Source organism: Pezoporus flaviventris, unplaced genomic scaffold (assembly GCF_033815535.1).
Source record: "Pezoporus flaviventris isolate CSIRO_AGI_PZ_B2104156 unplaced genomic scaffold, CSIRO_AGI_Pfla_v1 ptg000076l, whole genome shotgun sequence".
In the NCBI taxonomy this organism is placed as follows: Eukaryota; Metazoa; Chordata; class Aves; order Psittaciformes; family Psittacidae; genus Pezoporus; species Pezoporus flaviventris.
Genome location: NW_026892624.1, coordinates 1323751 through 1467929, shown reverse-complemented (window position 1 = coordinate 1467929; position 144179 = coordinate 1323751). Strand labels below are relative to the sequence as shown.

The following is a 144179-nucleotide window of genomic DNA, read 5'->3' as shown; positions in this document are numbered from 1 at the left end:
TTGGGTTGGCGTGTCTTGCTTCTCCTTGCCGCTTACAAATGGTGCCCGAACAGGGACCATGGACTACAGGGCCCCAGCTACTGGGGACCTGGAATACAGGGCCCCGGTTAACAGGGACCTGGAATACAGGGCCCCAGTTAGCACGGGCCCGAAATACAGGGCCCCGGTTAGCTGGGACCCGGAATACAGGGCCCCGGTTAACGGGGACCGGAATACAGGTCCCTGAGTATCAGGGACCCGGAAAGGCGAGTGAGCGGCGCCGGCGGCAGCAGCCGGGAAATGCGGGCAATGCTGCTTCGGTGGCGTGACGGACCTGGGTGCTTGGACTAACCGAAAGGAGTCCGCCGCTGGGGCGAACCAGACACTGCTGCGTCGGGAGGCTGATCTGGAGACCGAGGTTACGGGACAATCCAGAAGAAGACGATCCGGAAAAGGCTGGCCATGAAAATGGACCGAGAGGTAGCCCTGGACTTATTACAGTGCTTTTTATAAAAGCGGGGAATTGAGCCTGAGACTCCAAAGCAGCTAGCAGGTCTAGCGGCTGTAGGGAAGGCTAAGGGTTTTTTTGTAGATCCTAATACAGTTTTTGAGGAGAGTGAGTGGCAAAAGTTTGGTGATGAACTATTTGACTCAATGCTTAATGATGATAAAACGGCAAAGAAACTCGGTAAACCATGGTGAGAAGTAATAAACTGTATAAAAAGATAAAAGGCGGAAAAGAAGACTGCCGCGGTAGCAATGGATAAACTAGGAACAGACGTCCCCAGTCAGTTGAAGCCGGGGGAAGATTACAACTCGTTTCCCCCAACTCGCGGGAGCACAGGGTTTCCCCCCCCCCCCCCCCCCCCTTTTCTCCTTCTTCATCAGAAGGTGCAGCGGAGGAGGTGTAACCCCCTGCTCCCCCACCACCCCAGTTCTGAAAGTAGGGACTTGGAAAAGAACAGAGAAAGTATATTAGAAGGGGTACGCATGATGAATGTCGAGGAAGCTGAAAGGAAGAGGGTGGTGCCTCAGCGCCGGATCGATTGCGGCGCCATTTTGAAGCACGCAGTAGAAAATAGAGATCATACGCTAGCGGGAGATTTAAAGGAGCTGCGAGCCTTTCCAACCCATTATGCCCTAGAGTGGAAATTTTTAACTCAGTTATGGAGGACCCAGGTCTGCAGATGGCCACATACCGAACGAGATACATCTGACAAGAAAGACATAGCTGTGAGCAACAGAGACCCTGAGTTTGGCCCAGGATCAGACCCCGAATCCCCTGAATCCGAGCCAGATTTATATCCTCTGCTTCCAGACTCGGACTCTTCGTCTCCGGGTCGGTCTGCTCAGACTCACTGGCCCTGGAGATGCTCAGCTGTAACAATGGTTAACCAAAGATGCGATCATTACTGGTGAATTTTCTGCAATGGCATCTCTGCATATCCTGTGTTTACTACACAGCAGGGGGCTAAAGAGTGGGAAGCTCTTGATCTCAAAATAGTTAAGGAGGCCTGACAAGCAGTGACCACGTATGGGTTAAAATCCTCTTATACTCAAGCTGTATAGGTTATGATTTTTCTTGCAATTGACAGGGGGAGCCCATACAGTTTCTCTGTGATACTCATGTACTAGAAGTTGGTAAAAATAAGTATGTCCAGGTTTCTATCAATCTTTGGAGACCTTTGTAGATACTGCTGGCCACTTCTTCCAGCACAGGCTGGCCACCTGTGTCGGAATGAGTGTGCATTTTGGTCAGTATAAAAGCCCAAGCCTCATACGATGTGGGAGAGGCAGAGCCTCTGCGGGGATGCCCGCTAAGGTTGAGCCTGCCACCTCCCACTGCAATGATGCTTCTTGGAGCTGGTTTGCTACTAGTCTCCACAGGGTCCTTGTGCTACGTTCTGCATGTGGAACTGTAGTGGGAGTAATGATTGTCTGGATTTTGTGCTTCAAATATTGTAGTTGTGTGGCATGTGCTTGTGGGATCCCACACGTACGTGTGTGTGTGTGTGCGCTGAGGGCAGACGGTGTTCTGTGTACTTTTCTTGTTGTTGGGTTCATGTAAAAGCTTTTAACAGGTAGCTGTTTAACATTTCGGACATGAAAGAGTTAATGTAAAAGTGCGGCTGCCGGCAGGTATTTATGGTTGCTGCTGAAGCAGCCAGGCCGCTATAGCTGCTGCCCAGCAGGCCGTCTTTTGCAGGGAAAAAAAAAAAACAAAAACAAAAACAAAAAGGGGGGGGGAGAGACAGTAATGATGCTGCATTTAACCTGTTTAACCTGTCTACTTCTCAAGAACTGATAACCTGGGGGAGGGGGTATATTTGTGTCCTCCTGCCTACAGGTCCATGGCGACTGCCTGCAAAGTTTGTGAAGCCTTGCCATGAGCTGGACAGACGAATGGAAAAACCTGATGCCTCAGCTACAGGAGCTGACCGTGAATACCCCAAGCAGAATGAGATAGAGGAAGAGAGAGAACAAATAACTGCAAAACATCACTTGGGGGCAACTGAAAAGTAACATCCTGAATATGTGTGCTTGTAAAGTAGCTATTATTAGAGGTTATGATTTTGTATGTGAAACCACCTGTATTTACTAGCCAGTTGCTAATAAGAAACTACACCTTGTATTGTATAGATTTGTCACTTGTAAAAGAGATGTTAGAGTATGCAAATTTGCAGTAGCTGCTAGAAAATGCTAAGGCAAAGGCTGGAAAGATTCTAACACTATGGTAGTCTTATAAAGCATATGATGGAACAAATTAAGAGGGTGGGAGAATTCCACTGGTAAGAAATTTCATTGGCTAGTCCCTCACTGCCGTCAGCATCTTCAACATGCTGCTGCACCCTGTAATAGTTACTCTGCTAATGTAAATTTGTGTGCCTTGCTGTAGTAGCGACTTGTTACTGGATAAAACAAAAGGGGGGAGATGTGGAGACAGTGTTCTTACGGGAGAATGCATAATTGGTACATAAGCTTTGAATAGTCCTGAAAGATACAGCAAGGCCATGAGAGGCCCGAAGAAGCTTAAGCAAGCAAGATAAGAGGCTGGGATTCACCAAATTAATGAGAACTGTGGACTGTTGGCAAGCTTTCGAGGTTGAGTTCTCACACCTGTGTTTAACCAATTATATGCTAGTCACTAAGGGTCTTCAAAACATGTATCCAGTCATAATATGCCAAATCACTGTAAGTGCTTCAGCCGGGGCCTTGGCTCAACTAAACAGACTGAGTTGCTGAGTTGCTAAGCAGACAAATACTATATAGAAGGCAATTTCTGATTTGTTGTTTAATGTTGACTCTGTAAGACATGCAACACTGCAGAACCTTTGTTGTTGGAACAGGGACATGGATGTGAAGAGTTTGATGGAATGTGTTGTATGAATCTCTCTGATCATTCTAATTCGATGCACGCACAGCTGAGAACCCTGGCTCAGCTTACCCAGCAATCGCAAGTGAGCAATAACCTAGGGATAACTAGATGGTTGTCCTCACGGGGCATTACAGGTTGACTTAAACACTGCTGTTTGAAGCACTGCGCTTATGTATCATTGTTATGTTAATCATTGTAGCTATTAGACTTGCTTATAGTTGTGTGATGAAACAGGTGAACAGAATAACCCACAATGTCTTGCTCGCACAAAGAAAAAGGGGGGAGTTGTTGCAGAATGGCTCTAAGAGCAAGGCCATGGAGCCTTAGAGGCCTTGTGTGAGCAAGGCAAGGGGTAGGCCTCACAGGTAACCGGAAACCAGATGTGGGAGGAGAATGTGGAGGAAGCTGTGTGGATCTAACCAATACTGTTGTGCCTAGGAGGCGTGGCTAAATACCACGCCTATATAACTGAACTGCGCCACAAATAAAGTGGAAGTTTGCTTATCACCCATATTAGGTTGGCGTGTCTTGCTTCTCCTCGCCGCTTACAGGACCGTTCTCCCCAGCTGCAGTGTACAGTACATGTTTTACATCTGGCCTGGTCCGGACCAGTCCAAGAGCTCCTACATGAACTATCTCACATTTAATTTGCTCAAAGGCTTGTTGTTGTTCAGGGCCTCATTTAAAATCATTCTTCTTCCGGGTCACATGATAGAGAGGGCTTACAATCAAACTGTAATTCAGGATGTGTATCCTCCAGAACCCCACAACACCCAAGAAAGCTTGCGTTTCTTTCTTATTAGTTGGTGGAGACATTGCTGTTACCTTGTTGATTACACCTGTGGGGATCTGTCTACGTCCATCTCGCCATTTTATTCCCAAAAATTGAATCTCCTGTGCAGGTCCCTTGACCTTACTCCATTTTATGGCAAAACCAGCTTTCAGCAGGATTTGGATTATTTTCCTCCCTTTCTCAAAGACTTCTTCTGCTGTGTTGCCCCACACAATAATGTCATCAATGTATTGCAGGTGTTCTGGAGCTTGCCCCTGTTCCAGTGCAGTCTGGATCAGTCCATGGCAAATGGTAGGGCTGTGTTTCCACCCAGGGGGAAGTCTGTTCCAGGTGAACTGGACACCCCTCCAAGTAAACCAAACTGTGACCTGCACTCTGCTGCCAAAGGAAAAATGCATTGGCAATATCACTTGTGGCATACCACTTGGCTGCCTTTGACTCTAGTTCATACTGAAGTTATAGGGTGCCCTGGTGACAGAAGATACAGAGATGGCAGAGTTACTGAATGCCTTCTTTGTCTCTGTCTACTCTGCTGCAGGCAGTCCTGAAGAGCAATGGCAAATGGTAGGGCTGTGTTTCCACCCAGGGGGAAGTCTGTTCCAGGTGAACTGGACACCCCTCCAAGTAAACCAAACTGTGACCTGCACTCTGCTGCCAAAGGAAAAATGCATTGGCAATATCACTTGTGGCATACCACTTGGCTGCCTTTGACTCTAGTTCATACTGAAGTTATAGGGTGCCCTGGTGACAGAAGATACAGAGATGGCAGAGTTACTGAATGCCTTCTTTGTCTCTGTCTACTCTGCTGCAGGCAGTCCTGAAGAGCCCTGTACCCCTGAGACCTTAGATGAAGTCAGATCAATGGAGGGGTTTGCCTTAGTCGATGAGGAATGGGTTAGAGACCAGTTGAGCAATCTGGACATCCATAAATCCACGGGTCCAGATGGGATGCACCCGCGGGTGCTGAGGGAACTGGCGGAAGTCATTGCTAGACCACTCGCCATCATCTTTACCAAGTCTTGGGAAACGGGAGAGGTGCCTGAGGACTGGAGGAAAGCAAATGCCACTCCAGTCTTCAAAAAGGGCAAGAAGGAGGACCCGGGTAACTATAGACCGGTCAGCCTCACCTCCATCCCTGGGAAAGTGATGGAACACCTTATCCTTGGTGCCATCTTAAGGCATATCAAGGATAAGAGGGTTATGAGGGGCAGTCAACATGGCTTCACCAAGGGGAAATCATGCTTGACCAATCTCTTAGCCTTTTATGAGGAAATAACACGGTGGATGGATGATGGCAGAGCGGTGGATGGGGTCTACCTTGACTTCAGCAAAGCATTTGACACAGTCTCCCACAGCATCCTCACAGCTAAATTGAGGAAGTGTGGTCTGGATGATCAGGTAGTGAGGTGGACTGTGAACTGGCTGAAGGAGAGAAGCCAGAGAGTTGTAGTCTATGGGGCTGAGTCTAGTTGGAGGCCTGTAACTAGTGGAGTGCCTCAAGGGTCAGTACTGGGACCAGTATTATTTAATATATTCATCAATGATTTAGATGAGGGAATTGAGTGTACTATCAGCAAGTTTGCTGATGACACTAAGCTGAGAGGAGTGGCTGACACACCAGAAGGCTGTGCTGCCATCCAGCGAGACCTGGACAGGCTGGAGAGTTGGGCAGGGAATAACTTGATGAAATAGAACAAGGGAAAGTGTAGAGTCCTGCATCTGGGTAGGAACAACCCCAGGTTCCAGTATAGGTTGGGGAACGACCTGTTAGAGAGCAGTGTAGGAGAGAGGGACCTGGGGGTCCTAGTGGACGACAGGATGACCATGAGCCAACACTGTGCCCTTGTGGCCAAGAAGGCCAGTGGCATCCTGGGGTGTATTAGAAGGGGGGTGGTTAGTAGGTCGAGAGAGGTCCTCCTTCCCCTCTACTCTGCCCTGGTGAGACCGCGTCTGGAATATTGTGTCCAGTTCTGGGCCCCTCAGTTCAAGAAGGACAGGGACCTGCTGGAGGGAGTCCAGCACAGGGCAGCTAAGATGATTAAGGGAGTGGAGCATCTCCCTTATGAGGAAAGACTGAGGGAGCTGGGTCTCTATAGTTTAGAGAAGAGGAGACTGAGGGGTGACCTTATTAGTGTATATAAATATGTAAAGGGGGAGTGTCACGAGGATGGAGCCAGGCTCTACTCAGTGGTAAACAATGATAGGACAAGGGGTAATGGGTACAAACTGGAACACAAGAGGTTCCACTTAAACTTGAGAAGAAACTTCTTCTCAGTGAGGGTGCCGGAACACTGGAACAGGCTGCCCAGGGAGGTTGTGGCGTCTCCTTCCCTGGAGACATTCAAAACCCGCCTGGACACATCCCTGTGTAACATTATCTAGGTGTTCCTGCTCCGGCAGGGGGATTGGACTAGATGATCTTTCGAGGTCCCTTCCAATCTCTAGCATACTGTGATACTGTGAACTGTGTATAGCATGTCCATTTTCTTGGAAGAAAAGCATCTGCTCAACTGTCTGCCAGAAGATGGCTATAAGCTTAGAATTACACAGTGACTGAGATTGAAAGGCTCTCTGCAGGCCATGCCATCCAAAGCCCTTGCTCCAGCATGATCAATTGAATCCCATTGCTCAGCACCATGTCCAGACAGCTTTCGAGTATTTCAAAGGCGGGAGACTCTCCAGCTTCTCTGGGCAACTTCTGCCAGGTTTCAGTTACCCTCATGGTAAAAAAGTGTCTCCAGATGTTCATGGGCACCTCCTGTTTTTCACTCTGCACCCAGTGCCTCTAGTTGTCAGAAGAGAGGCTGAGAAGAGCCTGTCTTTGCTGCACATTCCCTTTGGGTATGTATACCTATGGAGGATATTCCCCCTGGCCCTTCTTTTCCTGAGGCTGAACTGTCCCAGCTCTCTCAGCCTTTCCTCCTAGGAAAGATGCTCCAGTCCCTTCAACACCTCGCGGTCCCTTCACAGGCATATGTCCAAGTCTCTCTTGTACTGAGTAGCCTAGAACTGGACACAGCAGTCTAGGTGTGGCCTCACCATTGCTGAGTAGAGGGCAAGGATCACTTCCTTCAACCTGCTGCCAGCACTTCTCCTATTGCAGTGCAGGACATGTTCACCAGTTTTGTCACAAGGGCACGTTTGCTGGCTCACGTTCAGCTTGCTGTCCACCAGGACCAGAAGGTCCTTTGCAGCAAGGCTGCTTCCCAGTGGTGTGGTCCCTAACATGTGGGTGGGTCTCGCTATCCCCACTTGCGGGACTTTGCACTTTGCTCTCCTTGATCTTCATGACATTGAGTGGGTGTGGTCTGTGTGTGTGCATGGACACACATGACAATTAATTGGTTGTGTCTTGTTCCTGAGGCTGGATACTTATAGGAGATAACAGGGAATTTTTATCTGTAGATCTTGTCCTGAATGCTCATATTGGAAATTCAGCTGCATGAAGTATTCTGACTAGGTAACGTTCTGCATTGCCTGTTCTCACAGTTTGTTGGCATTTTGGTGAGGGAATGTGCTCTGAGTGTAACTGAGTAAAGATCAGTTACTTGCAACTTGGGGATAAAATAGTCCCTGGGTATTCTCAGATGACCCTATCGCTGTTTACGTTGTTTCTTGATCTGGTACTTTTGTTTATCCAGTGCACTGTGTTTTACAGATTCTTTGAAAGGAGATGCAACAGAACATCACTTGCATCCCCACATGCATACTGACCCTTGCTGGGAAATCCTCTGAGGAACTCCTGGGATAATATGGCCCCACATGTTTGTTACTTACAGTAGCAAACTCTGAGGAAGAACAAAGGAAGGACATATTGGTCAGAAGAAAATTCAGAAAAAGTTTATGAAAATGTGAAGCTTACAAAAGAGAATGGACCACAGGCTGTCTTGAACTAGGATATACACAAGGTTAGTCTTCTACCCAGAGTTTAATTTTAAAAGTCAGTTTCCTAAAAGTGTAAGTGGATGATCCTGGAGAATCCATATATTTCCCAGTCTGAAGTACCACTCATCTTTCAATGGGACTCCCTATAAAGGGCAGTCTCCATGTTCTTTCTAACCACCCTTTAAATACTGGCACATGGTGATTATGTCTCCCCAAACCTTCCTTTCTCAAAGCTGAACAAACCCAGTTCTCTCAGCTGTTCCTCATACAGTAGGCTTCCCAATCCTTGAATCATCTTTGTGGCCCTTCTCTGAAACCTCTCCAGCCTGTGAGGTCCTCTCAATTTGCAGGGGTCAAGCTGCTGTAATAATTCACAGGCCAACTCTTCTTCACTTGGTGAGTCTGTGCATCAACCCATTTTTTTGTTCCCAAGGCCTGGGGCTCGGCAGTGCTGTTAAAGACAGAGGTGAAGAAAGTGCTGCGAACCTCTGCCTTTTCCGCACTGTCAGTGACTAATTCTATCAGGCCAGTATTTTCCTTCTGTTTCTGCTTGATGTTTAAGTACCTGAAGAAACCTTTCTTGAGGGTTTTTTTTCTACATCTCTGGCCAATTTCAGTTTGAGCTGAGCTTTTGCTTTTCCAACTGCATCTCTGCACACCCTAGCAATGATCTTGTAGTTCTCAGTGGGTATTCGTCTACTTTTCTATATCTGGTATGTTTCTCTTTTGGTTTTAAGAAGACTCAGAAGCTCACAGTTAAAACCAAGGAGGTCTTTTGTTCCACCTCCTTACTTCTTTTACCTTTAAAGGGGACTTTAGCACTGGTTTGTGCTTCCAGGAGAGAGTTCTTGAAAATCTCCTAGCACTCACTAGCTTCTTTATCCTTCATGGAAGTTTCCCAGGAAACCCCTCCCAGCTGAGCTCTGATTGCTCTTCTGAAATCTAAAACCTTTGTCTTAGTACTAATCTTCAGCATGCTCAGCTGGATCCCAAGCTCCACCATATTGCGATCACTGCACCAACTCTATTACTAACTGAGATAGTACAGAGCAGGTTTTCCTGGTTTGTGAGTAGTGCCTTATGCCTGGTTGGCACATCTAACATTTGTATGAGGAAGCAGTCCTCTGCGCATTCCAGGAACTTGATGGATGATGTGAGCTGCTCTACTGCTTTTCCAACGAATATCTGGGTTGTTAAAGCCACCCATAGGAACTGTTTCTGTTGACCCAAAGCTTGCTTAAGTGAACCAAATATTGCTTCTTTGGCATTATGGTCCTGATTTTCAGGTTGATAGCAGATTCTTATTTTAAGATCCCCCCTTGGAGATGACCCTTCTGATCTTGACCCAGAAGCATTCAATAGGGCTTCCACAATCACCATAGTTGTCTTCTATACTTTTACAAACCTTTAAGGCATAATTACAGAACACTAGTTAAATAACAGTTCACTATGAGGTTATGGATATGGGATGTGATGGAATGTGGACACTCCCACTGAAATCAAGAGGTTCTTATACTTTGAAGAAATCTGTGTAAAATGCTTCTAGGTGCCTCCACTGGAGCCATGGAAGTTTCCCACTGCATTGTCTGAACATCGTATTAGTGAACCCTCTGATATGTGCGGAAAATGTCTAGTCCAACACGTCTAGTTCAAATGTACCCTCTGCTCTCGTTTATTTCTCTTCCTCTGTGTATTGTCCTGCTCTCCCACACATATATTATTAGTTCTGTCCACCTCATCCTTCTGCTGTGATTTCCAATGACTTGCTATCATCTGTTAACAGTTTTTAAGTATTTGGTTCTTGTTGAGGCATGTGAAAACAAATTGGCAGTCACAATGTCCTCATATAACTGAGATAAAATACTCCTGAAAACAAACACTGGCTGTTAAGGTTTCAATTATGTGTTAACAATCAATTTTTTACTTTATAAATAAGGTGTGTTTCACCTTCATTGTTAATAAGATTTTGAGTGTAAGAAGCTTGGAGTACAGAAAGTAAACATCTGTCTCAAGAACATACATTTCCTAGGAAAATTAAGATTTTTTGGACAGCCCTTCTGATGGGTTATAATTTGGCACACTCAGCATCTGGGAGGAATAATGCATTAGATTGTTTACTAAAGTTGGGAATGGCACCACAAAAGTGATACTGTTATATTCCTCTTTGCAAACTATAAAAAATATATTTAAATCTAAATAAAGAATCACAGCTGTATATGTTTAGTTTGTAAAAATTCATGTATTTATTTGCTACTTTAAGACAAAAAAATAAAGCTAACAACATTTCACACTACATGCTTCAACCAATATCTAATTAAAAATGAAAAAATTTCTCATCAAATATTTTTGATGGTATACATTTTTGAGGGAGAATTTGCAACTGTATTGTCTATGTATGGTAGCCTTCATTGGGTAAGTACTTGATGCCCTTTTTTTCAAATATGGGGCATCTTATTTTAAAAATACATCTTATTTCAAATATGGGGCATCTTATTTTAAAAATACAACATCACAACCTAATACAGGTTGGAATTCAGATCTCAAGTCCAACCTAAGGCCCAAAGCGGGGTCAGATTTGGTTGCTCAGGGCTTTATCTAGCTGGGTCTTAAAAATGCTGACGGGATGAAACTACTACTATTTTGGCTCTATTGCCTAACCCCATGAGTCCTGCCACACACCTTAGTAATGAACCTCACACTGCCTTCCCAGTCAACCTCCCTATAGGAGGAGCTAGCAGGCTGCTGTTAGGTACTTCTGAACCCTTCTCTTCAGGCTAACAAGCATGGTTCCCTCAGACTCTGGCAGTGCTGCTTCCCTAGCCCCTGACCCTCTTGGTCACCTCCTGATAAATCTGCTTCTACTAATCAATGTTTGTCTTGCACTGGTGTCTTGGGTTCAGCAGCCGTGACAACTGGATGGCCCAAAACTTGCCGCAGTATCCCAATATGGTCTAAGGGTTGCCTAATAAGGGAGGATAATAGTTGCCCCTGGCAGTGGCTACCCTTCTGTTAGTACAGCCCATGGTGTAACTATTCTTTGCTGCCAGGGCAGGTGCTAGGTTGTGCTTAGCCTGTTGTCCAGCTGTGCCTCACAGATGTTTTTGGCAGAGCTGCTACCTCACTGGTCCTTTCCCAGCCTGCACTGTTGCAGCAGTTTGTGTGTCCTGGGTGCAGGACTTTGCACCTGCCTTTGCCAAATTGTGTCAGGTTGCTGCTTCGCACATTTCTCCACCTGATGCTGCTGAACTGCAGCCCTTCTCTTGGGCCTGTCCACTAAGATCTCATGATTTGGTGTTACTGGCAAAGTTGATGATGGTGCACTCCGTCTCCTCCCTGCGATTCACAGATATTAAACAAGACTAGTCCCAGAGTAGACCCTGCCAAATTACACACACTAGCAGGCTGTTGTTAGGATACTGACACTTCTCATTCATGTAATAAACCATTCCGATATAAAATAGAACACTCGGAAAGTAGTTAAATAATAGTAATAGAGGAATTATGTAATAAGCTCAAAAGAAAGTATTTAGATATCCAAGGACACATGACATGATCTCCAAGGCATGACAGGAACTTTTTTGACAAGTTTTAACAAGCCTTGTAAAAGTTTTTTTTTTTTTATGCCTGAACAATTACTGAGAAATCTGAAAGACTCTCTGTTGTAAAGAACATCTGGGCTTGTTTGGAACAAAATTGATATTTCTGTTCAGCCACCATGAGGACAACTTCAATAAGCTTACTGAGCGAGAGTCAGGATCTTAACTTACAGCTGTATGCTACATGTGTGAATAAGGCAGCTGTTCTGTAAGCAGAAAAAGGTTAATTCAGAATACAATGCAAGTTGTATAATTAAACATTGGCTACTGTGATAAGATATGAATAATTAAGTTTGAATTAGAATAATAAAATTTTACATCCTAAACATCAAAGTGATGGCTGCAGAAAAAAATCACATGCATGTTCTTTAATACAGAATAGATGTGTAAAACATTATACACAAACTGATGGACCAATGACCTATTTCAGTACCAGAAATCCTCCCACGATTTCCTTCTCCGCTTCTGAATATGTCACAGCTATTGCACAAAACCACTAGGACAAGGTTTGGACTCCACAAAGACAGCCAAAGAGAGAGGAACAATCATTTATTTTACTTTTATAATTTTGGCAATAGAAGTGCTCACTCTTATTCTCTAAAGGCCTTACGTTAGAGTGTGTGTGTGTGTGTGAGAGAGAGAGAGAGAGAGAGAGAGAGAGAGGAGTGCCTTTCCATCCACTTCCACCCCTTCTTTGCATATTGTCTGTGAAGTTCAGACATGTTTCTAAGCAGTTTTCAACAGTGGGATTATTTAGCAGTCCTCTGCAGAGTTTTTCTGAGCTGCTCAGTAATGCCTGTAGAGAGGCTGAACTTCAGGCTCCCTCTTTAACTGGCAGATAAATTATTTCTGCTTTTTAGACATGGTAATTTTGGAGATAAGGGTTAATGATCTCTCTGAAAAATCTAGTCATTTGTTGCATATATATTTCATATAATACCTTCCATTTTCCTGCAGATTTGTTTCAGGAACACTTAGATGTTGCCTACACATTCTCTGGATTTCCACCTTTCAGCAGTCTGTGAAGCATGAAGTTTAAATCGAGCAGTGTGGCTTCTGATATTTAAATGGGGTTTTGTTGCCAATTTTTTTTTAATGCTGTGGTGCTTTGGCAGACTGAGTTGTTGCCCTGGGAACATCCATAAAGCCCTGAATGTTTCACTATTTCTGCCCTCTAGAATAAATTTTTACTAGGTTCAGTTAAGGAGGTTCATGTTGCTCAGTGTAAGATGCTTTATGCTCATACTAAAATTTCTGTGCTAAGACAGTGCCTTCCTATTTAATTGTTAAGGCAATTTATTTTATCACCTGTTTTGGGACTATATTCCCATTTTCACACTGTTGTTATGTACTGCACATCCATTTGAATGTTTTCTTGTAGCTCTTGCATATGTCTTGTAAAAGCTTTGAAATTAATCAAGGTTTTAGAATGGAAGTTAAATTTCATTAATCTTTTGGCATTAGCTCTGCTTTCTGAGAGACCGTATTTTCACTGTGGCCTTTATAGCTCACAGCAGTTGCAATCTGTCAGCATCTCCAAAACCCTTAGCAGGAAAACCCATTCCTCCTGTGGTGAACACGGCAGTGAACGCTCAGTATGTGGTACAATCTTCTGTTTTGGTGAAAACATCATGTTCTGCTGTAGCTGTGAATCACTACATCGTATTTATCGGAAGGAACTGATGGATGTCATTTGGAAGATGTCATCTGTAGCAATAGGACAAGGCGTAAGGGGGTTAAACATAAACAGGGGAAGTTCAGGTTAGATACAAGGAAGAAGTTCTTTACTGTGAGGGTGGTGAGGCACTGGAACAGGTTGCCCAAAGAAGCAGTAAATGCTCCATCCCTGGCAGTGTTCAAAGCCAGGCAGGACAGAGCCTTGAGTGGCATGGTTTAGTGTGAAGTGCCCCTGCCCATGGCAGGGGGGATGGAACTAAATGATCTTAAGGTCCTTTCCAACCCTAACTATTCTGTTACCTCATGATAGTTCAGGACTGAGAGTGGGAACTGACTGTGGCAGAGTTCTGAGGAGGGGTGGTGAAGGGGCGAGGGGGTGGGGAGGAGAAAGAAGCCGAAATGGGGTTCCTGGGAATGGAGGAAAAGGGGTTGATCAGAGCAGTGATGCCGTAATGCTCTTTGCTACTTAACTTTCTAAATGAGATTTGCTTTTGGCTCATAGAATCGACTAGGTTGAAAAAGACCTTTAAGATCATCAAGTCCAACCATTACCCAGAGCTGCCAAGACCACCACTAAACCGCATCACTGAGGTTTTTGAACACTTCTAGGAACTGTGATTCCACCCCTTCCCTTGGCAGCCTGTTCCAATGTCTGATTAACCTCTCTGTGAAGAAATATTTCCTAATATCCAATCTAAACCTTCCCTGGTGCAGCTTGAGGCCGTTACCTCTTGTCCTATCACTCGTAACTTCGGAGAAGAGAACAAACCCCACCTCACTGCAGCCTCCTTTCAGGTAGTTGTATTTAACGTTGTTCTGGATTTTTATTCATTTTCTTTTCTCCCCTTCCGGTACTTCTTAAAGCTTCTTACCTTCGCGCCCCTCACTGACAGCCAGAAAATCTGCCACTGTTGTCGTTTCTTTTAACCCTGGGACCGAAAAACCCTCGGGTTCCCCCCTCCGGCTCCTCCGGAGGGCAGCCGAGGCGGCGCTCCGCAGGAAGGCGGCGCTCAGCCGCTGCCCTGCCCCTGCCCGCACCGCCGGAGCTATGGTGGTGCCGCCGCTGCTCCGCGCCGTCATCATGGGGCCCCCGGGCTCCGGGAAAGGCACCGTCTCCGCTCGGATTATCAAACATTTCGGGATGAAGCACCTCTCCAGCGGCGACCTGCTGAGAGACAACATGCAGAAGAGGACAGGTAGGAGCGGGGATGGTACACAGTACAAACTGGGGGGGGGGGAGTGGGGGGAGTGGTGGCGGGGACGATCCGGGGCAAGCCCGCCCCGGATAGTCCCTGTCACCCGCACACCCTCCCTTCCCCCCCCTCCCCCCCCCCCCCCCACCCCCCCCCGCCTTTGGAACCGGCTCCCCGCAGCCTGTCAGGAAGCTCCTCCGTGACACAGTCCCGCTTTGCCGGGGGGGGCGGACGGGGGACGACGACGACGACACACGACGTGGTACTTCCCGCGCCCTGCTCATTCCCGTCCCTTCTCCTCCAGCAGCTGGGCAGCCCCTGGAGGCTTCTTGAAGGGGGTTTTGCTGCTCCCCAGTCCTACGTCTTTGTGTTACCCCTGCAAAGTCGGGCGTCTTCCTGGAGGCCGAAGGCCACCGGGGTTGGCCTCAAGGCTTTAGTCAAGGAGCGTTTAAAAGCTGTCACTTGGCATCCTCTGTGTAAGCGTGAACGAATGAGATATATCTGGGGTTTGTTCCGTTTTCCATGTTCTGCAGCACCTACTTATTTCATCTCGGTGCTTTTTGTAAGCACCAAGTGGGGTTTCTTTAGTGTAAAAACTGGGGGCTGTTTTAGGTGTTTGATAGTTTTCCAGCTTAAACATCTTTAAAAGGAAAAATTCTCCTGTTTTTAACAGGTGGGGCAAGAAGAGTTCTGGGCTGTGTGACTTTTAGGTGACAGAGGTACCTAGAATTGCCAGCTATTCCGAAAGCTGAAGGCCTTCCCCCAAACTGGCAGGTGTGACTGTAGTGGTGCTTTCCAAAAACAAGGGACAGAATTTCTCAGACTGCTTACCTTGTGCTTTTAATATTATTACTACCTCACAGCAAGTTCATACCATGCTTAGATTTCAGTATGGTCTGTGTTTGCCTGCAGTTGCTTGAATTAGGTAATGATGTGAATTACACTTAACTGTATTATATAGTCCTAGCTTGACATCTGGCTCTGTTGAGATGCCACAACTCCTCTCTCTGGTGGATTTTTGCAATGATGAAAGGTTCCTTCCAGACTTCTACATCTGCTTTTCTTCACGGTGGGGTTGAAAACCTTTTAAGAACCATTTCAGATAGCATGTGATGAAGTGACAGTATTGTTACTTCCCGTACTTTGAAGCTGCAGGGGACTGGATTCACTTGTAAGTATCACTGCAATATTATGGTTAGCTAACTGGCAAACTACTTGACTTTGAAAGCTTATAAGCATGTTTGAAGGTGAAGAATTACCTGTATTATGAAATCAACTATGATGTGATTTCCACATCTCTTTTCACATGAGTTCTGTTTGATCTGTAAGAACAATGAATTTGGCTCAGTTGACTGACTTTACTACAGTTGATATCTACAAGTTAAACATTTGCTAGAAGCACCACCTGTGCAGGCGTATCTGGTCACATTAACACTTTTTCTGTGTGCTGGGTTGTGCAAGCCTAAGTTTTTATTTACAGAGGGTCACAAAAGCGAAATAGTAGATGTTAGAAACTTTCAGCACATGTAAGACCTCATGAGAATGGAAGGTATTCCAGAAGACTAAGGAAATACATTATTTACTAAATGCTTAAGGTTTTGTGCTCTTTCATTACATCTTGGAAGCAAGATCAAAGAATGAAGCAGAAGGCTGTGTGAGAAGAGGAAGTTGCAAGTGGAAGTACCCCATTGCTTGATTTGAGGAGGGAGCCAGGAAGTAGTGGAAAAAGTGATTTGTCAAAGTGTTCTAGGTGGGTTTGACAGATGAAAGAATGTGAAGGAGAACCAAGATGTGGAATGAAAGTGTAGCAGAAGTGTTAAAACCCCAAACGTGAGGAGGGAAGCCAGTGGAGGGTGTAAGAAATTTTAAGTTTGTTCTGAATTGGCTAGTGTAGAACTTGAAAGAATCTGCTACAGTTTCTCATTCACAAACTAACATAGATGAAGCTCTGTTTTAATTTTACTGAGAGTCATTAATTGCAGAAATGGTCTGTGGACGATTGAGATGAATACTGATGTCACAGGAGTAAGCAGTACACCGAGGGAGGGAGAAGGACTGAGATGCAACTCAGAAAGCTCCGACAAGTTTAGTCAAGGCAAAGAGTTTATGAGTTTTGATTGTCATAGAAAAGTCCTGCAATTCCCGGTTCTTTGGAAGCAGTGTTTATAAGTTGGGCACTTAAAACACTTGGAAAAGTAAATATAATCAACAGTAGCTATACAGAGCCATTTTTGGCACTTGATGTCTTGTGAAAATGGACTTCTGTCTGTTGAAGAGTCCTGTTAAACATGTGAATGTCCTTAGCAATTTGCAGTTATTACTATGTTCTGCTGCTTTGCAGAGTGGAGAGTCTGTGACCACCTCTCTAGTACTAAGCAACCTTTTGTCTGAATATGGCTAGAGCTTGCGTGCTGTAATTTGGTTATGACATGCCAATCTTTTGCAAAACTGTAAAACATATATACCTGTTATCACCTAGGAAGGGAAGAAACCTGTGTTGCTTTTAATGCCAAAAACTGCCATGCCTGTAGCAGCTTTGGACCTAGGCTGAGAAGCAATTAGAACAAAATAAAAACAACAAAACCTCACAGATTCCAAGCACCAACAACAGGAAGAGGAAAAAAGAAAAAGGAAAAAAAAAAAAGAAAAAAGAAGTTGTGGTATGCAGACTTCTTGTCCTAACATATAACTATTTGTGCCTATTTTTTTTCTTCTGCAATAGTGACTTTCTGAACAACCTGAGGTTTGTAGAGAGAAACAGCATGTTTCCAGCTCTGTTGGTCTAATAATAGGACTTTACAGCTTGCCATACTCCAAACCTCTCTGGGCCCAAAAGCACATCTGTCTTTTCAGAGTATGTTAGCTTCATTATCAACCCTGCCTTCTGCATATTCTGAAGCTCATTGTGGCTAGAGCAGTCCTGCAGTGTAAGTCAGAAACAGGTCCATGCATTGAGGTACACATTAAACTATCTAGATGTAATCCTTCTAGCCTCTACTTCTGCAGGGTACATAATTCAAAGTGCACTAGAATAACAAACAAGGTAAGACTTGCTGATCTCAAAGATGGGAGGTAGGAAAAAGCATAGAGACTTCACATGCAGGTGGACTGTCTCCTCCTTTCCAGTTTGTGATGTGCTGGAAGACTCCAGTACTCCAGTGTCTGATTATTTTCCACATTGTGTGGCTTATTTGAAGTCTGATTGAGGGTGCATAGAGCCTAATTCTAAATGGTCTTCAGGGTTTTCAAAGCCTGACTATAGATGTGAACACCCAATGAGGGGAAATTGTCCCTTTATGTTGTTTGTTTTTTTTTTCAGCACCCACACTACTGTTTGCATTATTTGAGGGCATCTAGTGCTTTTCACTTGCCTTGTCTGAAGTAGGGCATCTGTGATATTGAATGTTCCAGTACTGCATCAAGTGATGGGACTGGCATTCTTCATTGCTTTCTGCTGAAAGTGGTTACATTTTGTGTTGGCATGTCAGTCCACCCCATTTTCTCTTCTGTTTAGTTTTCTGTAACTAGATCTGAATTGGCTGCAAGTAAAGGCTTTCACAGATCCACAGTAAAACCAGCCTAGCTGCTATTCTGGGTGACTTATGTAATTGAGTAATCGTTTTATAAATGAAGGCTACATGGACTTTTTGTCTATGATACAACCCAGGCAAATGACTTTCTTCCTGACTGTATCCTTAATTTAGATGAGCTACAGCATGCTACTGCCTGTCTTGTCGAAGCATGGTGTGATACCTGGAACTGTGGTGCGTGGATTGCATTTTAGCAAGCCAGTGGCCTAAATGACTCATATTAAAGGTTATTCAGTTCCATGGGAAAATACTAGTGTCTGCATGCTCCCATAAATAGTTTACAACATCTATAAACATGCTCTTGTAACTCTAGTATCACAAAAATACATATCTGGCAAGCATGTTCCACTGCATACTGCTCTCTTAAATACCGAAGGTGTCCCTCTTCATAGTGAAGTCACAAGTTAGTAACTAGCCGTTAAACTGAGAAAATACTTTTCTTGACAGGAAATGTAAGGGCTGATATCTTAACAAATGTATCCTTTACGTTTTTTTCTTTTGAAGAATCTTTTACTTAATGACGTCTCCCCGTTTTAGGTTTTGGAACCTAGTATTTCAAATACTTACCAGTAAAATTGTATGGAGGGTGTGGGGATAGAGGTGTGCTGAATGCCCTGCTGACATCTGTGGAACTATAGACTGATCAAATTAATCTGATAGCTATTTGCATATCCAGACCCTAATGGATCATCTGATACTGAATTTTGGTACTGTCTGTCTTGTTTACAGCTTTACAGTTCTGCGCCATCCTGATCAAAACAAATTTTTTTGCAGGCATGTGGGCTCTTTCGTGCCCTCTGGAGGTCAGAGATAGTGTAATGTGACTTCTCTTGCTTTCACAGAAGTTGGAATCCTTGCCAAGTCCTACATTGATCAGGGGCAGCTTATTCCAGATGACATCATGACACAACTAATGCTGAATGAGCTAAAAGGTCTAGATCAGTACAACTGGATGTTGGATGGTAAGTTAGCGTGTTGGATATCATTATATATGGAGAGAAAATCTGCACTGGAAAGCTTGAACTGCTTTGGTCACTGGTGATCGGCTACGCTCCAGTAGCCATCCTTGACTAACTGCAGAGTATTTCTTCCCAGCTTATAATGAAAACTTCAGCAGCAAGTCTGCCACAGTTTCTTTGGCTGTGAAATGCTTTGGGTTACACCTTCAGAGTGTTCCAGGAATATTTAATTCATGTTGAAAAGGGTAGTTGAACACTCCAGTAAAATTTCAAAACTAGCAGTTCTGGTAATCCTTATGCTTTATTTCTCCTTTGAAATATGCATTGAGAAGTTTCTTTTTTTTAAAGGCCTTTTCTTGTTAAAGTCCTTGGGGAATGGAACACTCTGGGAGAATGGGACTGAGGAATTATTTAAACAGAAAGGTAGGTATGTGGTGCAGCAACAAGATAGGTATGGAAAGCAAGTACTGCAGCAGTGCAGTGTATAATAAATCACTAACAAAAACATTGCTTAACTGCTGTAAAAGGTCTCTTTCATTTGCTCTTTGATTCTTTTCTCTAGGGTGAGTTGTTCTGCAGTTGCGCAGCATAAGCATACTGTTTCAGCATTCACAGCAGAGGCAAAATGCATTTGCTGCCATCTTCATGAACCGAATGGAGATGGCTGGGTACTTTTGTTATCCCAACCCATGAGAGAACAGTTGTGTGCGCAGCACAAAGATAGTGTCGAGTCTGGATGTGTGTGGTTTTGGATTCTAGTCACAACCTGTCTCAGTAGATAAAACTAAGAAGATACTGGTGTTGCTTTTTATTTAGTGGGAAGTGTAAAGTCCACCATACTCTCTAGCCCTTGGTGCTTTAATTTTAATTCCTTCTAGTACAGGGATCTGTTCTGGTGGTTTTAGTCATAGTTATATTCTTCCTTATTGAAGACAAAGGCTTAATTCCTACAGTGAACAGCAGGATGAAACCTAGTCAGTAAATGAAAGAGCTGCAGATGTTTTTTTTCTTTAGTTCTAGGTCCTGTGTTACGTACAGCCTTGTGGGTCTGGATGCTTCTACAGTATAGCTGGGCACACTGGCAGCTCTTTAACAGGAGGATGGGGTGCAGACTGTAATTCTGTTGCATGTTAACATGCTGCCTTCTTTAAACTTCTGGAGCACAAATCTAGTTTGTATCAGGATTTCTAATGAGACTCGGTGAATTACACTAGGAATAGCTGGCATAATCGGCTCTGTAGGAACCATGCTGTTCTGTTGTAATACGTTAACCAGGAAGTTGTTAGTTTGGTAACTGCAGCTCAGAACAAACAGCTGAGGTCAGCTTTGCTGTGCTGCTTGTATGCTGACTTAGCCAAATACCCATTTCCACTGTCTGTGATAAATTGGTGAGTTCTAGAGTCATAGCAGATATAGTAGACTGAGGCGCATTTGTGTGGGTATGATTTGCTTAGACTGATGTACTGTATAATTATGGCATTTTTCTCTGCGTTGCTGGATACTCCATATTTCATCACATTTTGTAGATCCTTTTTTTTCTGTATTGAGAAAACACAGAATGCAGGAAACTGGTTGAGTTTCAGCTGAACGCTTTTGTAAAGGCACTTTAATTTTTAGAGGAAGTTTCTCATTACTAAGTCACAAAGCAAACTCCTTTTCCAGCTGTGTAACTAGGATGTGTGGTGGCTGACTATCTTGTCAGCGGTAAGAACAGCAGTGCTGGAGTCCTGGCTCTCCCTCTGCTCTTAACATTTAGAAGCACTTCAGTGAAATAATGTCAACATGAGAGAAGTAGCATGAAGGGCAGTTGACTGTGATGCAAACCAAGTGCATGAGACTTAACGCACAAGCAAGAGCTTGGTCTGAGTTAGTCAACTGTTTGCTGTTGTGATGTGTTAGACAAGACACAGTAGCCTTAAGACTTTTTTCTTTCTTTTCCTGTTCTAAAGCTAGCTCTTGGCTGGTTCCTTACTCAGGTGATGGCCTCATCAACCAGAGTTATACAGAGGAGTGTTTCTTAAGTTTTACCTATCAGTACTTGCCTTTATGGAGAAGTTTACTTCTGTCATATACTGAAAATTACAAACTACTGAAGAACATGAGACTGTGAAGGATCTCTGTGGGCAGAGGTATTATTCCAGTCAATCCAAGGTGCAGTAGCATGTTTTGCAATAGCTTTGACCACTAAAGTTCTTGTGGTCAAATTTTCATTTAAAATTCTTTTTTTAGACCTTGTTTTTCTCGTTCTGTCCCCCCCCCCCCCCCCCCCCGGTAAGTTCTACTTGATTTTTCTAACAGTAATATGTGCCTTTGAAGGCATGCTACTGGAGCCATTGAGTTCATGGGGCAAAATGCAGTGTCTTTTTAGTGAAGAGGCAGATTCCTGTTCAGCCTGAGTGTTCTCATAGTCATCATCCTTGAGGATAGCTCTGTGGCATTTCACGACACGGACCCAAGTTGATGCAGAGACTCAACTCCTCATTTATTACCACCAAGCCCTTTTTATCCGCTTGTTGAGTACTTTCCCAACCTGCACATACATACAACCTTCCATCTTATTGGCTCCTGTGAAACTCTCCAGGTAAACAGTTCGATCACAATGTTGCAAACCCTCTCACAACCCCCACATCCTCTGGCCTCCAACTGAGATTCCGCCACATCTACATCCTGGCCTGTCCTCCCAAGGCTTACTTGTTTACCTTCCCTGGCCTTCATGTTTCAACTCATCGCCCCAGTGCTTGCCAAGCACCAAGCCTCAGAGCTCATTCCCAAACTCTTTTTCATGCAAATCTTACCGCCTTCACTCCCCACATAGTTCCATACCCTAGACTTTACAGAACTCTTTCTAAAGTAACTCTTTTATGTAAAATCGATTATGAACTGCCTCTGGTAGATAAACTGGGGGTACTCTGACTAATAAAATAGGTTTGTGATAAGCCAGACTTACACAGCTGTAGAATTAAGAGTTGTTACAAATGTTTCTAGATTGTTGCAGATCTCTGAGTAAACTGCCTGTAGCTTTTATTGTTCAAAATGTGTATGCAATGCTTTTATTCAATAGAGTGGTATGTAGCGCATATGAGTATATGGTCTTTTTGTGTTAGTTTGTTCCACTTTTGGAAAGATGTTAACTGAAATGAGGAAATGGAAGCTTGGAGGCACTTACCAAGGTGAAGTGCCATAACACACTGGAAAATCTGATGTCTCCTCAACCGTTGCAGTATGACTGCTTTTTTTTTCTGACAATTATTTTCTCTAATGACTGAATTCAGGTAATGCTCGCTATAAGTCTTCCTTTGGATTTTTATGGAGCTGTCTCCTTTAAAAAGGTTTCCCCAGAACGGTTGCTCAGGCAGAAGCCCTGGACAAAGAATGTCAAATAGACACTGTGATTAACCTAGATGTGCCATTTGAGACCATAAAATGTCGGCTCACAGCACGCTGGATCCACCCTGCCAGTGGCAGAGTCTATAATCTGGAATTCAGTCCTCCCAAAGTGCAGGTAAGCAATACACATCAGTGTTTGCACTAAATAAATGTTGAGTTGCATTTGGTAATTGCAGTAAACTATCATCTGCATGTGTTGCTGCAAAACACAGTAGCTCAGAAGAAAAAGGTATGTTTCATCTCTTAGGAGACAGAACCCTTCTGGTAACAATCTGTCTCCGTGGAAATGTTAGTGACCTGCTAGGAGCTCAAGCTTAGGTAAAACGTGTTTGTCTATTGCAGAGCTGAACTCTTAAGTCCCTGTTAAAGCTGTTCACTGATATGGAATACTGGCGTAGGAGTTGGGTATGTTTTTAGCTTGTTCTGCAAGTTTGCAGCCTGTACAGTCCAAAATGTAGTTTCTTTTTCCTTCCTCCAGAGTACTCACTCTTTTTATCTAGGAAGCACAGTGAATCACCAGTCAGAGCAATCCACTTAATGCTTTCCCTGTGTTTGTATTTAACCAGGACAGGTATTTTGAGCGGAGTGGTTGTTGTACTGCAAAATTTGATGTAGAAACATGTCAGTCAGGGAGTCTTCTCAACAGATCAAAGGGGTTATATCTTGAGATATCCTAAGGAGGAATAGTAGACTTGAAGATAATGATTGTACATTGTTACCTTAAGATTTCTCAGGAACTTGGAGTAGCCTTAGTGCAACTTGGCTTAAGTTGTATTTCATCCTTAACTCTAAATAACTTACCTCTTGTGACATCGCATTTCACCTGGAAGCTCTATTAAGTTACACCAGAAGCTTAGCAGGCCTTGTAGTTTTTGGATTTCAGTGGATTTCAGCAAAAGAGGTCAGCTGAAATAGCTGGTAAGCACTGGAAGTGAGCAACTGGAAACACTGCAATGTAGAATTATCAGACCTACCAAAGAGTGGGCTTCAGCTTTGCTATTAGGAACACTCCACTCTACCCTACACTAATTAGCATATCAGAACATAGTAAATTGTGTTATCTAATAGACCTGCAAAATATTTACTTACTAAATAGAACTGAAAGATTATGGTGTTAGAGTTAATGCACAGCTGAAGGCTCAGTATTTGATAGGTACAATTCAGGCACTGGTATGGCTGTGTACACAGATGCTAGAAATAAACACTCTGACTGTTTTAAATGATTGTGTTATGTAAACAAGGTAGGTTTGGCCATGTAAATCCATCTCTAATAAGATACAAATGTTCTGAAAAAGAATTTATTCACACCTTCTTGAACAGAGAAGCTGAGTGAACATTGAGAGTTACTGATTTCTGGAACTGACTGCAAGAATGCAACTAGGAAAGGAAAACATTCTTGTGGTCCAATTTGCTTTGTACTTGCAGTATCACTCATGTTTCCGTTCCAAATACCAGATTAAGCTTGTCTTTAGGGAAAATTAAAATTATTGAAGATCTATTTCATATGTAAGGAGGAACAAAGAGTCCCTTATATCTGTGGCAAATCATATTCTGTCCTTAGTTGCACAATGACTCAGTGCATCTAAGGAGGAGACAAATTTTCTGCCACTAGCTAGTCCTTCATAGGGTATGCCAGTGGTCAGTAATTTCTTCAATCATTGCTTGTTTCAAGGTTTAAAAGCTCTGTAATCATTTAAAACACTTCAGTAAATTGGAGGTGAAAAGTGCAGTAAAGTAGGACCTGTCATAATTTACATCATTAGGTCCCTACCTCTGTTTACTGAATCCTAGAAAAACTTCGGCTAGCTTTTATGCCATTTTTTGTACAACTCTTGATGTCGCTCTTATATTTGCAACTTAAAGAGCCATTAACTCATTTCCCATTTCAGTATTGTCAAACAAAGGCCCAGTTGGTCTCTTGATTGCTTCCTGTTATGCAGGACTGTGCTACCAACAATGTGTTTTTCCCTCATATACAAAGGTTTTGCCTACATATTTGCCATATTCAGTGAATGTTCTAGAGACAAATTAGTTGAGTTACTATGACCTGATGTTCATTGCTAATACTGAGAAAATACTTTTAACTAACAGACTGCTTTACTAGGAAGTCAATATTTTATATTCCAGATTAAGATATGGGCAGCAGTCTTTCTGTATAAGCAGAAATCTACACCTTAACTAACTGGAAACTGACCACAATTTAAACAGAAAGCTACACAAAACATACTTAGTAACAAATACACACCAGTATTTGTATTAAACCATGATTAGGGCATTGATGATATTACTGGAGAGCCACTTGTTCAGCGTGATGATGATAATCCAGAGACGGTTATGAAGAGGCTGCAGGCTTACGATGCACAAACAAAACCTGTTCTAGAATATTACCGGTAAGTAGTAAAATCTATTCTTCCACATTCGAGAAATTTCTTCCATAATAGCATAGTGAGGAACAGATCTCTTCAATTACAAAGATAATGCAAAAATGAACACGGTATGAGTAGCAGTGTATCTTTCATCAACTCAGTAAGAAAACAACCCAGTAAAATGAGTGTATTTTCCACTGTTGCATGAAGCCTTTTCAGGAGCCTGCTTACCAAAAGAGCCTTTCATAGCAGCCACATTTACAAACAGCGTTATTCAATACATTATAGTACTGTTCTGGCAATCTAGCTCTGGATAGTAAGGTAACAAATATAAATCCTTTTTTGTTGTTGTTTTAAGATTTAACAGCATTTTCTCCTCTGGGTTCGTAAGTAGAAGCCCCCCTACCAAGGGCAACGGGTCAAGAAATGTTACACAAACAGAAAACCTGTTAATGAGGATTTAAAAGTGGCTGCTCAAAGAACAAGGCCATGATGGGCAGAGTTAGTACAACTCTTTGTGAATAAGCAGCTATTTCAGAATACTGCCATTTGCACATTGAACAAATTATTGGGTCTTTTAACAGCCAAAATTATACATAAATTTTCTCTTAATTTAAAGCTGCAAATACCACATTGCTAACATATAGATAATAGTAGGTTACCATGTAGAGCCCTGCAGTCTCTTCTTGCCTAGACAAATAAATTGGACTCTCTGACAACATCCTACAGTAACTGTCCCTTCACTATCTCCATATTCACCACCTTTCATTATGCTCTATGAAAACTGTTGAGCAGAAGACTAGAAGCTCCATCTTTGGAGCGATTAAGTTTTAAACAAGATTTTCTGGATTGACAAGTATTTTCCTCACTTCAGTAGCTTTCTGAAGTAGGAATGGCTCAAAGCACCACAGTAAGACATACGCCTAAGCTATTATTGAGAATAACATACTTTACAGATGAAACTAAATTCTAGAACTAATTCATAATTTGATTGTGCCTGGTTCTTTTGCTTGTTCTGATGCAACTTCTTTGATCCTTGAGGTGTAACTTTACAATACTTGGGTCAGTCACTGTGGTTAGAATGACTGCTGTGCAGCATATGCTGTATGACTCCATTGCTTCTTTTTATTTTTACCCTTCATAGTTTGTTATTAAGTACTTTGTGGACAGCTGTCAGTTTTATGAACTGATGTGGCCAATGGCTCACTGTTTGAAGAACAGAGTAATGCCTGTATTCCCAATGTTATGGCTGTTACTGCTGTTATATCACATGCATATTCACACACTCCTGCCAGGGCAATTTTAAAATGAGGTGGAGGTCTTGGAAAAAATAAGCAATTTGATTTCTGTAATGTTTTCTTCTTTTTCTTCCTTAGGGAAAAAAGGTTACTGAAATCCTTCTCTGGAACAGAAACTAATAAGATCTGGCCACATATCTATGCTTTCCTCCAAACCAAGTTGCCAGATGTAAACCAGAAAGATGCTGCCACTACCAGGTGAAAATAGGTCTAACTTCTGCTCATCTGTCATAGTTCACACTTGATTTCATGAGATTCAGCAGTCAAGGATTTCTCTTAAGTAGCCTACCCAACTGATCGGCAATTAAAGTCCAATGTTGTCCTTAACTTACATTATGATAAAACTTTGTGTGTGTGGTTCTCACTTTAATGCTGTATTTTTTTATGTTAAATATACCTAATTTTTTAATATAGTACTTCAACAACTTTTAATATAGACTTCAACAAAAGCAGCTACTCTTGTTTTTTATTCAGAAAATATTTATGTTTGCAAATACTGACTGGTGAAGGAAACGCATTTCAGAATACAGCTTAATTACAAAGCACATTTATTGATTTACTCACTCATGAAATGTAGGGTGAATCAATGGTAAGGACATGAAAGCATGTTTCTGAATGTGTGATTAGTTTGGGCCAGCCAGAAACCATGACCACTATTCTTCAAAAGGCCATTTCAGACCAGAACTGGCATACATATATAGATTATTCTCATGGAAGACAGTCACCTTCTTCCAGCTTTGCTTGCACGTATGTTCCTTGCTGGATGATTGGCCTTATTGCTATATTTCTCCCCTCAGTGCAGCTATCGGGCATGAAAAGTGGAGTTTCACTGATGTGCTACACATTTGGTAAAGTCTCTGTCTTTGTGCAGCTGTCCAAGACCTTATTCTTAAGAAGACAGCAAATACTGAATAGATTAGGTGTAATCTGGTAAACCTGGAGCTACATGATCCTGACTAGTGAATTTGTCTTTTCTACTATCTTCAGAAAAAAATCTGCTCAACCGTGCAGGTGCCAGAATTTCCAGCGGTCAGATTAATTTTATCATATTATTGTAGCAACTTTCATTGCAGCAATTGGACTGGTTTTCATGGTTTCATGTTAAGAATTCACATCTCTTGACCAGCTCTTGTCTTTTATTTGTTCACAAGGTAACTGGAATTACAAAACTCCACAGGCCACATTTTTTAATAGGCCAGGTAACAAATATATTGCTATTTTTCAGTGAACTCTCCTAGCCCTTTTTTTTATGTTCACCAGACTGAGTTTCAAGAAGAGTCAGCAAAACCTGAGAAACAAACAACTCTGCCTTGGCAATGTCTGAAGTAGCTGTGTACTACTCATGCAGGTCCCAATCTCCTTTTGCAGTGATTGTTTGGAGACAACTACAAAGCTGTGGTGCTGACATACCCTGGACTGACTATATTTGCAAATCTAGTTTTAGCATTATCAATATTGAGACACATTTGAGTCTAAAAAAGCTGGTCACTGTAGAATTTATAAAGCTTTTTCATTACTGTAAGTGCACCAATTGGGTGCAGCTATCACTGCAAGCTGTTTTCCCTATATTTTAGAGAAAGTTTGCCAAAAGGCTGACCACTTGTACTTTCGTCTTCATAAATGTCTATACGGAGGCTGTAGACTAAGTGAGTTTAAGATACCACTTCTTTAGAAAAGTCATGGAAAACAGTAGCTAACACATTAGAAGGAGAAACCCTCATACACTGCTTATATTTATGCATTTTGATTTAAATAAAAAGCAGCTATGCTTGTTTTTTTGCCAGCCTACATAAGTTTCAGTTAGCTGGAAGGAGAAGGCAGTGGGGTAACCTCCTTATGCTTTGACACTTATTCCCAGACCATCCAATTTTACCCCCTTAGAAACTTTAACTTCCAGTCTATCACAGGTTGCTGGATCAGTATGGCTTTACTGCTAATGGGAGCAATTGCAAGTCGCTGTGCTACACTGCCCTTACTACCCTTATACATGACATTCAGTTAAAAACAACCTGAAGTTATTATTAGTTTCCCTTAATAATTAACTAATAATTAACTAATTATTAAGGAGGAGGCAGTGTTTACTCTCTCTGGAGTATCTGTCAAACTTAAAAAATTTACTACTGAAGCTGGTTATCTCTAATTTGCATTTGGGACAGAGCTGCTGCCTGCTCCTTTATCTACTGTCTGCAAGAGAGCTGCTAGAGAGCACAAGGCACATGAGAAACTACTTCTGCCAGTGGATCTGGAGTTCTTACTTTTGCTACTGCTTTTGTATGAATACTCACTCCAGTATGTACTGCAGACTTAGACTTTTCCTTATCTTTTCTGTAGCCAAAGCTGAAAATTACTGGATCTCAGCACAGCTTTTGCCTGAATTAGCAACTACAGGTAGACTGTGTTCATCAAACTACTGAAATCTAGATACCTTCCAGACCTTACATATAATCAGAACAATACAGTAAAGGACCAAGAGTGAGTGCCGATACCATTATTTGAGATACAAGATGTCTTCCACTGAAGTCTTTCAACTGCAGTAGGTTTTTATAGACAGAACTGTTGTAATTGCAAAAAGTTAGAAAAGCACAGTACAATTTTGGATTGCAGAGGCTCTGTGGAAGGCCTTGTCTAGAAATAGTGTTTTTATCATTAAAAAGATTTCTTAATAATTTTCCACTTTAATAGTTTTGAGCTGGCAATGTCAGAAACCCACTTTAGTAGGATATGAAATGATCTTTCACACCCCGCATGACACCTTACCCTATATGAACTGTGACAAAGCTTTTTGTATAAACTGAAGTCTTAGCCTAATCCTAGTACCTCAAGTTTTGTCGATCCCCTCCATCAAATACTTCTCATCATAATGAGACTTGATTTAAAAAACCTGAAGTTAGCACTTACAGACATGCGTTGCTTACATTTTAGGACAAAACAAAGTTACATTTAATAAAAGCACAATGTAACATTTAAATCCCCTTAGTGGAGGTAGAAAGCCAGTGTTTTAATCTAATCCATCCAGATCTGAAATACTGATACCAGATATTGATTTATTGCTATTACTGATAACCAAATTTGAGAGCTTATAATGTCAGCAAGGTAGCATGAATACAGTTCTGATCTCCAGTATTCATAGAGTAAAACATGTCCACATCTGTAGTAAGACAATAGCAGATTCTACCAAGAATCTATTGCTTCTTGTAAACATTGTATTTGTGCAGATTTTTTTTTCATACTTCTATTTCTAAATTCATAAAGGCAAGGTTAGTTAGCAGAAAATGCATCCGGTTTCACATTCGGCAATATGCTCTTCAAGGACAACCAAAAACCTAGCAGCACGTTTTCAAACAATATTACAAGTTTTTCTGAATTACCCACCCTTCAAAACTCCATCCCCCCTAAAACCAAACTAAACAACAACAAAAATCTGACACCAAAAATAAAGTGCAGTACCCAGAAAAATAAATGTCAAGAAAATAGCCGTGTTTGTTTCTTTGGGGGGAAAGTAAGAAAAAAAGGGGTGGGGGAAAGAGTACTTGGCCTCAGTCTTATGATTACTATACTGTGTCCATCATTTTAGATTCTTCTTCATCTCTTTGTATCACAGAGTTTAAACTGCAGACATCTGTGTCTATGGAACCTTGTAGATCACTTGTGTTCTGCAACAGATGAAAATTGACAGTTTAGTTATCTGTAACTGTATACAGGGAGGGAAATTTTAGCTGAAGTTTGACTTTTTGTGTTGTCCACAATAAGATGAGACAAATTTGCAATAGTAAGGAAATAATAAGCTCTGCAAGATTCATCAATCAATATTCTCTTACTGTGTCAAGAATTCTTTAAATTTGCTTGCATAGCTTGTATTTGGTCTCAGTATTTCTTGCACTTGACTGCATATTTACTTAAAATTCAGCTGTTGGATCTTACTTGGGAGGTACTGTAATCAAATTATTTCAAATAAGCACACTGATTGTGACTGCTTCCCTAATTAATTTTTGACAATCTTGTAAGTTGCTTCTTGACTCCCACCATGTGGCCAATGACAGTACTGTAACAGAAGACCTGAGTATCCTCAGTTTTCTCTCATCACATAGGAAACTTTCCTTAGGCTTGGCTTCCCTGAATGATCTCATGAACAGGATTCGTCACTTTACACTGAAAGCTCATTTCACTGCTTGTGGTAAAGACTGTGAATACAATTCTAGCATCTGATCTATTTTATGATGCAGTGTTTATTTTAAGCATGAAAATGTAAGGGCACTGAACACTCTTTTGACATTATGCTGATGCTTTCTGAATTCAGCAAGTAAAAAGAAAGCCCATATACACCTTGCATACTGGTAACACTGGACACTAACAATCCTAGAATAATCCTCTGTATATTTCAGCTTTATATTACAGCTTCTCAAGGCAGGACCTAGTCCTACTTTAATTAATTTCCAGAAATAATAAACCTACCTGTGGAAAACCTGTCAGCTGTCCTACCAGACCAGGATTGACACTGAGATCATGTACTAACATAGTTTGAAAGCCATGTGATTGTGACCATATTCTCACTCTTGTCTTGAATGCCTCAAGTTCATTTTTAAAAGCCTCAAAATAGCCTTCTCCTGTCTGCAAAGAGAAAAATTAAATATTTACACTTCAGCCAGATTTACTTTTGAGTTGAAAGCATTCACAGTGCTGAAAAAAAACCATGCAGTAATGCATGTTATACCCTTCAGGGAATAACAACTGTGAACAATTTAAGAATAATGTTAGTCAAATTTCAGGTAGATTTCCTTTTAGGACAATCTGTAGTATTTATACGTAGGAGCAAAGTAACTGACTTATCAAAGGACATGTTCTAGTAAACCTAATTTTAGCCTTTATTCAAACTCAGAAACCAGTACCCTTTAGAAGTACAGGTGCTTGTTGCAGCACTCTGGTCAAAAGTAAAGCGTAAGTTGGCTTGCACTTTAAGTGAACTCCTTTAGGTAATACTGAGACCCATCAGTCCTGGATAACGAAATACAGTCTACAGCAACTCAGTTTCAGACTTACAGCATTTCTCCTGCATGGCTCTGGATTGCTCTATTTCAGTAATGAGAAAGGAACACTAATTTGGGCCCCACTGTGAACTGCATATAAATGAGAAATTGCGACAATATATAGGTATGCTGTGAAAACATAGGTGTAATTAGTCCTTAAACTGGTCTGTGTTTTTGTCATTTAGCTATTACTTGTCCCCCTGCTGTGTCTTGCTTTCCCTCTGCGATAAGCAAAATACACTAAATTTTCAATGTCAGAATTGAAATTACACCAAAATATTTTGTCTAGGAAAGGACTGCTAACAAAACACTTTCCCATAATCCTAAGTCAGTCAATAAAATATTTAGCTTTTTATGGTTAGGAAGAAACCTTCTCTAAACCACTGGTCCCTTGTACAGCATCAGGATTTTCTTCCATCTTTACCCAAGTTGACTTACTTTGGCATTTTGGAAAAAGAGACGAAAACAACCTCTTGGATCCACATTACAGCTTCTGGCAATTTCTATAATAAATTGCATTACAACGGCTTGGTGTGCTACTTGCTCCATCAGAGCTCTTTTCTGGGAGAAAAACCAAAAAAGTTACAATTTAAAGTCATTCCCTGTGATTATATTTCTAAAATTCAGCACAATTTTCTTTGTTGCTAAACAGATGATAACTGATGCTCACAAAAGCAAGGGGACTTATATTGTGACAAAGCACTGAAGTCAAGAGAGAGTGGGAAGAACAGTTAAACAGCTAATCAAGTTGGTCAGCTTTTCATGTAGGGTGGGAGACAATTTAAGCATCTTTTTCATACCTGTTCAGCTTCTAGATGAAAACACCACAACATAAGATACCTAGACGTTTCTTCACATACAAGATACGGGTGATCAGACAAAAATCTTTGACTATCATCCCATCTGCTCAGCATTCCTAATAAGAGGAACATTGTTAAAATACTCTAAATGGATTACTGATCTAATACATCAAGGAAGTTACTTGCATTGACACCCCAGTATCTTTAATACCATTGCAGTTTACTGACCTCAGAATGACAGCATGCAGCTAAATTTGGGGGGTTTATTTATATATCTAACCAACACTTAAAGATCATTACAAGAAGGTATAATCAGACTTGGAAGACACTAACAGCAAATTTTAACAATCACGATTTCTTATATTTTAATGCATCTCTAGCATTGTTATTTTTAGTCATTTCTCATACCCACTAACAAAGTGGTGTAGTGTCTATTAATTACATCATATAGTTTAAAAAGTTTATGGATATTTACATTCAGTGATTCTAGCAAACACAAATCCTCTAACCACTTGCAAATAAGAACACAGACAGAAGTGTGTAATCTATCAAAAATGAAAGTGCTTCTAACACATTATTTCCTAGTGTTTTAGAAAATCTCAGTACAGGACCAGCTGGATCTCAAAAAACAAAGCCATAACAGTATTGGCAAGTTAACTAGAAGATTGAATTGTGATAGCACTTAAATAGCTGACCTTAAAATCAATACTCAATACTCAGATGACTTCTTAAAATTGTCCTTCATGACAATCACTGACAGTCATTACTGGCAACAGGTACCAGATGTACAGCTTTACCCGTCTATCAGTGTATAATTATAACTGGGCTAAAGATAATTCAGTGGTAATGACGTAAGCTAATCTTAATTCTAGCAAACAAATGCCTAAAGAGAAAGCAATGGCTAATATTTCTTTCGGCTGTTTTCAAGAAAGCTATTTTGCTAAAGTTCTTTATTACTTTGAAGCCAGAGCAGGACCCAGAAGCAGGGCCTATGTAGTATGGCTAGTGAAGTCCACACTGACCCTTGGCAGCAACTAGCACAGAACAAGTAACTTGAAAGAGCATTAATGCACAGCCTCTTTACACAATGGACTTACATACTTTGAATTTAGGAGGCAAGAAAAAAGAAAAGACCTTCTGTAGTAAGTTTGCTTCTGTAAAAATTTAATCTGAATTTAGGTAACAAAGTAACTGTGCCCAACTCTTAGCTAGGAAGTCTGCATAAAGCCTCTTTTCTTTCCTTCTAAAATACACAGCAGGGGAGAAGTCTTTTACTTCTGCTGTATTACACTTGGCAGTTAAGGTATTTGACACAATCATAGAATCACAGGATGGTTTGGGCTGGAAAGGACAAGGATACCTTACATAAGACCATGTCGCCCAAGGCTCTGTCCAGCCTGGCCTTGAACACTGCCAGGGATGGAGCATTCACAACTTCTTTGGGCAACCCATTCCAGTGCCTCACCACTCTCACAGCAAAGAACTTCTGCCTTATATCCAACCCAAAACTCCCCTGTTTAAGTTTGATCCCATTACCCCTAGTCCTATCACTATAGTTCCTAATGAAGAGTCCCTCTCCAGCATCCTTGTAGGCCCCCTTCAGATACAGGAAGGCTGCTATGAGGTCTCCACGCAGCCTTCTCTTCTCCAGGCTGAACAGCCCCAACTTTCTCAGCCCATCTTCATACGGGAGGTGCTCCAGTCCCCTGATCATCCTCGTGGCCCTCCTCTGGACTTGCTCCAACAGCTCCATATCCTTGTTGTGCTGAGGACACTAGAACTGCACACAATACTTCAAGTGAGGTCTCACAAGAGCAGAGTAGAGGGGCAGGATCACCTCCTTCGACCTGCTGGTCATGCTCCTTTTGATGCAGCCCAGGATACCGTTGGCTTTCTGGGCTGCACATTGCTGGGTCATGCCAACAAACACCCGCAAATCCTTCTCCGCATGGCTGTTTTGAATCACTTCTCCACCCAACCTGTAGCTGTGCCTGGGACTGCCCTGACCCAGGTGCAGGACTTTACACTTTCCATTGTTGCACTTCATGAGGCTAGCACTGGCCCACCTCTCAAGCCTGTCAAGATCCTATCACTGCTGTTTGCATATTCTTGACAGTGTTGTGCCTTGACTTGCAAGGCTTGCTAAGGCTAATACAACTAGAAACCCTTTCTTTGAAACAGTTTAAGGTTGTCAGAAGCCAAATAGCTTAGTAAAAACGAGTTTGTACAAAGAATTGAATTTTTCCAGCTCAGGCCTGTTCTTGATTGTTCTGGAATTCCAAATATGGCTACACTACACCACACTCTGAAACCAGCCTCTAGCTAAGAATGGAAAACACTTCAGAGAACCGTGAAAATTTCAGATTATTTTTTAAAATAAGTTTTGTGCTTAAGTGGGTTGAACAATTATGACAGAACTAAAGTGACACCTAGTGGATAATTAAATATAATTTTAAGAAAAGCACAATTTCGTGCACACACACCCTTAATAGACATTTACAAACATTTGTCTTTTCCATCATTACCTTGTAGCTTCATAGCTTTCAGAAAAAAACTTACTGAGACAGCTATGAACTAGCCCATGCACTGTTATAAACAACATATCTGTATGAATGTTCCTGCCTCATCCCTCTGAACAGCAGAAAAAGTTGCTAGAACTTTAGTTTTCAGGGTTGAAGTTGAAGTTCATTTGAGTATTAATTCTTTTTTAAGTTTTTACTGCTTACAGGAAGTAACAAGCTTCTAACAAACAGTTTACATCTTATTTTGCTTTGAAATTATTATATGTCCTGATAAAATAAAGCTAAACAGTCTGTTACCCAGATCTTTCATTTGTTAGCATTCATTCTGTACAATAAATAGTAGTAAACCTACACAAAATTATGCAGAAGTTTGAATTGCAAACTGCTGGAAAAAGCACACTCACCAAAGTGTCTGATCTTTTGTTCATGTTTTTGCATAAGTGTTTCAGACACATCTTCATCTTCTGATTTTCTTTTTTGATTAATAAAACTCTGAGGAAGAGAAAAATTGTACTATCACAGGAATTACAGACACACCTTTCTGTGATATACAGAAGTATTATAATACCTTATTATTTAAAGGGCTATGCTCTAGTTTTAGAGTCATGTCATACTTGAGAAGGTTTTCTTTTAAAGAGTGCATTACCTAGTAAGAGAGTGTAAAAGTCTTATTATAATCTTGAGAACTCTCAGAAACATTTGTCCTTAGACAGGAACATCCTGATCTGTCAACAATGAGAATCAAGTACACTGCAGCCTGGATGCTGCTAAATCAGTGAAATTAGGAGATACACTAGCTGTTCAAATTAAATTGTGAAATCAAAGCCATGATTCTACTAATCTGTATTACAATAATTATTAGTACAGGCAGTTTCTCATTTTAAGCATTTGGCACAATAGAAAAGCACACTGTGAAGAAACAGTTATTCAGTGCATTTAGGAACATTTACATTACACAGAATCATAGAGTGGTATAGGTTGGAAGGGGCATTTAAAGATCATGCAGTTCCATTCCTCCCAGCCATCGGCAGGGGCATCTTTGACTAGACTAAGCTACTCAAAGCCCCATCCAACCTGATGTCTATTGCTTCCAGGAATGGAGCATCCACAACTTCTCTCAGCAACCTGTTCCAGTGTCTCACCACAATATTCATAAGAAAATTCTTCCTTATATCCAACCTAAACCTATCTTCTCATCTTAAAAACATTGCCCCTTGTCCTATCACTACAGGCCATCATAAAAAAATAATCTCTTCATCTTTTTTATAAGCTCCCTTTATGTATAGAAAAGCCACAATAAGGTAAATAAGGCCTTCTTTAGCCTTCTCTTGTCCAGGCTGAACAAACCCAACTCTTTCAGCCTTTCTTCACAGGAGACGTGTTCTATCCCTCTGACCATTTTTACAGCCCTCCTCTGGATCTGCTCCAACAGGTCCATGTATTTCATACTGGGAATGCCAGAGCTGGATGCTGTACTCCAGGTGAGGTCTGACAAGAGCAGTTGAGGGAGAGAATCACCTCTCTCAAACAGCTAGCCATGCTGCTTTTGACGCAGCCCAGGGTACAGCTGGCTTTTCTGAGATGCGAGTGCACACTGCCAGCTCATATGTAATACCTAGGTGACCCACACAAGTTCTGATCTACGCTTTTGGTAGAGAAATGTCATCTGGATTTGTAATACGAGTGCAGCTTGCAGCTTCCTCCCTTTCATGAGGCAAAGTAATAAATAAACCATTTAGCCCACACTGTGGTTTTCTGCTGTGCTGGACACAGAAGACATTCTAGAATATTAGTAATAACTAGAAAGGAAAAGAAAGGATAACACTTGTTTTCATGCATGCTGATATAGGTCATACCTTATTAAATACCTCCTTACTAACAGGATCTGTGTTCCATAGATTCTGGTTTTCCCTCTGGTTTAGTGCTTCTTCTTTTCTTCTCCACTCTTCCTCTCTCCATCTCAATTCTGCAGCTTCAGTCTTTGCTTGAGCACACTCCTGATCCCAGGATTCTGAATTATGCAGTACTAAGCTACCAAGTTTTTGCTGGGCTTCTGCTAGGTTCCAAGTGCATTCTACAGAGTGCTTCACAAACTCTTTTTCTTTTTGGCAGGCCAATTCGATCCCTTGGTTGTATGTCTGTGAGGAAAATGAGGCATGCTATTTATGGAGGGAAAACTGACAGTTTATAGTCGGTATAGGAGCAGGCAGGCCTAAATCCCAAAGATAACGCACCTGGAAGGCACTTTAGATATACACCATTATATTCACAGGAGCAATGAAGCAAGGTATTTTACAGCTACATGGTTTTTATAAAAAAGCTTCTAATGCAAGCTGTCTTAACTCTGTTTAGTGCATTTGCAAAATCATGGATCATGTACTGCTATCAGTAATAGTCTCTACGCTGTAAAAATACTTTTGACACAGCTGAAACCCCATCGGCTGTCTTTGGGCTGCAATGCTAGAGAATACTGCAAGTGTGAGAATACTGTAAATACATGCTTCTGAGAAGAAAGTATCAGTTTTGCGATGTCAGATCACAATACTAAAGTAACTGCTGCTGCCTGTATTCCAACAGGGATTACTACCCAGCAGGTGGCCAACATCCACTTTTACTGTCAGTTGAAAGGGGAATTCAAGTTATCAAGTGGCTGAGGCCCAGCATGACCATATGCTCCTTTTGGTCAAATCTACTGAGGAGGTCACTGCTCATAGCTGGGAGAGAGAAGTGACCTCTTAAGCAACAGCACCTCTGTTACTTTCTGCGTTCAGGGAATTCACATTTGCGAACTTAAGAAATTATCCTCTTACATGGCATATTCTGTGCCTTCCCACCAAGGGTGGGGAAAAAAACATTCATATGCATTAGTTCCTCAGCCTTCCTGTGCTGCATTATGAAATCTGTGTTGCTGATAACCTCTGGCAGGAAGACATGAAGGACGACACAAGTTGTGAAAGCTTATTTAAAGGAAACTTTAATGCAGGTACATCAAACCTCTTGAGCCAACTTTGTCTGGGAACTGCAAGACTCTTAATAACAAGATGAAAACGTCACTGTTTGGAAAACTAACGTAATGGCAGCTTCTTGCAAGAACACGCAGGATTCCTGACAGCGTATTCATAAAACGCCAACTTGCTCTAGCCAACAGAGAAACGCACCGCCCATAGATCTGCTTTTCAGACACCGGGATGCTGGGTGAGCTTCAGCCCAGCTCATTCCACATCACTTGTCAGGGATGGGACTGTTACTCGCGGGTCGGGTTGCGCCGGACCCCGCCGCGGCTCACTGCACCTGCCGCTCCTGGCGTGCCCCGGGACAGCGCAACGGCCCCACGGGGGTGCGGACACTTCCGCACACCCCCACCCCGACACTCACCGGGCTCCGCCGTCCCCACCGCGCAGCGGAATCGGGCTGCGGTCGCGAGGCAGCCGGGGCGCACGCAGCACCGACCCGCTCCGCTCCGCGCCGGCCGGGGCGGGGGAGCAGCGCCCGCGGGGGTGCGAAACAGCGCGAGGTGCCGGGGCAGCAGGGGTTGGGGGGCATGGATGTACCTGCACTTCCGGCAGGCGCTGGCAGGAGGCGGGAGCCAGCCCCCGCTCCTTGTCCTCCTCCGACGGCGGGCCGCCGTCCCGGCAGCGCGGCAGCCACACCGCCATCCCCGCCGCTCGCCGTCCCGTGCCACCCCCGACGCTCGCACACATCATCGGAAATGAGGCAAGCGCCACTTCCGCCAGTCCGACTGAGCTGCCGAGCTCCCGCCCCCGGTGCCGTGGGGTGGGGTGGGGTCTGTGGCTGCAGTGCTTGGAGCGCCATGTTCACCAGCGTGGCGAGCTTCAGCCGTAAACCCTGCCCCTGCCCCTGCTCCGGAGCGTGTCCTGCGGGAGGCCCGCGGTGAGGCGCTCCCCTGGTCAGCATACCGTTTGTCGGGCCTCACCGTGCCGGCGGAAGGACGGCCGTGTTCCTGGAGGCTACCGCGGGGCGCTGACAGCTTACACGCGTGTGTAAATATATGTGTGTATATATGTATATATATATATGTATATATATATATATATGTGCTACATGTACTTAAAAAGGAAAGCGACGCGCCCCGCGCTGCCGAGAGGGCGGGTCCGCGCGCCGTGGCTGTTTGAGGCGCCTCGGTCGTCGTAGCAACGCGGGTTGGGAATGGCCCGTCCGGCGTCCCGCCGGGCTCCGCCGCTGAGGGGGGGGGTGGTGGTGGTGGTGCTGCAGGTGCCGGCGGTGCGGCCGCGGGCAGAGGGACGGCCGGCCCAGGCGGCGGGGCGGTGGGAGTGGGCACTTGTCAGCGTGGTTATTCCGGGACCTTGAGGTGGCGCACCGCACGACGGAGCTACACGTATGTGAACAGATGCGCGCTCGTATGTGTACTCCGCGTGTGTGCGCAACTGTGTATCATATGCTGTGTTTAAAGTATCTGTGTGTGTGCCTCTGCGGGCGGACGTTCATTTCTGATTGCTCCTGCGAAGCTCTCTGGCTTTCAGCAGCTTGGTTCTCAGCTGGGGATGGAAGTTAATGTAAAATGAGGCTGTACTTTAGCAGTGATGATGGATGCGCCTGGGAAGATGTGCCCTCCCTGCAGCTGTAGTTTCTGATCCATGGGGTATTTAGCTCTTCCTCCAAATAGGAGGCTCTGATAGGTTCCTTGGGGTGTCAGGCACAAAGTCTGCTAGAAAGGATGAACAAGGAAAGGATTAGATTAAATATGAGGTTTTTCTTGATGTGTGACGTTTATTTAATGAAGGGGATTACTGCTGTTGTGCAAATGGGCAATACTAAAATGTTGCTCATTACAGGCCTTCTTCTCACATTCAAGAAAATAAATGGTGGTTTTCACTGTCGTGGTTTAAACCCAGTCAGGCAATTCGTTCACTCACTTCCCCCCCCCCCTTCTTGCCCTCCCCCTGCTCCCGGAGGGACGAAGAGGAGAGTCAAAAAGAATGCAACTCCCACGGGTTGAGATAAGAACAGTTTAGTAACTAAGGTATAACACAAATCACTACTGCTACCACCAATGATAATAATGATAAAGGAAATAACAAGGGAAGAGAATACATCACCTCACCACCAGCCAACCGATAACTCACCCCCCAGGCCCAACCAAGCACCGACCGATACCTCCTCCAACCCTGCAGTCTCCCAGCCCTTCCGGCTAACTCCCAGTTACCTCCTGGGCATGACGTGCTGTGGTATGGAATACCTCTTTGGTCAGTTCGGGTCAGGTGTCCTGTCTCTGCTTCCTCCTGGCTTCCCCTCCTCCCTGGCAGAGCATGAGGCTCACAAAATCCTTGGCCAAACCAAAACATCGCTATCAGTTCTGTTCCAAGGCCGAAAGTCAAAACACAGCACTGCACCAGCTACCAAGAAGGAGAAACATGACTGCTACTGCTGACCCCAGGACATCACGCATTCATTTCCCTGTAGGTATCAAATGTTTCTCTTCCGTGTAATGGTAAGATCTATGGAATCAGTCTTTTTTTTTTGCAAGAGATGACAAAAAATAAAAGTCAAAAATACAAAATGAGAGAGCTCCCAATGACAGATTTTAATCTGGCACGCTTTTGAGATTATCAGTTGTAAAGACAAGGGCCTGCTGAGTCCTTTCTGAGGTAGAGTCATGAAGACTTAGACTAACGCGTGTAAGACTGGACTGAGGAGTCTCATGTTAGTGTATGGGGTTTTTTTCTTCCCAAATGTTACATGTCCTATTATGTTTCTTCCTGAGAAACGTGACATTTTTCTCAGTCTGTGCATCTCCGGTCAACACAAAGAGACAGAATGCCTCCCTCCTGTTTTCCCAATAGCAAACAATATACACTGTTCCCCTTACACCTTGCTCTGAATTGAGCCATTTGAGTGTCAGCCTCTACTACCTCCCCTTGGGTCAGTTACATGATTTTTCTCTCCTTAGGCCAGGTTGTGTTCTGATACCTAGTGTACCCCTAGGCTAACCTAGCAGGTCTGCTTTTTATTTCTTCTGTCAGCAATTCTTTAGTTTGAAGTCTGTGAGAAGTCGTGAATTGAATGACAAGGCAGTCTTTGAGAAGCCAAAATCTTATTTATTGTTTGTTGGGGGGTGTGGGAGAGAATAAAATTATTTATAACAATGGTCTGTCTATTTTCTGTTGCATCATTGAAAGTAAACTTTGCCCAGAGTTCTTTAGTCATACCTGCAGGAGCAGGTGTTGTATTAACTTAAGAAGTTTCCATTCCTCAGCTTTAATTTGGTTAACATTCCTTTGTCCTTGCTGGGTCTCATGTTTTTGTCCTTTTGGAGCAAGCTACTCCTGTAAAGTTTTAACAGAAGGTCAGCCCAGAAGCCACTGACTGCCTTATGAGTCTATATCAGGTGTCAACCACAGAGAGTTATCTTGTGCTGATATTTCCTTCCGGTGTGCTTCTACTCTAATATTAATAATACTAGAATAAAAAATGAAACTTCAGGTGGTGTCCCCCCCTGGGTTTTCTTGGCTATGCAAAAATACGCAGCTTAGAGATTTTGTTTACTTTTTATACAGTGGGATATGTTGTCCTCTTTCAACTTTATAAATTAAAAATATATTCAGAAAAAGTAAGTGTATATGAGAGGAAACAGTGCCTGCCTGTGTGCTTACTACATCAGAAGCCAGACCTTACATAGCAAAACTATTTATTTGCCTTCTTGTTGTAGTATCATAAGCTTACAAGAGTTTTTTCCTGGTGATTGTAAAGCTGGGATCCATTAGAAAGACAGTCCCTACAAGCAATGTGGCTAGAATGATGAAACTTTGAATGAAATCAAAAGTGCTGTTATTACCTTTTTTTGTACTTTTTCTTCCTTGTGCTGTAGCTTTGTCAAGAAATCACTCAATTGCATGGTTTGGTTTTAGTCCTGTTAGAAGGGAACATGTGTCCTTGCCCCTGTAAAGACACAGAACCCATCCAAATGAAGGCAATAACAGCTATTATAGCATAATATCCACTGTGAGCAGCTTAGTGTCACATTTCAGGAAGGCAATACCCTTGCTGTAGTTTCTAATCCGGGTACTTGTCTGTACCTTACAGCTTGCCTACTGTGTTGGGAGCTTAAGAAGGTAGCTTTTGTCTCTGGCTGTGCTGCCTATCCAGAGCAGTGCTGACCTTCTCCATTCACTCAGAACACAGTTGTAATGGGGTCCTGAAGGAAGAGAAAAAGTAGACCGAGTGTGGTGTAGAGCGTGTGAAGACTTTGTTAAGAGTAACCCAGGATGGTTCATCTCCCTCATCTGAATATATGCTGTTCCAAACACATCTTATCTCATTGTCATGGTAACCTGGGATAGTTCCTTCCCATCCAAGTCTGTAGAGTCCCAAGCACACTCATTACAGTAACCTTGGATAGTTCACTTCTTCCTGTCTGAATATGCAGAGTCACGGGCATGTTTTATCCTGTTTTGACAATAATTCAGGATAGTTTGCTTCCTCCCTCATCTACACCGATCTGTGCACAGGCATCAATGTAATGGCCAGCTGCAGATCTCAGAATTCAGACAACAGCACTTGCATTATATAAGCGTGTCTGCTAGTGAGCAAAACAAGAGATTGCATATATGTGATATGTTTATCACAGTGTGAGTTTTATTATCCACCCCTGCAGTGCTTTCCATTGAGCCTCACTCCCAAGCAGGGTTCCACAGCATCAGGTCTCCATTTGATTAACGATGGCTTCCAACGTGGTAATGAGATGCTTTCATTAAAGCCAGAGCTTTCGTTTGCTGAGTTTTATTCCTTGTGCCTGAGGAATCCTTACCTGCTTTTCACTTGTAGATACTTAGACCTGCTTTTACAACATAGATACTTACACCTCAATTAGTGGGACACTGGTATCATGCAGTGTGGTTACATGGCCAAATTGTATGATGTTCATTTACTGAACACTGGCTTACTGGAGGGAATTCATTTCAAAAGTAACGGTAGCTGTCTTTCAACACTATTTTATGATGACACATTTGCCAAACAAACATTGGAATATTGCAAATGTCATTTCAACCTTTTTTAATTTATTGCTGCAGGCAGCTAATTAGAATAATTAGGTGTTCCCCCAGTGAGGTGACTCTCCACTGAGAAATCAGCTGGGTCAAGATTTAGCATGTGGTGTATAAGCACATGGGTTATACATACTTTGTAAAATGTGCATTATATGTCATCTGTATAAATCTTCTGTCACAGCTTTGAACATTCTTTACACTGTAACTAGGTAATATCCCTTCAAGCCTTGCAATTATCTCCATCACCAAAATATTTCAGGGCACTTGTGGCCCTTGGAAAGTTAATGACAGCATCAAAGCTGCTCTGCTAAGCCAAATCTTCCAAAACTAATAAAAGCATGACAGGATTACCTCCCTTTTGCCCTCTTTGTTTCATATCCAGAAGATAAAGTAATCAGTTACAGAGCACTGGAGATAAAGTGAGTAAGCCGTATGCTGGAAGCAGTTACTCTCTCAGTCAAGCAGGCAAAAAAAAGCTCTGACGTTGCTGTGTTCTTTCCTGTAAACAATTATAGATCTAAATGGTTTGGGGGCTTGCTGGTTTTCTGTGAATTTGTTTGCTGTGACCCTCAAGAATGTGAACTGAAAGGTTCCCTGGTGCAGAGGAGGGCAGTATATCAAAAAGGATCTGCTGTCTTAAACATTTCCTGCATCAAATAATTGTGAATCATGCTGAGTATGTGCCATTCTTGTGCCACTCTTCCTATGCCCACTCATGTCCCAGCCACCAGCTATTACTGACAGAATCTTTATGCGTGAGAGAGGCAGCATTCTGTCAAGGACATTCATAATTTACTGAGCTTTCACTACACAGCTATTAATGAAAATTCCATGTAACAATCTGGACAGCTATTTTTTCTGTGGGTGGTTTTTTTTTTTTGTTCTTTCAGTAGTGAATGACTTTGCATTTTATGGAGAGAATACACAAGAGTTTCTGTTCCCAGAGCGCAAGCTGACTCCTGCATATCCTGATGTGCATAGATAATTAGTGACGGAAACTTCCAATTTTTTAGTAAGTTGCCTGAAGATGGTATTTTTCCATATGTGTTTGAAGAAGGAAGGAATTCAGCTACTTAGAAGTAACTTTGTGAGGACTGGAATTTGACTGTTTGAGCAGAGGGGGATGCTCATGTGCTCTTTCTTTTGAATATGGAAGTGCTGCAGAGAATGTACCTAAAGAATATGAGGTATCCTAACAATTAAACCTCTTAATCACAGACAGTAAGAATAATGTCTCTGCATAAGCAGGTTAGAAGTCCTAATAGCAAAATTTCCTGTTCAATTATGTACCTCCATCCACAGATCATGTGAAAGAGCCAGGTGCCTGAAAGATTTTGAAGGGTTTTTGTACCATTTGTATTTGAGGATGTCTACTTCCTGTGCATTTTCTTTCTCTCGTATATGGGCCTTGTTTTTTCACTCTGCCTGTTCATTCGTCTCTTGGGGGTCTTAACATTTTCATATCTTTGTAAATCCTTCCAGTGCCTGTTCTTGCTAGGGTTTATTGTTTCCTGAAGCAGCGATAGCAGCCTAAAATGATTACATTTTCATCTCTCTCACTGCATTATGGATTGTATTATGAAGAAGAAGCAACAAAATTGACTTTGAATTTTATTAATCTGAGTCCACTGCAGTTTAGAACAGCTTTGAACAGAGACTTTGAACTGCAGACTCAATTTTGCGTTGATTCCTTCAGAAAGTTCTTGTAATTACTCTACAAACTAGGAATGCCATAATTCCACATGAAAAGCTGGGGGTTGTGTGTAAATTGCAGGCATAGAAAATACTAGTCTTAAGAAAAACTTAGAAAAGTTCTACCTAACCCAAGAATACTTTCTATGTATTTAGAACAGAAACTTAGAGACATGTTCTGGTTAACCAGTGTTACATTGTATGATTCTCTAGGGCAGAGCAGGCCGGAAACCCATTTAGATTTTCTGGCGCTAAGCACAGGAGCTTGATACCCTTTGAGATGCCATGGGTTATCCTTTGTGGGCTGCTGCTGCTGCTGCAGCCTCAAAAGAACATGAGCCTCCTGTGGTCTTCCCTCCCATCTGCCTGCTTTGCATGGGAATTTGGGTACTCTTTCATGTCCAAAATGCCAGAAAAGCTACCTGCAGTTAGGCCCCGGAATCTTAACCTTCCAGCGGGAAGGTACTGCAATTCAGTCTTCCCCTGTGTCTTCACTTGTTTCCTGTTTTTACATTGGTACTGGTCCCCGTTGCAGTATGTGCCCAGACTGCATGGAGATAATGGCAATAACATCAACATTGCTTTAGAGGCCTGACAAACTTGTCTGTCTTGTGTCCTTTCAGAGGTATAGATCTTCATTTTGCAAAGGAGGGCAGGGCTGGTGGGGTGAAGCCTTTGCTCTGGGCAGGGGCAGCCAGCAGGAGAAAAGAGAAGGGGAAGAGAAAAGAGTGTCAAAGGAGAATGAAGAAACAAAGGCAGAGGTGTGGGGGAGGAGTCTTCATGGAATACACAGAGAAGCAGCGAGGACTGGAGGACGACAGGAGGCAGGAAAGCATGGCTATACAGAGAAGAGAGTGCTGAATGCAGTGAAAAACAGAATGAAGGGCAGTAATGAAGCAGGAGTGATGGATGAAAGAGAGGGCATGAGAACTCCCCTGGGAGTATCAAGCCTACAGAAATTGGCAGAAAGAAATAAGCAGCCTGGAGGGGAAAAGGCACAAAAGAAGAGTTACTTGTGTGCGTCCCTGTTTGGAAATTTGATAGGAGGGGGTGAAAGGATCATCAAGATTTTGCATGATGGTTTGAAAGGGTGTGACAAATGAAGCATTAGAAATAATGTCACTTCAGAGGGGAACCGAGACTTGACTGTTGGATCTCTTTTGGTAGGTTAAATTCCAGTTTGGATCTCAGCTGGGATAAAATCAACAAGATGGTGCAGACTCACCTCAGCACAGGCCAATCACTGGCTCGCTTCTATAAGTACTAACGTTACAGTGCTGACCTGAGAGCATCTCATGGTTACCTACCATTTCTGGCATATCAGGATTTTTGCCTATTTAGCTACTATTTAGCTACAGCTTTCTAGTCCTACCGACTATGTCATTTAACACATCTTGCAGTTGCTGGTGAGAGGCCTGTAGCTCATAGTGCCTTAATTAGCTACAAGTTAAAAGTGGTTGTAGGGGTAGAGTCAGATACTTCAATTGTGGAAATTTACATCACCAAACCCCAAGCCCTCAGATGGTGTTTCCCACTACATTTGTTTAGCAAGAATCTGAGGATGAGAGATGGTGGAAAACTGCACAAACAGTACTTCAGGTACAGCATCATGAAAGCATTTTCTGTAATACACAGTGCTTACTGTCATAGGTACTTAGCTTCCACTCTCAGCTGGAAGTCCTAGTTTTTCCCTGAACAATGTTGTATGTCAATCCCCCTAGGAACACAGGAGTTTATATTCACTCAGAACTGTGAAAGAGAGGAGGGAGAGCAATAAAACCTGTGAACCTACTATTAGAAAGTGCTACACGTAATAGCCAGCAGAAGCAATGATGTATCTACTCATGAGGGTGATAAGAGCCGCTCTTGTCCTGTCTTCTTACTGTATCTGACCTAAAACACTGAAAAAAATCGTTGATGAAATCAGTGTTTTTTTTTCTCACCAGCATTGATGTTTTCTAACAAGGATGTCCATTTTCTGCAGTCACCCTAAATAGATTAATACTCTGTGTAGTTATGTCTACTTGGTTAGCACATTATTACACAGGAATGACTTAGATTGAGAGTTAACCTGGCAGCATATGAGAAATATATAGGAATGGGTTTCTAGGTTGTCTTCTGTCCTCTGACTCTCAGCAGCCCTTTGAAATGCCGATTGCTACTTATCTAATCTCTTTTCTGACGATAAATTTGTAATCCCAAAGAATCTCTACATTCAATGTAGCTGTTCTGTCAGTCAGAGACTGTTTTCGTTGAAACCTTTAGATGGCGACAGGGGTCCAGTGAATTTCTTTTGACATTTCTTTCGTCCACAATTTGCTGAGCTGAGGTTTAACAAAGGGACATGAAACTCTTGAGAAAACTACAAGGGACAGAGGACAGTGTTTGTTCTCCTGAACTGGTTCAACTCTTTTGGAAATGAACGAGAGGTTTGCTTTGCACTAGATACTTTTATCAGTTCTCTTGAAGATAAGCAATGAATTAACTTGAGGTGGTTTTGCTAGGGAGCTTCTAAGAATGAAACCGATTGATTTCCTCAAAAGATGGTGTATCTTTTCAAGGCCCTCCCTGTACAACAACTCAGAGGAGTAAGGTAGATGTTATAGAGTTATTAGGAGCCTAAGCCTTAGACTTTTGATATCCTAAATTTAGGATAAGAAAGAAAAGTAAATAAGCCGCAGCTGTGGTGAAAATAGTCTAATCAATCCTATTTCTCACCCTTGAACTGCAGGTGATTGTGACTGCCATCTCTTTATGTTTTTAGCTATCCAGTCACTCAGACTCTAAATTCAGGGTCCTAAAAAGGACATACGAAATTTAGTGCTTTCTCAGTTTTATTCTGTGCATGGAAACAGTTTTTAAAGTCTGTCAATAACTGCTCTTCTATAAAATTCACAGGGTGGGCATCTCCCTCACTTGCGCATCTTTGTCAGCACAAAAGATAGATTCTGCATTGGGAATTTTGTATAGCATTTCCGATTAGGTTTTCAAAGGGAACAGGTGCTAAGCTATTAAAATTTAGTGGATCATAATCGAATTGGAGCATCTAGCTCTTTCAGAGTTTCTGAGGAGTTCTGCTCTTTCAGTTCTGGCATACCAACGGAGCAAGTAAAACTGGCAAAGCACAGTAAAAACCATAGCCATGCATTTTGGTGGCAGTATGATTGAAATACCTGTGATTGAGATCTGCTGCAGAGTAAGGTGCCATATTTGCAGATTCCCCTTTCTCTCCAGGGTTACATTCCCGCACATTTTTTCATTGCTTAGTCCCAGTTCCAAAACGTTATATTTGCATGCAGCCGTCAAACCAAACAGCAGATGCTCTCAATCTTCAACTCAATGAAACTCCCAGAAAGCAGTCTATGTAAATTAAGCACAGTTAACAATTGCAGAATCCATGTGCATAATCTAATTCTGCATTGGCTCACTTCATTAAAATTTTATTGGCCAAATAGAGTGGCTAAACACATCCTTCCCAAATACCAGCAGATGCATTCTCAGGGTTTTGCATCAGTGTTTTTCATAACCCTGCTTAATTTTAATCTTCCAGTTGATATTCACCTTTTGTGAGTAAAAAATGACCAAATTCTGCCTGCATCCAGGTGATGAGCCTGCATATAACTGAAAGCAATCTTCAGCATTTCCTTACAAATCACACACAAAACCAGTGTCCTGAATAGGTAGTGTGATGATACATGTGGCATGCCTGTCATGTCAATTCCTCATGTGGCTTCTCTTGGAAACAATGAGTGTGGGCTGTCCCCTCAGCTGCAGGATGCTTTCTGTAAAGCCAGGTTGAGATGGCTGACACAGTAATAGGGAGCATGAAGAACCTGTGGGCCACATCCTGGAGTTTTCACTTATGCAAGACTTACATCAAGTTCAGTGGAATTTTCATTTTACTAGGGACACAAGGTCAGTTCCTTTTCTTCATTGACACTGCCTGTAGCTAACTCTGAAAGAACACATTGAATGGCCTGTAACTGAGTCTGAAACCTTTTATGAACAGTCTTTTTTGTCAAAGCTGATTCTTAAGCCCAGTTTTCTCAGAGATCATTGTTCAGAAGTGTTTTGGATAAAGCACTCTTGCAGATAGTCTGGTTCTTGGGCAGTGAAATTGTTCTTGTTTCTGCAGGTGGAACAGCTCAGTAACTGCTGGATTTTGACCTGAACAGCCTGCTGAGACTGATGCCTCTATTCCATCTAAGTGGGGGCTTCTTTTTGCATTATATTGTGTTGTATCTCTTCCTCAAAGACAAAATCTTTAAATCTCAAAATCTAATTTAGAATTTACATTTTCTGTCTCTGAGATTTCTTTTTTGCTGTCTGATTCTGGATAAAAGTGGCTAATTAAATTACTATGTCTGAAAAGTTTGCATGCCCATGAAAAGAATGAAGACTCTTCGCCTGCTTAGTAATTGTGTCATATATTCTTCATCATTCCTGAAAAAAACTTGTTGAAATGGGTCTTTAATAGATGTTCTTGGAACACTGCTTTTTAATAAAATATTTTGAAGAATTGTGAAATATGCAGGATTTTATTTTAAGTGAATTAATGAAATCTTGCAGTTTTTCAGTTCAACTAAATGTGAAATTTTCTGGGCAAGCACCATTATGCTTTTGTGTAAGAATGATTTTTCAGAGTAACATAGGCTTGCAGGAAAACCCAGAAACTTAAACCACAACCATATGCCATACAGAGACTGTGAGTATAAGCCCTTAGACTTTGGAGGGGAAATTAATACCCATACTATGGAGAGCAGTACTGGTTCTGGCAGGGTCTTGGTTTAACAAAGACCAGCCTTTTCCAATTAATAGTACCAGTTGATTATGATGTAACAACATGCCTTGCAAAAGGTGGCTCCATGCTGATGTAGAGATTCAGCAGAACAGCTGAGAAGCACCCAGAGTGCACCTGTGTGGACTGACACCAGGCGCAGATGCAGTACAACTGATAAGCATAGTATCATGCTGCCACAGTGCTTTCAGCCATCAGCTCAAACCAGTCTTTCTAGGGAGTCCTATACTAGAGCTTTTAAGGGGGAATCCTCCAAGCTGTTTCATGCAGACATTCTTCTTGGTTACTCCCTTTAAAAAGAAGGGAGAGCATCACAACAGGAAGCTCCCAGCACAGGGAAGCAGAAAGCAGATGGACAGGTCTCTATAGTGATGGAAGGAAACTTCCTGTGGAACTGAGATTGCTGCAGTTCAGCCATTTAGTTGACTAAAATCAAACCTGCAAGTGAGGACTTGGCCTGAACATTCACTGCAGTCAATGGGAGGGTCTCTTACCCCTCTCTGCAAGCAGTCTGTTTTCAAACACGTAATGGAGCACACACTGTACTGGATGATGCACAAGCCACTCCAGGAAGCTACCTCAGAAAAATAACCTGGGTGCTCCTGAAGCAATCTGGTTGGTCACAGATAACACTGAGAGAGATGGTGAGCAGAGAAATATGATCAGCTCCTAGCAGATGAAATTAGCAAGCTGCTGGATTTGGAATTACTTACTGGTGTTTATGCAAAACCACTTTAAGTTATGCATTAAAGCAAGCTGATCACTTTGGGGATTTTGAATTAATGCATAAGATTCTTCATGGCCTGGGGGCTCTGGTATGTGAGATATAACAGGCTACAGAAATGAAATGTTTTTTATTAGAATTATCATCTTGTTCTGAGATAATTTTGTAAGGTATTAAGTTAGCAATATCTAGTTTATTTTCATTTCAGTCCTTAGAGATATGCATATAATATCGGAGAGGAGACAGAAATAAGGACACTGTGTTTTTCATCCAAGAACTAGGTTTTCTTTGGCCATATCTTTTTGGTGAGTGCACTGCTGACTGTTACTTAGAGTACATTGAACAAGTCTCACAAGCTGTATTGTCACATGTTCTGTAAGAAAGATAACCCCTTAGAAGTTACTACATAATGATGGAGAAAGAATAGAAACAGGCTGCATATTTTAAATGAGGTACCAATGAGCTGAGCAGCTCAGTAGTAAAGCCTCATAGCAGACAAAAGGGTTTTCTTCCATAGATGAAGAAGCCTGGCTTTGCATGATTTCAGCCTGGTCTGCTGCCATAGGTTAATAACAATGAACTGACTTCCTCCTTCTATTAGCTTGTCAAATAACTTTATTTTTCTTTTCTTTTTTTTTTCTTTTTTTCTTTCTTTTTTTTTTTTAATTGGTGTTTCTGGGGGAGGGAGAGTGAAAATTACAACCATGAAGATCTGCTTCAGAAATACAAAAATGACGTCTGAAAAGTAAGCTCTTCTCCCTTTTCATGCATTTAAATACTTCAGCACTAGGTAGATACTTTCTGCTGGGTAGGTAAATTCCCTGGATTAATTCAGCTATGGAGAAAGTGGGAAATAGCAAGGAACCAGTTATTTTTTCCAAGGATCATGACCATTTGATGAACATGAACATACACAAATATATGGGACCTGATGAGATCCACCCCAGAGGCCTGAGGGAACTGGCTGATGTAGTTGCCAAATCACTCTCCATGGTGACTGGAGGACCATGAGGATGATAAGGGGGCCTGTATCAATACAGGCTGGGAGATGAAGGGATTGAGAGTACCCCTGAGGAGAATGACTTGGGGATGCTGGTGCATGAAAGATTGGACATGAGCCGGCAGTGTGCGCTTCCAGCCCAGAAATCCAACCATATCCTGGGCTGTATCACAAGAAGTGTGACCAGCGGATCAAGGGAGGTGATTCTGCCTCTTTACTCTGCTCTCATGAGACCCCGCAGTGCTGGATCCAGCTCTGAAGTCCTTAGCATAGCAAAGACACGGACCTGCTGGAGAGGGTCCCAGAGAAGGGCCACAGAAATGATCAGAGGGCTGGAGCACACCTCCTGTGAGGAAAGGCTGAGAGAGTTGGGGTTGTTCAGCCTGGAGAAGACTCCAGGGAGACCTTATTGGCCTTTCAGGTCTTAAAAAGGGCCTATAAGGAAGATGGGGAGAGACTTTTTAGCAGGGCCTGTTGTGACAGGACAAGGGATGGTGGTTTTAAACTAAAAGAGTGGACATTCAGGCTGGACATGAGGAAGAAATTCTTTACCATGAAGGTGGTAAAACGCTGGCACAGCTCAGAGAGGTGGGCGATGTGTCATCCCTGGAGACATTCACGGCCAGACTGGATGGTTCTGGGCAATCTGATCTCATCAAAGATGTCCCTGCTCATTGCGGGGAGGTTGGACTAGACGACCTTTGAAGGTCCCTTCCAACTAAAACCATTCTGTGATTCTATTTGTGCAATACATATTTCTGACCATATTAGAGGAATAGTGTGATGTTTCTTTAGATTATTGTTCAGAAATTCCTTAGAATGCAGATGGTATCTTATTACAACTTTCCTTGATGACATGGTTTAGGATGGGTTGCTACAGAATTCAAGACATATATCAATATTGGTATCTCCATTTTTAAGACTTCTCCTGTTTTTTAAAGCAACTACGTTACTCTAACTTGGACCAACGACAGCATCAGGATAATATTTAAAGGGATTTAAAACATACTTAAAAGGCAGCCTAATGGGGTGCAGCAGAGAAACTCATGTCAGCTTGTCAGCTTGCCAGCTTGTCAGCATGTCAGCTTGCCTTCAAAACAGCGCTTAAATGAAAAGTGTAATTCAGTCTAGGATGTTTTGAAGAGACTAGAGGCTATGTTTGATCCCTGCTTTGGACAATGGAGCTTCTCATTGTCCCAGACTGTTTCATGTGTTGGTTCAGCACATGCCTGAAAGTAATGTGCAGTCACTCATTCACTAGTCAGTAAGATTTTAATGATGGGGAAATTCAAAATAATCAGTCAGATTTTCTGCATTCTCACCTTTTCAGAGGGATACATGCTTCTGATTTGTTATTAGTTCAATTTAGGAGAGTTATCATATTGCTTCCACATGTCTTGTGAACCTGAGATCTTGAATAAGCATCACTGAAAACAGAACCCACACCACTTAGGTTGTTTTCTTATCTCTGAAGGTCATTTTCATCCGTCTTCATAGAAACAAACTCTGAAAGCCGTATTACTTCCTTTTCACCATTCTCTGTGTTTTGGAGCCAGAAAAACTAACTTGAAATTCCATTGCTCTCTTATTATTTATGTATTTGCATTGCAAAATTTATATTTCAAGTGTTATTGTAAAAATGAACAGAAGACTGTGATTTGAATTGAAAGTTAAAACCCAGTCATGATAAAGCTCTTGCTAAGGACAGGCACTGAAAAAGAAACCTGAACTCTGCTCTTTTCCTGCTTGATCAGAAGTTCTTCTCTCTCTGAAAATAATAGTTTGCTCTCAAAAGATGTAGAGGAGTGAGTAAGGAAAAAAGATGAGCACTTCCGAAAGCAGACGTATCTCTACTTATGAACTGATACATGATGGTTCAGGTATGAACCCGTGCTGGCTGAAGTAGTCTCAAGCACTCCTTTGATCATTCTAAAGCACTGTCTGCTGTATGGCAAAAGATTTCCTGCTGTAATGAGTCCAGCATCTATTATAACAATGAGTGAAAATCTGAAAAACAAAAGGCTAAGTAACCATCCTTCAGTTGCAGAGGTTTAAATCTCAGAATTTCACTTTAATAGCTAGAAACCTTTTCACTAATTTCAGACTATATTTGGCTGACTGATTTTCACTTGTTTTACTCGAGACGGAGTAGGCCTTCATCACCCTCTTCATTTTGGGAACATTACATTCTTTTGAACTTTGCACCAGTTTTAAGTAGTTGTTTTGAACTTCCAGAACTTGATTACCCCTGGTCAAGGAAGAATGAAGCTGCAAATTTCTTTTTGCTATATTAGCTTGAGAGAATCTTGCCTGAAAAAAATCTGAAGCATTCCCTCCCTTGCAGGCAAGGTCTTGTGTTCTCAGAGAGTGCAAATAAATCTCATCCATCACAAATTATGCACTCTTAAATAAAAAGCTTTCTCCAGCAATGTAGCAGAGAGTTAAATGTTGACTAATATAAAACAGTTAACATCTGCTTACCCATTCTATCATATTTTACCATATATCAGAAAATGGTTTGGGTTGAAAGGACCTTCAAGATCATCTAGTTCCGCCCCCCCACCATGACACCTTCCACATACCAAACATAGGACTCAGCTGAATCTTCAATGTAATATAATAACAACTGGAAGAATTTTATTGCCTTTGTGTGTGACACTGGATGAATTTACTTTCAGCTTATATAGTGTTAACAACCCTTTATTTGTCACTTGAGTCTAAACCAATGTCTTTTGGTCCCCTTTGAATGGATCATTAGGAGTATGGGAACCTTATGTACGGAGAGCTTCTCTTCCTTGTTATATGCTTTTCTTTCAAATCTAGTATGACTATGAGAAAAACGAAAGGTAGCACACCTTGCTGGCTGTTCCTAAGGCTTGGATAACTACTTGCTGGTGTAGAACTTCATAGACAGAGGGAGCAGAACTAATTTAAATGACAGAATCAGATTAACCCTGACTTTTTTTCAATCACCTTGCAATATCCTAATATTTTCTGTTGTAAAAATTACATCTGAGCAGCTGGAAGATTATCAAAGTAATTGTCTTTTAAAATAGCTATTTTAAATGACTGTCCATGCTCAGCACCTTGGGTAAAGTGATTTATAGGAATGAAAAGTAATGGCAGAACTCTATTTCCACTTCAGTACTCCAGTGTTCAGCTACTCTAACTGCAGCTTTCAATTTATTTCAATCAACAGTGTTACTTAACCTTGGAAGAATAAAATGCTGTATGTATAGTGAGAAAAGAACCAGCACTCAGCTGGAGTTCCTCTCCCTTATTATATGCATATCTCTAGTGATATCCAGAACATTGATTAAAGACCAATTTCAACAATGTTTCTTCAGTAAGGAGGAAGAATGAATAATACAACTATTAAGCAGGCAAAGAGTCTTTATTCTTTTTATGAGCATGCAAACCTTTCAGAAGTAGTAATTTAATTAGCCAATCTCATCCAGCATCGGATAGGCATACCTCCAGAGGTCCATTTATGGCCTCTTCAGGAATCTGTTTTAAAAATCCTGTGGAATATGGTCAAGGGAAGGAGAGGGTTGTGTGAGAGTTGGCTGATATTCAAGGATAATAAGGACATGGAGCTGCTGGAGCAAGTCCAGAGGAGGGCCACGAGGATGATCAGAGGACTGGAGCACCTCCCATATGAAGACAGGCTGAGAAAGTTGGGGCTGTTCAGCCTGGAGAAGAGAAGGCTGCATGGAGACCTCATAGCAGCCTTCCAGTTTCTGAAGGGGGCCTATAGGGATGCTGGAGAGGGACTCTTCATTAGGGACTGTAGTGATAGGGCTAGGGGTAATGGGTTAAAACTTAAACAGGGGAAGTTTAGATTGGATATAAGGAGGAAATTCTTTCCTGTTAGGGTGGTGAGGCACTGGAATGGGTTGCCCAGGGAGGTTGTGAATGCTCCGTCCCTGGCAGCGTTCAAGACCAGCTTGGATGAGGCCTTGGGTGATATGATTTAGTGTAAGGTGTCCCTGCCCACGGCAGGGAGGTTGGAACTAGATGATCTTAAGGTCCTTTCCAACCCTAATTATTCTATGATTCTATGATTCTATGACACCAAAAGGGTGGTGGGGCACAGACATGTTGGGGTACGCCTGATATGGGATATGCTACAGAGCCCTCCCAGGAGACCACCATGAGGACCCAGCTGCAAATCCTGTCACATGCAGAGACTGATTCTGTGAACTGGACCATGAAGGAAAGGACCTTAAAGGAATCCCCCAAACAGCCATGCGAATGAGAAAAACCAACTGATGGGCTTGTGAACCACACACTGGCTTTTGAAGTGTCACACAGTGAGGGCAGGTGGTTGGCAGACCTTCCTTTGCCTGTGGTTGTGGGGATCTTCTAGCTACCTGTAAAGCCACTATGGGCTGCTGCTATGTACGTTGCCTTGTCCTTAGGGCAATGACCAAACAAAAGGTTTCAGGAAGGTTGGTCTGACTGAGGAAGGGGGAATGCCTTCTTGTCTGGGCCTGCAGAAGCCAAAGAAAAGAGCATGGCCACAAAAGTGTCAGCAGTGTTCAAGGAAATAAAGGAAAAGCCTGGAGAAGTCTGACTGGCAACCAAGTTCCCCCATTCCCTGTCAGCAAATTTTCTCTCTTCTTGAGCTAAATTGATTGCTCTGTGTTTCCTTTCACAAGCATGTGTAAAAGCATGTGAGCAGACCTCTACCACAGCTTCTGTTAGCAGGGATTTACCATCTTCCTGGGGAGGTGGAAAGCTTTGGGGTTATAAATTACCTTTTTGAAGCTTCTGAAAGGAGAAATGCTGGTCTCAACAGAAGCCAAGTGATAACCTGGCTTATGAACCAGGATGCTTATAGCTTAGAGAAGGCAGCAAGGAAGCACTGTAAAAGAAACAGGCGGTTGTGGCAGAGCTCGATGCACTATGGGAAGCAGAGTTGGTGGATATGCAACTATTTTCCATCATAATGATGGTGTTGGCACCCCATCAATAACTGCATAGACATTCAAGAATTAGTTTCTATTTGATATTCACCACCTTATAATGCTTGATGGACGTTAATATTTTCCTTTTCAGCCACATACATATACAACTGAAGGAAGTCGTGTATATCTTCTCTCTTTTCCCTCCACCTGAAGGAAGAGTGCTAACATGTTAGGTTTAACAAACACAAAACAGTGTGTGGACATGCAAGTAGAAGTGAATGTAGTACATGTTAAGAGATCTTCACTTTCACATTTTAACTGCCTTATTTCTCATAAAATGTGTGATGGGTCATCACTATAATCTTACTCATTATGATTTCAGAAATTTTTACATCTTGCTGGCAATAGTAACTCAGTTGGTTTTGCAAGCAACAAATCTCCTTACTAGCTGTGTGCCATGCCCTCCAAGCATCATGCTGTCCACCTCATGATATTCCAGTGATGTGAGAGGTATAATACAAAACCTTTGTTTTCAGCAGTGTTGAAATAATGGGATAAATAACCTTTGCAGCCCTCAGTACCCAAAGCCTAGGAAATGCTGCTTAATTTCATGGGTAGAAAATTTAAAGAGTCAGTGAAGCATATACTCAGGCTGGACACTCCTACGTGTACGAATTCACCACCATGGGTGATAAACTGCACGTGCACTCTTACCTGTGAAGCTGATTAACAACAAAGTAGGTGTCCCAGCCTTTGGCATTATGTGCTAGGAAAGATAGCTGCAAAACTCTGTCCAGAAACAGCTGAGTAAAGCCCACAACACATATTCTCCCATCCTTACTCAGCTTTCCCCTCTGTCCCTTCCTCTTCAACCCAATGGGCAACTGGTGCCAACTCCATGGCAAAAATGTAGTTTGGGTTATGTGTTGCAGTTTCCTGCATACATTCCACGTCATAGTTAATATAGCAGCCCTGCCTCTGGAATTTCGATCACAGGCATCAAACACCAGTGGTGTTCGACACTGCAGATCTGTTCACAGCACAGCTCGCACCTCTGGCCTTGACACTGGTGATGTTTCTCTGCCATGGGTTTTAGACTCTTCACAGAAATCTTAGCCAAATTGTCAGTTTGTTTTTAACAGATGGAGCCTTCTGCCTCCTCAAACATGTCCCAGACCGGCACAGGAGCTTTCACCTGAGGCACTTGATCTGTCCCCAGGTTCACTGCACAGCCATGAGGCAAGCAGAGCCAGCAATACTATTTATAGCTACAGCCATGGTTATACAATGTATGACAAATCTCAGGGAAGTTTCTTACCCCCAAATACCTTCCTCAACATATAATGTTAATCCTCTAAAAGGAGGAAGCAGATCTTGCAATATTGAAGACCAGTATTTGGCTTGAAAGTCCCGCAAATGTTTTCCCCCCGAGGATGAGTATGTTTATATGTTGCAGCTTCTCAAACAAGATGTCAGTCAACATGACCCTCCTGCACACAGCCCACCCCAGTTTGACCTGTAGGTCTTCTACTCTGCTTAGCAGTTCTGCTCCTGTTCTGTTCCTCACAGCTGTAAGCTCTGTGTAATGCTGCCAGAAAAACAGATTATTGTGACTGTTATTTAGATGAATTAAAAAAACCACCACTTTCTGTTATGGTTTTGAATCAAAGTATATGTCCTAATGGCTTTTACAATAATGGCAGCTGGGCAGAAAGACTCATCAGAACACAGTTCTCTTTTACTTTGCACTGAGTCTAAAAATTTCACAGCCTCTATACAGCACAAATTAACAGTGAGAGATTACAGAGCTATAAATGCCAAGTTTCAAGACAGAGCAGAGAGTTATCACCAGGTTCAAACAGGTGATATAAATGATCAAAATCTGCTCTACACCCCAAACAAAATACACTTCATGTTGTGACACCTGATCTAAGTTAACTAAGCTGTATTCTACGTATTGTCTAGTGTTGAACCTCAGGACCAGCCATCACCACTGCTGAACATGTGCCACAGAAGACATGGAGTGATCTGCCACCTCTTCCAACACCCCTGGTACATTTGAGAGTGGGGTAAATGTGGGCATTCAAATGGTCCCTCAGTGCTTGGGGATGCAGCCAGTGGAAGCCCTGGAAAGCATCCTTGTGTTCAGCAGCCTCTTGCTTTTCAGGATGCTGCAGTAACTGGTAAATCCCTTCCAGGGGATCATCTTCTGCCCTGGTGAAAGACATGCTTATTGGCCCACTAGGTTCAGAAATGCAGTTGGCATATAAAAGCCTCCAGTTGGAGGCTACAAACAATTGAATCCAAGTGCAGAGTCTGTATTGGGAAACTACCTTAAAAATCTCCCATCACTGTCACTGTTGAAACAATGCCACAAAAGCTTGTAGCTGGAGAACACTAACCACTGTTTCAGTCACAGTCATTTAATCTTCCCCAGAGCACATCTAGCTGAAATCAACTCTGAGTAACTCCCACTGACCAAGCTCTACTGACCAATGGCACAATATGGCAACCATACCAATTTTTAAGAGGAAGGTGACAGTGTGCCTAAGACAAGTGCTGCACAGACACTCAGTGTAATAATATCTGGCCTATGATATTTGCAAATGCAATAGAAGAAATTTTGGACAGCGGTAAACAGTCAGTTGCACAGCACAACAGTCACAGCAAAAAAAAAAAAAAAAAAAAAACAACCAAAAAAACCCCAAAACAAATCCAAAAACCTTTACTAGAGAAAAATAACGGTGCATCTTGGTGTGGACTTTGCTGAGCTACAGCCAGGATGAACAAACAGTTGTGGCAGTTGAGGAGCAGTCCTCCCTGAATTCAAGGCAAATGAAGGAGTTCTGAAATCAGTAGAAGCCCCCATTCACAGAATAGCTCAATAAAGGGAGAACATGTTGTTTAGGTAGAAAGAGGAAAACAGTACAGTGCATTGCAAAGATGCAGTGAAGGGCTATAGAGGGAAAAACACGTAGGTTCTGAACTGGTAAATAAATGACAACAGTGGAACAAACACAGACTGCAAGTGCAATCAAAGAGAATATGCACAGCAATACAGTTGCAATGGACCTTTTTTGGAGGGCTACCCATCCCACAGGTGTTTGCAAGATCAACCCTGCAGAGCTTGGTCACAAAAAAACTGGAGTCAAGTTTGCTTTGCTAACTGCATGATGCATTAGCAAGACACACAGGAAAAGGGAAGATGGGTATCTCCCATTTCAAAATTAACTATTGGGACTTACTACTCTCAATATACACAAGTCTTCCAGGGCTCCTGCAGATCCAGAAGCATCTGTACTTACACTCTTTTTCTAGCTTATACCAGTTAAAGGAAAGATATTCTGCACAAAGCCTGGCCCCTCAGATTGACCTCTCTGCCTTTTCTGTATTCTCTTCCAGGTGCCAAGATATACGTTATTAATCTTTTTTCATAACCTTCCAAGTTAATCGCCCAGTAAGTGACTCATTCTTGCCAAAGACACAAATTAGCTCTGCTTACACCCTCCTGCATGAAGTTCCTTGTAGGATGACATATTCTCTTTCTCAGATATCCTGCTCAGACTATTTTACAGGCATATGCACAAACAACATCTTTTTGATCAATATGCTTTCCCTGCTTATTAAAACAAAGCATTGAGCACCCAGCAGGGTAAATTTTCATTTCATCACCAGAGCTGCAGGCAGTGTATTCCAGTTAGTTTACAGTATTAGGTAAAAACACTTCTTTTCCTGTTCAGTAAACTCAAGTAAAGCTTCTTTTCCTGTTCAGTAAACTCAAGATAAGGACTGCACTGCACATTAGCCAGAAGGCCACTGACCTTCATTTACCGAGAATCTTTTAAGTTAAAATGCAGTGACTGTATGTTTTAGGCGGGTAATGGGGACTTCAATATAACAGAATGTCGCAGGAACATTGTTACAAGCTATCTTCTGTGATAAAGGCAGACATGATTAATACCTTTTATTTATCCCTTGGTATTACCATTAGGATCAAAAACCTGTGAAACAATGTCATCAACCACAGCATTCAAAGATAAATCAAGAAAACAAGTCAACACAATTCAGGTAAGGACAACTGTCAGCATGCTGCAACAATAGGAGCTAAAATTATAAAAGCAATTCACTACTCCATGGGTTTCCATGGACACTGTGCCTTGATAATTTATTATTAAGTGAGAAATAATTACATGGTAATGGCACTTTCTGTGTTTTCAGGGAAACACTAAATTTAAAACTGCAAAAATTAGTTTCCCATAGGACTTTGTTTCTTTCTATAAACTAATAGGAAAAACCTATTAATAACAAAAACTTTTCTCCATGTGTTCATATACAGAAATGTTGCCAGATTCAACTCCAGGTCAGCCTTGGCTTTCTGCAAGAGCAGACCACAACTCCCGATTCCTCCTGGATCACCTGCCCCAGCTTCCACTCCTCTTTTATGTCTGAGTTCACTTAGGAGCTCCTTACACACTCGTGCCAGTCTCCTTCTTTGATTTTCTACTTCTTTAAAAGGAGCTTTCTTGATCTTGGAGGGGTGATCATAGAATCGTAGAATCACAGAATGGTTTGGGTTGGAAAGGACCTTAAGATCATCTAGTTCCAGCCCCATGCCACGGGCAGGGACACCTCACTCTAGATCATATTGCCCAAGGATCTGTACAACCTGGCATTGAGCACCGTCAGGGAGGGAGCATTTACTGCTTCTTTGGGCAACCCATTCCAGTGCCTCACCACCCTCACAGCAAAGAGCTTCTTCCTTATATACAACCCAAAACCCCTCTATTGAACCCATTACTGCAGTCCCTAATGAAGAGTCCCTCCCCAGCATCCCTATAGGCCCCCTTCAGATAGTGGAAGGCTGCTATGAGGTCTCCACGCAGCCTTCTCTTCTCCAGGCTGAACAGCCCCAACTTTCTCAGCCTGTCTTCATACAGGAGGTGCTCCAGTCCCCTGATCATCCTCGTGGCCCTTCTCTAGACTTGCTCCAACAGTGCCATGTCCTTCTTACGTTGAGGACACCAGGACTGCACACAATACTCCAAGTGAGGTCTCACAAGAGCAGAGTAGAGGGGCAGGATCACCTCCTTCGACCTGCTGGTCATGCTCCTTTTGATGCAGCCCACGGTTGGCGTTCTGGGCTGCAAGCACACACTGAAGCCAGCCCATGTTCATTTTCTCATTGACCAACACCCCCGAGTCCTTCTCTACAGGGCTGCTCTGAATCTCTTCTCTGCCCAACCTGTAGCTGTGCCTGGGGTTCCTCTGACCCAGGTGTAGGACCTTGCACTTGGCATGGTTAAACTTCATGAGGTTGGCATCAGCCCACCTCACAAGTGTGTCAGGGTCCCTCTGGATGGCATTCCTTCCCTCCAGCGTATCAACCGAACCACACAGCTTGGTGTCATCGGCAAACTTGCTGAGGGCGCACTCAATCCCACTGTCCATGTCACTGACAAAGATGTTGAACAAGACCGGTCCCAACACCGATCCCTGAGGGACACCACTCGTTACTGGTCTCCAGACGGACATTGAGCCATTGACCACAACTGTTTGTGTGCGGCCATCCAGCCAGTTCTTTATCCACAGAGTGGTCCATCCATCAAATTGATGTCTCTCCAATTTAGAGACAAGGATGTCATGTGGGACAGTGTCAAAAGCTTTACACAAGTCCAGGTAGATGATATCTGCCTACTCCTGTCCATCAGTTCTGTAGCCCCATCATAGAAGGCCACCAACTTGGTCAGGAGGATTTCCCCTTAGTGAAGCCATGCTGGCTGTCACCAAGCACCTTGCTGTTTTTCATGTGCCTTAGCATGCCTTCCAGGAGAATCTGCTCCAAGATTTTGCCAGGCACAGAGGTGAGAATGACTGGTCTGTAATTCCCTGGGTCATTCATTTCCCCCTTCTTGAAAATGGGGGTTATATTTCCCTTTTTCCAGTCGTTGGGAACTTCACCTGACTGACACGATTTCTCAAATATGATGGCCAGTGGCTTCGCAACTTCATGTGCCAGCTCCTTCAGGACCCATGGATGGATCTCATCAGGACCCATGGACTTGTGCACATTCAGATTTTTAAGATGGTCTCGAACCAGTTCCTCTCCTACAGTGGTCCCAGGGTCTTCGTTCTCACAGTCCCTGCAACTGCCTTCCAAGACTTGGGTGGTGTGGCCAGAGCCTTTGCCAGTGAAGACCGAGGCAAAGAAGTCATTCAGAACCTCAGCCTTCTCCAAATCCTGTGTAGCCAGTTCTCCCAAGATCTTCCTGAGGGGGCCTACATTCTCCTTACAAGAGAGATGCTCTGGACCCCTCACCATCCTCATGGCCTTCGCTGGACCCTTTCCAGCAGCATCTTGTCTTTTTTGCACTGAGGAGCCCAGGACCCAACCCAAACCCCCTTATTTGCAGGTTTGACTACACTCCTTCATTGCTGACTCCTCTGCTTCCCCCCCACCCCTGAGCTGCCCAAGAGGATGTGGAATGGTGATAAGGGTTAGTCCATAACAGCTCTTCTTTGCTGCTCCTTCCTCCTCACACATTCTTCTGAATGCTGGTGATGATGTAGGCTTTTGGAGGCCAATTCAGACTTTCAAGAACAGTGCAGCTTTTGATAAACCCTATGAAGAGTAGGAGATCAGAAAAAACACACCCTGTCTACTCAGAATTTTGCATTTGCCAACCACAAATGAAGATACGGCTTCCAGAAAGAATACTTGTAGGCAGTCCATGGCCTTTCCACATTACACTTTCTGCTCTTTCAGCATGCAGTACTGTTCTGGTGGTCAAGGTGCTGTGGCTTGGTTGCTGCCCCTTGCCTGCTCTGCCTCCTGTGTCCTAGCAGGCCTGGCTTCTTTGTGCTCTGCAGTTACAAACCAGGAAAACTCTGCCTGGCTGTAGCTCCTCGCAGCTGTGCATGCTCCACTGTTAGTCATCTCACCTGCTGGGTCACACAAGATGCTCCCAAGGTACATTGTTGTCCTGGGTTTAGTAGTAGCAGTCAATTTTTCTCCTTCTTAGTCACTGGTGCAGCGCTGTGTTTTAACTTTCAGCTTGGGAACAGAGCTGATAACATTGATGTTTACTCTGACCAAGGACTTTGTGAGTCTCATGCTCTGCCAGGGAGGAGGGGAAGCCGGGAGGAAGCAGAGACGGGATACCTGACCCAAATAGCCAAAGAGGTATTCCGTACCACAGCACGTCATGCCCGGGGAGGTAACTGGGAGTTACCCAGAAGGGCACGCTCTTCTCAGTCAGGCTCATTTCGGTGCGTGGTATCGTATTCTCTTCCCTTGTTATTTCCCTTATTATTATTGGTGGCAGCAGCAGTGATCTGTGTTATACCTTAGTTACTAAACTGTTCTTATCTTAACCTGTGGGAGTTACATTCTTTTGATTCTCCTCCCCATCCCTCCCAGAGCGGGAAGTGGGGGAGGGGGGGAAGGGAGAAAAGAAAGAAAGGAGGGGAGGAGTAGAAACTGTGTGGCTGACTGGGTTTAAACCATGCCAGTTCTTTTGGCACCCAGTGCTGGGCACGAGGGGTTGAGGCAACGACAGATCTGACCAAAGTGTGTCTACTCGTATTTGTGATAAGCATTCATTGTTTCAGATTAATAGTCACTTGTCACAATGCTGATTTATTGTCTCTCAAGGTTGTTCTTCTTGATCTCGCAGTTTCAGTATATTGTATCTTACTTCCATCCAGTATTTGCTGTATTGGTGTTTTTCAAGTGTAGGGCTTGGGCTAAGGTGCTTGTCCCATTGTACTTTATGGTAATGACTTGTAATACAATAGAATCATTGATCATGAAACTGATCTGGCTTATGTTCCCAACGTGGCCAACACCTTTATACTTTGGGAGGTATATAATAGAAGTGCTTAGCAATTACACATCTTTTTTCTCCTTCTCGGGTGGTCAACCTGGGAAGAAGACATTCTTTTACCCTCCCAGTCCCATCCAAGCCATTTAGAGCATCATTTGAGAGTTTTGAATTTTTTTCATGGCCTTTTAATACTGTTTAGACCTGTTTGCTGATTGCGATGGGGATCACCATGTTGGCAAGCATACAGAGTGTGTTTTGCCCACGACTGATTTCAAGAGTTAAGCAGAGTCAGGTTTGGGTCTTGTCTGGACCAAATGACAATATAGGAGGACCAAGAGATTTTCCCCAAGGCTGGACAGCCAGGAGTGACAGGGTGTGTGGGATAGTATGGGCAAGTATCTAGGCCAGTGGATCCCTGCAGTGCTTTGAAATTTCACCACTGAACAAGTGCCAGTCGTGACCACAACAGTGCAACTGTGGTAATATCGCACCAACTGAGACTCCCTGATCCCTATCCATCAGCTGATCTGTAGACTGGAGAGTCAGGGAATGATCAGCAGGACCTGCACACCCTTTAATAGCCACATATGGCCAGTGCAAAAGTCTAATGGAGAGTGGAGACTAACAGGAGACTATCGTGGCCTGAATGAAGTCACACCACCATTGAGTGCTGCCGTACCGGACATGCTAGAACTTCAGTATGAACTAGAGTCAAAGGCAGCCAAGTGGTGTGCCACGACTGATATTGCCAATGCATTTTTCTCAATTCCTTTGGCAGCAGAGTGCAGGCCACAGTTTGGTTTACTTGGAGGGGTGTCCAGTTCACTTGGAACCGACTGCCCCAGGGGTGGAAACACAGCCCTACCATTTGCCACGGACTGATCCAGACTGCACTGGAAGAGGGGCAAGCTCCAGAACACCTGCAATACATTGATGACATTATTGTGTGGAGCAATACAGTGGAAGAAGTCTTTGAGAAAGGGAGGAAAATAATCCAAACCCTGCTGAAAGCCGGTTTTGCCATAAAATGGAGTAAGGTCAAGGGGATTCTCCTGCACAGGAGATTCAATTTTTGGGACTAAAATGGCAAGATGGACGTAGACAGATCCCCACAGATGTGATCAACAAGATAACAGCAATATCTCCACCAACTAATAAGAAAGAAACGCAAGCTTTCTTGGGTGCTGTGGGGTTCTGGAGAATGCACATCCCAAATTACAGTTTGATTGTAAGCCCTCTCTATCATGTGACCCAGAAGGAGAAAGATGAGAACTGTCATGGTTTAAACCCAGTCAGGTAACTTGTTCACTCACTCCCAGTGAGTGGTGCCAGGCTGACAACAATCGAGGCCCCCCCCCCCCGGGGGCTCTCCCCTTCCCCGCTCCCAGAGGAATGGGGAGGAGGATCGAAAGGGTGCAACTCCTACGGGTTGAGACAAGAACAGTCCAGCAACCAATGTACAACACAAATCACCACCGCTACCACCAACGACAACAATGATAAGAGAAAATAACAAGGGAAGAGAATACGATACCACCGGCCAAGAAACGAGTCCCACCCGGAAGCCCCGTGTCCTTCCCAGTAACTCCCAGTTACCCCCCACCCCAGGCATGATGTGCTGTGGTATGGAATACCTCCTTGGCTAGCCCCGGTCAGGCGCCCCATCTCTGCTTCCTCACGGCTTCCCCTCCTCCCTGGCAGAGCATGAGCCTCACAAAGTCCTTGGTCAGGGTAAACATCACTTAGCAACAACCAACAACATCAGTGTCACCAGCACTGTTCCCAGGCTGTAAGTCAAAACACAGCACTGCACCAGCTACCACGAAGGAGAAACATGACTGCTACTGCTGAACCCAGGACAGGGGCCCTGAGCAACAGCAAGCCTTTGAGCAAATTAAACGTGAGATAGTTCATGTAGGAGCCCTTGGACCAGTCCGGACCAGGCCAAATGTAAAACATGTACTGTACACTGCAGCTGGGGAGAACGGTGCTACCTGGAGCCTCTGGCAGAAAGCTCCAGGGGAGACTCGAGGTCGACCCCTCGGCTTTTGGAGTCGGGGATACAAAGGATCTGAACCCAGCTATACCCCAACTGAGAAAGAGAAACTGGCAGCCTATAAAGGGGTTTGAGCTGCTGCAGAAGTGACTGGCACTGAAGCACAGCTCCCCCTGCCACCCTGGTTGCCCGTGCTGGGCTGGATGTTCAAAGGCAGGGTCTCCTCTACACATCATGCAACTGATGCTACATGGAGTAAATGGGCTGCACTAATTACACAACAGCTCGAATAGGAAATCTCAGTCGTCCAGGCATTCTAGAAGTCATCATGGACTGGCCAGAGGGCAAAGATTTTGGAATGTCACCAGAGGAGGAGGTGGTGCGTGCTGAAGAGGCCCCAGTATATAATAAACTGTCAGAAAGTGAAAAGCAGTATGCCTTGTTTACTGATGGCTCTTGGCGTACTGTGGAAAAGCATCGGAGATGGAAGGCAGCTGTATGGAGTCCTCAACAACAAGTTGCAGAAACTGCTGACGGAGAGGGTGAATCGAGTCAGTTTGCCGAGGTGAAAGCCATCCAGCTGGCCCTGGACATTGCTGAACGAGAAAAGTGGCCAGTACTTTACCTCTATACTGACTCATGGATGGTGGCAAATGCCCTGTGGGGGTGGTTGAAGCAATGGAAGCAGAGCAACTGGCAACGCAGAGGTAAACCCATCTGGGCTGCTGCACTGTGGAAAGATATTGCTGCCCGGGTGCAGAACCTGGTGGTGAAGGTACGTCATGTAGATGCTCATGCACCCAAGAGTCGGGCCACTGAGGAACACCAGAACAACCAACAAGTGGATAAAGCGGCTAAGATTGAAGGGGCTCAGATGGACTTAGATTGGCAACATAAAGGTGAGTTATTTTTGGCCCAGTGGTCCCATGACACTTCACGCCATCAGGGCAGAGATGCAACATAGAGATGGGTCTGTGATCGAGGGGTGGACTTAACAATGGATGCTATTGCCCAGGTTATTCATGAGTGTGAAACATGTGCTGCAATTAAGCAAGCCAAACAGTTAAAGCCTCTTTGGTATGGAGGACGATGGTTGAAGTATAAATATGGGGAGGCCTGGCAGATTGACTATATCACACTGCCACCAACCCGCCAAGGCAAGCGCCATGTGCTTACCATGGTGGAAGCAACCACCGGGTGGCTGGAAACATACGCTGTGCCCCATGCCACTGCCCGGAACACCATCCTGGGCCTTGAGAAACAGATTTTGTGGCAACACAGCACCCCAGAGAGAACTGAGTCAGACAATGGGACTCATTTCTGCAACAACCTTATAGACACTTGGGCCAAAGAGTGTGGCATTGAGTGGGTATATCACATCCCCTACCATGCACCAGCCTCTGGGAAAATAGAATGGTACAATGGGCTGTTAAAAACTACACTGAGAGCAATGGGTGGTGGGACTTTCAAACATTGGGATACACACTTACCAAAGGCCACCTGGTTGGTCAACACCAGAGGATCTGCCAACAGGTCTGGCCCAGCCCAGTCAGAACTTTTGCATACTGTAGAGGGGGACAAAGTTCCTGTGGTGCACATAAAGAATTTGCTGGGGAAGACAGTCTGGGTTATTCCTGCTTCGGGTAAAGGCAAACCCACTCGTGGGATTGCTTTTGCTCAGGGACCTGGATATACTTGGTGGGTAATGCGGGAAGATGGGGAAGACCTCAAGGGGATTTGATTTTAGGGGAAAACAGCCAATGAACCAATGAACTTAATTGTATGCTGTTGCTGTGTAATACTTTTATAGCCCCACAACTAGATGTCTCCAAGTCACCAGCGACTGGCCCTGACTTCCCTCCAACCAGCATCCCAACAGAGAATGAACTTTGACAGAACCAGAGAAGTTCCACAGTACAGGAACGATCAGCATCAGCAGACAATGACCCAACACTGCACACAGCCTCTCCTGCTCCGAAAGACTGTTACAAGAGATGGAACCTGGACCTAATCATGGACCTAATGGACTCAGCAGCATTATAGGGATTGGTCCATACACTACAAAATGATCTTTTTCTCTCTGTATGTGTATATGGATGTATATAGATGTAAGAGCGATGGTATATTGAAAATGTGGGATCTGAGCATGATGTGAATGGTATGGAATAACGGGTACTGCAGTAGCAGTCAATTTTTCTCCTTCTTAGTTGCTGGTGCAGCGCTGTGTTCTAACTTTCAGCTTGGGAACAGAGCTGATAACACTGATGTTTAACTCTGACCAAGGACTTTGTGAGTCTCATGCTCTGCCAGGGAGGAGGCGAAGCCGGGAGGAAGCAGAGACGGGATACCTGACCCAAACTAGCCAAAGAGGTATTCCGTACCACAGCACATCATGCCCGGGGAGGTAACTGGGAGTTACCCAGAAGGGCACGCTCTTCTCAGTCAGGCTCATTTCGGTGCGTGGTATCATATTCTCTTCCCTTGTTATTTCCCTTATCATTATTATTATTGGTGGCAGCAGCAGTGGTTTGTGTTATACCTTAGTTACTGGACTGTTCTTAACCCGTGGGAGTTAACATTCTTTCAATTCTCCTCCCCATCCCTCCCAGAGCGGGAAGGGGGGGAGGGGAGAAAAGAAAGAAAGGGGGGGAGGAGTAGAAACTGTGTGGCTGACTGGGTTTAAACCACAACAATTTTACACAGTCAAACGAGGCCTGAAACAGTAATGCAGGGGTAGGACCTAACTGCGAGTTTGGGGGAGTGGTTGAACTGGGGTGAGTTGGCTGTGAGGGTCGGTTGGTGCCTGGGGACTAGCTGGGCATTGTCAGTGGGTGGCAAGCATGACTTGTGGGGTTTTGGGGGGACAGGGCTCACCCCTCCCTTCCTCCTTCCCTCCTCCCATTGATATTACTATTGTATTATTATAATAATATTTTATTTCAATTATTAAACTTTTCTTATCTCAACCCATGTTTTTACCTTTTGTCTCTTTCTCTTCTGCATCCCATGGTATGGGGGGGTGTGAGAGAGTGGCTGCACAGTACTGAGCTGCCAGCTGGACTTAAGCCATGACAAGTTTAAACTCTTATGGAGCTGATATAGCTGGGCTGTGCATGTCAACAGGCTGTCTATGTTTATGTCAAGGTGCTTGCTTTTCTCATCATAAAGAGTAAACTACAAGTCCCTGAGTATTTCAGCAGGAATAGTGTGAGTGACTAACCTTGTCTTCCATGACTTAAAGCCACATACACTATTCAAAATACAGGGTCCAATCCTCTGATAGCTTCTGCAGCTTCAGAGACCCCACAGCCATGTAACAACATGGGATAACAGGTCAAAACCTGTAGGTGCTTTTCTGATAGGAGACTCTCCACCATCTCCAGAACTTCCAGACCAGGAGAAGATGTGCCCATGCACAATGTTTCCATGTATATAGAAGGTTCATACTCAGAATATTGTGTCAGGAAAATCATTCTTGTACTTAACAGTACCTTCAGTATCTGCTTTGGTCTGTTGGTGGGAAATAGATGGCAAAGCAGCACCATCAACCCCTCCTTAGTTGAATCTGATCCAAATAAATAAACAATAAATAAATAAACAAACAATAAAAAATCCCCTGGTTAGAGCATGTTTAATGGTATACTCCCAACCCAGATAATTCATAGTTAAAGGACTTTCTTGCAATCTCAGCATTGTGCTCTAAAGCATTTATTGGAAAAAGAGTAATCCTTGCCAAAGCCACAGCCAAGTCACTAGCTAAGATAACATATCCTAAGTTTACGTTTCGTTGTTCTTGCTATAGCTAGAGTATTCTACATTGAGGAGAGGATGACAGGCTAAAACAAGAGTAAAGAGAGTATTTATTTCTTTATTTAGAACACATTAGGAACACTGTTCACAGTGCATCACAACAGTGTGACTATATAATGGGGTGATCATAACAGGCTAACTTAAAAAAGGAAAGACAAAGCGCAGATTATAGGCTAGTTGGAAACTGGTGGGGTTTTATCTCCCACAAGCAAAGCTGTACAAATTAAGACTGTCTCATATAATTTCTGCACAGGTAAAAGATTGACTTACTCAATCTGTACACTTTCTTCATTTTGTATAAACATACCATTACTTAGATTAACACTTCCAAACAGTTTACAAACTTCAATCTAAATACAGTATTACATCGCACTGATTTGTCGATTTAAGGTGCAGTTTAGCAAAACCTACAGTAACTATTTTCTTCTGTTCTTAATCAGTTCTCTTTGGCACGCTTCTGTTTTACTTAAGTATAAAAATGTGGGACTAAATTGAGTACGTAACACTGCAGGAACTTCAAGGTTTTTGTCAGCATATGAGTAAAATGTTAAGTTTACCACAAGCTTATTTACAAACAAAGAACTGTATATGAATTTCAGTTTACGTATAAAATGGCTCACAAGTCTAATATGCAAGGCAAAAAATTTTTAACAGCAACTCCTCCCTTAAGAGAGTGATTTTTGCACCATGGAAATCTTGTATAAAATGTTTCAGAAAATTGAGATTTTTATGAGGAAATTCTTGGTGCTTCTAATCCTATAGCAAGCCAACTGAAGACATGACTTTCTGGGTTCAGAAATGCTTCATAAGATACGGTTTAGCTGACATGTTGGCACTGTAGTAGTATTGCAGCTACAAACTTGGGTGTTCAACTGGCAAACAAAACCAAGGAGCAAAAAACCAACCAGTCTTGTGTAAAAAGCTTTGTGACAGTGGCTTCCTTCTAAAAAATGTATGCCTCCTTATCCCAATGAGGAAAGGGTTAGAATTTGCACTATGTGTTGCTATATAGTCTGTTTTCATCTTCATGACCCCTGCTTACCTTTGGGCTGATAAATATTTGGTTAGAGTCAAAGGTGAGCATACTTATGTCTACTTCTGATGGAAAAGTGCTAGGAGGCCATCAAAATGGACCTAAATCAGTGAAGTATCACTTTAAAAAAGCTCTGCAAATGCCAGAAGAGCAAACCCACAGCAATCTATTTCACATCTGAAGGGCATTCCTAGCAGCTGGCATTCACATGGAAGGCATGGGGAAAACTAGCTGCATAAACACTGGAAATTCTTCCATGCCCAATTTTTTCACAAGTAAAGAAAAATGAAGCCCTGTTCATAGTAAAATACTTAATACAAGGCCTTCCTGGTCTGTTACTTCCTGAATCACCCAAGTGCTATCCCCTCAGCTGCAAAAATGAGTATTTTGGCACATGCAAGTTACAGTAGGTGTCAAGTACAGTGCAATCTGTTTAGAAGGCAAGAATGTTAAAACGGACTTCATACGGGTGCTCTGTAATGTGGGTAACATGTGAAATGCTGTACTACTCCTGAGTAAAACACATTTGGCTGTCCCAGCTAAAATACCTGTTTATGAGCATGCTGACTCCAAAGAGGCATCTCATAGCCTCAGGAATAGTGTATATTCTTAGGAAAAAAAAAAAAGAAAAAAAAAGTATTTTACAACTGTCTTTTTCTTCAACCTATCAGCAAGGACTAAAAGTAGTGAGTTTAAATTGTTGGGAAAGGTGATGAGAAGGGGGCAGAACTGGTAAGGAGAATCCGAATCTGTATGTGGTAAATCAAATGGATGTAAGAAGTAATTAGTTATCAATTAGGCTTTAATTTTTTGAGATACTGCATATGGCCATGTCCTTTAATGCTCCTGTTTTACCTGAAAGCTACTGGCTTTAGAACTGAGATGTCTGCGTGAAGGATATGGCATCAGACTTATCCACAGCAAAGCCTCCGTTGACATAGGATTTCTTGGTCTCTGTTTCATCATTATCAAGAATCGTTGTTTCCAAGGCGAAAGGATTGACTATGTTGACTTCGGAGGTGACATCCATCTGCTCCAGCTCCTTTTTAGAGAGCTTCTCCACTACTCCTGTACCAAAGGCATCTCCCAAGACATTTACCATTGTTCTGAATCGATCCCTATGGAATAAAACTGTTGTCAGACAAACTATTCTGTGTGTTACTTAGAAAACAATCATCTTAGTAAAAGTAAGCTACTCTAGCAAATGCAGAGTGTCTTTTGCCCAGTGCAGATCTGGGGTAATTCTGTAACTGAAAGGAAAAAATGATGTACAACAAGAAACAGAATTTTCTGCTCTGTATTTGAAGAAACCTGGAGTCACTTTCATGACAAATTACTTTGTACAGAGTGTGCAAAACTGCAAGTCATGTCACTAGTCTGTTACAGCAGTAATCACACTGCGGTGCTCAGCCTTACAGAATGTTGTTGGGAACACTTCTCAGGCCCTGAAGCATGCTACACAGCTGGTTCTATGTGATGAGACTGTTTTTGTTGGGAGAAGACTCTGTGTGGTGCAGCAGAAGAGACTGAATTGTGCCTTTTGTCTTTCTAACAGTCTCTCAGCCAGAGGAGCACTTAGACCAGTATCTTCAGTATTCTGGCCCAAAGCCTGGAAATAGGAAAGGCCATCTTCTCTTAGCTTCTCATTGTTGTAAGGTTGAAGTACAAAGCTGTAATAAGTTTGTCACTTTAAAGAAATACAATACTTGTGTACTGTTGATTTTTCTCCCAACAAAAAGTGACTTGCAAGCCTTAAAAATCTTCCACTATTTGGCAGAGGAGCAACAGAACCGTGCAATATAGCAAAGTTTGAAAATGAACATTTTCAAGTAGGGACTGTGGAAGGTCACGCTTCCCTGTTTTAATTCGCAGCTACACAGCCCTGAAAGGGCTCTCTGGCAGAATGAGTTGCTCTGATATATTTACAAATAAAAGCGACTAAAAATGCAATAGTGAAGTGAATCAGTGTATCTCATATATATATTCTTTTACTACAGCTGCTGAACTCCACTGCTAAAAAGGACCCATGTGTTCTCCAGGTAAGGAAATACATATTAGGGAAAGGAAGAGAGAGGTGTAAACTAAAATTCTGGTGGGATTAGTGTGACAAGTGGGGAAACCAGCCACACTGGAAACTCATCTTTCACAATACTTCTCAAATTTTTTCTATTCCTCATTAAAAACATAGAAGTTCTCCTCAAGCCTATGTAATAAAACCTTGGCAAGTTCAGAATTAACTAGAGGATTGTTAATAACCCACTTCTAGTGGGTTGCATAATAATACATTTTAGGCAATAAGTACAAAAGGTGAAAGTGTTAATAATCTACATGGCATCACAATGTGCATTCCATCTGCTGAGGTGCAAAATGCACTGGCAATGATCCCTTGCACATGAAATTAATCTTTAATTTGCTTTGCACAGCAAGACACCTTAATCTGAAAAACATTTAAATTAGAAACAGCTTGCATTCTTTGTCTGTTTCATAGTGGAACAGGTAGTTCCCACGTGGTAAATTGAGGACTTTCTAAGCAGAGGCAAGTTTAGATCTGCAAAATTATGTGAGAAATAAGGAATCAACCATTCTTTTTCTCTCTCTCTCTCACTCCCATAAAAGAATTAGAGGGCATCAAATAAAATTATTAGAATGTAGATTAAAACAAAACAAAATATCTGTCTGTACAATACATTGTTCAGTTGGAGAATTCCCTTCTGCAGGACTTGTGGAAATCTGAAAGTTTATATGCACCCCAAAAGCAATGAGGCATTTATGGGAGAAGAAACCTATTGAGAACTGTTAAAAACAAAAACCACCTCTACCTCAGGCACTCTGTGACCTGCAGTTTGCAGGAGGGTAAGACACTACTTTGGAAAAAGAATAAATGTACATTTCTTTTCTTCTTCCATTTTTTAGATAGCTGTGCTGATCTGGGAGTTTGTATTGATCTTCACCATCCTTAACACAACTCAACACCTACTAGGAAAAGAGAGCTGGAGAAAATGAAATGGTTGTGGAGCACAGCAAACAAATCTATTACGCCATGTGGCAGACAGTTGATAGGGAGAATGTACTTGTGGCTGGAGCTGTTTTGTTTGGAGCAGTTATGCTTATACAGACTGGCATTTCTCTCTACTGCTTGCAAAAGAGAGTTATGTAATCAAATAAATTATATATATCTGTGAAACACACAGGTTGCTGCCAGAAATCCTTCAAGAAAATTATTAGAAAGGGTAGGGGAGGAACAGGACTCTACCTTGAGTGTAAATATAAGCCTAAGAAAAGGCCATGCAGAGACTATGAAATGATTAAGATCTCTGCATTAATACTGATGAAATATTATCCATGTTTAGTTATGGCAAATGAACAAGACCTTGATTTGAGCACTAAAGCTTGCACAATTTAGGAGGCAAATCCTGTTACTCTTTCCCAGTGAATCATGGAATAAAACTGAATGCTGACATCCTTCTGAAGTCCAGAACACACTCTGTGACTCTTTGGCCTTTTGAAAAAGTAGCAGAGAAACATCTCAGTATAAGTTGAACAGAAAAGATTTACAGATTTGTGTTGAAAATGCTTCTCTGAACTGCTTAAGGACTGGGGGATTTTGATGCACTGTGAGGAGAGATGGCTGGGATCAGGATAAGGAATGCTTTCTGAGTTTGTATGTGTGTATTTGCTGATCAAGGTGGTGCTGGGACTGTGAAAACCTCTCAGTCAAGAACAGCCATGGCAAAGTAAAGCTGGCAGTACAGACTCATGTACAGCCTGCCATGGGTGTACATGTGGAGTCCAAGACCAACTTTGCTTAGTTCATGTTGTGCTCCACTACCTCTTCACCGGTGTATGAATTTTATGTGCTTTGTGGAAAACAGCTGAGATGTTCTGCTTATGATTTTGATGAATGGTGTATGAATTTAGCATAATACAGTGGCAGCTGACATGCCAGAGGCACTCCTTGGTATGCTTATAATTTATTAATGCTGTGGTCACTGTTTTAAGGTTGATAGCACCTCTGGATGTGAGGTTATTCACTGCCATCCCATGCAGCGGGACCTCTCTCAGAATTAAAGCCATTACTGCATTCAACTCTATATTGAACAAGCCCGGCCGTAAGTATAGTCTTTGGCCAATTCCTGCAACAGTCTTAAATGGTTTTGCTACTTTTTCAGACCCACATGTTCCCACACAACTTATTCAAATATTAAAAAGGCAAGAAAAACAATTAAAATATCAAGTGCCTTAAACTTACAGAAGCCAGTCAACTGCAATGATCAGAGTAACATCTTCAGCAGGTAGGCCAACAGCAGTCAGTACTATCACCATGGTGACAAGTCCGGCTTGGGGGACGCCTGCAGCCCCAATGCTAGCAGCTGTAGCTGCAACACTAAATGACAAACAAAGCCCAGAAAAGGCATTCAGAATACATGTTGCTCACAGAAACTCAATCTTTTGGCACAAATAGGCTTGTTTCACTGCAAGAAAGAAGCCCAAATGTGCATGAATGGTACCTACTCAAAGTCTGGTGACAAGTTCATGGGATATGTGATGTATAGATACTGCTACAGTTACACTGCAGAATAACACGCAAGGCAGGATAAACAAGCAAGATGGATGGATCAAAGATAGAGGCTGAGCTGGGTTTGCAAATGCTTGCAGTGGAAGAATAATAGTAATTTCCAGAACAATACTGTATACCTGCTGCATGTCCTAGCCCATCCCACCTCCTCATCAGGTTGCCCAGGGAAGGCCTTGGACCAAGAAGTGAGAATGCTTCTTTACTTCCTGTGCTATGAATGATAGTTTCGAGTTTTCCCGGGATGTCCGAAGTCAATGCAGCATTCATTAAAAAACCCACCTCCAACAAAATGCATGTGATGGCTTTAGTCTTACCTAATGGTAACTATTTGGCCAGTATTCAGCTGTAAGTCGTTGAGCTGTGCAATAAATATAGCTGCTACTGCTTCATAAAGAGCGGTGCCATCCATGTTGATGGTAGCTCCAACTGGAAGAACGAACCTGGTAATTCTTTTGTCAATGAAGTTTTTTTCTTCTGCACAACGGAAGGTGACAGGCAAAGTTGCTGAACTGGCACAGAGATAAACACATAAAGTAAGTGCAGGCAACAGCATAATATTTCCTTTATCTTTCTTTCTTCTCAGAGCATGATCTGCTCTAAGACTCAAATGGAGAGCTAAGGCATGCAGGAAGGCAGCACTATGAAAAAGCAAAGTAACTGTTGTTACCTCTTCTAATTAGGGGAAAAAAACAATAGTCTCAGCTATCCTCAAGATTACAGAGTAAATCGTCATGACTGACGTCATCTATCTGGACCTGTGTAAACCGTTCGACACTGTCCCACACGACATTCTTGTCTCTAAATTGGAGAGACATCAATTGGATGGATGGACCACTTGGAGGATAAAGAACTGGCTGGATGGCTGCACACAGAGTGTGCTCAATGGCTCAATGTCCAGCTGGAGATCAGTAACGAGTGGTGTCCCTCACAGATCAGCGTTGGGACCAGTCTTGTTTAACATCTCTGTCGCTGACGTGGACAGTGGGATTGAGTGCACCCTCAGCAAGTTTGCTGATGACATCAAGCTGTGTGGTTCAGTTGATACCCTGGAGGGAAGGAATGCCATCCAGAGGGACCTTGACATGCTTGTGAGGTGGGCTGATGCCAACCTCATGAAGTTAACCATGCCAAGTGCAGGGTCCTACATCTGGGTTGGAGCAATTCCAGGCACAGCTACAGGTTGGGCAGAGAAGAGATTCAGAGCAGCCCTGCAGAGGACTTGGGGGTGTTGGTCAATGAGAAAATGAACATGAGCTGGCTGCAGTGTGTGCTCGCAGCCCAGAAAGCCAACTGTATCCTGATCTGCATCAAAAGGAGCATGACCAGCAGGTCGAAGGAGGTGATCTGGCCCTCTACTCTGCTCTTGTGAGACCTCACTTGGAGTATTGTGTGCAGTTCTTGTGTCCTCAACGTAAGCAGGACATGGCACTGTTGGAGCAAGTCTAGAGAAGGGCCATGAGGATGATCAGGGGGCTGGAGCACCTCCTATATGAAGACAGGCTGAGAAAATTGGGGCTGTTCAGCCTGGAGAAGAGAAGGCTGCGTGGAGACCCCATAGCAGCCTTCCTGTATCTGAAGGGGGCCTACAAGGATGCTGGGGAGGGACTTCTCATTAGGAATGGTAGCAATAGGACAAAGGGTAATGGGTTCAACAGGGGAGTTTTGGGTTGGATATAAGGAAGAAGTTTTTTGCTGTGAGAGTGGTGAAGCACTGGAATGGGTTGCCCAAGGAAGTTGTGAATGCTCCATCCCTGGCAGTGTTCAAGGCCAGGTTGGACAGAGCCTTGGGTGGCACGGTTTAGCATGGGGTGTCCTGCCTATAGCAGGGGGGTTGGAACTTGATGATCTTAAGGTCCTTTCCAACCCAAACTATTCTAAGATTCTATGATATGTGTAGCCACAGAAACAGTGCAAAGGCTTAAAATGTAGTGTCTAATGAATCGTCTCCCCCTAAGAGAAGCTGGTGTAAGGCCAGCACAATCTGTAGTGCCCCTTTGGGTACTACAGAAATAATGATGAAACTTCCAGAGGACTGAGAACTGTCCAGGTTAAATCAGGGTATGTAACAAAGCAGCAGTAAAATCAGAGCACAAACAAAGCAATTACTACTAAGAACATTACAGAAAATGAATATTTGTTTACCTGGAAGAAATCATGAGGGCCGTCAGAAGTGCCTGAGCCATCCCCATGGCAAATTGAAAAGGATTTTTCCTCACTATTATGAAATAGATTAGTGGCAGAATTATAATGGAATGGATCGCAAGTCTGCAAAACAAAATGGACTAGTGAAATAAATGGATTTATTTCATTGCCTTGTAATAACAGGTATCTTAGTTCTGCCCTCAAGTACACGTATGAAACTCTGTGTTCAAAATCTAGAGATTATACCATCTGAAAAAAAATGCAGATTAATACTGTCTAAACTTTATTTTGGAAGGGGGAAAGGTTATTAATTTTCTTTCCAAAAAAAAAAGAGAATTAACTAATATATTATTTAAAGTAATTTTAAGCTGATGAAGATGAGAAAACTGAAGTAATAAATAATATTTGAACTCATATGCAGAGCGCGATTTGAATGCTAAAACACTCCACTCTCTTACCAAATCCTTACAATACAGATTAGCGACAAATAAGAAAAATAAACCTAATCAACTTTTTAAAATTATGTGCCTTTATTATAGAATATGCTTGGAATTAAAGGTTCCCAGTCACGGGCAGATGAAGTCCACATCTTTCTGCAGAAACTTAAAACATGATCATCTAACAAATGTCCACACTTATTTTGTGGAAAACTCTGTAAACTTAAATCTACAATTAAAATGTAGTGAGATATTTCAGACTGTACAAATGAGATATATCTAGTCTCACTATCTTTCACATTCTAAGTTGCTGAAATACTGTATTTTGCAACTATAAATTTTTAAACTTAAGTATGTTGACACGCAAAAGATCAAACTGTCCTCTTGACTTTGGCTGCTCAGATGTATTTGCCTGGATATTTGGGTGGGCTTTAGGGACAAATTAATCCTTCAACTTGTGCACTGATTTTGAATGTTGTGCATTAATCCTGAATGCTTATTAGTGCAGAATTTTGTGGGCATTAGATTAGAGGTAAACAGTCTCCTGTGAGCATGAGATGTCATCACAAGATGTCCTTGTGAAGATGTCCTCACAAGATGTTCTTATGACTGTTACTATGGTGTAATAGTGTTTTATGATTTCAGAGCACCTGATAAGGACAGTGATAAATCATGGTACCATATGTTCTATCAAAAACTGGTAATTAAGAGAGTAGTAGCCACAATACTGAAACCCACAAGAGCACCAAAAACCACCCAAAACCCTAACTCTTTGTTTCCCTGGAAAAAATATATTTTTTAAAGCCACAGGCATTAGGATTTTCATTCTGTATGTGAACAAACAATTTATTTAGTGGAATGTAAATAACAGCAACATGTATTGATGAAAATTTGTAAAGAACTCTAGAAAGAAACCTAAGAATTTATACAATGGTGCCTGAGAACAAACTGAATTGTGCAGAACATACAGAAAAATATATAAAGTGGCATGGGTGTTGCTGGGTGTCTTAAGAGAATGTTGATGACAGTAAACATTTTGTTTACATCAAGAAGCATACTGACTTCCTAACAGCTATTCTGAAAAATTTAGAGCTGCGCTTTGTTAGTGGCAGCACAAACATGGCATTGTCCAAAATAAAGCATTTGTGCATATCTGGTTTGCTACTACTGATTTTCATGAAACAAATTTGAATTAATATTTTCAGGCATGAAATGCAACTCACAGCAAGTAGCAAAAAATTAAATACCAAAACTCATAATCAGCAACTGAAAAGAAAAATTCTGTTACGGTTTAGTTGTAAGATAGGAAGAATCTTCTTCCTCAGAATTCCAAAATGTCAGAATCCCAAAATTTTACATTCAGAGATGCAGCTGCCTTGATGCTTTTGGAAGAGACAAAGGCACAGGCAGGAGAGAGTCTGACTGCTGCAGGTTCCTTTTTTTTTTAATTCCACCTCAGACTGTGAGTCCTGGCACTTGTATTATGCCTCCTTGTGGTTTAAGCCAGTAACTCAGAACCACACAGCCACTCACTCACTCCCCGACTTCTTCCCACCTGCTCCCAGAGGCATGAGGAGGAGAATTAAAAGAATGAACTCCCATGGGCTGAGATAAGAACAGTCCAGTAACTAAGGTATAACACAAACCACTGCTGCTACCACCAATAATAATAATGATAAGGGGAATAACAAGGGAAGAGAATATAAAACTAAAAGGGGAAAAGGAAAAGAAAGCAATAAACACCAGTGATGTTTATTGATACAATTGCTCACCACCTGCCCACCAATACTCAGCCCAATCCGAGCAGCGATCTTCCCCTTCCGGGCAACTCCCCTCAGTTTATATACTGGGCATGATGTGCTGTGGTATAGAATACCCCTTTGGTTAGGCTGGGTCAGGAGTCCTGTCTCTGCTTCCTCCCAGCTTCTTGTGCCCCTTCTCACTGATAGAACATGAGACTGAAAAGTCCTTGATCAGAGTAAGCATTACTTAGCAACAACTAAAAACATCAGTCTGTTTGCAGCATTGCTCTCAGACTAAAGCGAAAACACAGCACTGCACCAGCTACCAAGGAGGAAAATAAGTTACAGCTGAACCCAGGACACTTCTACTTTACTTTTCCCCCTCTGTGACTGCTAACCTGTCCTCATCCTGACACTGCAACCTTTAAAAGTGAGAGGCTGAAGATATTTAGTGGCCAGCCAGGGCAAAGGCACTGGGAGAAGTCTCATGATGGCCTGAGTAAGACATAAAGACTGAGATGTGCTGCAGACAGTGGTTGGTGAGAGCCGGTAGGGCTGAAAATGTGAAACATCATGAATAATAAAGGTGGGAAGAAATACGCTACAAGATGAGATGGAGAGGGAAGTTAAAGGAAAAGAAGAGGAGGGTAAGACACACCAACACTCAAGCTCTCACACATTTTTCTTGATGGGGAATACACCAATATGTTTAAAATAACCTGTAATTCTCAGGATGAAGCTTAAAGGGAGAGTGAAAGACAGCTACAGAAGACACAGATGAACAGAACACACTGCAAACAGACAAGGTCAAGCAAATACGGATGAAAACCAAAAAAGATGGTGGGGACAGCAGTGTTTAAGAAACAAAAACAAAGAGCGAGCACTCCTCTGGTTTGCCAACAGGTGAGAAAAAAGGGTATTCTTGCAGGCTGGAAAATGGAGAAGCACTTTTTCTCTGAAGCCTATAGCCTTGACTGTACATTGTCATCTTTGTCCCTGTGATGTAATTACAACATGCTCTGCCTGATGGTCAGTTTTGCAGATAATGTTCTGCTGTTCAGCCCTTCTCCACAACACCTTGAGCACCACTCACTGTAAGCCATCCCATAGGAGGCAGAAAGGCTGAGGACATCTACCACAGTACCCATTAGGGAAAACTGTGGCATGTGCAAAAGAGTCTGGGGAAACAGAGACTTTTTCCTCTCCAAGGATGTAAAAGTAGGCACCCTTACAATATAGAATCTTTTTGATGGTACCTGGGAACCTACTGAAATTGTTGTGCATGTCGAGCCCATAGTTACCAGGTAAATGGGAGACTCTATGTGGTGGTAGCTTACTCTGCAAAGTACTCTGGAGAACACACTGTGTCTTCACACACACTTCTTAAGGAAGATATGCCGTCACAGTACAGATAGTTACCAGTGATAGGTAAACAGTCATAAAACTTGCTATCAGATCTAAAACTGTAAAACTTGCTATCTCATCTCTAACTGAAGTCAAAGGACAGTAATAATCCATCCAACACACTCCTCCTCTAAATTAATTGGAGTCAGTAACACAGAAAACCTGCAGAGGTGATACACTGCCATTCTATAAATGAGTTGTACCTAACTTGTGGTCAGGCTCTTATTTATAATTTATATAGAAAATATTAGTCTCTTGTTTTACAGTCTCTTGGTAAACATACACTTTTACATTTTAAAAAAAAAAATTATTTCTTTTCAAATATATAATGAAAACTCACAAAAACTGCTTTATGCATTAGACAAACATTACCTGCCTTCATTTCTGTAACATTTTGAAAGTCATGATTCAGAGCTATTTTTGGAGCTGTAATTTTTACTTAGAAAGTCATTTTATCTGAAATCATTTTTGAAAAGCTAGTCCAAACATACTAGCTTATGTATAAAACAAAAGAACTTTGAAATAAATGTGATAAGCTAGCAAAGATGAATACAAAAAAGAAAAAAAAAAAAGAACCTTCCTGACAATAGAGAAGTTTGCTTTTAAGACTAATATATTAGTCTCAGCGCTTGGTTGTCAGAAGGCATTTGAATGATGTTTGAAGAATAGCATGCATGTGCATAGAGTGGGGGGAAGGAAGCTCTTGAGCAACTTTGGATCTACCCTCTAGATAAAACATTAATAAATCCTTAGTATACTGAAGGAATTATATAAGTGGATGCTAAGGCAATGAACCAAGGCTGCCTAGAAGTTATGCTTCACTGAATTGGAAATAGAAATTTAAATGCATTTAACTCATTGGGACTGTAATACCCATTTATCTATCAAACGTGTTCTTCATACGATAGTCTTCAGAGATATATAATGATCACAGAATCACAACCTGTATCACTTGGAGCAGCTAACTTGCCCATTTTAAGGTTCCACATCTGCAAGGCACCACATTGTGCACTGTCCTCTACCTCAGACTGTTATACACAGCCAAGGTTCTAGAAAAATAATAGAAAAAATGTTTTGATGCTTGGCTAAGTTATTCAGACAGCAACTGCTGCTTTTGCAGCTTCACCAGCTAGCTTTGTCTAACAAACAGTGCAATGTCCAGGGTTTCTCTTCATGTTAGCTACCTGCTCTGCACTGAGGTAGGATCAGTTTCCTCTTTGGCATCATTTGCTGTGCACTGTACTTACTATGCATTTTTATTGGGCAGTGGAGATGGGTCTATGATGATATACCTTCAGCCCACAGGTCCCATGGAGGTTCCCAACTTAATCCAGATATTTGTGTATTTTCAATAGGCTGGTAATCCCCAATAGCTGTAATTCACAACCTCATCCTTTTTCAACTTCTACTATCTAAAAGAAGCATTACTCCTCTACTACTCTCAAAAATACAGGATCAACTAAGAAGATGAAGCAATGAAACAATGAATACAAGAACAGCCTTTACTTCTTTTTTCTTTCCAAGAATGCAAAGCAGTGACTTTAAAAAAAAAAAACCTGCGTTCAGCAAAAACCTGCATTCACAACATTCTCACATAATTTTCACTGATGAGAATTTTTGCCTCTGACCTAGAAGAGGCTGTGTGTTGTGGATAACAGAGTTGTAATCAAGCTCTAAAAACTGCACACATAAAATTTCATCTTTAAGAAATTACATACCCACTCAGTACTGTAGCCATATAAAGACCCAGTTTACGAAAGATTTCCCAGTCCTGAACTTCTATTATCTTCCCAGCAACTAAAAACATTATACCAATTGGCATATACCTAGAAAGCAAAAGTAAAGTAATTAAAAATGCATTCTCAGATATACTGTGTGCTCACCAAGGAATAATTTCTTGTGCAGTGTGACATTTTACAACAGATGGAAGATTCTTTTTCTATTCTATTATGCACCTAAAGATTTTTTGTATTTTATTGTGCAACTGACTTTATTCACTTGCAGCAGGACTTCAACAGACATCATGAAAAAAGATTAGAAAATCAGAGTAAGTGTAACCCTATGCATCATCTAACAAGTACTGTATGAGCTGGTGTCACAGAATACACAGAAGTGTGGGCTTTGCACTACCACAGCAAATGTTTATGCACAGCCATAAGCTTACTTGGAAATGGAAGCTTGTATGGCTGAGACCAGTATCTGTGTATTCTGTAATCACACACAGATGGAAAGGTCTCCTGTGCTTACAGCAGCTGCCGTGCAGCACTGGGGGATATAAATGTCACTTAACACATAATAAGAGTGATTTTAGTATGCTGGGATAGTACAGTCATCAGTGTGTTGCTTGACTGGAAGGGTCCCTATACCCTAGTCAATCTACAAAACGCCATGCCTTACAGACATCAACAGATGGATGGCCTACTGAAAATTCAAGGCAAAAATCAGGGCTTATGCTATCACCAGCTCCACTGCATTCCTTTTGGTACCACAGAGCAGCTGTCACAGAGACAAGTTGCCACTTCAGAGCTTTGAGTAGTATAAATAAATTTGTGACTATATAAAAGTCATCTATTTTAAAATAGAAACTTATAAAATGTGTATGTGCTATCTCACAAATAAAACAGTACCTTGACCCTGTGCAAAGCAGTGCCTAGTTCCTTCTGAGCCCTAAATTTAGTGAAAGTAGAATTAATTCCTCATATTGCCAGCATCAAACTTCACCTTATTCAAGACAGCACCTCCCACATTTGTAGAAACAGGAATTCTGTAGTCACAGCTTCAGGAACGTGCATGACAATGCACAGGTCAGCTTATGGGTAGGTTCCTGTACTTGTGACATGTGCTAACTCCCAGGTCTTGTTAGTGGTAATTTGCTGAAGAGTAAGGCAGCCTATTTCACAGGGCTGTAATTCAGCTGAGGACTGAAACAGCTGCCTAGCACAGGACTTTAAGTTGCAGAAATTAATTTACTTTTCTTTAAGGGCAGCAAAAACTGTGCAACTAAACCCTGTACAGTTTTACTGTGTTACAGGCACCTCAGTGTGCTGGGATGGAAGAAAAATCCATGGAAGGGCCAGATATGGTAAGTTACTGTTTGTGTGAAACACGTGGGTATGAGCAGAGTATTGTAATAAACGGCGCAAGGCACTCCACATGTAGGATCAAGCTCTAGAAAGGATTGTGTGTGCTTATGGTCCTGACCCTGTAATTGTGATCTGCATGGACAAAAGCTCTGTCAATAGCTGTGAAGTTCAACCAAACACTATCAGATGAGTTTCTACATTTTCTAATTCTTTTTCCTAAGAATATTATGAGAGAATATTGTGAGAATGTTGTCCCACAAAACCCACTAGCAACAAGTAAATAATAGGTTGTATTTTGCATACCATTTTGGATTTTGTTCTGTGCTGTGGCTTGTATATTAATTCGTATTTGTAAAGGAACTTAGCTCTAAGGACAGCTCTCCTGGGAACATAATGGGTATCAGGGAACAGTGTTCAAGACAGAGAAAGGCATGTGAGTGGTAATGCTTCTGCAGTCCTCAAATCACTAATGCAGTTGTACTGGTTTGATATAAATCTCTAGCAAGAATATCTGAAAAACTCATATTTCTGGTGTACCAATAAGAACTGTGTCTTTAGTATATAGTAAGTAGAAGCCATGTCCCCTCAAAAGAATCAAATTCTGTAGAAAGGAAACTTTTTACCAGCCTTTCTTTTAAAGATATTTGCTGTAAAACACTATACAAAAGCAGACATGCAAGTATGAGTCTGCTCCTACCTCTTCAATGACAAAACCCGTTCAAAGAAATAGTTAGAAAATGCCAGTATGTCTTTGGACTTACCACATAATTATCTCAACTATTCTCATTGTAGCTTCATTCAGTGCATTGAAAAAATCCACCAGCACTTGTCCTTTCTCTCCCATTTTTCCAATAACCATTCCAAAAACAAGACAAAACACGATCAACCCCAGCACATTGATGCCGTTGGAATACATACCAACGAGTTTGTATTCTTGGGTTTTGTTCTACAGATTAAAGAGAAAAAAGTTACTAGCTGAACATACTGAATTTAAAGAGTTCTAAAATTAAAACACATTTATATCTTCCCTTGAAAAGACACAGAGCTCTTCCCTAGTGACTCTTATTCCCTTTCTGGCAGCGCCAAGCAGTCATGTTTAAGAATGAAGGTAGAAATAAATTGGGTTTGAAAGCTTTGTATTTTAAAGTTATGCGAGGATTTGACCAAACCCTAGCAGGGGTAAAGCATCCCTTAATTTATGTGCCCTTCCTATAGACCAGCAACATCTAGGTATCCACAGTCATGGCTTCAATATACTCAAGAGTTAGTCCCTATTGTTGAGAACAAAACACAGCTGATGGGGAATCCTTGTGGTTATTTCTGAAGAACTGGAGTGTTTGTGTCTGCATTTAAGATAGAGCCCACTGTGTAAGAACTAAGACAATGGTATCCAATTTTGCCTTGTTTAAAATCTATTGTTTAGCTGAAATCAGTGAAATTACATAGGTTAAAGCAGAATTGGATACACGTAATGTAAAAATCCTACTAAATAGGTAGTTACACACTCGTCTGTATTTGTGCAGTATGAACATATGAAGGAAATGGTGCAATTCTTCACAACATCCTGCCTCAGGATTTAAGTCACGTCTTTTCATATAGCTCATGTTTGCATGCTTTCATTACTATGAGATGAAGTTTTGAAGGAGCATAATAAAATGCATATTGATTTGGTTCATAGTTCTGTGTTCATAATCCATTGAATTCCTTTCTCTCTCTCCTCTGGTATAAGTCTAGGCTTTATAAACAAATAAGTCTCATAAGCTTTCCACATGTCTACTCAGAGGCTTGTTAAACCTCTTCTTCTCTTTTGTATTTTTTTTTTTTGGCAGTGTAACAAACTATTATATAACAAATGCCTTCCATTGTTTTGCTTTCCATTGAAAAAAATGTATTATGATTTTTCATTTCTTTCTTTCTGCAGTGCTTACAGTTATGCTCCAGCATCTCATGGATATACATCTAGCCTTTCCACACTGACTGTTGTGTTTAATTTCTCAGCAAATTGGCAATTCATTAGCATACACATTTAATGGAGTATATGAATGTATTATTTGCTCACATTATCTATTATCTTTAGACTGCTTAATTACCAGTGGAGTCCTCTGGTGTTCTTAAACCCTACTTGAAGATCTTCATAATTACCTCTTGTATTTACTTCCTAAATTTTGAGCCCTTGATAAAATCTATGTACCATTTCCTTCCTTTTCTTAATCACTAGCCACATGAACTATACCAAATTTATTCTAAGTTCTTTGCTCCTGCTTCATATATTATGAAGGAATATGACAACCAAGGTCTCACCTTTGAATCCTCTGCTGTCGTAGCAGTTGTAACAGCTTGCTCTGCCAATGCAGAGCTGTTTTTATCCACAACATCTGTAGCTTCAACTTTTTCACGTTTAGTTTTATACTGGAAAAGTTTTCCAAAAAAGGGAAGAATTTATTTAGAAACATGAGGAAACTGAAGAATGGACAAAGGCATAGCCTTTGCCCAGTAAAAATAAGGGAAAAATGAACCAGTCTAACTTGAAGGTAGCAAACATAGACAAAGACATTAATTTCCAATTTGTGTGAACCATCACGGTTCTGTACTTCAGATGCTGTATATCAAACAAGTGATTCATAGATAATATGCTATGAATTCTGTTTCCCAGGCTCTCATGTTCCCTATGGACCTGATGCAGTCTTGTGGGGGATGAGATACATACGCCTCCTGACAATGACAAGGAGACTTTTTGCTGGGACAGTCTGGAGAGAATTGCTACCAGCCACACCAGCAGAGGTCTGCAGAGCAGATGTACCTGATATAGCCAGAGCCCTAGTAATGTGGTTAGTGTAACTAATACCATTACCTAAGGTGAACAGCCATTCTCTGTAGCTGAGCTGGTCATCTCCTAGTCCCCTTTCCCCTGAAGGTCCTGTGCACCAAGTAGACCAACGTCAAGATTACCAGACACCAGACTAATTATTCCCCTCCTTACTGGCCTTGAAGGCCCAAGTAAGTTACCTGACTGGGTTTAAACCATGATACCTGGACAGGTGGTGACCCTGCTACAGAACAGGGAAGTGCGACAGCACATAGAGCACTGTCTGTAAAACCAAGCAGTTAAGGCGGAACTTGGACCAGAGCGGCTGCTGGATGGTGAAACCAGGACCTGCCAGTGGCCAGGGGCACAACCACCATCATCTGCTTCCTCTGAAGATTGAGTGACTGACTCGTACTCTTTTATATGAGTCTAGATTGTGATTGTTACATTGATACAGCATACCATGTATTGAGATTTGACCTAATCTGCAGAGAGTCCAAGTGACAGGAAACTGTAAGCTAAGTGGTGCTATTATAAAACTGTACTACACTGATTATGCTTATAGAAATCCCATGCCACCTGATCATAAATTCTGTGTTATACTGATCATAATATCCTGTTAAGAAAATAAAGCTTTAATTGTCACTACAATTTAGTGTCACCATCATTCTGCCATGGGCCCCTAAAAGAGCCTGTCTGTCCCCTTAGTGTTGAGTGACAGTAATTAATATGAGAAAAACTACATGAAAAATTTTTATAAACTGGAAATGCATTCAGTGTTCTGCACAGCTGGATAGTTAATTTCCTGGGAAAGGTTAACTACCGCACTTATAAACCTCAGCTAATCTGGTAGGCAGCTGAAGGGGCAAGCAAAAAAGGTAAGCAGAGAACATCACAAAAAACAGTTAATGTATTTACAGATAAAGATGACTGAATCGGAAGCCCGATAATCTATATATAGACAGCATCTTCCTCTTTTATCTTGCAAATCACACTTTTCCTGAAAGATGCCTCAAATAGACTACTAACTGGCTGCCTCTTCCTTAAGACAGATCATCCGGTCAGGCAATGGATATTAGATGTCAGACACAATGGGGTGAGGACTAAGTGACTCGAACTTCATCAGACACTGAGGGTTTTTAAGAACAAAGAAACAGACCCTCATGACATGGTTCTTCTAACTCTGCCTGTCTCAAAAGGAAAAATCTTGTCTAATACACTGCTTGGTTTTTGCACCCAGCTCCTAAACACTGTCTTTTTGCAAGTGATGATCAAGAATGTAATAACTGGTAATAAAGTGTTTATCATAATGGAAATGAAACAAAGATGCCTTAAAAAAGAGTCTTTTTATGGGAGATTAAGATCCTCCTGGACTTCTCAGAAATGACTGCTACCTGACATAGTTTTGGGGGACATAAAAGAAAAATAACTTGTAGTTAACAATGAAAACTACAACAGCAAAAAGGAATGTTCAAACTTACCTGTTGAAAACAGGCCTGAACAAGGTTTTCTGGGAACATATTCCTGTAAAAGAGTAGAGGCATTTCAACACTACAGCATACTAAGAAAACATTGCTTATATAAACAAAATCTGCTGTTTGAAAAACAGATCAGGTTGCATTCCTTTATCCAGAAAGCAGTGGATTCAGCAACATGAGATATGAAGTCCAGGAAGTTTAGGACTCCCAGTGATTTTTTGACTGTTTTCCTACTATTGAATTTTTGAGTTCATCTTTCAGTGTTAGACATTTATGTTGGTGAATTATTAAACTTACTGGTTTTGTTATTTTTTTTTCCCCTGCTGCATCATCTCCATCATTTCCATGAACAATACAGGACACACCATTTTTACAGGATTTATCAAATAGCGGCAGAAAATAAATAGTAACCCTTATAAATGCTGACCTCTATTGTAGTTTTGAATTCAGAAATAAATCTTGGCCGATGGAGGATTCCCATGTATTATTCCAGGGTTAAGAACCATTTTTTGCACACTGAAAAATTAGGAAATTAGATCAAAAGCAGTGCAACCCAGTTGTGTGTCTCCTTTCCAACTGCCAATTTCAGATTCAAATGACTGCAGAAAAAAATGCATTAATTTGGTATTTACTGAATAATCAGTCCAGTGTGGAAAAAGGCAGTTCACATATTGAAACAGAAGTCTTTATCCTTCTTCCAGATCTTTCACAAACTCCTGCCTTTATTTTTCAAGTTTTTAAAGAAAATACTCCTCAAGGCAAGGTTATTTTGTACAGGCCTCCGATTTTCCTTTATATTACAAGACTGTCCAGATTCGAATCTGATCTGTAGGAAAAGTAATCACTAATTTCTTTGAAAGAGAATTTCAGATTTCAAATTCCTAATTTATAGTCTTAAATTTACTTACAAGAAGTTGAACTACAAACTTTAGCAAAACCTCAAACTACTCTGAATTCCAATTCACACCACTTCTTAATACAGGCACACATTTTGTGCATGGAACTACATAAACCCTGTGAATATGTGTGGAAACGTTCATGTGGAAGTTACTGGTAATAGACCAATTAGGTTTATAATGCATCTGGTTGTACAGTTCTCCTCACTGATTCCTGGGCAGGTGACCATGAGGCATAAAATGAGCTAGCCAAGGAGTTGCCATTCTGGTAATACACAGGTAGAAGGGGACAGATAAATTAAGTAAAAATTCTACAAAAGGAAATGAGTGGGTAGGAACAGTGACACAGATCAGTGACCAATTGCAGCTGGAGAAAAAAAAATAATCCACAAAACATTTTTGAGGGAACTACTCAGCCACTACTGGAAATGCAAGCCTTTTTTGCTATTTTTTTCTAATTTCTAAATTCAAAACACTGTAGTTCAGAAAACCCACCCAAGTCTTCTGCAGACTTTTATAGGGGTTTCCGTCTTCTGATCACGTCAAGTATCTACAATGCTCCAGGATGCAAACGGGAAAAGACTCATCATAAGACTTCCACAGATACTGGTGATTCAGCCAATTTGTTGAATGTACAACCCCAAGAAACCTTTGCATACTGCATCTGTTACTCTGCATCCTGCCTTGAGGAGCAGAAACAGAGCACTGCACTTTCTGGTGGTTGTCTATGCTGGATGACACAGAAGCTGTCAGTCAGTAACCCACCAATCATTCAATCTTTGCTGGTATTTTTTTCATAATAGGTAAATCTTGCATATCAGTTTCTACAGAGGAGGGTATTTTTGTTGTCACTGGTTTGTTAACCAAAGTCTACAGCGTAAAGAAAATTTTTGTTAGCAAACTGATTTGAATATGCTCCAAAATGTCTAGCCTGTTGAAATGCAAGATATTCTGTATTCATCCAAACAAGATTAGAAAGCATTTTTATTACACATCACAACTTTATTTGTATTGTTGGGACTTCTGCAACAAGGGCATGGAAACTTATAAAAGAAAACCTCACCTGATCAGATCCAGCATGGCATCAACAGTACTGACTTCTGGTGTACTGCCCACTCTGTCAATCTCATTTGCTTTTTGAGGCATTCCAGGCTTAATGGACACAACTAAGACAATCCCTGCAGAAGGAGAACCATAAGAAAAGCTCACAGTGCAAGCAGAAGCAGTGGTGAACCATGCCTCAGTGTATCCTGTGTAGCTAAATTCTTAATGAGTTAAATGCACTATGCTTTCCCTGGATGCAGAGATGCTCAGAAAAGGAAATCTACAGTGGTTTGCAACACAGGAGCTACCTGTAGCCTTGACTCTGGACATGGGTACTCTAGCTTTGGTTTTGCATGTATGTCACTAAATCACTACTGCTTACCAAGAGAGTAAATTACTTCAGCTGGGTTTCAGCTGAAGTGGTCTGCAACTTCTGCAGGGTGAAATTTCAAATTGCCATTTACCTTCTCCCTTATGCAGTTCTTCCTGTTAGTAACCTTCAGATATGAATACAAGCATGTTGTCCTGTGATCCCAATGTACAACAGATGTTTTGGTAAAGTTAATTAGCAATAAAGTTACGTAAAAGAACTGGCTTCTGAAACAGACTGAAATAAAAAGTTACAGGCAAGAAATGCTAGGTTTAACCTTACGAATACTGAAATCAATGACAATTTTTCCATTTACTTTAGTGACTTCATTTTAGGCATTTTTGCTATTAAATGAAGAGCAAAAAAATAAAAGGCCTTTCCAAATGTATGTTATTTTACTTTTTCTCCCCCAAAACCAAACAAATCTAAAGTAAATGAAACTACTAAATCTCAGCATAGGAGAAAGAGGCACTTGAAGGACCCTCCAACCAGAGAGGAACAAGGTCTTCTAATGACAGCTGTGAATAAAAGCAGAATTGAAATTGTGTAGCTCTGCACAGTGAAACAAATAATATCAGAGTATCACAGAATAACTTAGAATAGCAGGGACTTCTGGAGTTTATTTGGTTTAACCCTTTTCTTGGGAGTTTCTTTGTGTAAGGCTAATTTCAAAGTTAGTCTTTAATTAATTTTAGTCTAATTACTTTTAGTCTAATTAATGTTAGTCTTTAGTAATTTTCTTCACTACATATTCACAGAAAATTCCCAGACAGATAAGACAGTCTAAATGGTACAACCACAGTGATCTATTCTGCTCAATAATGCGACCTCTAAAAATTAATCTGGCCTCATATGTCCGTATATGATTTTTTTTTCTATTGTTAAATATTGCTTTGGCTTACAAGTAGGCCACATACGAGGTACATTTTGTCCTTCAAATAAATACGTGTTTCTTTTTAGTGGGTGATACCTAGGCACAGTATCCACTCAGGCTCAACAAAATATGAAGATAAGTCACAAACTACGTGAGAGGTGACAGAGAAGGGTCTAATTTTCTTTCTTATTTAGGAAGGTAGGCTGAAATGTTTGCTCAATCATATACGGAAGATTTTAATGTTGCTTATAGAGAACGAACTTCCTGCAAAAGGAGATGTGGACTTCACAGAACTATGAGTGGAGCCTGATAGTGAAAGAAGTGACAAAAACCTTTTAGGAAGGAAATCAGATGACAAGGGAAGCAGTATTTTCTGTTGTTCTTTCAGATGAGACATATTATACATTCTCAAATCGGAGAATCACTGACAATCTATTATTTTCATATTGGGGAAATCACTTTGTAATTAAGGCTGGCCTTTGATGTTCATTCAGCTTTCCCACTGCTGTCCCTATTTACCTAAGCAGACAATTCCTAATTTTCCTTGAGCTGAAATGTATGGCAAAATTTCCTGTGGCTTCATTCTGCATATGAATACAGCCCAGGTGTGAACAGAGGCACTAACTTCTCCCTGTACCTGGCTACAAGCATGACAAATGTTTGGTATGATTCCTGTCTCTTCTCCTCATCCTGTCTTGGGAAATCAGTAATGTCACAGTACTGCATAACTGCAGCTAGGCAATGCTGAAGATTTTAATGAGGATTAAAAAAGTTACAGTATCACAGAGTACCTAGTATTACAGCCATGATTGTAGTGCAGAAATAATAGATGAGCGCTCGCAAACCAATCTTCCCAGAAACACTGGAATCCAAAGCAGCAACACCTGCAAAAAGAACCGCAAAAACAAAGCACTAAAATACAGTCTTAGGTGAAGCCTGCTTTTTTTTTTGTAAAGACAATTATTTATTGTCTCTTATTTCTATGCAGGATTTTTTTCTTTATTCAAGATATTCCTAAATACCTAATTGCAACTTGCACTTCTGAAAAATGTCTGTAGTGGACCAACATATTTGCTACTGCTTCTTCACAGAAATCAAGTTCCCCAGGAATTTTCTAGGAAAAATATATATGAGCTTTTCCGATTCCCTGATGTCATGAGGAATTAGGCTTCTTTGGTTCATGAATATATGTTACAATTTATTTCCATATTCACTTAAACAGCAGTTTCACTTTCTTCAGATCTGTAATATTTTGGCTTTAAAACTAAAAAGTCATGAGACGGGAGCTGCTCAGTACTGTTACCCCAGGTTTGCCAAAGGCACACACAGACAAGTAAGGCTTATTCCTGGTGGGCTCACCTTCATTAAGACATTTAATTGTTTTTTTTTTTGCCTAAAGCTTTTCTGAAGTCTGGGATGTTTCTACTCCTCTGCCTGTATCTGTCATTGTCAGGAACTGAGGGTAGGTTTTGTTAATAAAGGTGGGGAAGTGCTGAGGCGGGTGGTACACTGAGGTCAGCTTAACTTCTGGCAACAGTATTGTATCAGACTGCTCCTGAAGTATTTTTTTAATTGTTTAACAGATTTACAATTATAGCTGCACACATACAATTCACTAACCAGGGTCAAATTAGCATTGTGACTGTAAAAGTTTACTGTCCATAACCACACAAGTTAATAATTCACTGCTATCTCTTTATTATACATTTGTGATGGACTTATCTTTTTATGATTATTGAGTCAGGTTATCAAAGACTGGACAGATTCTTTTGTACAGAAAAGCAAAATTACCATGAGGATATTTAACCTCAAAGAAGCACAGTTTTATTTGGGGGAAGAAAAAGAAAAAAAAAGGTTCCAAAAACTAAGGAAGAAAAATCAAAATATCTTTTAAAAGTAAGTTACACAAACGTAACTTACTCATCTCTGAGCTTCAACATGTGTTGATATCTCTTTCAGAAGGTGTATTAACTGCAGTAACAACTTTGTCTATGGCATTTATATAATGCCTTACTAGTTCTGCTAATTGTTACTCAAAATACAAACAGTACTGGGAGGGGAGAATGAAGGTTATTCTGTTTCATCATCTATTTGATAATTTTGGATCTTCCATGGGATAGCATATCATCAGACTGAGTACAGAAGAACTACATATACATGCAGAAATCATGATGTAAAGACTACCTCATTTCTACACAAATAAGGATAATAAAAGAACTACTACTACAGCAAGGGAATACAGACCAGTGCACAGGAAAAAACAATGCCACAGAAAAAAACAGCTATTACAGTAGGCTGTCAGCACTGAGGATATTGTTTGAGGCACAAACAACAGAATGGACACAGAATTTGGGCGATCACGTTTATTTCTCAGCTTGGGAACTGGGAAAAAAGTAGAAAGGAGGACTTTCACATTGCCATGGGTTCAGCTGTGGAAATTATGGCAGTAGGAGCTCTTGAGAATGGATAGTAATAAATAATATGTTCTGCAGACAATATAAAAGCTGGTTTCAAGGCTGTGAATGTTGAAACTTTTGCACCTGATATTTTAACTTAGAAGACTTTACATCTTTTAAAAGAGAGGAAACTGGTATTGCCAGTTCCATCTCTTAATGAAAAATTCGTAAAACTAGAAATCATGGAATTTTATTCTAAAACTTGTTGTACTGACTGTCAAGGAGTTGGACAGACAGTGGAGATAAGATCTTTTCAAGGTTTGAAGTGCTTCACAAAGCTTGCCTTAAGATTTTTTTTGCCTGACAGTCTTGTTGACTCAGCCAAGAACCTAATAATCATGCAAGGTTATTTCCCTAGAATATTCAGTTATGAAGATTCTACAATTAGTATGATACAAAGTTTATGTGACAGCCATTCTTCTGGCTCCAAATTAAATCCCTCTGCAAACAGTTATGCTCGCTGGAGTTACAGAGGCATAACTAAGGGAAAACTTTGACCCTGCTTTTTTAAACTAGATAATAATCCTGTTAGTGAGTAAGCTGTGGCAGAATCCATCTTATGCTTCCACTGCAATGTCGGTGCTGCTTTGCTAGTAGCTATAAAAACACGCAAATCAGTCAGGCAGGCATCACCAAATAAGTGATGTACAAGTATGCTCTGAGGACAACAGGTGTGGATTTGGGTTTTGGGTTTTTTTTAAACTGCTGTACTCTGAAATAAAACTTTATACAGGATTATGCTTCTATTTAGAGAATGGAGTAGGATTCACTGTCAGTACCACAGGCAGGTTTGCACTGAGTCCTTTATGCTGCCATGCTCCTTTTTTTTTCATGTTAGCTTGTTACACATAGGAAAACACAATATATAAAACCAGATTTCCCTCCAGATATATCCTACTGTCATTAGTGAGCCATTGATAATATATTGTAATTTATAGCTCCTGGACTTCTTGTCAAGCCAACTGAAAATTGCATTTCTTTTGAAATAATATCATGGCTTTGTAATTTCTTGGTTATGACTGAAAAAGTTAATGGAAGATGTATTAAACAGAGCATATAACTAACACTAATTTTAGTTCATAAGGAAACTTATTTCTCAATCTAAGATGACACACATGCTACTCAAAATGAAGAGCCTGCAATGTTGAAAGCAAAAGTAAAATCACAAAAACAGTGTATCTACTGTGCATATCTAGTGTGGATTACCACTAAAGTTTTATAACTATTTTATTTGCTCTTCCACTCCTTCAGCCTATTCCCAAGTTTTAAATGTTTAAACAGGTTTAAGCCAATAAACTGTAAATGTAGTCTACGGTACAGAATGACATCAAGCATGATGGAAATCCCTGGGCATTTCAAACCTGAGGTGTTTCAGATTAGTATCTTAAATTTTCCTACAAGGGTGTTCTAATTCAGCTACAGCCACTGAAGCACGGAATGCTATTCTTTGGTGTAATACACAAGATATAAGGACACACAAAAGGCACCAACCAGTATTAAAATTTGTTTCTATCTAACCTCTCTGCCCACATTATTTTAGCAAAAGAGAGGTAAGATTTTAATATGTGAAGCTATATTTGGGATTCAACTGGCTAGTCTTCTGCAACTAGCACCTATGTTCTCTATGTTACAGTCTTCAAGAATTTATTTGTATTAGGGTTTTTTTCCTCAATTTTCTCTAATTTGCAACATATACGGAAAAAGAGAATAAAAAAGAAAACAATGACTGAAATCAAGTCTCTCACATCTTCTCTTTCTTGTCCCAAAACCTCAAAACCCTACCAAAATGAAATTCTGTACTGTATAAGCTTGCTTTTTTTTTTTTTAAATTATTATTATTTTAGGAAAGAATGGGAGGATAAAGAATAAGACTGATGCTAATAATTTTGTTTGACAAAAGGCATCAAAGGCATCAAAGCACAACAGGGATGAGGATGGTACCAGACCCTCAACAAGCAGAAGAGACACATACTTCCGGATAAGAAACACGGACATCCCATCTTAAATGCTGGAGAAAAAAGGAAAACTAATCCAGCTCTTCCTCACATTGCAGTAACTTTTAGATACTGTATATGGTTTGTTTTCACTTGCATCTTTTGGTTGGTATTGCCAGGAAGGCTACCAATTTTCTTTTATTTTTGCTCTTTTACTAGAGGATTCCCAGGAGTTTCCTCTTTAAAAACATAACCAGGAAGAAGGACAATATCATGAAACTCGCAAGAAATCAGAAGTGGAAAAATGTAATGATTACAACTGACCAATTTAACCTTGTGTTGTGTTCAACTACTGACTTTTGTATGTGGAATATGTGTGGCCAAAGTTAAAGACACAGCTTATCTGACTCTTACTTTAGAATCACTGCCTATCCTGTAAAGTGATTCAAACCAATCAAACCAAGAGCCCTGGTAAGACTGGATAATACCACCATCAGTCATTTGCAACTTTAGTTGAAGTCCCTCTGAAATTTCTTCCATAATCTTCTTTTGTTGTATGTATTTAGGGCAGCTTCCCTGAAATGCTACTATATAAAGCTCTTTTATGGAAGGGGATGGTCTGATCTAAACAAACTGAGACTAAGTATGAAACATGGTGTTCCAGAAGTTTTTACCTGTAGCCACTGATAGAAGAATGTACCATTATTTCAGTTTCTCACAGATTTAAAAAAAATTACACTTCAGTGTAAAACAAGGCTGCAATTTTATAAAAGACCAACATTTGGTTGCCCTTTCTCTCCCTAACAAGAGGATTTTTTTTTTTCCATTTTGGTGTCACATGGGAACAGAGAATGTCCCTAAATAAACCTGTAATTTTGGAAGTGCTGGAAAAGTTGCAATGAAGTCTTGAAAAGTCATTCCAATATATGTTTCAGTGGTACTGGTGCTTCTGAAGCTTCATGAAAATCCAGGACATCGATTTTCTATGCCTTTTGTGAAAAACACTTTGTCTTTCTCTACCTCGTTACTCAGAAAGGTTGTTTTGGAACGTTCTGAACACAAACTGGTCCTCAGGTTTTCTTTCTTTGTCCACTCTTCTGATGTGAATGGCAACTCCACTCTCATGAAATACGGGAGTGTCTTTGCTCAACTCCTAATATTCAACCTCTTTTTGCTGCTTCCAGGCTGGTTTAGAGCTTTCTTACTGTTTTCTAAGAAATGTAATGAGATTGTCAATGGTTTCTGTACTTCCCTTTTTCCAAAAAAGGTTACTCGGGCTTTTGGAAATACAAATAACAATATTTCATCTAAAAGAAACCAAGTAGCTAATAAAAAAACCTCTGCGAGTATTGCAGCCAGGTAAATCATTAGACAAAGTCACAGTCACAAACCAGACCTGTCTGCCATGCCCAAACAGCCCCTGAAATTTGAAATAGCCACACCTTTTTGTTGACTATAAATCCAGCTTTCAAACACCACACTAACTGAAAGATGGGAGATTTAGATTAGACATTAAAAGATATTCTTTACTATGAGGGTGGCAAGACACTGGCACAGGTTGCCCAGAGAAGCTGTGGCTGCTGCATTCCTGGAAGTGTTCAAGGCCAGGCTGGATGGGACTTTGAGCAACATGGTCTAGCAGAAGCTGCCCCTGCCCATGGCAGGGAGGTTGGAACAAGATGATCTCTAAGATCGCTTACAACCCAAACCATCCTATGATTCTGTGATTAGTGTACCAGTGAAACTGCTGTGGAGCAGTGTAATTATAGAATCATAGATCATAGAATAATTAGGGTTGGAAAGGACCTTAAGATCATCTAGTTCCACCCCCCCTGCCATGGGCAGGGACACCTCACACTAAAGCATGCCACGCAAGGCTTCATCCAACCTGGCCTTGAACACTGCCAAGGATGGAGCATTCACAACCTCCCTGGGCAACCCATTCCAGTGCCTCACCACCCTAACAGTAAAGAACGTCTTCCTTATATCCAATCTAAACCTCCCCGTCTAAGTTATAACCCATTACCCCTTGTCCTGTCACCACTGTCCCTAATATCTGCATCGGATGAAGTACTGTGGACTACACTAGATGGTTAATCCGAGGTTAGCTGTAATGAAAAATTTCTGACTCTGGGTATCGATTTGCTAAGGGACGGTTGTGCTGCCTTGTAGGCACAATCAGCATTACAGCATTGTATTATAATCTTTCCCTAGAGAGCTGATTGGACTATACGCATAGAAAGAAGGTATTAGTACTGCCTTCCTTTCCTCTTATTTGCAAATAGTATCACTTGAAGGAAAATTGCAGTTTTCCTCTAGAAAGCTCTTAGAGGCTATATAATCTCACGTTAATGCCTTTTCACAAGATATGATGTTCCTTAGGTGGAATATAATAAAAATCTATGATGACACATCAATCTGCAAAGATGGACAGGCTAGCAAGATTCATAACAGAAATCAGATTCAGTTCACAGATGCAGCAGGAATATAGCCTCAGCACCGTTGCAAGTGAAATACGTATGGAGTGAATACAGAAAACCTGGAGTACTGAAAGTATTGCATTACCTCCAAATTACTGGTGTTAAAATCTATAGGTGGACAAACTTCAGCTTCTAGGCTCCTAAAAAGAAAACTTTAACATGACACTAAATTTTTTAATCAATAGTGATATCCACACTCCGAGAAATGGAGTAAAAAAGTGACTGTGATGTGTTTTATGTAACGGACTTGTTTTACATCCTGAGCTCCAGAACAGAAGAGCAGAAGACACTAACCCACTTCAGATCCACCCACAGCAGTGCCACCAGGAGCCCCCAGTGATATGGCTGGGGCAGAAGGCAGTGACTGCAGATGCATAATAATAGCGGTAGTGTAGAGGCTCTTTGTCTTGATAGCTGGTAGTAATCATGCTCCATGAACCAGAAATGCACTTGAAAGTTTTTTTTACTATAATTTAAAACCTTAAATAATGTAGGGACTGTCTCAGTTGCATAAGGTCAACTGATATTGATGGAAAAGGAGAAGATGACTGTGACAGAAGCAATCCAAAGAGGATGGGCACAAAGCCTTGTCCATTAATAGCTCATGACTCAGCAGTCCTCTCTGCCTCAATGACTGCACTTGGATAGCAGGGACAGGACCTCCAGCCTCCCTCAGTACAACTGATGGTAAAACTCATTAACAGTAGTGTAACATTCTCTGTCCTTTGCACAACGTACATGATACAGAGGGACAAGTTGAGTTTCCTGCCTGAGCTCAGGTAACTGGTTTACTAAATATTATTCAATGGACCTGCTTTCCTGGATGCTCTTTTGACTTTAGAAACAGAAAAAGAACATGCAGGTGTCTCATCATCTGAACATACAGTCTCTGAGTATGTTGAGCTAGATTAAGGCTTTCCAAAGATTGGAAATCAGTTTTCCTGCTGGTGATGCACACGGCCTGCTAAAGATGCCTCAGTCACAGAGCATCTCTCAATAGCTGTGCTTCTTGTACTTGCAGAAGTGGAAACTGCTGAGGCAGCTGCTACCTCAAGAGTGGTGATACCAAAGGAAAACTTATTTGGAAGACCTACATTATAGGAAACAAAATAGTTTTTTTCTCCCACCATTTTCTTGTCTGTGCTCCTTCACAGTACTGTACACCTGTGGATGTTTTGTATGTAGTGGAACTGGCAGGTCTATTCCTGAGCATAAGCACAGGCTTAGTGTGGTTTAACTTCAATTACTAATATAGTGGACAATTAAAAAAAAGATTGCTGAAGTCTGAACTGTTCTGACTTTCAAAGATAAACAACAGAAGTAAGAACAATCTGATTAATATGCTGCCTTGATTTTTTTTTCATTGCATTCCAGGTCTTTCGTTTCCCATTTTGAACATAAAGATGATGAAGGGATTGAAGCACCTCTCATATGACAAAAGGCTGAGAGAGCTGGGACTGCTCAGCTTGGAAAAAGAAGACTCATGGGAATCTTATTCATGCATATAAATGCCTCATGGGTAGGAATGAAGAGAGAGACAGATTCTTCTCAGTGGTGCCCAGAGACAAGACAAAAAACAATAGGCAAAAACTAAAAACCATTACACTTCATCTGAACAAGAAAACACTGTTGTACTGTGAAGCAAACACACTGCCTTAGAGGTAGCAGTCTCCATGCTTGAAGATATTCAAAACCTGACTGGATATGGTTCAGAGCAATCTGCTTCACCTGACTGTGCTTGAGCAGGGGGAGTTGTATTGGGTGGTCTCAAGAGTTCCCTTCCAATTTCAACCATTCTGCATGACTCTGTGCAAAACAGGAAAAATGACTAGTGTGCTTTATGATTCGACACAAGCCTAATAACTCAATTCAAATATGCATTTCTGGTACTCGAAAGGTTACCATTATTCTTTTACAAGATGCAGAATATCTCATCAACATTCTGAGGAAGGATGCAGATTAATAGTGAAAACCACCATGCACGGAAATGTCTGGCTATTTGCTTGCCACACATTTCACTGCTACTTGCACTCAGGCAGCTACTGCTTTTGTCTTCAAGAGCAACAAAACTCTATATATGCTGCTGAAGTAGTTTCTGTTCTTTATCAATCTTGCTTCCTTTTTCTTGCCTAAAAACCTAACATAGAAGTGTAGAAAAAATAAGCCCTTCTTTTCTATGTATACTGGATATGCCAGTGTCAGAATTGGAGCATTTTGTTCTCATCTCTGCATATGAATTTAACTCCAGTAATCTGCAGGTTTTAAAATCCAAGCTAATACTAGTAGTTACAACTGCAGTTTACTCATACTGGAATGTTAAATAGCAGTATAATATTTTTAACAGCATAATTCTTCTTTCCCCTCACAAGAACCAGACATTTAATAAATAATTCATTTCATGGGTATCCTAATGATATTATTTCTGGAGACAAAGGTCCAACTTCACTGTAGAAATAAAAGCTTGTTAGAAAAAAAGAAATATACAATCTTGTCTGGCAAGAAAGAATATATATCTTGTCGTGGCAGCTTTTCCGGGATCTCCAGTCACAGACTCAAGTTCAATATGATAAAAGTAGAGTTCAGTTTTCCTTTCCTTTCTGTTTCACTTCCTACTCTTTATGAAAATGCTGCTGTCCTGTCTATTAATTAAAACACCAAGCCCTTTTTCAAACCTCCCTCTGTTCTTCTTTTACATACTAACAACTGTTTCACCTCCCTTCATTCCTTTTGGAAACAGCTCTTGACTATTTTCTGCTGCCATTTCTCACTCTGCCTCTTGCAGCTTTCCTGTTTGGATGTCTCCATTTTGCAGCTCTTGGTGTTCTTTATTTTAATTGCAATACTGGGTTCCTGTCACCCTGCATTACAGATATGTTCCAGAGACTTTGGCAATATAGTGACAAATGGGTCCTGATTCATTGTAGGAAGCCAAAAGAAAATAATCACAGCCCATATTCACTCAGTAAGAGGCTTAAAGAATAAAGACAAGTTTGCTTGGCTTTGTCTTCACCTACTGAGTGAGATGTTAGTAAATTCCTGCATGCTATGGTGGGGTTTCAGCCAACGGCTGGCTTGCTTCTTCCAGAAGAGGGAAGTTTTGCTTTTCTTTCCATAACACTTCCCTGGCCACACAGTCTCCCTACACATTCTCTTGCACTTCCCCAAAACCCCTTTGAACTAAGCGTACCAAACAGATTTTTCCTTTTTTTCCTAATTTATAGTTTTCTGTCAGGTCAGTGCACTGAATGAAGGATTTAGTAAAAACCAAAGCTCAAGCAGGACATCTCACGGGAATTTGTTGAGACCACAGAAGTGCAGCTGAAGAATCTCCTCTTTTTTATGACAGTACGATATGAGATCAGCTCCCCCCTTCTTATGAAATGGCAGCATGAGACTACTTGCAACAGCTAACACTGTACCTAAGAATACGCAATTGCAGCTTTGGGCTTGCAATCTGCAACTGTTTAACCCACCCCTGAACACAGGGAGAAAGAGGCACAAGAATCTATAAACATTTATTATCTCACAGCTCCTTATCACTTAATTACCAGATACTGTGCTAATCCTTCCAAATCCATTTCCATTATATATAGAAAAGCTTCATCTAAATGTATGCAATCTATACTTTTCATCATAGAGTTCCATCAAACGGCATATTTTTTAAGATTATTTCATTTAGAAAGAAAGATAAAGCACAGTGATAATCCCATCAGCTAACAATGCATTCCAGACATACCTGTGATCATACTTGATATGATCAACGGCAAAATGATAAGCTTGAGCATTCTCATCAGCACTTCCCCAGGAAAGGAAAAGTAGGATTTACCCAGGTTAGACATTTTGCCATATTCCCGTACCAGCATGCCAACTCCAATACCTAAAAGGCACAAAAAGATGTGGAACAAATCAGCAGTAATTTATAGTAGACACATGGGGGAAAAGGAGGAAAAATAGGAGAGAACATTTAAAAAAAAAAAGTAAATAAAGAGCAACAGACACATTTTTACAACAATAATGAAACTTCTATAGCAAATTAGAGATGTTGCCTTTTCTGTTCTATATATTAGTGATAGGCACGGTAATAACACATATAATTCTGAACTTGGAGGATGTCTGTAAGTATATTTTTGGAAAAACCTTGATAATGCCCTTTGATTATTGGTCAAGTCCAGCAGTGACTTTTGACCTGGTTTCATTAGCTCTAGAAGACGCACAACTGGAATTAAAAAAAAAAAAATAAATAAAAATCAATACAATATATAAACACTATCAAACATTTTAAAAAGTGATACAATATAAATATTTTAGATAATTTGTACTGGTGAAAATACATCTACACAGCAGCAATGCTTTCACTATTTGCTTCTCTATATAATTAGAAAGTGTGTGACTACAATCACTAAATTAATTTAATAATTTCCAGGAACTTGATCAACAAAAATGCACTCAGCATACTCACACTTGATTGTGATTATGATTGTGATCAATCTACAAAATACCAAACTGTAAGTTTAATCGCTGATTGAACCACAGCACAAGGCATTCTCATACTTCCTCTTACCTTTGCATTAAATGAATTATCAGACAGTTTCAGCTTCTAAGACAAACCACAAACAAGATTTCTACTAAAGGAAAATAAATCATAGGCCAAAAGACAAACTTCTTCAGTATGGCAGGCAATACCTTTATTTTCCATTTCAACATGATTTTCAAATGAAAATCACTGGTATAGGAAATGTGATCATCAGTGTTCAGAAAGCATTATGACTGTTGTTTCACATACAAACTTTGCAATGCTTCAGTCCTGCCTGAACTGAATACCAAGAGATAAAATTTCAAACTGGATTGAGTGAGACATGGCAAAGCAGAACCCTTTGTTACTCACTGAGTGCTTAAAGATCTTACTCATACTAACAGCCTTACTGAAGCTAATAGAATTATTTACACCCTTTGTTATTTTAGTGGCATCAGTGGTGTGTATTTTACAGCAGAATTGTTACAACAGAACAAAAAGGTGATACTAGTCTACCTTTACCAGGCTCCATGGTTCATGTAAACTTGTGGGGTCCCATGAAAGCTGCTAGTGCCCAAGCCAAATGCCCATCTTCCTCCAGTTTTAATTTTTTATGCTGTACAAGACATTTGAGTTAGATGTTACTCAAGAAGCTGGTGTAAAGTTAGACTAAACAGGCTTACAGGGTACGTTCCTCATTCTACATGATTAAAGTTGTGGAAGCAGACATTACCAGCAAGTTCAAAGATTTAGGCAAATCCACAGACAGCTGGTTTGTATCATTGGTACTGAAGGGATCCCATATCCGACTACCTACTGAACAAGAAACTCATTCTCTTCTAGAAAGCAAGGATTTTTGAAAAAATCAGAGAAAGTTTTGGTCATCTAGTTCCAACCCCCTGCCATGGGTAGAGACACCTTCTACTAGACCAGGTTGCTCCAAGCCCTGCCTTACCTGGCCTTCAACACTGCAGGGATGAAGCATCCACAAGTCCTCTGTGCAACCTGCTCCAGTGTCTCACCACCCTCATAGTAATCCTTCCTAAAGATTCATCATGCCTGTGGTTCACAGGCTATCTGGATGTTAGTTTGATGCAGAAACGTAAACTACTAGTTACCTTCACAGAACTTGCCTCTGAGAGCACAAAAAGATGACCATTTTTTCTGTGTTCTATCTCCATTTGTAAAAACAGGCTGAAAGAAAATAGAGGCAGATCATAAACTCCTACTATGTGCTTCCTGTTAATAAAGAGATTGAAAATGAGTAAGTTAACCTTTCAGGCAAATAGGCTGCTCTAAGAATCTATGACAATTTCTGATTTAAGTGTCATCTGTGCCAGTGAATTTGGACAGTTTAAATTTCTTGCAGCAATCTTGAATCTTAATAGCCTTGATGATATTTGCGATATTATGTAAACACGGTTGATTAGTGACTGATAAAACACAATGACATCTGTTTCTAATCTAGTGGCTGAATTAGATGTGTTCAAAACAATTAGTCTGGACTTCAAGATAAGTAAGTCCAAGCAAGATAAAACTCTGTTTATAAAACGGTTACATGTATTGAAGTAAGTTGCTACGGCTTTGATCCTGAAAACACCATTGTAAATAGCTGAATCTAAGCATACAGATAATCTCCATGCCTTCAGATTATTCACTTTATAGTACAGGCATATACTTACGTTGCATCAAGACTAGACTGCATTAAAAGATGTGTAATGCCACTTCACTTTGAGCAGGTGTGACTAGTAACCATGTGCCTTTCATTCCAGGTGGCGATTGTCATGTTTGACCAGTTTGATCACGGAACAGGATTACTAGCAGGCAGAAGAATTCACCCTCATTTTCATTCTTCAGAGTTTTCCACTTCTCTAGATTTCACTACAAAAACTTCTCAAGTGCTCCCAAGATTTTAGCAGAGTTTCCTTACACTAATTACATATTTGTATTTGGGGTTTGTGAGATTTTTTTGTTGGAGCTTTTCTTTTTTTTTTGTTGGGTTGTGCTGTTTTGTCTTTTTAAGGATATTATTTATCTAGTGGCAGCAACTGAGGAAAGAGTTCCTTGTTCCAACAATCTTTTGAAATTACATTATTGCTCTCACTACCTTGTTCATGCAATTCCTTTACCAGTCAAAGCACTTATATCCATATTAGTTGTGCAGTATGCCAAAGAACCCATACTAATAATTGTGTAGTATGCCAAAATACAGTAAAATGCAGCCACTTTTTAATTTGAGCTAGCACAGAATCATAGAATAGTTAGGGTTGGAAAGGACCTTAAGATCATCTAGTTCCAACCCCCCTGCCATGGGCAGGGACACCTTACGCTAAATTGTATCACCCAAGGCCTCATCCAGCCTGGCCTTGAACACTGCCAGGGATGAAGCATCTAGCATATCTGCTTGAACCTAGCATGGAAATGTAAGAAATTGTATTTTATAACAGTAATAAGAGAAGGTTAGCAAGTCAGTAGAACAAATTTGCAAATGTACTGGAAATGGACATCATAGACAGAATTTTCTGATCCTCATGTCAATAACCAAGTTCAACTGGTATTTTCTTTCTGGGAATTATAATACCCAGAAAGAAGTGTGGCCCAGCACACATTTCAGTGGTCATCAGTGTTTTTAATATCACATGGATTACACCAGCCCTAAGTAAGTATATAGATGGAAGTCTTACAAAACATTAATTTCTCTACATGAATGCTACTCATACTTCACAATTTCTGAAACTAATTCTTACATGTACTCCTAATTACAAAAACCCTGTAGCAGGCAAAACCTCTACTCTAGGGACTTTTCCTTTCTTTTAATTTCTCTTTTTCATTTATGGAATAATTAATTTCTACCTTTTTTCTTTTTTTTTTTTTTTTTAAACAGAGCAAAACATGACTTTTCCTGCTTGCCCTTTTCCTCTTTTTCTCAGTTTCAACCCCTCTACCTTTCTTCTTTTCCATGCTAAGTTGTTTTTCTTTCTTTTCCATCCCTTCTCCTTGTTTTTCCTTCTTGCCCGCATGGCTAAATTAGGTTATGAATTTCACCACAAAAGCAATCCACTACTTACAGCTCAATAGCATGTACTAATTAAAGTCTGCAATACTGAGCAGAAGAGAAGAATGAAAGTGGAAAAACTGGTACAACCCCATGACTTTAATTTTCTGAGGCAAATATGTCACTGCAACTGTGGAAACTACAACACATGCTGTATAGCATAGTGTCTACATTTCCTCTCCTAGCAGCCACTGACATAGAAACCAAAATGTGCAGTCTGGGTCCCTGGGATTGCAGTATGTGAAGAGGCCACAATTCTTTTGTCTAAACCTGTATGAATCACTCAGTTCCTTGGCATTGCTCTCCCAGGTAGCACATAGCCTTTCTATAAGCTGGTAACAGACAGAAATCCTCCAAAGAAAGGCTGTAAATGCAAACTAAGATAATTGAGGGGTGAGGATGAGAATAAAAACAAAGAAGAAGAAAACTACTGGAAATGAGAACACCAAGAGAAATATGTTGGCTATCTTTTATCTGGGACTATCTTTTAGGTAGTCCCAAGAGTCCCAGCATAAAAAGCCACAGGGAATACATTTTTTGTTGCGTTATCCAGGGAGAGGGGAGAAGGAAGTAGAATCATAGAGTCAGCTAGGTTGGAAAAGACCTTTAAGATCACCAAGTTCAACCTTTACCCCAGCACTGCCAAGACCACCACTAAACCATGTCACTGAGGGCTTCATGCACATGGTTTTTATTTCCAGGGACGGTGCCTCTACCACTTCCCTGGGCAGCCTGTTCCAGTGCTTGACAACCCTCTCTGTGAAGAAATCTTTCCTATTATCCAATCTAAACCTCCCCTGGTGCAGCTTGACGCCATTACCTCTTGTCCTATCACTTGTTACCTGGGAGAAGAGACCAACCCCCACCTCACTACAACTTCCTTTCAGATAGAGAGCAATAAGGTCCCCCCTGAGCCTTTTCTTCTCCAGACTAAACAACCCCAGTTCCCTCAGCCACTCCTCATCAGCCTTGTGCTCCAGACCCTCCACCAGCTTTGCCTTTCTCTGCACCCGCACCAGCACCTCAATATCTTTCTTGTAGTGAGGGGACCAGAACTGAACACAGGATTTGAGGTGCAGCCTCACGAGTGCCGAGTACAGCGGGATGATCACTGCCCTGGCCCTGCTGGCCACACTATTGCTGATACAGGCCAGGATGCCATTCGCCTTCTTGGCTGCCTGGGCACAAGCTGGATCATGCTCAGCTCCATCAACCAGCTCCCCCAGGTCTTTTTCCACTGAGCAGCTTTCCAGCCTTTCCCTCATCAACCAAGTGGGTCACCTTATCATAGGAGATCAGGCTGGTCAAGCAGGACCTGCCCTTCATGACCCCATGCTGACTGTGCCTTATCTCTCCCTTTTCCCACATGTACTTTATGATTTCACTCAGGATCATCTGCTCCATGACCTTCCTCAGCACTGAGCTCAGGCTGACAGGCCTGTAGTTCCCAGGGTCATCCTTCCTGCCCTTTTTGTAGAGAGCTGTCATGTTGTTCAGCCTCCAACCCTCTGGGACCTCCCCACTATACCAGGACTGCTGATGGATGATGGAGAATGGCTTAGCAAGCTCCTCTGACAGCTTCTTCAGCACTCTTTGTGGAACCCATCTGCCCCTATAGACTTGTATATGCTTAAGTGGAGTAGAAGGTCACTAACCATTTCCTTCTGAATTATGGGGACCTCAATCAGTTCCCCGTCTGCCATCCAGCTCAGAGAACTGCATACCCTGAGGATGTCTGGTGTGACTATTAAAGACTGAGGCAAAGGCAGCATTAAGTACCTCAGCCTTTTCCTCATCCTCAGTCACTAGGTTTCCCTCAGTGTCCAGTAGAAGATGGAGGTTCTCCTTGGCCCTCCTTTTGTTGCTAATATATTTGTAAAAGTACTTACTATCTTTTATGGCAGTGGCCAGATTTAGTTCCATCTGTGCCTTTACCTTTCTAACTTTCTCTCTACATAACTTAACAACATCCTTGTACTTTTCATAGGGTGACACTCCCTTCTTCCACAGCTGATAAATTCTCTCATTTCTCCTGAGTTCCAGCAGTATCCCCCTGTTCAGCCACATTGGTTTCTTCCCCGCCAGTTTGACTGTCAGCCCATGGAGACTGCCTGCTTCTGTGCCTTAAAGATTTCATTCTTGAAGACTGTCTGGCCTTCCCTTTGTCCTTCAGTAATATTTCTCAGCAAATTCTGCCAACCAGCATCCTAAACAGGCCAAAGTCAGCCCTCTGGAAGTCTAAGGTGGAGGTTTTGCTGATCTTCTTCCAGACTTCTCCAAGGATTGAGAATTCAGTCATTTAGTGATGGGTTTGCCCAAGATGGCCTCCAACCATCTATCACATCACCCACCAGTCCTTCTCTGTGATCAGCAATCTAGCCAGGCATCTCCCCTAGTTGGCTCACTAACCAGCTGTGTTAAGAAGGTAGCTTCCACACCTCCAAGAACCTCGTGGAATGTTTCTTCTCTGCTGTGTTGTGCTTCCAGCAGAGATCTGGTAGACTGAAGTCCCCTATGAGAACAAGGGCAAGGGATCCTGAAACTTGTCCCAGTTGTTTGCAAAGCACTTCACCTGTAGCTTCATCCTGACTAGGTGGTCTGTAACAGACTCCTACCAGGATACCACCTTGGTTGGCCTCCCCCCGATCTCCACCCACAAACATTCAGCCTTCTCACTCACAACACTGAGTTCCAGGCAGTTGATGCACTCCCTGACATACAACACAACCCCACCACCTCTTTTTTCCTTGCTCCTGAAGGGCCTGTCTCCATCCACTGCAGCACTCCATTCATATGAATCATTCCACCACGTTTCTGTGATGGTGACTGTGTCATCATTTTCCTACTGCACAATGACTTACAGCTTCTCCTGTTTCCTGACCATGCTGCAGGCATTGGCATAAATGCATCTAAGTTGCCCTGTGGATCTGGATTCCTACAGTGGCATGCTACCCCTTGGCTCACATCTAGTGAACCTGGTGTTATTCCCTCTGAACGTAGTTATCCCTCTGAACCAGGAGTCCTGCTAGCTCCCGGGCTACAATCCTTTCCCCTCTTTGGGACAGGCATACCCCATCTGCCACAGCAGGCCTGGTGCCGTACAGACTGACCAATGGTCAAAACCCCAAAATTCTGATGCTGACACTAGTCCTGGAGCCAGGAATTAATTAGTGAGATTTTGCTTATATTACCATTGTCATTGACTGTGATTGACAGGAGGGATGAGAACACTGCTTGGGCTAAAGTACTACAGGGGGATAGTACCAGGAATTCTCTGCACTGCATATAGCACTGTATCCATCACATCTGTCAAGCCTTGGGCTTTCCAGGATCTAAGAGATGATGGCTGTGTTTACACAGAACCAGTCTGGCCTGTTGTATGGGGATGCAGTGATTGGTGGCTCTTAACTGCATGATCTTTACAGCAGATGACACACAGGACTGAAAAGGCTACCAAACATAGGTCACTGACTTGATCTGAAATACAACACAAAATATTAAATACGAACGTGTCAAATTACAGCATGGGCAGGCCACATTTTTGCAATCTGTGATACAGTCCGAGTCCTCTAGTAATATTTTATAAACTCTATTTTGTTTCTGCTCTTTCTAAAGCTTGTGTAATATCACTGGCCATCTCTTAACTACAAAGCAATACACAGTGGCAACTACAAAACACTAAAATAGAGGGTGTAGAAAAAATTACGGCTTGTAATAACACTCAAACTTATTATTTCAGCTTATTAATTCAGCTCTTTTTTGCATTATTTTTGATATTTCTAATGTTATGCATTTTATTCTTTCACAGCCTACTTGACAATATTCCTTTCAATAAAAATACTTACGTTAACTGAAAAAAAAAAACCAGGATTCTGGCAAGTCGGGTCAAGGACAATAGAAAGGGCTTCTTCAAATACATAGCGAATAAAACTAACACAAGAAGCAGTATAGGCCCACTGCTGAATGAGGTAGGTGCCCTGGAGACAGAGGATATAAGCAGAGGTGTTGAATGCCTTCTTTGCCTCTGTCTTTACTCCTGCAGACTCTCCCCGGGGGACCCAGATTCCTATAGCCCCGGAAGGAGTCAGGATAAAAGCAGAGTTTGCTTTGGTGGATGAGGATTGGGTTAGGGATCAGTTAAGTAATCTGGACATCTACAAATCGATGGGTCCGGATGGAATACACCTGCAGGTGCTGAGGGAGCTGGCGGAGGTCATTGCTGGGCCACTCTCCATCATCTTTGGTAAGTCATGGGAAACAGGTGAGGTGCCTGAGGATTGCAGGATGGCAAACGTCACGCCGGTCTGTAAGAAGGGCAAGAAGGAGGACCCGGGTAATTATAGACCGGTCAGCCTTACCTCCATCCCTGGAAAGGTGATGGAACAACTTATTCTTGACACCATCTCTAGACATATCAAGGATGAGGGGGTCACTAAGAGCAGCCAACATGGCTTTACCAAGGGGAAGCCATGTTTGACCAACCTTATAGCCTTCTATGAGCAAGTAACTAGGTGGATGGATGATGGTAGAGCGGAACATGTGGTTTTTCTTCATTTCAGTAAGGCATTTGATACTGTCTCCCACAGCATCCTCATAGATAAGCTAAGGAAGTGTGGGCTTGATGATCAGGTAGTGAGGTGGATCAAGAACTGGTTGGAAGGAAGAAGGCAGAGAGTTGTGGTTAATGGGGTAGAATCTAGCTGGAGGTCTGTGACTAGTGGAGTCCCTCAAGGGTCGGTGCTGGGACCAGTGCTGTTTAATATTTTCACCAACGACCTGGATGAGGGAACTGAATGTACCCTCAGCAAGTTTGCTGATAATACTAAACTGGGAGGAGTGGCTGACACACCAGAGGGCTGTGGTGCCATTCAGTGGGACCTGGACAGGCTGGAGAGTTGGGCAGAGAGGAAATTGATGAAATTCAACAAGGGTAGGTGTAGAGTCTTGCATCTGGGGAAGAACAACCCCATGTACCAGTACAGGTTGGGGGCTGACCTGCTGGACAGTAGTGAAGGGGAAAGGGACCTGGGGGTCCTGGTGGATAGGAGGATGACCATGAGCCAGCAATGTGCCCTTGTGGCCAAGAAGGCCAATGGCATCCTAGGGTGCATTAGAAAGGGTGTGGTTAGTAGGTCAAGAGAGGTTCTCCTCCCCCTCTACTCTGCCTTGGTGAGGCCGCATCTGGAATATTGTGTCCAGTTCTGGACCCCACAGTTCAAGAAGGACAGGGAATTGCTTGAAAGAGTCCAGTGCAGAGCCACAAAGATGATTAAGGGAATGGAACATCTCCCTTATGAGGAGAGGCTGAGGGAGTTGGGACTCTTTAGCTTGGAGAAGAGGAGACTGAGGGGTGACCTCATCAATGTTTACAAATATGTAAAGGGTGAGTGTCAGGATGATGGAGCTAGGTTTTTTTCAGTGATGTCCAGTGATAGGACAAGGGGCAATGGGTGTAAAGTGGAGCATAGGAGGTTCCATGTGAACATCAGGAAAAATTTCTTTACTGTGAGAGTGACAGATCACTGGAACAGGTTGCCCAGGGGGGTTGTGGAGTCTGCTACGCTGGAGATATTCAAGGCCCGCCTGGACAAGTTCCTGTGTGATGTACTCTAGGTTACCCTGCTCTTGCAGGAGGGTTGGACTAGATGATCTTTCGAGGTCCCTTCCAACCCTTAGGATTCTGTGATTCTTAGAAAACTGCAGACAACTACTGAGGTAGGATTTAAAGTCTCTAGGGTATAAACTGCATGGTAACTGATCTTAACTCTATGGATGCTGGTTTTGCACAGACTATCTTGCTTACAAATATACGTGAAGGAAAGTTCTCTCAGAAACCTTCCAGAAGAACGTTCCCAAGACAGATCTTATCTTGGCCTCCTGAAAAAAAATTAGTGAGAATGTATTAGAAGAAGGTACGCTAATTCTCTGTGGTAGTGAGACCCCCTGTGTCCTCTCTCTGATCAACCTGTTGAGGGTGCAGAGGTTGTAAATTCCTACACGTAATGACACGCTGTCATCTGACTGCACTGTGAGGGAAGTTCGGGTGTACAGTGACTTCAGGAATGAAGATGGAGCACTGGCCCGAGGGGGAAAAACTAGCTTCTCCAGTGTAGGGTACTCCCCTTACCCACAGAAGCTGTAAAGACTGCTGCAACCCACAAAGCCACATAACTCCAGCTACTTTCTGTGCTGCAGGAGCCTGCAGTAGGGTTGATAACACAAAGCAGACTGCAGCAGTCACTGATACCACAGAGCAGCCTCTCTGCAATGCAGCCCTTTACAGGATCCACCCTTAGTCAAACCAAGGGCAGTTAATTTATTCAGCCAGGAAAAGGGAAATTGTGGCCGCTCTCCTGTGATTGCAAGTGACCACAGTTCTGCTGATTGCTGAACCAGTCTTCCCCCAGAACAGCAATATGCAGATGGCTAAGCAGTTTGATAATTTAGCAGCATCTCCTACTGGACTCCTAGTTTCCTCTAATTTATCTAAATATGCTGTAGATGAATTTTATGTGTACACATCATCCAAATATTTTCAGATGTAATGTCCATGTGAGAAAGCCAAAAGTATACAGTTGAAGGAAAGAAAAAAACTTTATGACCGTGCTTCATTTGTGCACATATCTTAGTACATTAGTGAGAACTGCCGTACAGAATCTACCTATAGGAACAGTCCATTAATATACAGAAAAAATACAAAGAGGTGGTGTGAAGAATTAATTCTTTGGTTAGTCCTTAACTCTGCCAAGATAAATTAATTTGTAGCAGAGATGCATTCTGCGTCTTTCACAGCTTTTCCACAAACTCAGTGACTTGTTAGAATTTGTGAAGTTAAGCACAGCACTAACAACCTTAACATAATAAACACCATCTATTAGCAGGATTATCTCATAAATTAAGCAATATGAGAAAAACTACAGCTCTTCCCCAGCAGTAACACAACCTACAGTTCCTCATGAATTTGGAACCTACCGGTTCAGTGTGGGAATACTGTGTGAAACTCATTAAGACTCTATAAAAAGTGGACTCAAACAGGAATACACACAAAGGACTGTAGAGTGATTAAAAGAATGAGAAGCCTACTTTCTGAAAGGAGATTGGTTTGTCCAACAGGGATGAGTGAGCTAGAAATACAGAAAATAGCTGAACTGCAGAGAAAGCAATATTTTAACAAATGGGTGCATACTGAACCTGAACACATTTATACTGGAAATTGTAAGGCTTTCAACAATCAGCCTGATGAATACAGCTTCCTATAAGGAAGGACCAAGAAGTATACCCAGCTTTAATGTAAAACATGGTATGTTACAAAAATTAATCGAAAATGGTGTAATCTGAAGCAGCAGTAGACTAGATGTGATAACCCATGAGATATCTTTCTATCTCATAATCCTGTATTTTACAGTAAAATTGAAATGTAATATGACAATAGTAATCTGCACTGCTTTTGCACTTCTAAAACCACTACCATTATCCGTCACCCTACCCATCTGTAACTTGGACACCTTAACCTCTCTCCTCTACAGTCAAACAGATACATACAGATCTTGTTGCTTACATGTCTCCAAATCCACTCAATTTCATAAAATAGAGCTTTCATTTGAACCCTTTTTGTAACTCATTTCAGATACTGTCTTGTCCCCAGTTCTAGTATCTAACATCTTGCTTACATGGACACACATATTACACCACCAATGGTACCATTTCAATACTACCCACAAAATTAGAGTTTCTTTCCCTTTCTTTTAAAAGCCCACTGATGATCTGTTATCTTTCCACAACATTTGCTTGCTATTCCAAAGCTATATGAGCACCTTTGTATATCCTGTATAGCCCACCCAAAGATATTAGCTGAACAGAGCACATTAGGAAAAACACACCTTCCTTTAAGACCTCTGAAGCACATGAGAAACTAAATGGAGGACAATGGTGTTAGAAAAGTGAAAGGCCAGTAATTAGGAATACCTGCCAGATTCTGATCCTTGTTACAGCTTCTGTTTTAAACTGTGAAAAGAATAGAGGACAGTAAATAAGTCATTCTGTTCTAGCTATTCCTTTGCTGGAAGGGCAGTGGAATGATTCTGACTGTAACAAATTGAGATAAGCAGACAGAAAGGCAATTTAGTGGAATCTAGAGAGAGAGAGATAGTGACATGCAGAAATATTACTATGAAACTAATAAAGACATCAAAGCCATGGGAAATCAGAGATATTATGTAGAAAATTAGTTCAGATTAAACAAAACCAGGTTGTCTTGCTGTTCCAAAACCATGAAAAGATCAAGAACTGGATGTTTTGCAATAAATTGTGAAATATTTATGTTACATATAATCTATATAAATGGTTATCACATGCCAATTTAATCATTTGGCATGCTTTTGGGTTCTCATGGAATATACAATACATGGAACAATGGCAGACAGAAAAATAAATCTGGAACACTAAGTCCAGTGTAGCCCTAATTTTCAACATGATGTATGATACAGACATGATCTCGCAGCATGACTTACTGTTGTGGGACTATGAGTAAAAATGCCTTCCACAAATCCTATGATGCTATGAGGCTTTTGTTTAAAAAATAAAATAAAATAAAAAAGGTATATTTGCAAACAGTGCAGCTGTTGTTTATGAGTAGTCTCAGCCTGAACATTTTCTATTTCTTGAGGTATATAATAAGATAGGGTATTTATGCTTTCTTAAGATATAGACAGAAAATAATAAATATGTTTCTAATTACATTGTATTTTCCCGTGAATAATATTGGAAAACTGGAAACAGTAAATGTTTTTCTGCTATTGGTACTGGTATTATTGTTTCAAATACAAAGAAATATCTATTGACTTTGGTAGGTCTAGGACTTTGTAGAGCCCACTCCTTCCAAAGCTCTCTTAATTTAAAAGTTAACTCTAGTAACAATTCCACTTCATTCGCATAAAGTGAAAGCCAGGCTTTATCTTAAAACAAGACACAAAATACATGGACAATAGGAAAACAATTTACACGTCAGAAGAACAAATAAAAGTTGGGTTTTCTTTGCTCCAAAATATCTCAAGAGCAAAAGAGGCACCATGCTTAACTTCAGTCTTTGGTTTCTTTTGTTGGCTCAAAGCATTTCTGAACCTCAGTAGCGTGCAAATCTCTCAGATTAAGGAGTTAGCCATTATGCATTTTACTTCAGTCTTTAAAATTAAATTCAGTCATTTTTTTCAGAATTGCTGGGTTTCACACATTTCTGAACAGATCATGTCCTGTATCAAAGTGTATGCAGTGTGACATAGAAGAACAACCAGATTAGCACCACAACAGCCTAATGAGGCATAAAAATTCACAAGTATCATCTATGGTGCTCTAAATCACACCAGGGAAAAAACAGAGTCTTCTGTTTAATTTCCATGCTACCACAGCTGATTCATGTCTGGTCTTCACTTGTTATGAATTCCAAATTAATAAAATGTTATGCTTCAGATTTCAAGAAAGTAATCAGATATTTACTTTGTAACTACACTTGTGAGAAACTGACAGGGTAGCAATTCCTTTGCTTGAGTATATTTGCTTTAATTTTTTCTTGCTGTGAAGAAAAGGGCTCTGTTTTCCCTACTGTATTTCAAGAGGCAATTAATCTGCTTCATTGTTCGAAACCTTCACACTGTACTGTGCAAGCAAAGAGAAATGGTACTGAAGACAGCCTAAATTAAGCTAATGGGCCACTGTTTGGTAAAAGTATGAGGAGCTGAGAATGAAAAAAGTGACGCTGTACTCGGTATCCAGGATAGGCTTTTTATTTTCAAACTACACTTGTCAGAGACAGAAACAACTTACTGGAAGAATCTGACACACTTCATGGGTTTATCTGGTAGACTACATTTGAAAAGAAACTTCTCACCCTCAGGAGTATGGTGACCTCCCTGGATACAGGCTGGCCTTCTGTGTGCTGAGAGGTCATCAATAGAGTGCATGATAGACTACTAACTATTCTGCTGTTGTCTTCACCCTGTGAGAAGTTCATTCTTGTAAGAATGCACTGGTGGGCTTACAGTAATGCTAGCATGTGCCAGCACTGCTCTTACATGCATGAATTTTAAAGAAATCAGTGCTTTTAAAAGCAGCTGTCAAATCCCCCATATCTGACTGCAGAGGGAGCTTAGCATTTCATTTAGCAGGTGTGAATACACCTGGTAAATTTATTATTATTTTTTTTAACACAGACCCATGAACAAAAAATATTCTTGTAGGGAGGTATTACTACTTAATTCTATAACACCAAATAATAATTTAGTTAAAATTAAACAATAAGGTTTTGGTATATGGGCTCCTGGGATGATACCATAAAGCAAAAACCAGAAGCTCCAGTGACTGCTGCTGTCATCAAATCCTGGCAAACAGCTAAAGCCACATCACTCCAAGTTTCAGTGATGCTGGTGTTACAGATAGGAACTACTCATATAAATCTCGCTCTGAAATGCAGGAGAAAAAGGACGTTTTATGCCAGACTCAACCTTCCAGCAAAGGAACTGCACACACAAGGTGTCTGATTCTGCACGGCCTACACGCACTTGACTTCAGAGGTGCAAATCCCAGGCACTCGGGCACGCTAGAGGCGTTCACCACCCCTCCCGCGATTGGTCACCTCGTCGCTTCCTCCCACCGCCGCTTTCCGACCACACAGCACCCGCCCGCCCTCCGGCAGCCCCGCAGGCACCACGGACAGCTCCTCCTGCCCGCCCCTCCCCTCCCCTTCGCACGCCGTGCGTCACGAGCGCCGGGACACGCGTGTGCGAACGGCAGAGCAACTGCCGTTAGCGCGGATAAACGCGAGCGGCGGAGGGATGCGGAAACGGCACCCGGTGACAGGTGGTATGCCAACCTCAGCGCTGCACTCCTCACGTCTGCCGCGTGAACACTTGAACAATTCCAGAGCCTGCACGTGTGCTGTTGGAAAAACACTTCAGTCATAGGCAGGCTCACAGCTATCTGAAGCTCTGAATTAATGTAGGAAGTGACGGAGAGACACCCAATTAAGCGACAAAAGGGGAAAAAAAAAAAAAGTACCTGTAAACACATAACCTGGAAATTGACACAAGCCGAATCCCTCAGAATCAGATTCCTGAACAACGGAGCTATGACAAAATGATACTGGTCTAACAGGTTTGAAAAATGTAAGTAGTCAAAAAAACCTGTAACCTACTTGTGTATACTCTGCAAGTCTGTAAAAAGATCTGTGCTTTAGTACAGAGCACTGCTGCACCTCAATGCCCGAGACCACATGTACTCAAACCACTTACACTGTAATTTTCACTGTGAGAAAAAAGGTGTCCTGCTACAGAACTGTTCAGGACTACAAGCTAGTAGGCTATACCCCCCAGACCAAAAAATGAGCAAGTATTTACGCATCATCAGCCTTCTACCTCCATGACTGGTTTGGTTGCGTTGCAGCAATGACCTCTTGGAGATGAAGTGGTGATAAAAAAAGGATGGTCTTTGAAAATCCTATGAAGTGTGACTTAAACTCTCCCTTCACAACTGTCCTCTGGAAACCTGTTTCAGAGTGAGTAAATTTCAGGGATATTTCTGGTTTATTTTGACTTGATTGTGCTAATTAGAAGCAATATAACTTCCTTTATAAAGGCTGAAGAAGCACTTGAAGCAAGTTGACTTTTAAATTGATTTTGTTAGATCAGCTGCTTTGGGCTCAGTAAGGCCAATGGAGCAAAAAAATACAAGCTACCCCTCCTTTCACAGGCACCTCTGTGAGGCTGTTACTCCTCTGCCCCTCTGCCTCCCAGAAAAGGGCAGTGGGACAGGGGAGGCACAGAGGAGCCTGAATCTCACCTCTGAGGAACTGGTCAACACAGATGACCCACCGCATGCCCTAAGAACTAATGAACAATGAACTCACTTCCCAGGGCCAATATTCAGGCGCAGCCATCATGTAAATTATATAAACCGCAAGCCTCAGAATTAGCCCTGAATCTGAAATTCAGTCTGTTTTAGACTCCAAATCTGAGTCCACAGATCTTTCCACATCAATTTGGTGGTCTGAAACAGAATCTCTACTAAGGTAAGAAAAACAGCCTCCTGAGTTACAGGTTTTGGTTTTCTCTTTTCATGGCTATCAGAGTGTTCACCAAAATGATGTGACATTCTTGCAATATTTTGTGCACAGATTCTAAATACACACCCCCACCCCCACCCTCAACTGCTATAAATTCCAATGTTTTCTGAAAATGTAAATGACAGGTGATTGATTGAATGCTTCAAATGTAACAGAAAATAATTACACTTCAAGGAAAAAGTGTTTGGAATTTTTAAGGGTTTCTATATGTTTCTGTCTCCTCTTGTCAGAGGGGCACACAACAAGTAATTAGGAATACTTTTCAGCTCAGTAACAATTCTAGCAAAGATAAGCCTATTGCACTAGAATGCTGAACACACCTCTGATAGCAATGAGCAAAAATCATGATTCCATATGACGATGCTGGAATATCAGGCACTCTGCAGCACAGCAGGACAACTTTCATGGTACATTTACACCGCCTGCTGCATTTGGTATTTCCACTCCTATGTCTAAACATATTTTCTGCTTTCAAAATTCATAAGTGATGATGAATGCTAAATTGTTCCTCCACATTAAGTAGTTTAATAAAGCTCAGAGCAATTTCCCAATGTATTTTAAAAATAATAACTATGTCAGTTTAATTATGAGAGGTTTGTGGACTCCAGGTATATTACAAACTTTCCTCAAGCTGCAATAAAAAGATAGTACACAATTCCACCAACCCATCCTTACAAGGGTTTCACTGTTCTCCTTGTATAACTTACTTCAGCTCCATGCAATTCTGACAACGCAGCAGATACACAGCTTCTTGCAAAATGTAATTTGGTTCAAAGCTCAAGGAATTTTTATGAAGACTCTCTCTGCCAAACTACAGAGCTCCCCTGAGTTCTGGACTGTTAATTACAGCATAGGAGGTAGAGAACTCCACTAACACAGGAGGTAATTTGGTGCCTGTCACTCTCACTGTGAAGTCCCATTAGGGGACTTCTCACATTAGGGGATTAGGGTCAAATTGTCTCCCCAGTTTCCACATTGCCAGGCTCTGTAGCTGTCTAGGAAATCTCATTTCAGAATGATCAGCTTCTAGGATCACATCACACACTTCATTTCTACCTACATTCACTTAAGATAATGAAAATGGAGTATTTTTTAACCACTTCTGTAATCAGCACACAAGCATGCCAACAACTGAGTGAGCCCTCAGCAAGTTTTCCGATGACACCAAGCTGTGTGGTTCAGTTGATACCCTGGAGGGAAGGAATGCCATCCAGAGGGACCTCGACATGCTTGTGAGGTGGGCTGATGCCAGCCTTATGAAGTTTAACCATGCCAAGTGCAAGGTACTACACCTGGGTCAGAGCAATCCCAGGCACAGCTACAGGTTGGGCAGAGAAGAGATTCAGAGCAGCCCTGCGGAGGACTTGGGGGTGTTGGTCGATGAGAAAATGAACATGAGCCAGCTTCAGTGTGCACTCACAGCCCAGAAAGCCAACCGTATCCTGGGCTGCATCAAAAGGAGCTCGACTAGCAGGTCGAAGGAGGTGATCCTGCCCCTCTACTCTGCTCTTGTGAGACCTCACTTGGAGTATTGTGTACAGTTCTGGTGTCCTCAGCATAAGAAGGACATGGAACTGTTGGAACAAGTCCAGAGGAGGGCCACAAGGATGATCAGGGGACTGGAGCACCTCCCATATGAAGACAGGCTGAGAAAGTTGGGGCTGTTCAGCCTGGAGAAGAGAAGGCTGTATGGAGACCTCATAGCAGCCTTCCAGTATCTGAAAGGGCCCTACAAGGATGCTGGAGAAGGACAATTCACTAGGGACTCTAGTGATAGGACAAGGTATAATGGGTTAAAACTTAAAGAGAGGAAGTTTAGATTGGATATAAGGAAGAAGTTCTTTACTGTGAGGGTGGTGAGGCACTGGAATGGGTTGCCCAGGGAGGCTGTGAATGCTCCATCCCTGGCAGTGCTCAAGGCCAGGCTGGACAAAGCCTTGGGTGGCATGGTTTAGTGGGAGGTGTCCCTGCCTATGGCAGGGGGCTGGAACTAGATGATCTTAAGGTCCTTTCCAACCCTAACTATTCTGTGATTCTAACTCACAGAATTGTACCTGACAGGAGTACCTGAAAAAACAATCGTACACACACAGAAACAGACACACACTCCTGCGCTTGTACAGCCAGATTTTCAAAGCAAGCCCTTAGCACTTGGTATATGAACTCACGAACAACATTCCACTGACTAGAAGTGAAAAGAACTGAGATGTTTCAAATACTGAATGGGTGGAGGAAAACACATGTGTGTAGTAAGTACAGCTCTAATTACAGCTTATAAATAGCTGGTTGGAATTCCAAAGGAATAATCCTCTCCTGAACAAACGGGCACAAAAATATATTTGTTCCAGTCAAAGTTCCTATCAGCAAGAAAAGTCATCTGAAAGAGACCCACCAAACAGCAACTGCTCTCACTGAAATACTTAAATCAGTGCCTCTCTAGAGGAGCAATAATGCAAAGGAAGCAATCCTTGCTTAGCATCAAAGTAATCAAGACAAAATGAAAAGGACTTGTGAAAACCACCAAAATTATGTCCTGTGGAAAAGTCTCCACAGCCAAGTCATTTCACAGCTTCTTTTGGCCCCTTTGCACACCTGTTCCTATAAAGATGGCGTTCAACTCATTGCTTCTCCAGAAAATTGTCAAGCACAGGACATATCCTATGTTTACATCATCCCTGAAAACCCCACTGAAAGCTGGGTGGCATTGCAGAACTCTTCCAGCCGTATTGCTTGCTTAGGCCATCAGAAGTACCCAACGCCATCACAAAACCCTCCTGCCCAGCAGCCTCCACGTCGGCACTGCTCCAACCTGCAGACCAGCCGAAGCCCGCCTCTCTGCCCGCGGCCCGCCCCGACTCGGCAAGCTGCGCTCCCGCGACACAGCCTGCCATGGGGCAGCACCTACGCAGCAAAGGCTCGCAGTCAACCGGTGCGGTGGCAGGTTTTTCGCAAAACGGTTTTGCCCTGCTAGTCACCAGACCTTTGTCACACAGGCCAGAGGGGCGCATGTGGGGGGCAGGCGCGGCCCAGAGGAGACTGGGAATCTCGGCATCCCCCTGCCGACCCTACTGGGGGGCGCCGGGGACAGCTGCGTTTACACACGTGAAACTCCGCTCAGAGCGGCCGCCACAGCACCGCGCCACTGCGGACCTCTTCCCCGTGGCCACGGCTGTGCGACGCCCCGGCGCACGTCAGCCGGCCTGCGCGCCAAGATAGCAGGGCAGCCGGTCCCCCTGGCCCGCCGTTAAGCGCTGACAGGCTTCCATGGCACCAGCAGCGGGAGGGATCGGGCGGGGTGTGCCCTTGCACTGTCCGGCCTGGTCCGCGGCCGGGGAGCGCCCCTCTCTGGCGTTGCGGGCCCCTGTCTGGCGCCGCGCCGACCCTGCGACGGGAACGGCCATGAGGTGCCAAGCAAGGCCGGGCGGGGGGCGGCGGCGCAGCACTGCTTCCCTGCCGCCCGCCTTGCCGCCCTCACTCACCCATTATCACGGCGGCCACCGTGCTGAGCAGCAGCCAGTTCTTCTTCAGGAATGCCGGGCAGCTGCATCCCTTCCTGTCCGTCTTCGCCATAGCGGGGGGCAGCGGCTCTGGAGAGCTCCACGGCTTGCGCAGTCGAGTCAGGTTGAACCGAACCGAGCCGAGTTGAGGCGAGGGGAGGCGAACGGATGCGAGCCGAGCTGCCTGCTCGGGTGTGTGCTCTCCGCGCTGCTGCGCGCTTTCTAAGGGAAGGCGGAGACGTTGCATCTCACCTGGCAACGGGAGAGCTCGGCCCGCGCCCGCCTTCCAGCCGCACAACCCCCGCCTCCCTGTCCGCCCAGCCCCGCGAGGCGCGGCTGCAGGTGCCTCTCGTTGGTGGGCTTTCACCCCGTGGGCTCGCGCTGCCGGGGCGCAGGGCAGGGAGGAGAAGTCCAGGCGCCGCTGCCCGGAGCGCTTCACCTCTCCCAGCCCAGCATCCCCGGGCAGAGTGTAAGAGGCCCGTGCTTCCAGGCAGAGAAGTTGGTCCGGAATGTTGGTGGCAGCTGAAAAGCCACCAGCAGTTGCGCTGGGCATAGGCTCTGGCTAAATATTAAGGGGAAATTTTCTGCCCTGTACTGCTGGTGAGAAAATTTCGGGTAGAGAGTACAGCAGTGGCTTGTAGGATTTCCCACTGCGTTTAAATACAGAAATTGTGAAGAAGCATTTATTTCTCAGTGCAAGTCCTTGACAACGGTCTTCTTCCCCCTCCCCCCACACAAGCATGATTAAGAGTGTATGTAACAGTGGGACCCAATTCCTTAAGGGATTTCTGCTTAATAAGCTTGCTGATTATGATTTTCAAACTTTGAGATCAATTGGTAAATGCAAGGGAAAAAAAAAAAAAAAGACTGCTCTTGTCTTGCTGAATGACACGATGACATGAAGGAGAGTGCAGAATTAAAGTTTAATTTACCTCATTTAATTGCACTTGACATTTCCCATCCCAAAACATACACTAGTGTGGTTTGCATGGTTTCCATCTGTGATGACCAGGTAGCTAAGGCATGGGGTAGATCAGCAAAAACTGCAATTGAAACCACATCATGTTTGCTCTTCACGTGGATCTGGTGTTCTAGGTGGCAGCTTCAGGAAACAGACAAATGCCTACCTTGCTGAGGTAGGGAAAAGCATTGAAATCCACCTGGATGAAAAGCAAGAGCTATCATCTATCCCAGGGGTTAAAATCCTGAGCCAGCTGCATATAGGCTCCTGAATTTATAGAGAGGCACCTAAAAACATGTCCTTATTTTTCAAATGTGTTGAACATCTGCAGTAATTTGTCTGCATCTCTCACCATCAGGAAAACCTAGTTAAAAAAATAAAAGGAAGCCTCGTAGTAGTGGATGTCTAAGTATCTATCACTTTATTAAATCATAAAAAGTTCCAGACCACTTGAAAGCTGGCTTACCACCATGTTACAAAAACAGAGAGAAAGAGAACCAAAAATAAGTAATGCAAAGAAACAGGAAGAAACACCATGTCCAGACTCCCATACAGACACATAGCAGAGCGTGAGTGGCACTAAAGAGGTACAGGAAGAAAAAGGCACACGAGGTTTCAGGGTGGGAACGATCAGGCTTACCCTGTGCGGAAGAGGTCTGGCCTTGGCTCTCACTGCCACAGAGTATAAGTTTTTATTTTCTCACACATATACTGGGAATCTCAGATGTTACTTTCAGTAAGTAAAAGGTCTGATTTGTCCCAGGAAGTGGTGCCTCTGGACAGTAGCAACAAAATCAGTTGGAAGACAGCTTCAGAATTTAGGCCTTCCTTTAATTTTCTGTCTGTTCACTGTCTCATGTATTCCTTCTTACAACTTACTCTGCATTTCTTTTGAGCTCTTCTGGTGAGCTAGAGGAAATAACTGCAATATAATGTTTCCTGAAAACTGTCTAAAATTAAGTTAGAGTTTACTTCTTCCTCTGTGGAGTTTCCATGTATGTTTCTCTTAATGCTTTAAGTATCCTTCTTCTCCTCCCCCCCCCCCCCCAAGCATTTCTTAGTACCTTCTGGGGAGAACTAGAATTGTCTGCAGAACTCTTATCACAAAAAAAATGCCCTCCTACTGGTATAAAGCAATGTGATTGTAGCTGATACATGCCTTCCTAGAGTTTGCAGTATTTTAAAGGAGTTGTGCAACCTTAGAAAAAAAATAAAACAATTACACTATATAATTTGCGAAGGCTAGAGACACGTTTTCATGTTCTTCAGCAGTAGAACAATGTGTATTAAATTGTACCAAAGATCGCTGCATACTTTTTGTTTCCTGTACAAGGCTTCTGTTCTTTTCTGCTAGTGCTTTGTCCCCAAAATATTTTTTGAAAATAGCATTCCAAAAATTCTTGTCTTTTTTCTTAATAATTTGTCTTTCTTTTTTTTTTTCACTTCATCAAATATAATTCCATGGATATGACCTTGAAAAAATGAAGTTGGTAACTTACCAGCATCCATGGAAACTTAAACAAGCATTTTTAAAAATACTTAAGCAGGTGAAAGAGAGATGTTTTAAACATCCTGATGAGCAAGCTGGTTTCAGTTTAGTCTTCCTATTATAGTGTGACACACATTGGCTTTGATCCTGGATAGAGAATCAAGCTGGCAGTTTCTGTATGAAGATGTATGTATGTATATATACATATATATATATATAAGAACCCAGTAACAACAACAACAAAAAAGTAATAAAAGTGTCTCAATAAAATTAGAAAAAGGTAGCCCAAGCCCATGGATCATTCTTGAAATGCTGAAGTTATTTTAAAAATTAGCTATGGATAAAGACCAAAAGAACTATTACTTTGGGAGGGTAGCTGCTTGTACAGCTGCTAAGCACAGCAAACAAAAATTATAGAATCATAGAATCTAAATTCTATTGAAACCATTTTTAGTTTTGTGTGATTTCAAGACACCTGGAATAATTGTGAAATGAATAGGATGTATGTGTGAAAAAATGTCAATGAATTTCATGTGTACAGAGGATAGGAATACATTCTTTAGCTATATTGCTCACTGTTACAAAGTTCTTACAGTAAATCATGGATAAGATTGTATGCATGACAATATGGGGTGGGGAGTTGTGTTTATTTATTGATCCATTTTTTTTTATGTTAGTGAAACATACAGAGGAATTAGTCTTCAAAATCCGAACATTTCCCTGGGCAGAAGTGACATGCATTTACATGGATAATCTTTTTCTTGAAGGCTAAGCTAATCCCAGTTACTTTGTTGTTGACCTGGGATCATACATAAATACATAAATAAGTATTATATTGATGAATTACTACTACATGGTGGCCTGATACGTATGTAGACTTGTGTCTCAGCATTCATTTCCAATATGCAGAGCTGTCTTAACAGCATTTTAAGTAAATTACTTAGGAACACAGCAAGTAATGTCACAGGCTAGGAATGTTTTCAGCTTTTTGAGGCATTTGAGTGTTTCAGTGCTGGGAGAAGCAGTACACAGTACAGTGTGGTCCACAGCACACTGCAAGAGAAAGCTTCTGGCTTCACGCTCCTTAAAAAAATTACCTTCAGAGATTGTAGTTAAGAGAGGGGAAAAGCAATTGAGTTCTTCCTTATTTAGTCTTCAAATTTTTCTACCTAGGTCAGCCTATTATTATAATTTATATAAGATTTGATGACAGTTGATATAATCCACAGAAAACTAATTAAGTGCCTTTTCTTCATAGCTTATGGTGATGGCAGGAAATTGCTGAAACTGTGGGTATTGCATTGTTTTAAATGCTTTGATAAAACAACAGTATTTTGCAAAGATTTCAAAAAACAGGTGCCAGTATGCTGAATGCAGGTAAAGTAACTGAGTTTGCTTTTTTTTTTCATTTGAGGCCAGTCCACCAGGTGGGAAGTTTGCAACTGTTTTTGAATATATTAAGTCAGGGAGCATGTACAAAATTTCAAAACAGAGTAATCAATTCCTGTCTAAAATATCTCATCTTATTGAGAAAATAATTCACTAGGAAGGATAGTATTTCCAAGCACTGTGAACACTTCCAGGTGTCAGCATTTGACATTGGATTATGTTATTGCATTGGATTCTTTTACCATTAAAGTAACTGAATCATAGAATCACAGAATGGTTTGGATTGGAAAGGACCTTAAAACTCATCTAGTTGCAGCCCTCTGCCATAGGCAGGGACACCTTCCATTAGACCAGGTTGCTCCAAGCCCCGTCCAACCTGGCCTTGAACACTGCCAGGGATGGGGCAGCCACAGCTTCTCTGGGCAACCTTTGCCAGTGCCTCACCACCCTCATAGTGAAGAATTTTTTTCCTAATATGTAATCTAAATCTCCCCGCTGTCAGTTTAAAGCCATTCCCCCTTGTCCTGTCACTACAGGCCCTTGTAAAAAGTCCTTCTCCAGATTTCTTTTAGGCCCCTTTAGGCACTGGAAGCTGCTCCAAGGTTTCCCCTGAGCCTTCTCTTTTCCAGGCTGAACAAACCCAGCTCTCTCAGCCTGTCTTCATAGGAGAGGTGCTCCAGCCCTCAGAGCATCTTCATGGCACTGCTCTGGACTTGCTTGAGCAGGTTCACATACTGAAATTCTTTTGTCTTTAGAATACAGTAAGTTGGGAAGTAAAATCTTGGTGTTCACTAAGCATGAGCCATTGAGTGCACTGCTTGTATCTCTGAATTCCAGAATTAGGCTGTTAGCAAAGTCAACTTGCTTTGGTTCTACTCTTTATAGCTAAATAGAAAGGCTGAAATAAGATACAGAAGTGAAGATTCTGGATAGAGTTCAGTGAAGAGCCAAATGAGACTCAAGGTAATGCACAAAGCTATGTCTTACATATGTAATAATACTTTAGTGTAATAAGCATCCAAAATTGCAGGATTTTTTCCCTACAGCTTAGAGACTCTGCCTCTTGACATCTGACCTCAAAGTTCGACTACCATATATACTAAGTAATATAGATGGGTAAGAAAAAAAAAGAAAATCTGGTCCTGAGCCAACCTGTTAAATAAATCAACAGGACCTTCAGGATCTTTTTTGCAGATGCTCTGACTGTCCCCAGGGGCAGAGATGATGGGGTGCTCGTTTCTATTTTTTGGAGGGATATTGGTTTCATAGCAGTAATAGAGATCCTCTTCCTCTTTAATCCAGTGTAGGTTAGATTTCAGCTACCTGATCCCCTACTGGTGTATGTAACAAATCCAACCCACCCTTTTAGTTTCAAAGGTATTTGTATTCCAATAGCTGGTTCTGAATATACAGAGGGATCCTTGTTATCTGTTTCCAGCAGGATTGCCAGTAGCTGCTTTATCTTCTGTTTGCATAGGTTTTTCTACTGTCTTGCCAAAGACACTTTAAACCTTATCAAATCAGTTATTCTTCTTTGTATTTTCCTCAACCAAGTTTTTTCAGAATTATGGAGTTACTGGACAAAATACGATAGGTAAAATAGTCTGCATTTGGCCTAAAAGCAACAAGGAGAGGAGGGTTTCCTTTTCTTTTTTCCCCCCCTTGCCCTTCCCTTTCCTTTTGCCTTCGCTTGCCTTTTCTTTGAAATCCTGTGGCAGATCAGTGGGATTTTTTAGTTATGTTGGAGCCAACAGGATCACAGCTAGGAGGAAGATGGTAGATGGGATTTTTTATTTGCTAGTTTATAGGTCTCTAATACTGAGTATCTTTTTTTTCTACCAAAACCCAGTTTTCTTCCATCTCAACTAAACATTAGTGTTTTATCAGCTATTTTTCACTGAGACATCAGAAGAACTCACCTGTGTCCAACTAACATAAAAGAGTAATGATGAAAACATGTTAGAATTCCTTGATAATGGTGCATGGTATACTTTTAAAACCTCGAATCTGGAACACTGTGTTCTAGATCACTTCTATTTTTCTGCAAGTGTTCCTGGTCCCAGTAAGAATACTGTGAATATTGTCACAGATTTTGATGGAATCTGGAAAAGACCATGCACATGTGATAATCAAAGAAATTCCTATCAGTGAAAAATGCTTTGAACTTTTTCTTAAGTAGCATTAATGTTTCATACAACATTTGTATGTTTGCCTGGCTGAAGACATTTTACGTTGTAAGAAGATGTTATAAGAAGTCCCAAGCAGAGTGGGAAGGTGGCATGAAAATATGTTTCACAAACTGAGATTTAAATGGTAGTGATGTACTGTTTACAGAGGGTTGAAGGAAAGCCATGCTCTGAAAGGCATCAAGGGCAGATGTGTTTTACAAAGTTCAGCAGTTCTCATTTGCCTAGTAAATATGATGATACACCTGTGAAGTGATTTACACAGCCAGCAGCTGTATAAATCCATGTGCATATTATGGTAATGGTTTTTAAAATGGTTCTTTCATTTTTCTTAATTATTCAGCCATTTAGGTGTCCATGGAAAGAGCTAGACCGGCATGACTACAGTTTTCCTTCATAGTTACACAAATGGCAAGGGTGAGTATGAACAACACGTATTTCACTATACACTGTCAGCTCACATAGTTCACTAGCGGGGAGGTCCAGATGTGAGTAAGATAGGATATTTAGAGAAGATAAGTACATCAGCTGTCTGGAGCGGAGGCTGACCTTTTGATTTTTGCAATAGCTTGTCACCTGCTGACTCATAAATGCACATGTTTTAAGGCAAATTACCAACAGGAATTTGAACTGGACCTGATACATGTTTCCAAGGTTCTTGGACCATGGATTGGGCACTGTCATTTGCAGATGTGATTTGCTATTTGCTGTTGCAAAAGAAGAAAGGTATTTAATACTGCTTTTTGGCACACCACTATCTATAAGGCATCTCCATGCAGAGCAAGAGTTGCTTCACAATCGCACTGACAGCTGACCTCCAGGACCATGTGGGAAAGCTGGATCCTCACTGTACTGCAATCAGCTCTTACTATCTTGAGAAACTGAGAGGTAAAAGTATGTTAAACAAATACCATTTTATTGGTAGAATGATAAATTGTTCCTGAAATGGAGGTGATGGTATTACCTTGCCATGTTTGTGTAACATTGTTTTATCTCCACAGTATGCAAAGTGCATATGCATTAATATATGGTGACAGTAAACAAAGGGCAAAGTATAGGGCAATATTGTACTGCTGCTCCAGCATTTCTGCAGAATGACTGACTATGTGGTACATCATACATGTAGCTACTCTAACACATATGTAATTATACAATTATTGATTCTTGCAGACAGTTACTCTTTACCACTCTTCAAAATGGCATAAGTAGAATTGAAAGGCTTTGTTTGGAGACTTATTTTAATGAAGACATAAGGAAGCAGAACACTATCTTGATAGGAGATAATAATAACAAATGACAAAATTATTTTAAAGCTCAAGTCTCTTGGCAACACATTGAAATGTACGCGTGGGTGAACACTAATTTGGAGAATGTTGAACAAGTTCGAAGAAATAGGTTAAGTTACATTCCCAAAGATCTGGAGGGTGAAGTGGAAAAAGACATTCCGAGCTATTGGCTATGCAACTCTCAAAAATGAGTTACAAGCACATGATCTGACCTTTTGACTTATTTCAAGAACTTGAAAATACTCAGTGTCCTTGACATCCTTTCTAGCTAGATCTAAACAATCTTCGCATTGCCAATTTGTCACTGGGAGCTTTATCACAAAAATCAGAGTATTAGCAGGTTGTGACTAAGCCTTAGATTTTTTAGTTGCCTGCCTAGGATTCTAGACCAACAGAGTGTGAAGAAGTTGAAAAATATAATGGTTATGCAATGTAAGTGCTTTGGAGGGAAGCAGAACTCATCTTTTGTACTTGATTATTTTAATTTTTTTTTGTAATCTCATGATGTCTAAATTAACCTCAATATTTTTTAGGGAATGACTCATGATTTTTTAACACTATTGGTTGGCAGTACTGTTCTTTACACGTGGGGAATTGTAGTTCTTGACAGTCTAGTTCTTGACAGTTTAATTTTAAAGACTGCAAAGTCTTTGTGATAGGGACATCACTTCAGACTATATAATTGTTGCTTTTTCTAATAGAGTACTGCTCCACATCTGGGTCTTGGGACACTTGCAGAACCTATATGGTAGTAATAATAATAGTAATAATAATAATAACCTACCTAATAATCAGGGGAAGGCCATTTGCAGTGGCCTTTATGCCCCAAATATGTTACCTATTCATTATTATTAGCATAAGACATTGGAGGGGAGGAAACCCTAATTCTTGAAGTGATTTTGCAGATATTGTTTGTCTTTAGAAGGGATGGTAAAATTATTTTCTGTCAGGCAGTACGGTGGAAAATATGCAACTTGGATTGCTGTTTGTGTTGTCAGACAAGCACTGACTAATGGCAGAAGTCAGTAAATCAGAACACAAAAACATATGGGAGAAAAAATTGGGGTCAGCAGAAGAAAAATGATGCTGATTTCACCTAGAAGTACTGAGGTTCTAGCTTGTACTAGGAAAATCATGTTGCAATTAATACACATATTTACTTTTGTCATCTGGGAGTGTATATGCCTGTAATGGCCCAATTGCAACTGACAGAAGATTAGGAGATTTGGGAAAAATTGTGTAATTAGGTTCTGACTATTAACTTTTGCAGCATACTCAGTACTGTGCTTGGTGCTGGGGTTACTACAGATCTTCAAAACATAAGCATAGGTGGGATGTAAGGTGTTGCATTGTCATTGAGCCATACTTGTTACATTTTTCAGAAAGACTGTGAAACAAAGAACGTCTAGAAGGATTAGTAAAACAGTGCAAAAGTTTGAAGAGTTATCTGGCAGTTAAGGTCACCTAGGAATTAGAAACAGCCTTCATATCTAATAGTGCTATATGAGTTAAAAAAAAAAGGGGCTGTTTTTCTTTTCTTTTGTTGTAAGGGCAAATATATAGGGGGGATGCAAAGCAGATTTTTTCCTTTGACATTTCCTCATTAAAAATATTTTTCTGACCCTATGTTACCTGATGACTGATACTCACAAGTATTACACTTTCACTCCATATCATGGGGCTCCAGGGTATGACTGTGACTGTGGAAGTGCCAGGGAACCATGTGTGGAAGAAAGAAAGGAAGTGGACAAGAAGCAGCAGCAGATCAGCTTTACTGTCTTACGAAAAGACCTCCGCCCTCCTCTAAAGAATTCTGAAACATAAGAGGGGTCCACCTTTCCATAATTATGAAGGATGGAAGATAAACCTGACCCTTATAGCTTTCATTCTGTGTACCCATTCTCCATGCTTTGAAACTTCTTCCAAGAAAGACAGAATTTCTGCAAGAGCTGGGGGACCAAGCTGGCAAAGGATGTATTGCCTTAGGAGGAACAGGGTGACCACTATGTGTTAGCATGTATCCACAGACTTAGTTGGCTTACAAATTACAGCCCACCTTGAAATGCAATGAGATGAACACCAGCAGCTGTAGCTATAAGGAAATAGATGATATTTTAAAATTTCCCATGGTTTAGAGGCAATATTATTTTGAGACTTGAAGTTTAGCCATTGGGCTTTGGTTCAGCCACACTGGAAGTCATAGGCCAAATTTTTATGGTTGCAGGAATGCCTTAAATGGCAAAGCATCTGTCTCAGTGCACTTAGCTATTGAAAAAGCCTGCTGGGAACAAGGAGGAGAAATGAATGAAGCAATGCAGAGGAGCTAGGTGAATGCTCAGTCAGTGTGGTAAGTAAATCACATAATAACAAAGCTGTTAGTTTACAAAAGACTGTATTTTAGTGGCAGTTATTCAAGCAGTTTGTACAGTGGTACGGTCAGTGTTTCAGTATATCATGTGAGAGATATCGTTGATAGTAGTTGACAGCACATGTGGGACTTACGTCATTCTTAGTGTCTTCTTTCCTACCTTGTAACTATTTCAATCCTGTTTATGCTTTTAAGCGCTTCAGTTCTTAGGCCTGTGAATTGAGGATGATGATGCTTGCTTCTCACCCAGAGGTTCCTCTAACACTGGTAAGGGAACAGTACTGTACAGGAGGTAAAGACTTCTAGTTTATTATTTGAAGCAGCCAGTGGAGAAATCTTGAGGCTTCGCCATAAAGTTTATTCTGCTTGGTAATTAGCTTCTAAGAAGTCCTTTAGCTAGAGACCCACAAAGTAGGAAATAGAAAAACATAGTAATTTGCCTTTTTTTTTTTTTTTAACTAGATGATCTTTAAGATCCCATCCAACCCTAACCATTCTATGATTCTATGAAATTACAAGGTTTTTAACACCATGTTGTCATGAAGATGCTGCTGGGCCCAAAGCAGCTGACTTTTCCAGCCAGATAGAGACTCGTAGTCACCAGCAGTAAGCAGGATTTCAACCTGTGCTTTTAGCAAGCTTTGCAAATAAGTTTACCCATGCCAGTTTAAGCATATTTTCACAGTTCTAACAGAATTGTCCTGTGAGAACAAACAAATCTTTCCCGAAACAGTCTTTAGAGAGGCAAAGTTCTTCTGAGAAGTAGCAGTGGAAACGCTTTGTCATCCAAGAGGACATTAAGTCCCTCCATACATCAGGATTTAACTGCAGCACAGCAAATTTGCATGGTAAGATTTTCAACTAACTGAAATACAAAAGTATTTTAACAAGTGAGCATCTTATTTTGTCCTTTGCTAGCAAAAGGACTGCATGAAAGTGACCTCACACTGGTGCTCAGTGTCTGCACAGCTAGTTCAGAAGCCTGCAGAAGTCAGCCCCTTCCCAGGGCAGCAAGTATTCAAGAAGTTCTTTGCAGATTTTTCTTCTGTGGATATAGATTTCTGTATGTGTATGCATGTGTGCAGCAAACATATATACATATGCACGCACACACACAGGTACACATACAAATACATATACAGAATTTTATATAATAGAGCTCTCTTCCCCTTTCCTCAGCCAAATTTATGAGGAGACCTTTGTGCCAGCATTTCCTCCTACTTTTCTCCTCTTTTCACCTGCTAAAGAACAGAGGACTGGGACCAAGTGTGTAGCAGAACATTATCTTTTGAGCTAATAGAGTCAATTATACTTTTGCTTCAGAATTTTCACAGAGGTGTCTCCAGCTCTTCAGATTCTGTGGATCTGGTCACCACATGAAGATACGACCATGGCAGTAGTCTCATATTCTCATGCAATCAACCAGCAGGAAGGAGTAAAACATGTTTGTTGTTAAAACTGGATCCATATTGCAGGAATCATGTTGTACAGTCTTCACAACATAAGCTGTTATTGGGGAACTTTTCATCTAACATGTCTGTGGGGTTGCATCAGTCTAAATAAATCCCGATTAACCTTAAATGCTGTTCTTTTCATATTGAGACCATCTGTTTTCATGAAAACAAAAGCACACTCTGCACTGCAAATGAAAATTTAATGTCGGGGTGTCCTGGTTTCAGCTGTAGCAGTTATATTTCTTCTTCGTAGCTGGTGCAGTGCTGTGTTTTGGATTTAGTCAGAGAACAATGCTAATAACACACCAATGTTTTAGTTGTTGCTAAGCAATGCTTACCCCCGTCAAGAACTTTTCAGTTTCTTGTGCTCTGCAGTGAAGAGGGGCACAGGAAACCGGAAGGAAGCAGAGACAGGACACCTGACCCAAACTAGCCAAAGGGGTATTCCATACCACAGCACGTCATGCCCAGTATATAAACTGGGGGGAATTACCCGAAAGGGCTAGATCGCTGCTTGGGTCGGGCTGGTATTAGTCAGCGGGTGGTGAGAAATTGCATTGGGCGTCACTTGTGTTTTATAAAGTTTAATTTTTCTTTTTTTATTGTTGTTGTTTCCTGTTATTATTATCAGTGTTGTTATTGTTGGTATTTGTTTTATTATCAATATATTTTATTTTAGTTATTAAACTGTTCTTATCTCAGCCATGGGTTTTACATTCTTTGATTCTCCTCCCTGTCCTGCCCAGGGAGGTGGGGAGTAAGCAAGTAGCTGCGTGGTACTAAGTTACCATCTGGGTTTAAACTACAGCACAGGGATAGAGCCTGTTGTAGCACTGGATTGCTTAGTTTCAAATTTTGTTCAGGTCAGCAGTAGGACCGTGAAACAGAGTTTATTGTCAGCTCTACTGTGACACCATCCCAAGGCCAAGCCAATGAATAATGTGCATAAGTTTGTTTGGAAGAGGCTGTACGTTGAAAATAACCATTTAACAATTTCTTACTTTGTAGTGAAATGAGTATGTGGGTAATGTGGGACTGATAAACCTTTCTCTGGCTTCTTATGTCACCTTTACAGGTAGGTAATTAGGAAATTCTGGTACATATGGGGACGCTTTTTCAGTAAAATAACTTTCAGTGATGAGTTATTCACTTAGTTTTCAGATCCAGTTGCACTACAAATTAATCACAATTTGCAAGAAACAGCAAAGAATTCAGCCTGAAAATCTTAGAACATGGGATTTCTGAGTGTACATGCTGAGAGAAAAAATGAATACACTGGAGTAAAAGAACTAGTTAAATTCTGAAGATCTAAATGCCAGTATTACTAGTGAAATTATCCTAAACAGTCTTTTTCTTTTTTTTATGTTTTTGTTGTTGTTGTTGCCTAGGTTTTTCTGAGTTTGAAAAATAAAATATTAAATAATCAGTAGAGGACATTTTCCTTTTGCAAGAAGGTTTGCAATTTATTGTTTAAAGTGTTATTCCAATTACTACTATATATCACTTTAGGAGTGAGTGTGATGCTTGAAGTTTGCTACTTCAGTTTTTCTGAATTCTGAAGAGAAGGACCTGAACATTAAACAAAGGGAATTGAGGCAAACCAAAGCGTTTCTATGAATCAAGTGAGAGGGACACTTGGACTTGGGAGTGCACAGTCTGCATGTGTTATCCAAGAAACAGGAAGATTTATCTATGGCAGCTTGTCCAGTTATATTGAACTCTTTTCTTCCCCATCTCTGCTACAGGACAGACTGTGTTATTCCTTTAATACATGTAGCAAATGTGATAAACGTTTTGTGTGGGAGTAAGTCAACAAAGAAAGATAGGCAATGGGATCTTCTCTGGTGGAACACGATAAACTCTGTCCTGAGCCAGATGAAAACTGCAAGTTCCTACAAATGTTTGCCATAATTTATAGCTGTAAATAGGGAAGATAATCTATGGATGATACCATTACAAGTGAAGTCACTTTGGAACATGTGGTCCTAATTTTCTTGGGGAAATCACATCTGGATCACAAGGGATCATCATGGCATAAACTTAACAGTGGTAGAAGACTTGTGGTAAAGAGATCTTTTCTAGACTTGCTTATTATAACTCTGCAGAAATTCTCCTATAAACTAATTAGAAAAACTGCAGCCTTCTTCAACTTACATACAAAAAGGTCTTGACAAACAACATGGCATTTATGCATGAAGCATGACATTTCTCTTCTTTGTAGTTTAATATTTTCTTCTAGTAAAATGACTTTGGTTGCCCACTGTAGCAAATGTCAAATCTAAAAATATGTCAGGATCACTATTTTTATCACTATTTTTCTTGTTGTTCATAATTAAACACAGAATTTTTGTCTGAAGATGCCTTCTGGGTAATACCAGTAGTGCTGGCATTATGAAAAGTCCTTAGCTGGGTTGTCTGCTCACTACATTATCAGTAAATGTTTTATGAGTTTTGCAGGTCTGCTGCAGACTGACAAGTCAGTTTCAGAGTTGTGGCTGTGTACAGCTATCAATATGGTGCCTGTAAGTTGGCAGTCCTTCTGTTTCTCTAGTCTGTGGATTCAGCTGGCACATTTGCCCCTTTCATGCATCAAACAGTCTGCAGCAAAGCAATGTGATCCCTAATGAGATGGCAGTTAAAGCTGATAGGGAATTTGCCAAGAAAGGGAAAACTTAAGAAATGCAAAGCTTAAAGAAGAAGATTAGAAGACAGAAAAGTATTTTCCTATGGTCCACCCACTGCAGAAAAACTGGTATTACTTTTTCCTTTGTTATCTTTTTAGTGAGAATATATATGCACACTTAATAAAGCCAATTACATGTAATTTTTGTAATTTATTATTACAAGATATATAGCTATAAATATCCATTTTGTTCTGGTTTATATTTTAGATTTTATTTGTGTGTGGTTAGCAGCCAGCCCTATTAATCTAATTTCCCATTTTATCACAGTCATTATTTCATTGCAGTCAGTGGGATTACTGAAATTACACTAGAGAAACTTCTATGTATATGTATTAGGCCCAGTATTTTTTTATAGTTGAAATTATAGTTTAAATATAAACCTACCCAACAAAAGACTACAATAGCAGCAAGGAAATATCTTTATTTTTTCCTGTTCTAATGAATTATTTACATAGCATTATTTTGCTTGTATAATTTGTTTTGCTGAAATTGTAGTATGATAAACATCATCATAAAAGTAACTAGTAAAATTATCCCAATCCTTTTGTGCAAGAATAAGTTTTGTATTATCATTTTTCTTAGGAGCTGTCTTGTTAAAATAAGGTGACTGCTTCCGATTGCTTCTGTTACCCCGTATCATTTAATAGATTCCTTATTGCTGAGTGGGACTCTAAAAATTTAATTCCTTGGTACTCTATATAGTTGGAACATAGGGACTCAACTGGAAACAGTTCGAAATTGCTTAGGGTCTGTGTTTTCAGCAGTAGATTGGCTCATTATGCTGTCATACTATGCCTGCCTATGACTTGATCATCAGCACTTTGAAAATTAGCTTTCAGTGTCTCCAACTGGATGCTGCATGTCACTTCTTGCTTCAAAAATTCTAGCCTGATCATTGTGTCTTTACTCCTTCATGAGAGCAGCAAGGGTGATCTTTAATGCTGTATTTTCCTCATTTTATCCCATTATTCATATCCATTGTGCTTTCATTTGTTGCTTTTATTTGAATTTGTGGTTAAGCTTTCAGCATGCTTTGAGTACTTGGATCTGCAGGCTAAGCATGATGGATTTGCCTGTCTTACTCTCTCTGTGCTCAGTGAAAGTGTCCTTGTGTCATCAAGTATTTGTTTCACCTCACTGCCTTGCAACAAAATTTAACACAAGCAATCACAATACTAATGCTGTTCTAAGAAACTATTACATTCTACTTCTTAAAAGTAAGAAAGAGGTATTTTCTTCTAATGTCTTTGAGATAAGGCAGTCCTACTCTTAATTTTGCCGTGGACCTTTTGAAGTCTCTGACTTCAGCAAGCTGAATTGTACTCTACTATTCCTATTATTTTGATCTCTTTATGTGCCTTATTGAGGTTTATGTTTTGAAAGCCTAGAAGGCTTTAGTGCCTATAATGTACAATTCATTATTCAGGGAGACTGAAGAAGGATCTCTGCTGTTCCTCTGTATTATAAATTATGTCTGTGTTTGTTTAAGATGGCATTTGGCAAAGTTTGCACTCTTCAGAGAAACTTCTTACAAGACTTTGGCAATCATGCTGTCATTAACTGCAAAGTCATTACTGTATCTGTAATCTCTACTTATTTCAATTGTGCTCATTGCAAACTCTCCTATATACCATCCATAAGAAACATACCTGTATTTTTCACATACGGGAACGTGCGATTTTGCGAGATTTCAAAAAATAGGTCTTTTTGTAGAAGTATACAGTACACACTTAAGAAGAAACAATGCTTTTTGTCTTATCCATGTTTTCCTGCCTACATTCCTCCACACAGGTTCAGGCCAAGCTAGTTATTTTCCAAGTACAAGTAATTTTGTGCTGCCTTAAAATACACTTTCTGGTGCTCAGGAGAGAGTGATCATGAACATATGCTCAGTGAGCATGATCTGCGTGCTCAGAGTAAGGTGGAGGTTGTGAAAAGGTAGGCAGTCGTTGCTCTACGAATTTCTCTGGAATTCTAAGTAACTTCCCTGAAAAGAAGGCATATGCTGTGTGTGTGCAAACAGGGTAAGTGAGCACAGCCTTGCAAAAGGAGTGGAAAGGACTTTTTGTTGTCGTTGTTGTCAGTCTACTCACTAACTCCATCCTGTGGCTTACCCAAAACACCACATCTGTATTTTTATTTTGGTTATGTCTATTGAGATCCAAGTAGACAAGAAAAATGGTATTTTCACTAATTGGTTATATTTCTGTGCAAAAATATCTATTACATGCTTTTTTTTGCTTAAAGAAATCATCAGATGCTCTCAAAAAAGGGATGAAAGAACTATAATGTAGGTTATGGTTAACAGAGTTGTCTTTATTCAATGTGTATTGTTTTCTCTTGGGCACTGAATACAGAGCCACGCTGTATTGCATAAAGCCACACTATAACACAAATGTTAAAGCATCTGGACTATATTATTTGGTAGAGATGGTGGGAAGGAACAGAGAAGGGAACAATCATTAAAGAAGCTTTTGACATGCTTTTTAATAATACAAATTAACTGGAATCTATGTTGTTTTCTGACATCAAATGCTTGTTGTGAAGAAGAGAAACTTTACTTGATAATGATATTAGCAGTGCTCTAAATTGCTTTGCTTATGCTTACATTATGAAACAAGTAGTAGTTATTCTTTTTTTTACCAATCATAGAATCACAGAATTGTTTAGGTTGGAAAAGACCTTTGAGATCATTGAGACCAATCTTTAATTTAGGACTACGAAGTCTATCACTAAACAATCTCACTAGCGCCCTATCTACATGTCTTACATACCTACACGGATGATGACTGAACCCTTCCCTGGGCAGCCTGTTCCAGTGCTTGAAAGCCCTTTTGGCAAAGACTTTTTTCCTAATATTCAATTGAAACCTCCCCTGGTGCAACTTGAGGTAATTTCTTCTTGTCCTATCACTTGTACCCTAGGAGAAGAGTCCGACACGCACCTCACTAGAACCTCCTTTCAGGCTGTTGTAAAGAGTGATAAGGTCCCCTGGAGCCTCATTTTCTCCAGGCTAAACCCCAGTTCCCTCAGCCATAAGACTTGTATTCTCCAGACCCTTCACCAGCTTCATTGCCCTTCTCTGGACCTGCTCTAGCACCTCAAAATCACTCTTGTAGTGAGGGGTCCAGAATTGAGCACAGGGGCAGCCCCACCAGTGCTGAATACAGGGGGATGATCACTGCCCTGGCCCTGCTGGCCACGCTAGTGCTGATACAGGCCAGCTTAGTCTCGTTCCTGTTCATGCCCAGGCACCTGCGATGCTCTACACACCCCTGCCCACTGTACTGGTGTACTGCATATCCCTGTCCCAGCACTGGCTGTGATAGGACTGCTGAGGGAGCCTATGGGACAAGATGGGGAGCAGACCTTGGTGAGTGCCAAAAGATTTCATCATGGACCATGGACGAGAAGCTGTGAAAGCGCATTTGCTTCCAACATGGAGATGTCTCCTTTGGTTTAGTAAACATTGCTGTGGTGGAGAGAAAAAGGAAAGGCCGAGGAAAGCCTCAGGTATCCCCTGAATGGAATGGGCCTGTGCTTTGGGGATCATGGCCCCCAGACAGTGCCAGGCTCTGAAGGCTCCTTCCTAGGGCAAAATGGGAGGCAGTCCTCGTGCCAAAGGATTTTGTCAAAGACCACAGGCAAGGAGAGGCTGTGAAAGCATGTCTCCCTGTGCTTCCAACATGGGGATGTTTCCTTCGATTAGGAAACATTGCTGTGGTGGAGAGAAAAAGGAAAGGCCGAGGAAAGCCTCAGCCTGCAAAAGGCAGAAAGAAGCTGGCTGCTTTGAGAGGAGCACTGAAGTGACAGTGCTCTGCACCAGACAAACAGTCACATCCCTCTGGTGTGTTCCTCCATTTTCCTCTTTAATTCTTATCGAGGGAAAGTCTCCACATGAGTCTTTCCAGTCACATTTGTCTCCACCATCTTCCCATGCACCTGCACTCGATAAAGGCACGTGTTTGTTGGTTTACCCCAGTTGTTCTGTATGCCGAGTTTGAGAAGTCGAAAGGCTCTGGGGATGCCATTCTGCAAAGAAACCACAGCAAAAAGCAGCGTCACTCCTGGGATGCAAAGAGTGAGAGCAGGCTCCACGTGTCTTCCTCCGCCAGCCAGGCCCCTGCTCTGGGACCAGCTCCTGCTCTGACTGAGGAAGCAGCTTCTCCCTCCTTCCCTTCTCCCACCCTTGCAGAGCAAATAGCCAGCCTCAAGAGAGAATGCGGTGGGCAGCTGTGGGGACCTGAGGGTCACCTGTGCCAGGAAGGAGGACCAGGGGAAAGCCCTGCTGCCGGAGCACGGTGCTGAGCATCCTCCTCACCACCGCCTGCCCTGCAGGTGCCGACAGACAGCTCTGGGCACCACAAGGTTCAGGCCCCTGTCCTGCCAGGGACTGTCCACTCTCCCCCCTGAAAGTGACTTGCTCACAAACTGGCGTTTCTGCCCTGGCCTCCTGCCCACACGCACCTACTGTACCTGCAGAGGGAAGGTCTGAGTTGGCCCTTTCTGCACGCTGTAGAGGAAAGACCCCAGAAGAGTTTCACCGTGGCCTGCCTCATCCAGTCCCTTGGAGATAAATGCACAGGAGAGCAGGTCAGGCTCAAGCTGACCATGAGCAAATGCTCATGCCAGATCTGGGCCCGTGATCCGCACCATACTCCTGCGCCTGTGATGCAATCTGGCACAGAGGGAGACCCATGGGGCTGTGTCTCCTCCTCAGGGCCCCGGAGGTGCTGGGCCAAAACGGCCTGAGCAAGTTTGTGAAATGTCCCCTCTAGGAAGGGCAGTGCTTGAGAGCACACACATCTCTGCAGATGTGCAGGGAGCAGCAAGTCCTGGTTACAGCTTTACCCGTGGTCAGGTCCCAGCCCCGAGCCCAGCACAGACTTACAGAGACAGTGAAATTCTTGGGTGCGCTACTGACAGTCACCAGTGGAGTGGCTATCTCTGAGCAGCACTGTAAGGTGATGGCCGTTGGTTGTATTTCTGTGGGCAGTCGGATTAGCACTTCGCTCTGAGTCTGTTGCATAGGCCAGCAGTACCCTGGGGAAGCATCAGGCTAAAAGCAGAGGGCAAGAGAAGTGAATGCGAGGGCTTCGCTCCCCCGCTTGCAGAAGCACAGGCAGCACTGTGCCTGGGGTGTGCTTCTGCTGGAGATTCATGGTGTGTTGGGAAGCAGGCAGAAGCACCCGCTTTTTCTAGGGAGCCAAGCTCCGTGTGGGACCTCAGCCTTCAGGCACCAGATCCTTGCCGTGGATCCGAGCGAGACCGCTGGCCTGACAGGAAATGACCCAGGGCTTGGCTCCAACTTGATCCAGAGAGGCAAGAGGAGCAGCACTGACGGTTTCTGCTACTGTACCTGCACAAAGGTATCCTCAAAGGGTTGGCTAAATAGGGACCAAAACATCCTTCTGAGCCATGCAGAGGTGCTGGATGATCTCTGCAGGTCGATGGCAGTCCCTGAGGGCAGAAGAGAGCAGCTGACTGCAACTGGCCCCAGGTGCAGAGAACCTGGTGGCTGCATGTGGCTGCTAAGTCATACAGCACTGGATGCTTGGAGGTGCCCGGGGAAACACAGGGGATCCCTAGGCCTGGTGATGGCATCTCTCTCCCAGCCGCACAAAGAGAAGATCTCTGGGTGCTGGGGGACAGTGAGCCCTCACGGCAAGGGCAGCAGACCCAAGCAAGGCCCTGCTGCGTGGACAGCAGAGGGTGATGCAGCCATATGCTTTCATTCTCCAGGAAAGCTCCGCAGAGTGGGAGAGGGCAGAAATGCTGTCAGGGGCATGGCCGAGGCAGCAGTGAGGGCTCTGGCAGCAGGGCTGGGGTGAGCCTAAGGGAGCCACACTGCTACAGTCATGCTCGTGGGCCCCGTGGTTTTGTCCCACCTCTCTCTACCTCGGAGAGCAGTGTCTGCAGCACTCCCTGCTTTCAGGAACGCCAAGCATGAGCCTAGCACAACATGAACTGCCTGGACCCAAGGGCTGCCCATACCTGTGCTTTTGAGAGCCCAGTCAGGCACCTCCACGGGCTCAGATATTGCCTCTCTCATTTGCTGAACTTCCTGGGGAAGACACCAAGGAACAGGGAAACAACCACGTCAGAGCGGGCCAGGAGAAGGGACTCTACAGCGCAGAAGCTCAACCCGCAGCCCCTGGCAAGGGAGGAGTGTGTAGGCTGGGACGAGCAGGGCCCCCTCCACCAGGCCCTTCCTGGGCCAGCTGGTCCAGAGTGCAGGATCACCTTGTTTATAGAGCGGATTTCTGCAGCCAGACGTGTCACCTCATCCCTCAGCTGCTGCATCTCTTCAGCTTGTCCTTTCCACAAATCAGGTGCGTTCCTGCAGTCATCAGGAAATCGGACCTTGTCAGATCTCTGCCCAGCAATGCACGGAACCTCCAAGGCCAGGAGCAGCACAAACAGTGATGCTCCAGCCCCTTTTTTTTCCCTGGTTTACAAGCACTTCCTTCCCCCTCCAGGTTTAGCACAAGGCCCGGACAGGAGCAGAAGACACGAGCTCTGGGCGCTGTGCAAGTGAGAGCAAATAGCACGGGCTCATCTGCTCGTGCTGTCGCCACCAAACATGCTGCAGGGCTGGGGAGAGGAGAGGGCTCTTACCCCAGTGAACTCAGGTCAGCTGCATCCTGCTCCTGGAAGGGAAAGGGTATCGGTGGAGTCCCGCAGCAGCTGGGGCTTCCCCGAGCTGGCAGCTCTAGGAAGGCACAGCAGAAGCTGCTGCTGCTGCTTTGCATCACTGCCTGGCACCGGAGGACCGGGCGATTCACCCACCCACCCACCCATCGCCTGCAGTGCTCCCTGGCAGGACTTTCCTGTCCCACTGACCTGTGGTGCATTCTTTCCATGCAGTCGCCATAAGAGCAGTGAGGTCCCGCACCAGGCACCAGCTGTAACATCACCATGAGAGTCATTTTACTGCCCTTTCTAAAGATCCCTGTGGTGACATGGTCTCCTCCCACACCAGGGTGGCAAGGGGTTAGCCAAGGACACCACAAAGAGGTGCAGGGGAGGAGGTAGCTCCAAGAAGAGACTCTTGGACCGCCCTGGGCCAAGGGGCACTGCACAGCCCTGGTTCCAGGCTTTGCACCCCACTGCTATGCCCCATTTCATCTGCATGCAGCGAGCATCTTGTGACCTCTCACATCCACAAAGGTGAGATGTTGTATGGGCCACACAGGCCCTCAGCGCCTCTCCCTCACGCTGAAGCTCACACCTCACTCCTCTGAGCCTCTGCTGACAGTGGGTAAATACTAACCGAGAGCAGCAAGGCTCACCAAGCAGAAGATCATGAAGAGCCCCTTGTTCCTGAAACAGAGAGAGTCCTGGGGTTAGCGGTGCTCAAGGCAGAGCCCTGCCCAGAGGAATTTCTCTTACCAGCTGAACAACAATTTGCAGGAGAGCCAGGGGTTCTGCTGGTGGGGAGCACCACCAGCTTCCCGTCTGATCACCCTGACCCTCTGGCACCCTCAAGCTCCATGTCAGTAACAGACACTTGTTGTACTCACAGGATGGAGGTGCCTCTTCCGAGGTATCTCTGAAGGCAGATCACGGCCATTGCCATTCTGTATGCACAGCTGAATACCAGCCCTGGGAAAAGAAATGGGAGAAAAGCCTGAGGAGCCTTCTTGAGGAGCCCCATCTGGCATATGGCCGACCCCTGCGAGGACGTGGATGCTGGGCCTGCATACTTCCTTCCTGTGGGACCCGGACAGGGGCACGCTTATGCCCTGGAGGGGGTTGCTTGTTTCTCGCCGGAGCCCCGGCAGGATCCCCTTGCTGGCAGGGCACTGACAGCAAGGCTGGGGAAGGACTGTGGATGAGGCTTCGGGCCCTGCATCTCTACCACCCGGGGGTGCCCCCTGATTATTACAGTAGCCCCATGGTTATTAGAGACACGGTGGCCAGCTCCGTCATGGTCACAGAGGCAAAATGGCCCCAGGCCGCTCCTGGGGCAGGATGATTCAGTGCTGTTGGTCCCAGATGAGCCAGGCAGGCCTGGTGCAAGCATGGGGTGAAAGGCAGCGCTGAACTTACGCTCTGTGCCTGCAGCACTGCAGCTGCAGCGTGCTGGCTCTTCGCAGCTGGTCCCCTGGTCCTCCTGAGAGGGGGGGCACCTACGGGAGGGGAAAAGGCAGGACACTGTTTGGCACTGCCTTCTTGCCACATGAGCCAAGGCCCTGGCCAGAAGAGAGGCCTACAGACAGAGGGGAGCAGCTGCCCTCCTCCGAAGCCCCCTCTTCCTCCCAGGGCCTCTGCAGCTCCACAGCCAGAGCCCTCCAGCAGGAGCGTGGGGTTTGGCCCCCGGGGCCAGAGGGGCTTTCAGCTGAGCCTCTTCCCCACTCACAGTGGGTTTCCCAAGCCCTGGGACTTGTGCTGCCTACAGTGTTCGCCAGCTTCTCTATCGTGTCCCCCCAGCCCCTGCTTTAGGCTCTGGGGACCTGACCCTCCAGCTGATGGTCCCAGGAGGAACCTTGTACCTCTTCCTGAGAACCTGAATGGGCCCAGCTGCATGTCTGTCCCTGCTGCTGCTGCTGGCTCTCCTCACGAGGGCAGCGCCCTGCGCTCTTGGAGGAGCCTTTCGCACCTTGGGGACAAAGGAAGCTCGCCTGCAAGCCTGTCTGTCCTCCTTCCGAAGCAGGAGTGTTGCCTGGCTGGGGGAGGGCACTTGGGCAAGAGTCCCAAACCAGCTGCCGGGAGAACGCCAGACACAGGCACACAGCCACCAGCTCCACAGTCTCAGATATTGCCTCTCTCATTTGCTGAACTTCCTGGGGAAGATACCAAGGAACAGGGAAACAACCATGTCAGAGCGGGGCAGGAGAAGGACCTCTACAGCGCAGAAGCTCAATCTCTAGCCTCTGGGAAGGGAGTGGTGTGTAGGCTGGGATGAGCAGCAATGACTCCATATGGGCTGGCCCATGCACCCCAGTGACTCCTCTGACATGAGCCAGCCAATTCCTGTGAATCCATGCATCTCCAATTTATAGAGAGGCACGGATTTCATGGATGGACTGGTCAGTGGACAAGGAATTGGCTGGATGGCCGCACAAAGACAGTTGTGGTCAACAGCTCAACGTCCAGACGGAGATGGGTAACAGGTGGTGTCCCTCACGGGTAAGTGTTGGGCCCAATCCTGTTCAACATCTTTGCTGATGACATGGAGAGTGGTATTGATGCGCCCTTAGCAAGT

At 42.2% G+C, this 144179-nt stretch overlaps 3 protein-coding genes across 4 annotated transcripts; 1 reads left to right on the top strand and 2 right to left on the bottom strand.

Annotated features, from left to right (window-relative positions):
- Positions 1-14184: 14184 nt before the first annotated feature.
- AK3 (adenylate kinase 3) lies at positions 14185-26551 on the top strand. Its single transcript, XM_061473097.1, has 5 exons — positions 14185-14502; positions 18932-19051; positions 22378-22550; positions 24707-24825; positions 26178-26551. The coding sequence occupies exons 1-5, from the start codon at positions 14355-14357 to the stop codon at positions 26299-26301; spliced, it is 684 nt and encodes a 227-aa protein (XP_061329081.1). The 5' UTR covers positions 14185-14354; the 3' UTR covers positions 26302-26551.
- A 2572-nt stretch (positions 26552-29123) lies between these two features.
- Positions 29124-38104, bottom strand: CDC37L1 (cell division cycle 37 like 1, HSP90 cochaperone). Its single transcript, XM_061473096.1, has 7 exons — positions 37997-38104; positions 36302-36583; positions 34850-34937; positions 31924-32039; positions 31562-31684; positions 30552-30707; positions 29124-29752 (listed from the first exon to the last, which is right to left on the bottom strand). The coding sequence occupies exons 1-7, from the start codon at positions 38099-38101 to the stop codon at positions 29651-29653; spliced, it is 972 nt and encodes a 323-aa protein (XP_061329080.1). The 5' UTR covers positions 38102-38104; the 3' UTR covers positions 29124-29650.
- A 31156-nt stretch (positions 38105-69260) lies between these two features.
- Positions 69261-121472, bottom strand: SLC1A1 (solute carrier family 1 member 1). 2 transcript variants are annotated; one of them, XM_061473092.1, is made up of 12 exons: positions 121137-121472; positions 101714-101854; positions 91899-91991; positions 89883-89997; positions 87927-87969; positions 85941-86048; positions 84401-84585; positions 82275-82382; positions 76974-77096; positions 75146-75340; positions 74505-74639; positions 69261-71373 (listed from the first exon to the last, which is right to left on the bottom strand). In XM_061473092.1, the coding sequence occupies exons 1-12, from the start codon at positions 121399-121401 to the stop codon at positions 71127-71129; spliced, it is 1758 nt and encodes a 585-aa protein (XP_061329076.1). In that variant the 5' UTR covers positions 121402-121472; the 3' UTR covers positions 69261-71126. The 2 variants fall into 2 exon arrangements, with proteins under 2 accessions (XP_061329076.1, XP_061329077.1); XM_061473093.1 differs by lacking the exon at positions 91899-91991.
- Between the last annotated feature and the right edge of the window lie 22707 nt (positions 121473-144179).

Coding starts and splice junctions, on each gene's coding strand:
- AK3 (XM_061473097.1), top strand. CDS start 14,355: ATGGTGGTGCCGCCGCTGCTCCGCGCCGTCATCATGGGGCCCCCGGGC. Junction 14,503..18,931: donor CAACATGCAGAAGAGGACAG/GTAGGAGCGGGG, acceptor TTGCTTTCACAG/AAGTTGGAATCCTTGCCAAG. Junction 24,826..26,177: donor CCTGTTCTAGAATATTACCG/GTAAGTAGTAAA, acceptor TTTCTTCCTTAG/GGAAAAAAGGTTACTGAAAT.
- CDC37L1 (XM_061473096.1), bottom strand. CDS start 38,101: ATGGCGGTGTGGCTGCCGCGCTGCCGGGACGGCGGCCCGCCGTCGGAG. Junction 36,584..37,996: donor AGCGCCTGCCGGAAGTGCAG/GTACATCCATGC, acceptor TTTTCCTCACAG/ACATACAACCAAGGGATCGA. Junction 29,753..30,551: donor AGCTGACAGGTTTTCCACAG/GTAGGTTTATTA, acceptor CATCTGTTGCAG/AACACAAGTGATCTACAAGG.
- SLC1A1 (XM_061473092.1), bottom strand. CDS start 121,401: ATGCAACGTCTCCGCCTTCCCTTAGAAAGCGCGCAGCAGCGCGGAGAG. Junction 101,855..121,136: donor GGTGGCCGCCGTGATAATGG/GTGAGTGAGGGC, acceptor TGTGCCTTTTAG/GTATTGGAGTTGGCATGCTG. Junction 74,640..75,145: donor GGCCAAATAGTTACCATTAG/GTAAGACTAAAG, acceptor TTTGTCATTTAG/TGTTGCAGCTACAGCTGCTA.